At 48.2% G+C, this 140,249-nt stretch overlaps 1 protein-coding gene across 1 annotated transcript; it reads left to right on the top strand.

Annotated features, from left to right (window-relative positions):
• The first annotated feature begins 42,788 nt into the window (after window positions 1-42,788).
• LOC119964114 (vitellogenin-like) lies at window positions 42,789-135,724 on the top strand. Its single transcript, XM_038793420.1, has 35 exons — window positions 42,789-42,828; window positions 42,931-42,951; window positions 43,056-43,207; window positions 52,386-52,637; window positions 56,907-57,068; window positions 63,828-63,976; window positions 64,749-64,899; window positions 67,701-67,855; window positions 72,907-73,072; window positions 74,310-74,435; window positions 74,523-74,741; window positions 78,842-79,059; window positions 79,159-79,256; window positions 84,203-84,327; window positions 84,447-84,548; window positions 90,099-90,218; window positions 90,342-90,531; window positions 93,520-93,604; window positions 93,781-93,966; window positions 97,401-97,533; window positions 108,726-108,945; window positions 109,035-109,186; window positions 112,129-112,371; window positions 112,588-112,641; window positions 113,416-113,508; window positions 118,715-118,927; window positions 121,353-121,495; window positions 121,583-121,712; window positions 121,827-121,956; window positions 124,769-124,961; window positions 129,626-129,717; window positions 133,662-133,756; window positions 133,848-133,998; window positions 134,387-134,548; window positions 135,456-135,724. The coding sequence occupies exons 1-35, from the start codon at window positions 42,789-42,791 to the stop codon at window positions 135,563-135,565; spliced, it is 5,031 nt and encodes a 1,676-aa protein (XP_038649348.1). The 3' UTR covers window positions 135,566-135,724.
• The last annotated feature ends 4,525 nt before the right edge of the window (window positions 135,725-140,249 follow it).

Below are 140,249 nucleotides of genomic sequence, written 5' to 3'. Positions count from 1 at the left end.
CGCCGCCCCGCAAGATCAAGCCGCCACGTCTTGCGGGGCGGCCGAGGGGAAAAACGGCAACCGCGCATGCGCAGGTTTGAGCTGCCCAATCCGCGCATGTGCGGCTGACGTCCTTAGGTGCCGCCGCGGCGTCATTCTTGGCGCACCGGGCCTTGAAGCCAGGGGCAAGGCCCGGCGGCCGAGTTTCCCGGTACAGCCCGCCTATCCCCCCGGGGAGGGGAGAATAGGGACCTGGGAGAGACTTCCGACGCTGTCGTGAACCTCTCCGGGTTTCATGAGGGCGTCGGGCCTTGCGGAGAATTCCGCCCTCTGTGTTCCCGAACAGGCGCCGGAGTGTGGTGACTAGGTGCTTTTCACAGTAACTTCATTGCAGTGTTAATGTAAGCCGACTTGTGACACTATTATTATTATTATCATTAGATTATTACTAAGCATCGGCAATCTACCTAACCTAGACATCTTTGGACTGTGGGAGGAAACCGGACCACCTGGAGGAAGCCCACGCAGACACGGGGAGAACATACAAACTCCACACAGTCACCCAAGGTCAGAATCAAACCCGGGTCCCTGGAGCTGTGCGATTGCCGTGCTAACCACTGTAGCACTGTACTGCCCTCATAGAGTGAACCAGCTAGGAGCTGGTTTAGCACAGTGGGCCAAGACAGCTGGCTTGTAATGCAGAACAAGATAGCAGCGTGGGTTCAATTCCCATTCCAGCCTCCCCAAACAGTTGCCAGAATGTGGCGACTAGGGGCTTTTCGCAGTAACTTCATTGAAGCCTACTTGTGACAATAAGTGATTATTATATTATTATTATTAATTACTTACCAAATGCTTAACAAACGGATAGCTTCTTCCCTGTAGTAGAGTAAACACCAATTCCTCCAGAATGAAAAACTTAAAAAAAGCAAAGATGTACTTCCTTCCCCTAACTCCTTCACTCACTCTCCCAACCCCCAGTAATCCAGTTCAAAGTCACACTCCTGTGCTACGTTTCAGAGGCCTGCATCCTTGTGCTCAGAAAATAGACTTATTTCATCCCCAGGTACAGAAAATCCAGTTTCAGCTACGTTCCTTAATTAACCATCTTCAGCTACTCTCCAGTGGAGAGCTTTCCTTCTGAATGAAATTTAGAATTTAAACAGTACATTTTGATTAAATGTTAAACCGTTGAGAATTGATGGAGCCTGTCATAGCCTCAGATATAACCATCATGGCATGCCCTATGTTCCTGAAACGTGATGGCTGCAGAGGATGATTGGGACACAGATATTATTCATGAATGAGGTGTATTCTGATTCTGTGCATTCTTTACCCCTGTGGAACATGGCTTTAAAGGTGGGCATAGCTGGCCCCTCCATCTATGCAGCACGAGGATATTGGCCCATTTAACTCAGTGATATTAATGTAAAAGGTAGTTTGGTTTTCAAAACAGGATCAGGATAATTGGGTAAGGCAGGCTGGTCCATGGATGTCCGTGCACCTCAAAGTTGTCCTTGATACCAGCACTCACTCGCCAGTGTGTGTGTGACACACAGTTCTGCTCCCCATTCTATCCACACAGTAGATGTCGCGAGTTTAGACTTAAATCTGTAAAGGGAGTGGTTAGGTTAGTTCTGCACCCCAGGGAGGCAAAGGAGGTCATTGTTGTAGCCACCTGGGGTGGCCACTGCCCAACACAAAATGGAAGATTACAAGGAATGCAGGGAAAATGGACATGTTGCAAAAACAAGCAGCTTGCAAAAGCACTTGTGTATTCTGACTGCTGCAGAAACCAGACAGCACTGTGAAAGAAAACAAGTTAGCATACTAATGAGGCGATACCCGGTGATTCCCAGGTACAATGGAAACAAGTTAACTCAAATCGCTACATTGAATAGAAGGCCAGACTTCTCGGTGCCAAGAGAAGTCCAAAACAATAAGCCCCAAGAACCATCCAGTGATCGAGGGACTGCCCCGTTATTGGGGAAATTCAAATCAATCGATTGGGAAGAGACTCAATCGATTGCAAGTGTATAGAGGGTCCGCCCAGGTGGGCGCGAGACCCTGGGAGAGTTATAAGACAGAGACCCCGACCCCAGCTCTCTCTCTCAGCCAGCCTCCTCTTGACCAGCTCCTCTTAGCCAGTGCTCTCCTTGACCACCGTTGCAGCAGAAGACCCTGAGAAGTGAAGGCTTGGTCAGCAACCGCCACCAAGTAAGTGTCACACAACGCACGCTACGAGAGTAGACACTCCTGACCCCTTTAGTCCACACCGACTGGAAGCCTGCGGATCCAGGACAAAGCTAGAGGCCGTTGTTCCCTGATCCGGCAGTTCCCTTATCCAGATAAGTATTGGCCTGTTAGTGGTAGGATTAGCCTAGTCTTGTAGTTTTATATGCATAATTAGTAGATAACTGTATTATAATAAACGTGTCTTGTTTGAACTTACTAACTGGTGTATGGAGTTATTGGTCTGAACTTGAACTTAAAACTTGTGGCGGTATCTTAACGTTACCTGGCGACTCTAGAGCTAAGGAACGAAACAGAGCCAAATTGAGTGTAAAGCACACTCACCCAGAACGAGCAACATTGTGTAGATCAGGTTGTTCCTGGCATCCCTTGTACTTCTATCCATGGCTCTGGCATCTGTGAAACACTGATTTGGATTGATGACCTCTTTATGCCCTGACATATTCTCCTCATCTGATCTTCCTCGTGCTCTTCCCATGGCAACATCTGTCTTTGTTGCAGCATCAGATTGTGCAGTGTCGGGATGCCCACTTCTCAGTATGACACCTTTTGGCGAGCTTCCTCAAACTGACCAAGACAGCAGAAGGTGATTTCCAAAAGCCCAGTGTTGTTCTCTGTGATGCCTCTGGTGGGGGATTGAGACCGATTTTCGTGCTCCTCTGCCTTGCTCTCAAGATGTGTCACTGGGGTCATCAGCCCCGTACACAGGATCCAAAACACTGAGGATGGAACCTGGCATCAAAAAGCTCTGGGAGTTGCACAAGATGTATGTGCGTTGAAGCAGCTCCCTGGGAAACGAGCACGGACGTGCATCATTCTTTATCAGTGCAACTTCTTCTTCACACACCAGCTGCACGTTCTTGGAGTGAAACCACGGACAATTTGCAAAGGCGACTGGTTGTTCCAAGTAGCTTTCATGGTCATGAGTACGCTCGATGACATCTTGCACTCAAGGAAACTCAGTGATAACAGCGAACATGGCTGAGCTTGCTGCCTGACTGTCTTCATCAGGATCGAAGTGGCCAACATCATTGGCATGAGAAAGGCATCTGTGTGTGTGGCAACATCATCCTTCACACCCTTGAAACCACTGTTGACATACAAATTGGGCACTGCTGTAATTTTGAGAGCCACTGGTATGGGATTTCCACCTAATCCAGGTGACTGGATATTCTGATGAATGATTTAACAGATCTCGATGATCATTTCCAGAGACATTCTTTGACATTGGCACTCTGATGTTTAAAGATAGTTTCTTCTTCCCCTCTGAGGGCGTGGACATGGCACTGTCCATCGTTGCCAATGTCCTCCCTGGTTGTCTGTGTGCAGACCAGTATCCTGCCATGATGCTGCTTGTTGATGGCCTTGCTGTCATTGGACAACATGATCTCTCCTTCTCCTGACGTTTCAGGAATATCGGGTGAAGGAGACTCTGTGTGAAGAGGGCAAGAATGCTTATCCAAGTTTGTAATCCGTCTAACTAATTATTAGGAAGTCCCTTTAATCAGCCAATTGCAGGCGGATGAACTCCACCTGTGCAAAATGGCACTCCTCCTGCTTTGATCTGCAATCTTCACAACCAAGCAGCCAGCAGACAATGGTACACTTGGATCCTGATACATTCTGCCCCTCTCCCTGTCACCCTTATACTTGCCCCCAGTGACCTAGACCAGCCAAGATATCCCTTCCTCTCTTCATCTGCCCATAACTGTAAGACCATAAGAAAGACCGTAAGAAATAGGAACTGTCGACTGTGTGGCCCCTCGAACCTGCTCCGCCATTCAATTGGATCATCGCTGATCCAACATTCTCCATGACCACTTTCCTGCCTTTCCTGTAACCCTTAATCCCCTTACTGAAATAGAATCTATCTATCTCAGTCTGAAATATACACAAGGATTCTGGTCCCACAGCTCTCGATGACAAAGAGTTCCAAAGACTCACAACCCACTGACAAAAGAAATTCCTCCTCATCTCAAGTCTTCAATTGGCCCCTCTTTATTCTGAGTCTGTGCCCTCTGGTCCGAGACTCCCGCATGAGCAGAAACATCCTCTCAGTGTTTACAAGCCACCTTAAGAATTTTGTATATTTCAATGAGACCATGTCGCATTCTTGTAAATTCCAATGTGTCCCAACCTGTGGACCTTTGATGATAAGGCTTTCCCTTCATAATGGGGATAATCTGAGTGAATTTTCTCTGAACTGCCGCTAATGAAAAAATAATGGGGCGCAATTTAATCGAAGAAGTTCTAAGTGTCATATCGGGCGTGACTCCCTGGGTGTTCCCGATGGCCGAGCCAGCGAGACTGCAGCCCATATTTACCTGTACTTCGGGCCGGGTTACACCTGCCCCATCTGTTGATTCACCAGACTCGCTCCCAGCAGCTGCCCACTAACAAGGGGGAGCTGCTTTTACATGCTCCCTTCGAATTCACTCCCAGTCAGCACACAAGCATGGCACCATGCAGACCTGCTCCACGATACGGGGATGCCGACCTGGCCAAGCCTCTGAACACTGTTCAGGCGAGACGGGATACCCTGTTCTGCTGAGAGGGAATCGGAGGATCAGGAAGGCAGTGGCAGTGGCTGTCAGCTCGGGCAGAATGACCAGGACTGCCATCCAATGTAGGAAGAAGACCAACGACCTCCCAACCGATAACCCCCCCCCCCTCCCCCCGACATCAATACTGCCTTCCACCCCCCTGACCTTGGTCTCCCCCAACAGGTCTGCAGTTGGCATCTCATCACTCTTCCCCCTGCCCCACACCTCCCTCCCCACCCCCAGATGCACCAAGCGCACAGCTCACTATGCCCCACCCCTGACCCCGCACGAAAGGTTAGCCCATCATAGGCGAGGAAATGCCCGGACGGGCTGCGGAATTCCGGACCGGAATCCTCACCCCCTAAGAGGAACGGGCCCGGGAGATCGCGGGGTTGGCTGAGCAGAAAGCAGTCACCGGCAGCGAGGTTGGCCTGCGCCATTGAGGTGAGGATCCACTGTCCCTTCACCCAGATGACCTGTCTCAAGTGAGTTGTTCAAGTCAGACAGAATGATGCTTCCCTCTCACTGACCACCTATCCATTGTCTCACAGGATCACCCTCTGATGAGGCAGGGCCTTCCAGGGTTGCGCCCCCCCCCTCCCCCCTCCTACCACCCAAGCTCTGAGGAGAGCACCATCGAGGCATCACAGCTGTCATCTTCACCCCCACCCGCGTAGAGACACACACCTCAGTTGATGGCGCGAGTGGACAGGCTTCTGGGACACAATCTGGTGAGAACCGCGCAGATACCAATTCACATAAGGTGGAGGCAGCGACATCCAAGGATGGATCCCAGGACTCAGTTGAGCCCCAGTCAAATGCCGAGGCCCTGGGTAATGATCTCCCAGAGCTGTTGTTAGGACATAGCCATGAGATTTAGGAGGGGATGTCACTGACACTCCAGCGAGTGCACAGCTGATTGCAGGGGTCCCAGAGGCTATGAGGTACAGGAGATGGCACCAGTAATGCGTGGCACCAAGGCCAACAACGCCAGGGGCGCAATCATAGTGGGAAGCCTGCAGCAGAACATCAACGCCTTGAGTTGTCCATGGCATGGTTCAGTTAGTGACGACCATGGCTGAGGGCCTCAACATCATATCCCATTTGCTGAGGGACATGTCCCAGACACAGGTGGACATTGCCGAGACTCTCCGGGGCAGGCCCAGGCACAGGTGGATATCGCTGAGACGCTCCGGGGCAGGCCCAGACACAGGTGGACATTGCCGAGACTCTCCGGCACAGGCCCAGACACAGGTGGACATTGCTGAGACGCTCCGGCGCAGGCCCAGACACAGGTGCACATTGCTGAGACTCTCCGGGGCAGGCCCAGACACAGGTGGACATTGCTGAGACGCTCCGGGGCAGGCCCAGGCACAGGTGGATATCGCTGAGACTCTCCGGCGTAGGCCCAGACACAGGTGCATATTGCTGAGACGCTCCGGGGCAGGCCCAGACACAGGTGGTTATTGCCGAGACTCTCCGGCACAGGCCCAGACACAGGTGGATATTGCTGAGACGCTCCGGGGCAGGCCCAGACACAGGTGGATATTGCTGAGGCACTGAAGAGCAGGCCCAGACACAGGTGGATATCGCTGAGACGCTCCGAGGCAGGCCCAGACACAGGTGCACATTGCTGAGACTCTCCGGGGCAGGCCCAGACACAGGTGGATATTGCTGAGACGCTCCGGGGCAGGCCCAGACACAGGTGGATATTGCTGAGGCACTGAAGAGCAGGCCCAGACACAGGTGGATATTGCTGAGACGCTCCGGGGCAGGCCCAGACACAGGTGGACATTGCTGAGACGCTCCGGCGCAGGCCCAGGCACAGGTGGATATTGCTGAGACGCTCCGGCGCAGGTCCAGACACAGGTGGACATTGCTGAGACTCTCCGGGGCAGGCCCAGACACAGGTGGATATTGCTGAGACGCTCCGGCGCAGGTCCAGACACAGGTGCATATTGCTGAGATGCTCCGGGGCAGGCCCAGACACAGGTGGATGTCGCTGAGACGCTCCGAGGCAGGCCCAGACACAGGTGCACATTGCTGAGACTCTCCGGGGCAGGCCCAGACACAGGTGGATATTGCTGAGACGCTCCGGGGCAGGCCCAGACACAGGTGGATATTGCTGAGGCACTGAAGAGCAGGCCCAGACACAGGTGGATATTGCTGAGACGCTCCGGGGCAGGCCCAGACACAGGTGGACATTGCTGAGACGCTCCGGCGCAGGCCCAGGCACAGGTGGATATTGCTGAGACGCTCCGGCGCAGGTCCAGACACAGGTGGACATTGCTGAGACTCTCCGGGGCAGGCCCAGACACAGGTGGATATTGCTGAGACGCTCCGGGGCAGGCCCAGACACAGGTGGACATTGCCGAGACTCTCCGGGGCAGGCCCAGACACAGGTGGAGATTGCTGAGACGCTCCGGGGCAGGCCCAGACACAGGTGGATATTGCTGAGATGCTCCGGGGCAGGCCCAGACACAGGTGGATATTGCTGAGATGCTCCGGGGCAGGCTCAGACACAGGTGGACATTGCTGAGACGCTCCGGCGCAGGCTCAGACACAGGTGGACATTGCTGAGACGCTCCGGGGCAGGCCCAGACACAGGTGGATATTGCTGGGGCACTGAAGAGCAGGCCCAGACACAGGTAGATATTGCTGAGACGCTCCGGGGCAGGCCCAGACACAGGTGGACATTGCCGAGACTCTCCGGGGCAGGCCCAGACACAGGTGGAGATTGCTGAGACGCTCCGGGGCAGGCCCAGACACAGGTGGATATTGCTGAGATGCTCCGGGGCAGGCCCAGACACAGGTGGACATTGCTGTGACGCTCCGGGGCAGGCTCAGACACAGGTGGACATTGCTGAGACGCTCCGGCGCAGGCTCAGACACAGGTGGACATTGCTGAGACGCTCCGGGGCAGGCCCAGACACAGGTGGATATTGCTGGGGCACTGAAGAGCAGGCCCAGACACAGGTGGATATTGCTGAGACGCTCCGGCGCAGGCCCAGACACAGGTGGATATTGCCGAGACTCTCCGGGGCTGGCCCAGACACAGGTGGATATTGCTGAGACGCTCCGGCGCAGGCCCAGACACAGGTGGATATCGCTGAGACGCTCCGGTGCAGGCCCAGGCATAGGTGGACATTGCCGAGACGCTCCGGGGCAGGCCCAGACACAGGTGGTCATTGCTGAGAAGCTCCGGCGTAGGCCCAGACACAGGTGGAGATTGCTGAGACGCTCCGGGGCAGGCCCAGGCACAGGTGGACATTGCTGAGACGCTCCGGGGCGTGTTCTATTCACTGATGAGCATCACTGAGGGCGTCAACACCATGGTGCAGCCAACGGGAATGGCCAGGACCAGCAGAGCCAGATGACTCAGATGGAGCTCACTCCAGCTGCCCCTCCATCCCATGGAGATCCCAGGGCCCTACTGATGCCATCAGGGAGGAGGATGCGCTAGAGGCCGACCCGGTGTCTGCCACCAGGGAGAAGACGGTGGTCACCACCTCACCCGAATCTAAGACAGCATGGGTGCGAATGTCAGTGTCTGCATATCAGCGAGAGTGTGCATGCTTAAAGAGTATAAGCGAGAATGACTGCGCATGCGGCCGGTTAGAGTGCGTGTGCGTGAGAGAGAGCAGCACAGACCACCGGAAAAGGTCACGCCGACCGGACACAATGGAAGAAGGTGGGAGAAGACCCCACCTCTTCTCCAGCACTGGTAATTTGCCGGGGTCCAGGCTGTAGAAGCGAGAGGGGTCGTAGCAGACAAGTACACAGCCGCCAGGAGAAAGAGCAATACACTGCCAACAGTGCAAAATCGAGTCACCCCACCCCGGCAACCCCTGACGCCCCTGCAGTGGACCTGCATCAGTGGAAAGCCGCTTGGTAAGCCAACCACTGGGAAGTCTCACCGACTTGGAGAATAGTGGAGGAGGGAGAGAGAATGAAAACCACCTCCCCCTCTCTAGCACTGGCAGCGTCTTCCAGTGACTCCCAGGCGACAGAGACAGGAGGGGCTGCAACTGGCAAAAGGATCATCTGCAACAGCATGTTATCTATCATATCGCATCGGCCCCGACACTATTTACATAGAATTTATATAGAATTTACAGTGCAGAAGGAGGCCATTCGGCCCATCGAGTCTGCACCGGCTCCCGGAAAGAGCACCCCACCCAAGGTCAACACCTCCACCCTATCCCCATAACCCAGTAACCCCACAAAACACTAAGGGCAATTTTGGACACTAAGGGCAATTTATCATGGCCAATCCACCTAACCTGCACATCTTTGGGCTGTGGGAGGAAACCGGAGCATCCGGAGGAAACCCACGCACACAGGGGGAGGATGTGCAGACTCCGCACAGACAGTGACCCAAGCCGGGAATCGAACCTGGGACCCTGGAGCTGTGAAGTAATTGCGCTATCCACAATGCTACCGTGCTGCCCCATGCGTGCCAAAGAATGCCATATGGACCAAAGAATGTGCAAAATGAAAGCAAGGAGCACCAGCGACAAATACGGCTTCCATAACGGGAGTAGCAGGTGGCTACTGAATACACCGGTAGTCCAGGAAAGTATCCCGGTGCAATCTCCGAGCTGCGCAGTCGAGCCAGGCCGCCTCCCCTCCTCTCCTGCAGCATGGCTACCTGATCTTCCATCACCACCCTGTCCCAGGACTGGGCCACAGGGGCCATTAACAGGTGACGCATAAGACCAGACCAGAATACACAGTCAACACACAAAAACAGGCCTTTAAAAACATCCACAGATTGCTCGAGCAGCCCTCCTGCATCTTCAGCCCGATAGTAATGGGCCAAAGCCCTTCCCTCGCCGTACTCCAGGTAAAAGAGACCGAAGGACAACAAGCTTCTTTCTTCCTTTTCTTCATCCAGAACGCAGCAAGTAAGTCCAAAGGGCAGAGGCAGCAGGCAAACTGAAAAGACAGCAGCAAACAGCAAACAAACTCTCAGCAAAAGCAGCCTCCAAGCTTTTGCAAGTCACCAACAGGAGCAAGCAGCAAACACAACCTGCAGCTGGGAAATCCTCACATACCGAACAATGCCAAAAGGAATTACCCTTCAGCTGTGCAACGAGAGGCAGCTCACAGTCAGGGGGCATTAAAGTGACGTTCAGTGTATAACCAAGAACAGGGCTCTGACCTGGAAGTGTTTGGCAGGACAGAGAGGCAGCAGCTGTAGTTGACCCTGTTATGGGGATCCACGATACTGGACGATAGCTTGATGACTCAGCCCCTCACCTCCTCAAGCCCAGATGCAAACCCCCCCCCCCCCTCCCAGTTTATGAAGTCCAGCCCACTCAAGCGTGTGATTACAACGCACTTAATTGCTCTTTGATGTGGTTGATTTTTGCAAACATTGGTGTTTCAGCACTTAAAAGTCACTCATCCCCCATGAAGGGAGATGAATGAATCAAGGCTGCAGCTGGTTTATGGAAGCTGTGAAGCAAAGTACACCACAAGAAATGAATGAATGCTTTGCAGCTACAGGATCTGAGGGGTTTGAGCACAGGTCACAGGTGTTCTCCTTCAGGAATGGATACACGGTGCTTCCAGGAAAGGGCTAAAATTATTTATCTTCCCCTGTCTGGGCTGCTCTCTAGCTTCCAGACAGGGATCTCCTTTTTTGAGGGGGGTCTGTGGGGAGGAGGGGGAGGGTGATCCCTTTAGTCAGGGGCTCCCTCCTGGGGGTCCCTCTAGTTAGGGGGTTTTTGTGAGGTGTTCCTTTAGTTAAGAGGTCCTGGGGTGTCTCTCTATTAAGAGGGCCCTCTGGGGGGGGGGGGGGGGGGGGGGGTTTCCTTGTTTAGGGAGTCTCTTGGGGGGGGGGGTTCTCCTGTTGTAGGGGATCCCTGGGGGTGGGGGGATCTTGTAGAGAAGGGGTGGGCATGTTGAGCATTGTGGCAGGGGAGTGTGGCCCTCGGATGGACTTGGGGACAATTCCCATAAGGACATACCTCATTGGCCCACTGCAAGGTCCACCATGCCAGGCTCGACTAGAAGTATTGCAGAAATTCACCAAGGCTCTTAACACTGCCCCTTCTGAACCCACAATCTCTGCCAGCTAGATGGACAAGGGCAGCAGGCACATGGGAACACCTACACCTTCCTCTCCAAGTCACTCATCACCCTGACTTGGAAATAAATCGCAGTTTCTTCACTGTTGTTGGGTTAAAATCCTGGAACTCCCTCCCTAACAGCACAGTGGGTGGACCTACACGACATGGACTGCAGGGATTCAAGAAGGCAGCTCACCACCGCTTCTCAAGGGGCAATTAGGGGTGGGCAATAAATGTTGGCCCAGCCAGCGAAGCCCACAATCCTTAAAAGAATAAACCAAAATATAGATTGTGGATAGGGTTCTCCATCCCACGGGCCCTGTTTTCTGACCCAGTCCGCGCTCGTCGGCAGTGGCAACCTCCATTCTGGCAGCTGGCCAATGGGGTTTCCCAGTGTGGGCATCCCATGGCTTCAGGAAACCCGGGGGGGGGGGGTATGGGTGCGCTGCCAGCGAAGCAGAAGATCCCACCTACTGAGAAGCCGGCTGCGTGTGTTTGTGCTCCAGGCATCACTGCGCACACGTGCAATTTTAAGATCAATGCACACATGTGAGCGTTGGAGCCTGACCCACTGACAATTCTCGGGGCATATATGGTCAGGAAAAACAGATTTTAGGTTGCCATGTCGTTTTGCCCTCATTGCCTGGGCAACATGATCAGGTGCGAATTAGGTTTTTATTAACTTATCATCTAAGAGTGAGATAAAATGCAAAAACACAATTATTTTATTTGTGATTTGCTGCTGTGATATTAGTGAGTTTTACCAGATTTTCTTTCGATTGAGTTAGCTTTCTGAGCTGGTTCACCTGCAAATCTGTGCCAAAGTTCCAACAAAATAGATCGGCCTGTGCAAATCGTGGAGAGCATTGATGTTTACACAAGATATTTGCCTTGAAACCCCACGGCCATTTGGCATATTGCTGCTGCAATTGTGTGAGGGTTGGGGGATAGGCATGTTTGAGCTGAGGGCAGGGGCTCTCTGGATACCAGACTCCCCACATCGCAGACCTTCACAATGACCCAGCATACAGACAGGGCAGGTTTGACATCGGGGGTGGCCTAACTGAGCCAGCAGTTGGAGCATTCTGCTCTCTGGAGTTCAGTGGGTGAGGTGTTCAAGTCGCACTCCAGAACGTTGGGGGGGGGGGGGGGGGGGGGGGGTGGGGTGGGTTAACAACACCAGTGCAGACCTGAGGGAGCGCTGCATTGTCGATGCTGCCAGTGTTGTCACTGCACAGATAGTGACTCCCACTGGGAATCGAACCTGGGACCCTGGAGCTGTGCAGCAACTGTGCTAACTACTGTGCTATCGTGCCACCCCCCTGTATCTATCCTGCTGGCCCCCACACTCCTATCTATCCTGCTGGCCCCCACACTCCTATCTATCCTGCTGGCCACCCCCCTGTATCTATCCTGCTGGCCCCCACACTCCTATCTATCCTGCTGGCCCCCACGCTCCTATCTATCCTGCTGGCCCCCACACTCCAATCTATCCTGCTGGCCCCCACACTCCTATCTATCCTGCTGCCCCCCACACTCCTATCTATCCTGCTGGCCCCCACACTCCTATCTATCCTGCTGGCCCCCACACTCCTATCTATCCTGCTGGCCCCCACACTCCTATCTATCCTGCTGGCCCCCACACTCCTATCTATCCTGCTGCCCCCCACACTCCTATCTACCCTGCTGGCCCCCACACTCCTATCTATCCTGCTGGCCTCCACACTCCTATCTATCCTGCTGGCCCCCACACTCCTATCTATCCTGCTGTCCCCCACACTCCTATCTATCCTGCTGGCCTCCACACTCCTATCTATCCTGCTGGCCTCCACGCTCCTATCTATCCTGCTGGCCCCCACGCTCCTATCTATCTGCTGGCCCCCACACTCCTATCTATCCTGCTGGACACCACACTCCTATCTATCCTGCTGGACACCACACTCCTATCTATCCTGCTGGACACCACACTCCTATCTATCCTGCTGGCCCCCAAGCTCCTATCTATCCTGCTGGCCCCCACGCTCCTATCTATCCTGCTGGCCCCCACACTCCTATCTAACCTGCTGGCCCCCACACTCCTATCTAACCTGCTGGCCCCCACGCTCCTATCTATCCTGCTGCCCCCCACACTCCTATCTATCCTGCTGGCCCCCACACTCCTATCTAACCTGCTGGCCCCCACGCTCCTATCTATCCTGCTGGCCCCCACACTCCTATCTATCCTGCTGGCCCCCACACTCCTATCTATCCTGCTGGCCCCCACACTCCTGTCTATCCTGCTGGCCCCCACGCTCCTATCTGTCCTGCTGGCCACACTCCTACCTATCCTGCTGGCCTCCACACTCCTATCTATCCTGCTGCCCCCACACTCCTATCTATCCTGCTGGCCCCCACACTCCTATCTATCCTGCTGGCCCCAACGCTCCTATCTATCCTGCTGGCCCCCACAATCCTATCTATCCTGCTGGCCTCCACACTCCTATCTATCCTGCTGGCCCCCACACTCCTATCTCTCCTGCTGGCCCCCACACTCCTATCTATCCTGCTGGCCCCCACACTCCTGTCTATCCTGCTGGCCCCCACGCTCCTATCTGTCCTGCTGGCCACACTCCTACCTATCCTGCTGGCCTCCACACTCCTATCTATCCTGCTGCCCCCACACTCCTATCTATCCTGCTGGCCCCCACACTCCTATCTATCCTGCTGGCCCCCACACTCCTATCTATCCTGCTGGTCCCCACGCTCCTATCTATCCTGCTGGCCACCACACTCCTATCTATACTGCTGGCCCCCACGCTCCTATCTATCCTGCTGGCCCCCACACTCCTATCTATCCTGCTGGCCCCCACACTCCTATCTATCCTGCTGGCCCCCACACTCCTATCTAACCTGCTGGCCCCCACACTCCTATCTATCCTGCTGCCCCCCACACTCCTCTCTATCCTGCTGGCCCCCACACTCCTATCTATCCTGCTGGCCCCCACACTCCTATCTATCCTGCTGGCCCCCACACTCCTATCTATCCTGCTGGCCCCCACACTCCTATCTATCCTGCTGGCCCCCACGCTCCTATCTATCCTGCTGCCCCCCACCCTCCTATCTATCCTGCTGGCCCCCACACTCCAATCTATCCTGCTGGCCCACACACTCCTATCTATCCTGGTGGCCTCCACACCCCTATCTATCCTGCTGGCCCCCACACTCCTATCTATCCTGCTGGTCCCCACACTCCTATCTATCCTGCTGGCCCCCACGCTCCTATCTATCCTGCTGGCCCCCACACTCCTATCTATCCTGCTGGCCCCCACACTCCTATCTATCCTGCTGGCCCCCACGCTCCTATCTATCCTGCTGCCCCCCACACTCCTATCTATCCTGCTGGCCACACTCCTATCTGTCCTGCTGGCCCCCACGCTCCTATCTATCCTGCTGGCCCCCACACTCCTATCTATCCTGCTGGCCTCCACACTCCTATCTATCCTGCTGGCCCCCACGCTCCTATCTATCCTGCTGCCCCCCATGCTCCTATCTATCCTGCTGGCCCCCAGGCTCCTATCTATCCTGCTCCCCCCCACACTCCTATCTATCCTGCTGGCCCCCACGCTCCTATCTATCCTGCTGGCCCCCACCCTCCTATCTATCCTGCTGCCCCCCACACTCCTATCTATCCTGCTGCCCCCCACGCTCCTATCTATCCTGCTGCCCCCCACACTCCTATCTATCCTGCTGGCCCCCAGGCTCCTATCTATCCTGCTGGCCCCCACGCTCCTATCTATCCTGCTGGCCACGCTCCTATCTATCCTGCTGCCCCCCACACTCCTATCTATCCTGCTGCCCCCCACACTCCTATCTATCCTGCTGGCCCCCACACTCCTATCTATCCTGCTGGCCACGCTCCTATCTATGCTGCTGGCCCCACACTTCTATCTATCCTGCTGGCCTCCACGCTCCTATCTATCCTGCTGGCCCCCACACTCCTATCTATCCTGCTGGCCCCCATGCTCCTATCTATCCTGCTGCCCCCCACGCTCCTATCTATCCTGCTGGCCCCCACAATCCTATCTATCCTGCTGCCCCCCACACTCCTATCTATCCTGCTGGCCCCCACGCTCCTATCTATCCTGCTGCCCCCCACACTCCTATCTATCCTGCTGGCCCCCACGCTCCTATCTATCCTGCTGGCCCCCACACTCCTATCTATCCTGCTGCCCCCCCCCCCCCCCCCCCACACTCCTATCTATCCTGCTGGCCCCCACACTCCTATCTATCCTGCTGGCCCCCACACTCCTATCTATCCTGCTGTCCCCCACACTCCTATCTATCCTGCTGGCCTCCACACTCCTATCTATCCTGCTGGCCCCCAGGCTCCTATCTATCCTGCTGGCCCCCACGCTCCTATCTATCCTGCTGGCCCCCACACTCCTATCTATCCTGCTGTCCCCCACACTCCTATCTATGCTGATCCCATTTTCCAACACTTGCTCCAAAGCCTTGTGTTGACACGGCCTGAAAATTACAGCATGAGGAACGATTGAGATTTGCATTTGATATATTGTTACATGTACCGAGGTACACTGAAAAGTATTGTTCTGCGTTCAGTCCAGAAAGATTGTTCCATACATGAAAAACATAGGTCATACGATAAATATTCAATGTAAATACATGGACACAGACATCAGGTGAAGCATATGGAGTGTAGTATTACTCAATAGAGAAGATGTTTGGAGAGATCAGATCAGTCCACAAGCGGGTCATTCAGGAATCTGGTGACAGCGGGGAAGAAGCTGTTTTTGATTCTGTTGGTGCGTGTTCTCAGACTTTTGTACTTCCTATCCGATGAAAGAGGTTGGAAGAGTGAGTAAGCCGGGTGGGAGGGGTCTTTGATTATGCTGCCCGCTTTCGCCAGGCAGCGGGAGGTGTAGATGGAGTCAATGGATGGGAGGTAGGTTTGTGTGATGGACTGGGCTGTGTTAACGACTGGATACTTTCTATGGTGCATCCGTAAAAATTGTTAAGAGTCAATATTGACATGCAAAATTTCCTTAGTTTCCTGAGGAAGTGCAAGAGCTGTTGCGCTTTCTTGGTCGTGGCGTCTGTGAGGATCGTATAAGCTAGAGTTATTTTCCTTAGAACAGAGGAGGCTAAGGGGTCACCTAATTGATGTGTACAAAATTATGAGGGACCTAGCCAGGGTAGACAGGAAAGATATGTTTCCCCCCAGCTAAGGGTCAATTACCGGGGGCACAGTTTACAGTGGATTTATTGAAGGATTAGCGGGGGCACTAGGAAAAGCTTTATACTGGGAGGGTGGTGGGTACTGGAATTCACTGCCAAAGTTGGGGATTGAGGCTGAAATCCTCAACTCATATAAAAGGTTCCTGGGTCTGCATCTGAAGTGCTTAACCTGTAAAGCTACGGGCTAAGTGCTGGGAAATGGGATTAAAATGGGCAGCGAGTTTATTTTCTAGCTTATTTTCTGGCCAGCGCAGATACAATGGGCTGATTGGCCTCCATCTGTGCAGTGTGGTTCTGTGGTTCCGCCTTCTGTTGAAAACGATAATGGGCCAGATTTGTCTAGAGTGGGGAACCTTACAGAGTATGACATTAGTAAAACATGTTCTCATACCTTGCAACTGAAAAATATTTAACGGCAAAGAGGGCTGATGTGCTATGATGTTCCAAATAGATTGAAAGAGATGTTTTCAATGTAGTGGTATGTACAGGTTTCAGAACAAAGAACAAAGAAAATTACAGCACAGGAACAGGCCCTTCGGCCCTCCCAGCCTGCGCCGATCCAGATCCTTTAACTAAACCTGTTGCCTATTTTCCAAGGTCTACTTCCCTCTGTTCCCCGCTCATTCATATATCTGTCCAGATGCATCTTAAATGATGCTATCGTACCCGCCTCTACCACCTCCGCTGGCAAAGCATTCCAGGCACCCACCACCCTCTGCATAAAAAACTTTCCACGTACATCTCCCTTAAACTTTCCCCCTCTCACCTTGAAATCATGACCCCTTGTAATTGACACCCCCACTCTTGGAAAAAGCTTGTTGCTATCCACCCTGTCCATACCTCTCATAATTTTGTAGACCTCAATCAGGTCTCCCCTCAACCTCCGTCTTTCCAATTAAAACAATCCTAATCTACTCAACCTTTCTTCATAGCTAGCACCCTCCATACCAGGCAACATCCTGGTGAACCTCCTCTGCACCCCCTCTAAAGCATCCACATCCTTCTGGTAAAGTGGCGACCAGAACTGCACGCAGTATTCCAAATGTGGCCTAACCAAAGGCTGATACAACTGTAACATGACCTGCCGACTCTTGTACTCAATACCCCGTCCGATGAAGGCAAGCATGCTGTATGTCTTCTTGACCACTCCATCAACCTGCGTTGCCACCTTCAGGGTACAATGGACCTGAACTCCCAGATATCTCTGCACATCAATTTTCCCCAAGACCCTTCCATTGACCGTACAGTCTGCTCTTGAGTTAGATCTTCCAAAATGCATCACCTCGCATTTGCCTGGATTGAACTCCATCTGCCATTTCTCTGCCCAACTCTCCAATCTATCTATATTTTGTTGTATTCTCTGACAGTCCTCCTCGCTATCTGCAACTCCACCAATCTTAGTATCATCTACAAACTTGCTCATCTGACCACTTATACCTTCGTCCAGATCATTTATGTATATCACAAACAACAGTGGTCCGAGCACGGATCCCTGTGGAACACCACTAGTCACCTTTCTCCATTTTGAGACACTCCCTTCCACCACTACTCTCTGTCACCTGTTGCCCAGCCAGTTCTTTATCCATCTAGCTAGTACACCCTGAACTCCATACGACTTCACTTTTTCCATCAACCTGCCATGGGAAACTTTATCAAATGCTTTACTGAAGTCCATGTATATGACATCTACAGCCCTTCCCTCATCAATTAACTTTGTCACTTCCTCAAAGAATTCTATTACGTTTGTAAGACATGACCTTCCCTGAACAAAACCATGCTGCCTATCATTGATAAATCTATTTTCTTCCAAATATGAATAGATCCTATCCCTCAGTGTCTTCTCCAACGGTTTTCCTACCACTGACGTCAAGCTCACAGGTCTATGATTCCCTAGATTATCCATGCTACCCTTCTTAAACAAAGGGACAACATTAGCAATTCTCCAGTCCTCCGGGACCTCACCGGTGCTCAAAGATGCTGCAAAGATATCTGTTAAGGCCCCAGCTATTTCGTCCCTCGCTTCCCTTGAAACCTGGGATAGATCCCATCTGGTCCTGGGGACTTGTCCACCTTAATGCCTTTTTGAATACCCAAAACCTCCCCCTTCCTTATGCCGACATGACCTAGAGTATTTAAACATCCATCCCTAGCCTCAACATCCATCATGTCCCTCTCCTTGGTGAATACCGATGCAAAGTACTCATTAAGAAGCTCACTCACTTCCTCTGACTCCACGCATAAATTCCCTCTTTTGTCTTTGAGTGGGCCAATCCTTTCTCTAGTTACCCTCTTGCTCCTTATATACGAATTTGGGATTTTCCTTAACCCTGTTAGCCAAAGATATTTCATGACCCCTTTTAGCCCTCTTTATTGCGCGTTTGAGATTTGTCCTACTTTCCCGATATTCCTCTAAAGCTTCATTAGTTTTGAGTCGCCTCGATCTTATGTATGCTTCCTTTTTCATCTTAGCTAGTCTCACAATTCCACCCGTCATCCACGGTTCCCTAATCTTGCCGTTTCTATCTCTCATTTTCACAGGGACATGTCTGTCCTGCACTCTAATCAACCTTTCCTTAAAAGACTCCCACATTTCAAATGTGGATTTACCCTTAAACAGCTGTTCCCAATCCACATTCCCGAGCTCCTGTCGAATTTTGTTATAGTTGGCCTTTCCCCAATTTAGCACTCTTCCTTTTGGACCACTCTCGTCTTTGTCCATGAGTATTTTAAAACTTACGGAATTGTGATTGCTATTCCCAAAGTAATCGCCGACTGAAACATCAACCACCTGGCCGGGATCATTCCCCAATACCAGGTCCAGTATGGCCCCTTCCCGAGTTGGACTATTTACATACTGCTCTAAAAAACTCTCCTGGATGCTCCTTACAAATTCTGCTCCAGCTACGCCTCCAACACTACACGAATCCCATTCAACGTGGGGGAAGTTAAAATCTCCCATCACAACCACCCTATTGCTCCTACAATGTTCTGTAATCTGTGTACATATTTGTACCTGTACTTCACGCTCGCTTTTGGGAGGCCTATAGTAAAGTCCCAACAATGTTACTGCACCCTTCCTATTTCTTAGCTCTACCCATATTGCCTCGGTGCTCGAATCCTCCATCGTGCCCTCCTTAATCACAGCTGTGATATCATCTCTGACCAGTAATGCAACTCCTCCACCCCTTTTACCTCCCTCTCTATCCCTCCTGAAGCATCTATACCCTGGGATATTTAGTTGCCAGTCTTGCCCATCCCTCAACCAAGTCTCAGTAATACCAATAACATCATATTCCCAGGTACTAATCCAAGCCCTAAATTAATCTGCTTTATCTGCTACACTTTTCGCATTAAAACAAATGCACCTCAGACCACCTGTCCCTTTGCGATCATCAACTCTTCCCTGTCTACTCTTCCCCTTAGTCACATTGAGTTTATTATCCAGTACCTTACTGGCTTTAGTTGCTGCTTCTTTACTGACCTCTAACTTCCTAATCTGGTTCCCATCCCCCTGCCACATTAGTTTAAAACCTCCCCAACAGTGTTAGCAAAAGTACCCCCAAGGACATTGGTTCCAGTCCTGCCCAGGTGTAGACCATCCAATTTGTAATGGTCCCACCGCCCCCAGAACCGGTTCCAATGTCCCAAAAATCTGAACCCCCTCCCTCCTGCACCTTCTCTCAAACCACGTATTTATTCTGACTATTTTTAAATTTCTACTCTGACTGTTTCGTGGCACTGGTAGAAATCCTGAGATTACTACCTTTGAGGTCCTACTTTTTAACTTATCTCCTAACACCCTAAATTCTGATTGTAGGACCTCATCCCGTTTTTTACCTATATCGTTGGTGCCTATATGCACCACGACAACTGGCTGTTCACCCTCCCCCTTCAGTATGTCCTGCAGCCGATCTGAGACATCCCTGACCCGTGTACCTGGGAGGCAACATACCATTTGGGAGTCTCGTTTTCGACCACAGAAACGCCTGTCTATTCCCCTTACAATTAAATCCCCTATGACTATAGCCCTGCCAGTCTTTTTCCTGCCCTTCTGTGCAGCAGAGCCAGCCACGGTGCCATGAGCCTTGCTACTACTGTCTTCCCCTGGTGAGTTATCTCCCCCAACAGTATCCAAAACGGTATACCTGTTTTGGAGGGAGATGACCGCAGGGGACACCTACACTGCCTTCCTGCTCTTTCTCTGCCTTTTGGTCACCCATTCCCTGTCTCCCTCACCAATCCTAATCTGCGGTGTGACCAACTCACTGAACGTGCTATCCACGGCCTCCTCAGCATCGCGGATGCTCCAAAGTGAGTCCATCCGCAGCTCCAGAGCCGTCATGCGGTCTAACAGGAGCTGCAGCTGGACACACTTCCTGCACATGAAGGAGTCATGAAGGGGCATCGGCCGCGTTCCTGAACTCCCACATTGAGCACGAGGAGCATAACACGGGTCTGGGATCTCCTGCCATTTTTATCCTTTACCTTAACTGACTACAAATATAATATCAAATAATTAATAAGTGAAAGGAATAAAGATTTTACTTACCAATCACAATACTCACCAACACACAAAGAGTTAAATTTCTCCCAGCTACTGCTAATTGGAGCACTTTCCTTACCAGCCAATCAGGTCACTGCTTTGCTGTGATGTCACCCTTCAAGGTAAGTTTTTAAAGAGATAAACTTACCTTCCCGACAACCACAGTTGTTTTTTTTTGGTTAGAGGAGGGGGTAGGGAGGGAAACACTGAGGAAGTGTTTCGGGTTTAACTGTCACTTGACAACAGCCCCTTCACAAACCACTTTCAAATTACGCTGACCGCACTGCACGTATGGAAATCTCCCCGGAACAGCCAATCAGTAGCTCCGCTCTGCTGCCCTTTGCTGGTTTAGATCTCTGTTATGATTCAATGCATCGGCACAACCTGGCCTCTGATGGTTTCAAGTTATAAAAGGTAAAATTGCTGGGAAAATGTTAAATACATAGAATTAATACATAGAATTTACAGTGCAGAAGGAGGCCATTCGGCCCATCGAGTCTGCACCAGCCCTTGTAAAGAGCACCCCACTTAAGCCCCATACCTCCACCCTAACCCTGTAACCCCACCAAACCTTTTTGGATACTACGGGCAATTTATCATGGCCAATCCGCCTAACCTGCACATCTTTGGACTGTGGGAGGAAACCGGAACACCCGGAGGAAATCCACGCAGACACAGGGAGAACGTGCAGACTCCACACAGACAGTTACCCAAGCCGGGAATTGAACCTGCGACCCTGGCGCTGTGAAGCAACCGTGCTAACCACTGTGCTACCATGCTGCCCCACTTCTTCAGCAAGTTTAATGTTCTGATCGTCATGAGAAAACAGTTGGTTTATATTGATTTGCATGCTGCATTTTCCTACTCTCGATGCGCTGTAACCCCTTTCACAGTGGAAATTGTGCAGACAACATATTCATTGCGGTCTTTGTGCATTGTGGACTTGGAGTGTACATTGTGTACTCAGAGGGGTCTGTGTACTCACAGTGCACGTTGTGTCCTTGCCATGAACATTGTTCATGTACGGTGTTACCAGAGGTGCCATGATGCTGGGGTCTGAGATACTTATGGATTTGTAGCACTCGTCCAATTATGGGCGCGATTTTCCGTAGATATTTCCAAGTGTGGTAGCAAGCGGGAATTGCTGGGAGCTTCCTGGCTCTTCGCCCAGCAAAACCAGCAATGCAATTCAGCGCTAATTGGTCCACGTAACGAGGCCTCACAGTCTTCTCGCCGCAAATACCGCCTCACCAGCTGATTCGTCTGGACCGTGCTCCTCAGCACCCCCCGCCACCCCCTACCCCCTCCCCCACCCCCCCACTAATAAGGTCAAGCAGCAATTAAGCTGCACTTGCTCAGCCAACTGGCAATAATGGCGCTGAGGAGACCGGCCCCAGGATTCGGGGATGCTGACCTGTGGAGGCTCCTGGATGCGGTGGAGACCAGGAGGGATGTCCTGTTCCCCTGGAGGTCCCGGAGGGTAAGCCATAGGGCAGCCAGAGCTGCCTGGGATGAGGTGGATGCAGCAGGTCAGACATATATAGAAATCGAAAGAATAAACAAAATAATTCTGGTAGGTGGCTAAGAGCAATAAAAATAGACAAAACATATGATGCTTTTCGGGAAATTATTTTGGAGGAATTTAATGATTCACTTCCCGCAGCAGAGAGAACTCATGTGGAAGAGCAAAACTTTAAAACTGCTAGACTGGCAGCAGAAATGGCAGAATATTTTGAATTTTTTTCACTAAGTAAGGTTTGGTTTTCAACATCAATTTCAATATTTGCAGGAAAGAAACCTGGGAACTGAGAAATTCACAGGTGGTCAATGCAAATGTTTTTTTTAAAAATGAATCTTTTTAAAATCTCTAAGAAAAATTGGCTACATGCAGGAAATATATCCATCTGTTTAAATAGTCCCCTTTCCGGACCTAATGTGCACAATATTAACATTTAGCATGTTGTTTAGAAGCTAATGGTGCTGGTTACTATGTGTTTTAACTTTCTTCAGCAAGTTTAATGTGAAAATCCAGAAAGTTCTTAAAAATGCCAGTAAGGCTTCAAGTGAGAGGCAAAATGCCGATCATAAACTGATCAGCGAGTTGTGGATATTCATAACACATGACGTGTCTCCTGAGCGCCTGAACCCGCTGACTAATTAAACAATGCTGTCACAATGCAGCCTGCTGTAAATTCGCTATTAGGTTTCCAAAGACAATTTAGTCCTTTATTTCATATCATTCCAATTTACCACAAGGCCATTGACCACTGCTTTCCAAAGTTGATACTGGGATGACATTAGTGTTATGGTCACAGATTGACAAATGACATTGAGAAACACCCCCATTGTAAACTCGAGATGTCTCTTGGCAACAATAATTCAGAATTAATGAATAAAAATACTTAAGGTCAGTGGCGTTACGAAAATCAGGTCCAAAATGTATTGACATCTGTTTGTTCCAATGACTCTAGATAATGCATTCAGTTCTTTGGTCCTTGGTGCCTGTCAGGTTGGAGTTAGTGTTGAGCACAGGTCAGGTAGGCAGTGGACAGGGCGATCGTTGCCTCTCCCCCTATATCCCTTTATGTCCCTGGAAGGCTCAGTCGATATTAGTAATAATCATAGAACCATAGAATCATAGAATTTACAGTGCAGAAGGAGGCCATTCGGCCCATCGAGTCTGCACCGGCCCTCGGAAAGAGCACCCCACCCAGGCCCACACCTCCACCCCATCCCCGAAACCCAGTAACACCAACCCACTTTGTTTGGGACACGAAGGGCAATTTCTCATGGCCAATCCACCTAACCTGCACATCTTTCGACAGTGGGAGGAAACCGGAGCACCCGGAGGAAACCCATGGGGAGAACGTGCAGACTCCGCACAGACAGTGACCCCCAAGCCGGGAATCGAATCTGGGACGCTGGAGCTGTGAAGCAACTGTGCTAACCACTGTGCTACCGTGCTGCCCTAGCTCTGATTAAATTAGTGAGGGGAATTTCCAAGTGTATAACCAGAGACACAGTGGTAGCATCCCAGAAGCTTTGGGTCCAAGTCCCACTTCAGGACTCGATGGTGAAAGATGGTGTGTTAATAACATTCACAAGCAGGTTGATTATCAGTCTATAAATTCTTCCAATATGCCTGAGAGCAGGCGGGAGTGGGAATATTTCCTGGTCAGCTATATTGCAAAAACCAATGGCATTGCAAACAACTGCAGTTCTTTGCCAAGCGTAATCATGGACTAATCCAATTGACGTTCGTGGTCGCCAACACCTCTTAGGGTGTGGTACCTGAAGCCAAAGGATGATAGCCTGCAATGGCTTCTCTTCCCACACCCAAAACATTATCATTGGTGTCCTCCAAGGATCAATCCTTGGCTCCCTCCTATTTCCCATCTACAGCTGCCCCTTGGTGACCAGAATCCAAAGGTACAATGCTGGTTTTCACCTGTATGGGGACGACACCAGCATCAAGTACTGGATTGGAAGGAATTTCCTCCAATTAACTATTGAGAAGCCTTAGCATCCATACATGCTAATGCATGGCTGGTTTAGCACAGTGGGCTAAATAGCTGGCTTGCAATGCAGAACAAGGCCAGCAGCTCAGCTTCAATTCCCAAATCGGCCTCCCCGAACAGGCGCCGGAATGTGGCGACCAAGGGCTTTTCACAGTAACTTCATTGAAGCCTACTTGTGACATTAAGCGAGTATTACACATTGCAGAAGGAGGCCATTTGGCCCATCGAGTCTGCACCGACCCTCTGAAAGAGCACCCGACTTATTGTCAATCCCCTGTTCTATCCCCATACTCCCACTTCGTTGGACCCTAAGAGGAAATTTTGCACGGCCAATCCATCTAACCTGCATATTTTTGGACAGTGGAAGGAAACCGGAGGAAACCCACGCAGACACAGGGAAAATGTGCAAACTCCACACAGGCAGCGACCCTTGGTTGGAATCGAACCCAGGTCTCTGGCGCTGTGAGGTACCAGTGCTAACCACCGTGTCATAATCTGGCCATGATCTCTGTTTTACTGTTGCGTTGTTTCAGTATGATTTGGGAGGTATATGTTCCCATGTGTGTTCACGTTGCCGCATTCGCTGCTGCTATTTACAGGTACTGAGCAACAAGGAACCCATCTCCAGCACATGGTGGAATCTGTCAAATAGATTCACAGGAAGCTCCAGCACATGGTGTCAGTAAAGTGTGATTAGGGCAGAATGGTAGCACACGTGGCTAGCACTGTGGCTTCACAGCACCAGGGTCCCATTTTTGATTCCATGCTGGGTCACTGTGCGGAGTCTGCATGTTCTCCCCATGCCTGCGTGGGTTTCCTCCGGGTGCTCCGGTTTCCTCCCACAGTCCAAAGGCATGTAGGTTAGGTGGATTGGCCATGGTAAATTGCCCTTAGTGTCCAAAAAGGTTTAGGAGGGGATATTGGGTTATGAGGATAGGGTGGAAGTGAGGGCTTAAATGGGCCGGTGCAGACTTGATGGGCTGAATGGCCTCCTTCTGCACTGTATGTTCTATGTTCTATATTTCAAACTGCTTAGAATCCCAATCACAGTATTGTTTGTGGGAGCTTGCTGAGCAGCGATTGGCTGCTGTATTTCCAATATTGCATAAATACTTTATGCTGGAAAATACTTAAATTCTTTGTGATGTTCAGTGGTAGTGAAAGGAGTTATATAAACGCAAGTCTTTCTTTCCTTCACTCCGGATCACAACAACTCCAAGATAGCAAAATCCTTATATTCCTCATTCTAAGCACAGCGTAGACACTTTCTGCTTGCTGAATTTTAACATCTCTGTGAAATCTCCCCTTCTCTCAACACCTCTAGACTGTCCGCATGATGCCTGGAGTAATTCCGGTAAATCTCCTCAAGATTTTGATATCCCTCCTAAAGTGTAGTGTCTGGGGTTAGACACCAATTCCCCAGCTGAGGTGGATATGACCTACACTATTTCAAAGAAGAACAGAGGATCTTCCCCACATTCCTGGCCAATATGCATCCCCCAGCCAACATCACCAAACACAACCCTGTCACTATTAAGCCACGCTGGGATTCGGGCTGGACACGTTCAGTCACGATCTGCAGCTTCACGAGGGAAACACAAGCAAATACTTTCTCATGATGCTCAACAGGGAGATGGCGCAATTGTTGTTGCAATCACTGAAATCACCCTCGCTCTCGTACGTGGTCACAAGCTTTGCATCATACATATCATTGCCCATGACCTGCTCCCTCTGACAGCGGCAGGGACATGAAAATGAAAAATGAAATGAAAAATGAAAATCACTTATTGTCACGAGTAGGCTTCAATGAAGTTACTGTGAAAAGCCCCTAGTCGCCACATTCCGGCGCCTGTTCAGGGAGGCTGGTACGGGAATCGAACCGTGCTGCTGGCCTGCCTCGGTCTGCTTTAAAAGCCAGCGATTTAGCCCAGCGTGCTTAACCAGCCCCTTGAAATGTAACCGCTATCCCCGTAACCCAGCAACCCCACCTAACCTTTAAACACTACAGAGCAATTTAACATGACCAGTCCACAAGCACGTCTTTCGGGACTTGTGGGAGGAAACCGGAGCACCTGGAGGAAACCCACGCAGACACAGGGAGAACGTGCGGACTCCACACAGACAGTGACCCAAGCCTCATTATAATATTTAAAGTGACAATCAGCTTCCTTGGAGTGGGTTGATGATCTATCCCATCTTCTTTGATAAAAACGAGTGAGTTGGGTGGGGTTGGGATTCAGAAGTTGGGATTTCCCACCCAACGAACCCACCCTTTTGGGGGTTACCATCCCCACCCCCCACCCACCCCAGTTTTACGTGAGGCCTGATGAAGGAATGTGACTTATTTAGACTTGGGCTTAGTTCCAACAGTCCAATGCAGGTAGCAAGACCCATACCCAGGTCCACGGTCATCTCTTTCTCTGCAGCCCAGATGGTGCCTGTTGAGTTCAAGGAAGCAGCCACACAGGAAGCGTAAGGAATGAAAGATTTATTTACCGCAGAACAAAGACTCAATGTACACTGGTCCCAGAAAGGACTCCCCGAACCCAGCCCACATCTGGTCCGGGTTTTACATATCCTGATTGGCTCTCCCACTGATGAGCTGGGACCCTCGTACTCCACAAGACTCATGGGGAGCCTAATGAGCCTGGCCCGGCCCCGTGGATCTCATGTAGGTTACAACAGTGCCCCAGTCTTAAGGGTCCACCTTAAATGTATTTCACAAGATCTTCTTTGATTGACCCCACCTTAGAACATAGAACAGTACAGCACAGAACAGGCCCTTCGGCCCTCAATGTTGTGCCGAGCCATGATCACCCTACTCAAACCCACGTATCCACCCTATACCCGTAACCCAACAACCGCCCCCCTTAACCTTACTTTTATTAGGACACTACGGGCAATTTAGCATGGCCAATCCACCTAACCCGCACATCTTTGGACTGTGGGAGGAAACCGGAGCACCCGGAGGAAACCCACGCACACAGGGGGAGGATGTGCAGACTCCACACAGACAGTGACCCAGCCGGGAATCGAACCTGGGACCCTGGAGCTGTGAAGCATTTATGCTAACCACCATGCTACCCTGCTGCCCCTGTTCCACTTGGTGGTGTCTATTCTACTGACGCTCTGTTCGTCTAGGAGTTGAAAGTCTCAGTTGCCTTCTCCATCACAATGTATTGCAGGCACCTGTAGCCTGTCCACTAGCACTTCATTGGTGATGTTGTCTTTCCATGTGATGTCCAGGATCCTATATCGCCACTGCTGGTGAAAGAAGTTGAACTGATATCATTGTTATTCCCTTTCATGTCTCAACTGGAACAGATTGCAATTGGTGCTACTCTAGACCTGTAGAGCCTCAGACAGGAACTCACCCCGAGCTGCTCAGGATACACGTGGTTCACCTCACCGAACACGAGCGAATACGAGGATGGAAAATCTGTCAGATGGAAAAAGGAACTAAAACAACAACAAAATATGGAAACAATGCTAAGTAGGCGAGAAAAGGAGGGATTACTGAAGAATATATAACAACCTTGTTCTGCATATGTATTTATGTTTCTTTCCTCTAAAGTTAATTTTGCATTTGATATTGTATATTGTGATTATTTTTGTATGGATTCGTTTCTTCAGTATTTCGATAATGTATTTTTGTACTTGAAAAGTGACAGTATTAAGGGTATTGAGTGTAGTGTTAGGGGTTTAGGTGGTAAGCTAGGCCACATACAAAATTGGACAATCTAAATTAAACAGCTGCCAATGCTTGATCTGCCAGGTCTGATGGGATTTCGGACAGACCTAACAAACATAGAAGTGAACAAGGGAAAGTCGGAACTTGCCCTGGATGTTGGGGCTGGAGGTGATCGACTTTGGCCAAATAAGGTCAGTGTTTTGTGTATAGGTGAGAATCAGCCAGACTCTTGGCTACCTCAAGTCAAGTATCGATCAGATTCTCGGGCACCCCAATAACATATATGGAAAGGGCTAAGTGTACGCTCCATACATCTGATAATGGACCACTAGGGGGCTCATGCATTCTTCCACATCTGGAATCAGCAATCCCAATTGTGTGCTGCCACCCATTCCAATAACCTCATTGGCGGGATGCCAGAGAACTTCCCAGAAAGATGAGAAAGAGAGAAGGGAAGTGGTATGAGAAGAGACACCTGGAAGCCACTTCCAGTGAAGACTCCAGCTGAGTGAAGACACCACACTGAGTGAACACTCCACCCGAGTGAATACTCCACCCTGAGTGAAGACTCCACTCGAGTGAATAGTACACCCGAGTGAATACTCCACACTGAGTGAAGACTCCACTCGAATGGATACTCCACTCGAGTGAATACTCCACCCGAATGAATACTCCACCCTGAGTGAAGACTCCACCCCGAGTGAAGACACAACCCCAGTGTATACTCCATCCGAGTGAAGACTCCACCCAAGTGAAGATACCACCCCGAGTGAAGACTCTATCCAAGTGAAGACTCCACCTGAGTGAAGACTTCACACTGAGTGAAAACCCCACACTAAGTGAATACTCCACCCCAAGTGAAGACACCACCCTGAGTGAAGACTCCACTTGAGTGAGGACTCCACTTGAGTGAAGACTCCACCATGAGTGAAGACTCCATCTGAGTGAAGACGCCAACTGAGTGAAGACTGCACCTGAGTGAAGACTACACCCGAGTGAAGATTCCATCCGAGTGAAGACTCGACCCCGGGTGAAGACTCCACCCCAGTGAATACTCCAACCGTGTGAAGACTCCACCCAAGTGAAGACACCACCTAAGCGAAGACTCCACCGTGAGTGAAGACACCACCCGAGTGAAGACTCCACTCAAGTGAAGACTCCACACTGAATGAATACTCTATTTGAGTGAACACTACACCCGAGTGAAGACTCCAGCCCGAGTGAAGGCTCCACACTGAGTGAAGATTCCACCCTGAGTGAAGACTCCACCCAAATGAAGACTCCACCCTGGGTGATGACTCCATCTGAGTTAAGACTCCACCTGAATGAAGACACCACCCTGAGTGAATGACCACACTGAGTGAAGGCTCCATCCAAGTGAAGACTCCACACCGAGTGAAGACCGCCCGAGAAAAGACACAACCCGAGTGAACACTCCCCATAAGTGATTCCTCCACCCAGGTGAACACCCCGAGTGAAGACTCCACCCCAGTGAATACTCCGCCTGAGTGAAGACTCCACCCGAGTGAATACTACATCCGAGTGAATACTCCACTCAAGTGAATACTCCACCCGAGTGAATAATCCGCCTGTGCGAATACTCTACCTGAGTGAAGGCTCCACCCCAGTGAAGAGCCCACCCTGCGTGAAGACTCCATCCTGAGTGAAGACTCCACCCTGAGTGAAGACTCCACCCCGAGTGAAGACTCCATCCGAGTGAAGACTCCACCCTGAGTGAATGCACCACCCTGAGTGAAGACTCCACCCTGCGTGAAGACTCCACCCTGAGTGAAGACTCCATCCAAGTGAAGACTCCATTCAAGTGAAGACTCCACCCTCAGTTAAGACTCCGCCTGAGTGAAGACTCCGCCTGAGTGAAGACTCCGCCTGATTGAAGACTCCACCCGAGTGAAGACTCCCAGCGAGTGAAGATTCCATCCAAGTGAAGACTCCCCACTGAGTGAATCCTCCTTCCGAGTGAACAGTCCACCCAAGTGAATACTCCATCCGAGTGAAGACTCCACCCAAGTGAAGATACCATCCCGAGTGAAGACTCTATCCAAGTGAAGACTCCACCTGAGTGAAGACTCCACCATGAGTGAAGACTCCATCTGAGTGAAGACGCCAACTGAGTGAAGACTGCACCTGAGTGAAGACTACACCCGAGTGAAGACTCCATCCGAGTGAAGACGCCACCCCAGGTGAAGACTCCACCCCAGTGAATACTCCAACCGAGTGAAGACTCCACCCAAGTGAAGACACCACCTAAGCGAAGACTCCACCGTGAGTGAAGACACCACCCGAGTGAAGACTTCACTCGAATGAAGACTCCACACTGAATGAATACTCTATCTGAGTGAACACTACACCCGAGTGAAGACTCCAGCCCGAGTGAAGGCTCCTCACTGAGTGAAGACTCCACCTTGAGTGAAGACTCCACCCAAATGAAGACTCCACCATGGGTGATGACTCCATCTGAGTTAAGACTCCACCTGAATGAAGACGCCACCCTGAATGAATGACCACACTGAGTGAAGGCTCCATCCAAGTGAATACTCCACACCGAGTGAAGACCTGAGTGAATGCTCCACCTGAGTGAAGACTCCATCCGAGTGGAGGCTCCACCCGAGTGATGACTCCACCCTGGGTGAAGACTACACCCTGAGTGAATACTCCACCATGAGTGAAGAATCCACCCTAAGTGAAGACTCCATCTGAGTGAAGACTCCACCCGAGTGAAGATTCCACTCCAAGTGAAGACTCCACCCCAGTGAATACCCCATACGAATGAAGACACCCCCTGAGTGAAGACTCCACTCAAGTGAAGACTCTGCCTGAGTGAAGACTCCACCCGAGTGAAGACTCAGCCTTGAGTGAATCCTCCATCCAAGTGAATACTCCACCAGAGGGAATACTCTACCTGAGTGAAGCCTCCACCCCGAGGGAAGACTCCACACTGAGTGAAGACTCCACACTGAGTGAAGACTCCATCCGAGTCAACAGTCCACCCAAGTAAAGACTCCATCCGAGTGAATACTCCATCCGAGTGAAGACTCCATCCGAGTGGAGACTCCACCCGAGTGAAGACTCCACCCCAAGTGAAGACTCCATCTGAGTGAAGATTCCACCCAAGTGAAGACTCCATCCCGGGTGAAGACTCCATCTGAATGAAGACTCCACCCGAGTGAAGACTCCACCCCAAGTGAAGACTCCATCTGAGTGAAGATTCCACCCAAGTGAAGACTCCATCCCGGGTGAAGACTCCATCTGAATGAAGACTCCACCCGGAGTGATTGCACCACCCTCAGTGAAGACTCCATCTGAGTGAAGGCTCCATCCGAGTGAAGACTCCACCCGAGAGAAGATTCCATCCGAGTGAAAACTCCACCCGAGTGAAGATGCCACCCTGAGTGAAGACTCCACCCTGAGTGAAGGCTCCATCCGAGTGAAGACTCCACCCGAGAGAAGATTCCATCCGAGTGAAAACTCCACCCGAGTGAAGATGCCACCCCGAGTGAAGACTCCACCCCAGTGAATACTCCATATGAATGAAGACACCACCTAAGTGAAGACTCCATCCAAGTGAATACTCAGCCTTGAGTGAATCCTCCATCCAAGTGAATACTCCACCCGAGTGAATACGCTACCCGAGTGAAGCCTCCACCCTGAGTGAAGAATCCTCCCCGAGTGAACACTCCACACTGAGTGAAGACTCCATCCGAGTGAACAGTCCACCTAAGTGAAGACTCCATCCGAGTGAAGACTCCATCCTGAGTGAATACTCCATCCGAGTGAATACTCCACCCGAGTGAATGCTGCACCTGAGTGAAGACTCCATACAAGTGGAGACTCCACCCTGAGTGAAGACTCCACCCCAAGTGAAGACTCTATCTGATTGAAAGCTCCATCTGAGTGAAGAGTCCACCCCGAATGATGACTCAGCCCGTGTGAAGACTCCACCCGAGTGAAGACTCCATCTGAGTGAAGACTCCACCACGAGTGAAGACTACACCCCAGTGAATACTGCATCCGAGTGAAGACACTGCCTGAGTGAAGACTCCACCCAATTGAAGACTCCACCTTGAGTGAAGACCCGACCCTGAGTGAAGGCTCCGCCTGAGTGAAGACTCCACCCCACGTGAAGACTCTTACTGAGTGAAGACTCCATCCGAGTGAATACTGCACCCGAGTGAAGACTCCACTTGAGTGAAGACACCACCATGAGCGAAGACTCCACCCCGAGTGAATATTCCGCCTGAGTGAAGACTCCATCTGAGTGAAGCTGCCACACTGAGTGAAGACTCCACCCGAGTGAAGACTACACCCGAGTGAAGACTCCACCCTGAGTGAATCCTCCATCTGACTGAATACTCCACCCGAGTGAATACTCCACCCGAGTGAAGAATCCACCCTGAGTGAAGACTCCACCCGACTGAAGACTCCACCCGAGTGAAGACCCCTCCCAAGTGAAGACTCCACCCTGAGTGAATACTCCACCCAAGTGAATAGTCCACCCGAATGAAGACTCCACCCCGAGTGAAGACTCCACCCAAGTGAAGACTCCACCCGAGTGAACACTCCACACCAAGTGAAGACTCCGGCCGAATGAACATAGACGTAGAACATACAGTGCAGAAGGAAGCCATTCGGCCCATCAAGTCTGCACCAACCCACTTAGACCTCCCTTCCATCCTATCCCCGTTACCCAGAAACCCCCCTAACAATTTTGGACACTAAGGGCAATGTAGCATGTCAAATCCACCTAACCTGCACATCTTTGTACTGTAGGAGGAAACCAGAGCACCTGGAGGAAACCCACACAGACACGGGGGAACGTGCAGATTCCGCACAGACAGTGACCCAGCGGGGAATCGAACTTGGGACCTTGGCGCTGCAAAGCTACAGTGCTAACCACTGTGCCACTGTGCTGTCCCATCCAAGTGGGAAGTCTCCACCCTGACTGAATACTCCACCTGATTGAAGACTCCACCTGAGTGAAGACTCCATCCCAGCAAAGAGAAGACATGGTGACAGAAGAGGACGTGCAAGACCCACCATCGCAAATAAGGCCCTGAGTTGAAGAAGCAAGGTCAGGGAATCAGCAGAGCTCAGTGAAGAACCATAACCACTGGAGCAGCCTGACCAGTTCACCTGCATGTGCAGTATCTGATTCTCAAGTAGACCATAGTATTTGTGAGCTAACTTAAGGGTTTAGGTGGCGGCAAGGCGGCGTAATGGTTAGCACGGATGCCTCGCGGCGCCGAGGTCCCAGGTTCGATCCCGGCTCTGGGTCACTGTCCGTGTGGAGTTTGCACATACTCCCCGTGTCTGCGTGGGTTTCGCCCCCACAACCCAAAGATGTGCAGGGTAGGTGGATTGGCCACGCTAAATTGCCCCTTAATTGGAAAGAAAAGAATTGGGTACTCTGAATTTATTTTTTAATAATTCAGGATTTGGAGTTTGTTGTGCTCGCACAACAAACTCCAAATCCTGAATTATTAAAAAATAAATTCAGAGTACCCAATTCTTTTCTTTCCAATTAAGGGGCAATTTAGCGTGGTCAATTGACCTACTCTGCACATCTTTGGGTTGTGGGGGCGAAACCCACGCAGACACGGGGAGAATGTGCAGAGTAATATTTGTAATGTTTGAATAATAAAAAGATTCAGTAATAAAATCGGGTTGAACTACGAATCCACTCCTGACCTTTGTTTGCCTCATGAGTGAGGGCACCTGGGTAACCGAGTTTTAAGATAACTGGATAAAGTGTCTCAAGAGTACGGACAACACTGGAACACATTGGGCGGGATTCACCGCAATCGCCCGACGCCAGCGGCAAGAATGGCGCGAACCACTCTGGCGTCGGGCCAACCAGAATTTGCGGAATTCTCCGCACTTCCGGGGGCTAGGCCGGCACCGGAGGGGTTGCCGGCCTAGCTTGAGTTAGCGCATGTGCAGTACCGCCAGCGTGGCTTAGCGCATGCGCAGACCGGCCGGCGTATTCTGGCACATGCGTAGGCCATAGTGAAGCCCTACAGGAGCCGGCAGAGAAAGAAGGAGTGCCCCCATGGCACAGGCCCGTCCACAGATTGGTGGGCCCCGATCGAGGGCCAGGCCACCGTAGCCCCCCCCCCCGGGGGCCGGACCCCTGGCGCCTCCCTGAGGACAGCCGGCTTACCAGCCAGGTCCCGCCATGTGGGACCATGTCCAATCCACGCCGGCGGGACTTCTCCGAGGCCCGGAGAATTGTCGGGAGAGCCGCTGCCCACAGCCCCCGGCTGGCGTGGCATGATCCTGCTGAAAACCAACACCGGAGAATACGGCAGCCGGTGTAGGAGCAGCGGGGTGGGATTCACACCGCCCCCGGGGGTTCTCCGACCCGGCGGGGGGGGTCAGAGAATCCTGCCCTGAGTGTGTAGCCATCAGTACACTTATGTGATGTCATTTATTATAGTCCTCATTGTAGTGTTTGTTCTTTTACGGAAATACAACTTATTAATTGTTCGCACAATGACTGGACCATTCCTCCCTGATTCACAGATCTTTTCTCACAGTATAGAAAATTGAAAATATACACACCTAAAACCGATGTTACACGTTAGCCTTCTGGGTTTTGGGATACCCACGCATTTAACATTCGCAAATTCTTAACACTGTTAAACTTTGAACCCAAAATTATTCTAAACAGCCTACTCTAATCATCAATACTTTTACTCTGATCTTTCAATCATTTCTTGTATTTTTACAATTTTCTTGGAATAATTATTGAATGGAAGACTTACCACAATACAGTCCCTGCTGGCAATGGGAATTGATTTGAAATTAAAAACCTTTGGCAATGAAGATGATGGTGATGCATAGACCGAGCTGGCCGGGTCCTAAAGGACAATAGCTGCTAGACTGGGACTGCAGCAGGTGGTGAGGGAACCAACAAGAGGGAAAAACATACTTGACCTCATCCTCACCAACCTGCCTGCTGCAGATGCATCTGTCCATGACAGTATCGGTAGGCGTGACCACCACACAATCCTTGTGGAGACAAAGTTGCGCCTTCACACTGAAGATACCCTCCATCCATGTTGTGTGGCATTAGCTGCAGGTGGACTCACTTTGGAGCACCCGCGATGCTGAGGAAGTCGTGGATAGCACATTTAGCGATAAACACCGCAGATAAAGGTTACTGAGGGAGCTTGGAAATAGGTGACCGACAGGTAGAGGAAGAGTAGGAAGGCAGTGCAGGTGTCCCCTGCGGTCATCTCCCTGCAAAACAGATATACCATCTTGGACTGTTGAGGGAGATGACTCACCAGGGGAAGACAGTAGTAGCCAGGTTCATAACACCGTGGCTGGCTCTGCTGCGCAGGAGGGCAGGAAAAAGACTGGCAGGGCTATAGTGATAGGGGATTCGATTGTAAGGGAAGGAGACAGGCTTTTCTGCAGACGCAAATGAGACTCCAGGAAGGTATGTTGCTTCCAGGGTGCAAGGGTCCTGGATGTCTCAGAGTGGCTGCAGGGCATTCTAAAGTGGGAGGGTGAACAGCCAGCTGTCATGGTGCATATAGGCACCAACGATATAGGTAAAAAATGGGATGAAGTCCTACATGCTGAATTTAGGGAATTAGGAGCTAAACTACAAATGTAGGACCTTAAAGGTAGTAATCTCTGGATTGCTACCAGTGCCACGTGCTAGTGAGAGTAGGAATGTCAGGATAGGTAGGATGAATGCGTGGCTTGAGAGATGGTGCAGGAGGGAAGGATTCAGATTTTTGTGACATTGGAACCAGTTCTGGGAGAGGTGGGACCGTTACAAATCGGATGGTCTACACCTGGGCAGGACTAGAACTGATGTCCTCAGGGGGGTGTTTGCTAGTACCGTTGGGGAGGGTTCAAACTAATGTGGCAGGGGGGATGGGAACCAATGCAGGAAGTAAGAGTTGATTCTGGGAGCCTGTTTACAGGCAAGGAGAGTCTTTCAAAAGAATGTCAACTAGGGGTCAGGGTGAGCACATTCCTCTTAGAGTGAAGTGTAAGGCTGGTGGTTGTAGGGAACCCTGGATAACTCGGGATATTGAGGCCATGGTCAAAAGGAAGAAGGAGGCATATGACAAGCATAGGCAGCTGGGATCAAGTGGATCCTTTGAAGAGTAGAGGGCTTGTCAGAGTAGAGTTAAGAGATAAATCAGGAGGGCAAAAAGGGGGCATGAGATTGTCTTGGCAGATCAGGCAAAGGAGAATCTAAAGAGCTTTTACAGATGCATAAAGGGCAAAAGTGACTGGGGAGAGGGGAGGGGCTCTTAAGGATAAACAAGGTCATTTATGTACAGATCCACAAGGGATGGGGGAGGTTCTAAATTAATATTTCTCATCAGTATTTACTGTTGATAAAGGCACGAATGTTCAGGAAATTGGGGAAATAATAAGTGATGTCTTGAGGAGTGTACATATTACAGAGAAGGAGGATCTGGAGGTATTAAAGCGCATCAAGATAGATAAATCCCCAGAACCTGAAATGTATCCCAGGACGTTGTGGGAGGCTGGGATGAAATTTCCAGCTCCTGACCTGAGATATTTGAATCCTCAACAGCCACAGGAGAGGTGCCTGAAGATTGGAGGATAGCAAATGTTGTGCCCTTGTTTAAGAAGGGCTGAAGAGATAAGACTGTGAACTACAGACCGGTGAGCCTTACTTCTGTAGTGGGTAAGTTGTTAGAAGGTATTCTGAAGGACAGGATCTACAGGCATTTAGACAGGCAAGGGCTAATCAGGGAAAGTCAGCATGGCTGTGTAAGGGGAATGTCAAGTCTCACGAATTTGATTGAGTTTTTTGAAGGGGTAACCAGGAGGGAGATTAGGGAAGTGTGTTCGACATTATTTACATGGACTTTAAAGCAAGACCTTTGACAAGATACCACATAATAATGTTGCAAAAGGTGAAATCTCATGGAATCCAGGGTGAGGTAGACAATTAGATACAAAATTGGCTTTGCAACCGAAGCCAAAGGGTAGTTGTGGAGGATTGTTTTTCAAACTGGAGGCCTGTGACCAGTGATGTGCCTCAGGGATCAGTGCTGGGTCCACTGTTATTTGTTATATACATATAAATGATTTGGATGAGAATGTAGGAGGTATGGTTAGTAAGTTTGCAGATTGATGGCATAGTTTATAGTGAAGATTGCAACAGGATCTTGGCCAATTGGGCCAATGGCAGCTGGAATTTAATTTGGATAAATGTGAGGTGATGCATAGAATAAATCAGGGCACGACCTACTCAGTTAATGGTAGGGAGTTGGGGAAAGTTACCGAACAAAGAGATCTAGGGGTACAGGTTCATAGCTCCTCGAAGGTAAGTTGCAGGTGGACAGGGGGGGTGAAGAAGACATCCAGCATGCGATGTTTTATTGGTCAGAATACTGTTTACAGGAGTTGGGACGCCTTGCTGAAGTTGTACAAGACATTGGTAACACCACACATGGAATACTGTGTTCAGTTCTGGTCACCCTATTATAGGAAGGATATTGTTAAACTAGAAAGAGTGCAGAAGAGATTTACGAAGATGCTACCAGGACTTGATAGTGTGAGTTATAAGGAGAGGCTGGATAGGCTGGGACTTTTTCCCCTGGAGTGTAGGAGGCGAAGGGGTGATCTTATAGAGGTCTATAAAATATTGAGGAGCATAGATCAGGTAGATCGTCTACATCTTTTCTCAAAGGTAGAGGAGTCTAGAACTATAGGGCATAGGTTTAAGGTGAGAGGGGAGAGATACAAAAGAGACCAGAGGGGAAATTTCTTCACACAGAGGGTGGTGAGCATCTGGAACGGGCTGCCAGAGGCAGTGGTAGAGGTGAGCACGATTTTGTCCTTTAAAAACAGTTAGATAGTTACACGGGCAAGTGGTACTAGCTTAGTGATAGAAACTGGGCAGCATGGACAATGTGGGCCGAAGGGCCTGTTTCCATGCTGTAAACATCTATGACGCTACCAACTACAAGGTGCACTGCAGTAACTTGCCAAGGTTCCTTAGACAGCATCTTCCAAACCCACGACCACTAACACTTAGAAGGACAAGAGCAGCAGATACCAGTTAACCCCACCAACTGGAGGTTGCCCTCCAAGTCACTCACCACCCTGACTTGGAAATATATGGCTGTTCCTTCACTGTCGCTGGGTCAAAATCCTGGAACACCTTCCCTAACACCTCAGCGACTGCAGCGGTTCAAAAAGGCAGCTCACCACCACCTTCTGAAGAGGAACTAGAGATGGGCAATAAATGCTGGGTACGGGAGCAATAGGTCAGAAGGTGAAAGCATTGAGGGAGAACTAGGGAATAGGATGGTATGGCTCTGAGGAAGAGCAGACAGGGAGATGTTGCTGAAAACAGCGGGTCTGGTGGCCTGAAGTGCATATGTTTTAATGCAAGAAGTATTACGGGTAAGGCAGATGAACTTAGAGCTTGGATTAGTATTTGGAATTATGATGTTGTTGCCATTACAGAGCCTGGTTGAGGGAAGGACATGATTGGCAGCTAAACATTCCAGGATTTTGATGTTTCAGGCGGGATAGAGGGGGATGTAAAAGGGGTGGAGGGGTGGCGCTACTGGTTAGGGAGAATATCACAGCTGTACTACGGGAGGACACCTCAGAGGGCAGCGAGGCTATGTGGATAGAGATCAGGAATAAGAAGGGTGCAGTCACAATGTTGGGGGTTTACTACAGGCCACCCAACAGCCAGCGGGAGATAGAGGAGCAGATAGATAGACAGATTTTGGAAACGAGTAAAAACAACAGGGTTGTTGTGATGGGAGACTTTAACTTCCCCAATATTGACTGGGACTCACTTAGTGCTGGGGGCCTGGACGGGGCAGAGTTTGTAAGGAGCATCCAGGAGGGCTTCTTAAAACAATATGTAGACAGTCCAACTAGGGAAGGGGCTGTACTGGACCTGGTATTGGGGAATGAGCCTGGCCAGGTGGTAGAAGTTTCAGTAGGGGAGTATTTCGGGAAGAGTGACCACAATTCAGTAAGTTTTAACGTGCTGGTGGACAAGGATAAGAGTGGTCCTAGGGTGAATGTGCTAAATTGGGGGAAGGCTAATTATAACAATATTAGGTGGGAACTGAAGAACCTAGATTGGGGGAGGATGTTTGAGGGTAAATCAACATCTGACATGTGGGAGGTTTTCAAATATCAGTTGAAAGGAATTCAGGACCGGCATGTTCCTGTGCGGATGAAGGATAAATACGGCAAATTTCAGCAACAAATATGGTTAAGGACAATTCCAAGGCTTTTTACACGTACATAAAAAGCAAGAGGGTAGCCAGAGAAAGGATTGGCCCACTGAAGGATAGGCAAGGGAATCTATGTGTGGAGCCACGGGAAATGGGCGAGGTACTAAATGAATACTTTGCGTCATTATTTACCAAAGAGAAGGAATTGGTGGATGTTGAGTCTGGAGAAGGGTGTGTAGATAGCCTGGGTCACATAGAGATCCAAAAAGACGAGGTGTTGGGTGTCTTGAAAAATATTAAGGTAGATAAGTCCCCAGGGCCTGATGGGATCTACCCTAGAATACTGAAGGAGGCAAGAGAGGAAATTGCTGAGGTCTTGACAAAAATCTTTGGAACCTCACTGTCTTCAGGTGATATCCCGGATGACTGGAGAATAGCCAATGTTGTTCCTTTGTTTTCCAGGTAGGGAATATACAGTGAATGGTAGAACCCTCGAGAGTATTGAAAGTCAGAGACACCTAGGTGTACAGGTCCACAGGTCACTGAAAGGGGCAACACAGGTGGAGAAGGTAGTCAAGAAGGCATACGGCATGCTTGCCTTCATTGGCCGGGGCATTGAGTATAAGAATTGGAAAGTCATGTTGCAGTTGTGTAGAACCTTAGTTAGGCCACACTTGGAGTATAGTGTTCAATTCTGGTCGCCACACTACCAGAAGGATGTGGAGGCTTTAGAGAGGGTTCAGAAAAGATTTACCAGGATGTTGCCTGGAATGGAGGGCATTAGCTATGAGGAGCGGTTGAATAAACTCGGTTTGTTCTCACTGGAACGACGGAGGTTGAGGGCCGACATGATAGACGTCTACAAAATTATGAGGGGCATAGACAGAGTGGATAGTCAGAGGCTTTTCCCCAGGGTAGAGGGGTCAATTACTCGGCGGCATAGGTTGAAGATGCGAGGGGCAAGGTTTAGAGGAGATGTACGAACCAAGTTTTTTACATAGAGGGTAGTAGGTGCCTGGAACTCGCTGCCAGAGGAGGTGGTGGAAGCAGGGACGATAGTGACATTTAAGGGGCATCTTGACAAATACATGAATAGGATGGGAATAGAGGGATACGGACCCCGGAAGCGTAGAAGATTTTAGTTTAGATGGGCAGCATGGTCGGCACAGGCTTGGAGGGCCGAAGGGCCTGTTCCTGTGCTGTACTTTTCTTTGTTCTGTGTTCTTTGTTTGTTTAATCAGTGATGCCCTAATCCCATAAATATAAAGGCAATGAATAATCTGTACTGAGCACATATATGGATTACATTAGTACAAATGACATACCACTGAAGCAAACAGACACAGGAAGGAAAGATACACTGGCATCAGAGGCATTCCAGAGAAGGTTCACCAGCTTGATCCCAGGTATGGAGGGATTTTCTTCTGAGGAGAATCATAGCATCATAGAATTTACAGTGCAGAAGGAGGCTGTTCGGCCCATTGAGTCTGCACCGGCCCTTGAAGAGAGAACCCCATTTCAGCCCACACTTCCAACCTATCCCCGTAACCCAGTAACCACACCTTTTTTTTTGGACACTAAGGGCAATTTATCATGGCCAATCCACCTAACCTGAACATCTTTGGATTGTGGGAGGAAACCGGAGCACCCGGAGGAAACCCACGCAGACACGGGGAGAACGTGCAGACTCCGCACAGACAGTGACCCAAGCTGGGAGTCGAACTTGAGATCCTGGAGCTGTGAAGCAACTGTGCTAACCACTGTGTTGAGTAGGTTGGGCCTGTACTCATTGGAGTTTATTTTTTCAAATAAATTTAGAGTACCCAATTCATTTTTTTCCAATTAAGGGGCAATTTAACGTGACCAATCCACCTGCCCAGCACATCTTTGGGTTGTGGGGGCGAAACCCACGCAAACACGTTGAGAATGTGCAAACTCCACACGGACAGTGACCCAGAGCCGGGATCGAACCTGGGACCTCGGCACCATGAGGCAACAGGCCTAACCCACTGCGCCACCGTGCTGCCCTCTCATTGGAGTTTAAAAGAATGAGAAGCGACCATATTGAGACATAGGATTATCAGGGGGTTTGACAGGGTAGATGCTGAGAGGTGGTTCCCTATGTGAGAGAGTCTAGGACCAGAGGGCATCATCTCAGAATAAGTTGTTGCCCATTTAAGACAGAGATGAGGAGCAATTTCACCTCTCAGAGGGTAATGAACCTGTGGAATTCTTCACCGCAGAGAGCTCTAGAGGGGTTGTGTCATTAAGTATGTTCAAGGCTGAGATAGACAGATTTTTAATCAGCCTGACTTGGTATTTGGCAGTTTCGACCTGTTTCTGGGGAAGGTAGCCCCAAATCTAGCATGCCCCTACCCACCCCAAGAATAAAACTCTCACCTTTTCAGGCACTTTTACGCAAGGCAGACTTGCTGCGATTTCTACAATTCCCACTAACCACCTCTAACATGTAAATCATGGTGAATAACTCTCTCTCCCTCCACAGACACTGTTTGATCTGCTGGGCACATTGACCAACCTGCAGCAATTTTCTGCTTTTTAAAAAATCACTGCCATAGATAACTTGGTCCTGTCCCATATAAAATATATTGACTAATAATAATCGCTTACTGTCACGAGTAGGCTTCAATGAAGTTACAGTGAAAAGCCCCAAGTTGCCACATTCCAGCCCCTGTTCGGGGAGGCTGGTACGGGAATTGAACAAGCGCTGCTGGTCTTGTTCTGCATTACAAGCCAGCTGTTTAGCCCGCTGTGCTAAACCAACCCCTCTGTTTTTGAATTTATGTTGTTTCATATCAGAAATGATCAAATAACAGGGCAGCACGGTGGCCTAGTGGTTAGCATTGCTGCCTACGACGCTGAGGTCCCAGGTTCGATCCCAGCTCTGGGTCACTGTCCGTGTGGAGTTTGCACATTCTCCCCGTGTCTGCGTGGGTTTCGCCCCCCCACAGCCCAAAAATGTGCAGAGTAGGTGGATTGGCCATGCTAAATTGCCCCTTAATTGGAAAAAATAATTGGGTAATCTAAATTTATTTTAAAAAAGAAATTATCAAATGAGAAACTCCTCAGACTGATGCAAGACTTTTCATCATCATCTCCTGGAGACCTTCCATTCATAAACCAATCTTTGTAGATTCACTTCCCATCAATCGGAGAGTGTTCCTTTTATCCCTCCTTATTCCCTCCTTTTTAACCAAACAAGCAATTACCAGGCCACATCAGAAGGTAACTTCCAATTCCAGGAGTTTTCCTTTTGCCGAATGATGTATTGCGTTGAACCTTGGTAAATGCCTACATATGACTAAAATTCATGGACCCTCTGCACCATTCTAAGACCCACTCAAAAAAATAAATAACCTTAGTCAGACATAACTCGCCCTGCTGAGGTTTTTTTTTTGGATGACTCATACTTGTTCAAGTGCTCAGTCAATAACGAAACCTGACTAAATAAAGCATGCGTCACATATTTGTTGTCCCAACAAAGACTACAGACAGGTCATTATAACCTGTGCATTTATACTTAATCTATTTCAGGTCAATGGGGTCTTAGATACCAAATCCAACTGTTCCCCCCCAAAAAAAAAATTGACTTTGGGATTCAGAAGAGGTCCAATTATTTAACAAAAGAACATCGTCATGTGGTACTGAATTAACTATTATATATCACTGGCCAGGGTTCAGCCTCTCTCATTTGATAGTCAATATGAGGGCTATCATATTCATGTTGATTGTATCCCTTGTCGGTGAGTTTGATGTTTGTGGCATAAGCAGCAAATGTATTTTATCCTTATTTTAATATTTGATGTTCAATACCAAACTATGCTCTTTTTCATTTATTCTTCTAGGCAGTCAAAAGTTAAAGTATGGTAAGTGTCACTTTCCTTAGTTAACAGGACATCACCTTGAACACCAGCTTCAGTTTATAGGCTTTGCTGCTAATATCTTACTGTTATTTCAACTCTCCTGTTAGAGCCCAGTTTTACCGAAGGCATGATGAATGTTTACACCTACGAAGGTATCATTCTAACTGGGCTGCCAGAGAGCGGCTTAAACAGAGCTGGTGTGAGAATTAACTGTGGAGTGAATATTGTTCCACTGGGGCAAAACACCTACCTCCTTAAGGTAAACTAATCTCGAAATATGTTTGTAACTGTCATATCATCTGAACAAACCTGTACGGGCATTTGACAAACGGAAGCCAGCAAGGGTTTATAATGTTCCAGCTGTTGAGGATGTGTGACTTTCTCCGTTCACTCCTCGACTGCTTGCAACAGGTTTCTAGATATTTAGTAGGCGGAATGTGCCAATTAAATGTATGTACTGAACTATTTTCGTGCCGATTGCAAATAACTCAGTCCAACAGGCATTCTTGAGTTGAAGTACAATTAGGGTTAGTTTGATTGTACAAACACACACACCACACCACACATGCAAAACATAGACGCGGAGAATCTCACTGTGTGATTAACCCGTGCCCATTGTTTGTCATTTTGACAGCATACAAACATTGTGCAGCTTCTGATAACCCCGATTGCAGAGTGCAGCCAAAGCAGACCAAGGCAGGCCAGCAGCACGGTTCAATTCCCGTACCAGCCGGGGCCGGAATGTGGCGACTAGGGGCTTTTCACAGTAACTTCATTGAAGCCTACTCGTGACAATAAGCGATTTTCATTTTTCATTTCATTCTCCGATTTTGAGACTATGTAGTGTCTAATTTTACGATGAAAAAGTCAGCGCCGCCCCCACAGCGATGCTCCGCCCAGTGGGGGGCAAGCCGCCGCGCCACGTAAAACCCCCGGTGTACCCGACAGAAACGGCCGGAGAATTGCCGGGTCCGTGGCCGCGCATTGCGCATAGCGACGACCTTCGGCGGTCGCGTCGTACAACATGGTGGCAGCCGCGTGTGGACCCGGTCTGCCAGATAGTGGCACCTGTAACCCCCCTCGCCACCTGCGGACCACCCCACACCAGTCCCCCTAGCTCCCGCCAAAGCCCCACCTACTGGCGGAATGCCCCCCCCCCCACCCCCCGGCTGTGGCAGTGCCGGACACGATCTGCAGCCGCCACGTGAGATTGAGGAAAACCCAGAGTAAAAGTGATCCACGCTGTCGGGAAGTCGGCCCATCGCGGGCGGAACATCGGGGGAGGGCCTTCAGGTGACATCCTGAGGCTGTCCCAAAGGCGTGCGGCGTACTCCCAGAGGACGCCGTTCAGGGGAGGGCTGAGCATCCAAAAAAACACAGCGCCACCCCCGATTCGGTCGCAAACAGGGATTCTCCACCCGATCACCGAATACGATTTTGGCATCAGGCAATGGAGACTCTCGCCCCCATGACTGCAGGCTTCCGAAAGATCATGAGAGACCAGCGATAGTGTAAAATATCTGGCTCCTCTTAAAGGAGATGTGTATCGCGGCTGTATTTGGTGGTGAAGGACACGGTTCATAATGTGGGAAAATATGTAATAATGGCACAACATGGGAGGTCCAGCCGGGATGTTGGTCAAACAGGTGCAGAAGAGTTAGGAAATCCCCAAATAAACTCTCATAGAGCCATAGATGTTTACTTACAGCATGAAAACAGGTCCTTTGGCCCAACTTGTCCATGCTGCCCAGGTTTTAACACTAAGCTAGTCCCAATTGCCCGCATTTGGCCCAGATCCCTCTAAACCCAGCGTTCCCAAATAACTGTCCAAATGCTTTTTAAAAGACAAAATTGTACCCGCCTCTACTTCTTCGTCTGGCAGCTCGTTCCAGATACTCATCACCCTCTAAGTGAAAAAATTGCCCCTCTGGACCCTTTTGTATCTCTCCCCTCTCACCTTAAACCTATGCCCTCTAGTTTTAGGCTCCACTACCTTTGGGAAAAGATGTTGACTATCTACCTTATCTATGCCCCTCATTATTTTATAGACCTCTCTATGATCAGCCCTAAGACTCCTATGCTCCAGGGAAAAAGTCCCAGCCTATCCAGCCTCTCCTTATAACTGAAACCATCAAGTGCAGGTAGCAAAAGGCATTAAGAGCAGATAACCATGGCCCGCAACGCCAGATGTGTAGCCCTGTAGGTCTGGATACAGTGCCACAAAAAGAATTCAGTGATCTCACTAAATGCTGAATGTCAGTGAATATATCTTCAAATGTCATTTCTCACCCAGTGAGCCATTAGTCACACACACAGCTCAATGTACTGTTCACCCATAGCTCACTGACCAACAATGTCTGTCCACTACAACTCATAACTCACACCGTTATGGTATCCCACACCTTCATGTGCATAGCATTGCAGCAAAGCTTAAACTCACATCTCACAGCCAGCGCACACTCAACCCTGACAATCACATCAACCCGGCTGCATGATGCTCACTGACATACTTCCCTCTCTCTTGCAGGACAAAGTGGCAATTATCCAGAGGCAGCGAGTGCTAAGTGGCAGGGGGAAGGCAGAGCTTCATACCCTTACCCCATGGAGGAGATGGCACTGCGGTACCGTCACTGGGGTCCCGTCACTGGGGTCCCGTCACTGGGGTCCCGTCACTGGGGTCCCGTCACTGGGGTCCCGTCACTGGGTACCGTCACTGGGGTACCGTCACTGGGGTCCCGTCACTGGGGTCCCGTCACTGGGGTCCCATCACTGGGGTCCCGTCACTGGGGTCCCATCACTGGGGTCCCGTCCCTGGGGTATCGTCATTGGGGTCCCATCACTGGGGTCCCGTCACTGGGGTACCGTCACTGGGGTACCGTCACTGGGGTCCCGTCACTAGGGTCCCGTCACTGGGGTCCCATCACTGGGGTCCCGTCACTGGGGTCCCATCACTGGGGTCCCGTCCCTGGGGTATCGTCATTGGGGTCCCGTCACTGGGGTCCCGTCACTGGGGTACCGTCACTGGGGTCCCGTCACTGGGGTATCGTCATTGGGGTCCCGTCACTGGGGTCCCGTCACTGGGGTCCCGTCACTGGGGTCCCATCACTGGGGTCCCGTCACTGTGGAACCATCACTGGGGTCCCGTCACTGGGGTCCCGTCACTGGGTACCGTCACTGGGGTCCCGTCACTGGGGTCCCGTCACTGGGGTCCCGTTACTGGGGTCCCATCACTGGGGTGCCGTTACTGGGGTCCTGTCACTGGGGTCCCGTCACTGGGGTCCCGTCACTGGGGTCCCGTCGCTGGGGTCCCGTCACTGGGGTCCCGTCACTGGGGTCCCGTCACTGGGGTCCCGTCACTGGGGTCCCGTCACTAGGGTACCATCACTGGGGTCCCGTCACTGGGGTCCCGTCACTGGGGTCCCGTCACTGGGGTCCCATCATTGGGGTCCCGTCACTGGGGTCCCGTCACTGGGGTCCCGTCACTGGGGTGCCGTCACTGGGGTCCCGTCACTGGGGTCCCGTTACTGGGGTCCCATCACTGGGGTGCCGTTACTGGGGTCCTGTCACTGGGGTCCCGTCACTGGGGTCCCATCACTGGGGTCCCGTCGCTGGGGTCCCGTCACTGGGGTCCCGTCACTGGGGTCCCGTCACTGGGGTCCCGTCACTGGGGTCCCGTCACTAGGGTACCATCACTGGGGTCCCGTCACTGGGGTCCCGTCACTGGGGTCCCGTCACTGGGGTCCCATCATTGGGGTCCCGTCACTGGGGTCCCGTCACTGGGGTCCCGTCACTGGGGTGCCGTCACTGGGGTCCCGTCACTGGGGTCCCATCACTGGGGTCCCGTCACTGGGGTCCCGTCACTGGGGTGGCTGTTGTTTCAGGCCATAACCAGATGGGCAGTAATTCAAGAAGACGCTGGCATCCTCATACCGATTCCTTCTTCGAGGAGATGCCTCCTCTCCCTTCTGCCCCCCACCAGCTTGTGCAGGATAATGATTGTGCTGAGCTGTCTGTTTGGCATCAGCCTCTCACACTCTCCATTAAATCCCAGTGGCAGTGGACATTAATTGCCCCCTTAAAGAACTCAAATTATCCAGTGGGGGTGGGTTGCCCGATGCCACTCCCTCTGATCTGGTATAACTGCAGTGAGAGCAGAGGCACTAGGGGCTGGTTTAGCTCACTGGGCTAAATCGCTGGCTTTTGAAGCAGATCGAGCAGCACGGTTCAATTCCCGTACCAGCCTACCCGAACAGGTGCCGGAATGTGGTGACTAGGGGCTTTTCACAGTAACTTCATTTGAAGCCGACTTGTGACGATCAGCGGTTTTCATTCATTTTCATTTCAGGTGGGCAGATAAACAGTGGGCAGGCCATCCATTGGTTTTAATGTGCAACCCCCTCCCCTACCCACCTTCAGACCTGCTAGCATGGGAGCGGCAATCTAGCCCACTGAGAATGTAGAAACAGCATCGTTCAATCCAGCAGCCATGAGCTCAGATGCAGGGCGGTTGGAGAGTGGGGTGGTGGTGATGGTACAGCACCAGCATCAGCTCCCCGAGGTCACTGCAGAGCACTCATATGGATCACTTCAAAGGAGCAGGTTGCAGAAGAAGGTGCAAACAGAAACAGAAAATGCTGGAAAAACTCGACAGTTCTGGCAGTGTCTGTGGAGAGATAGACACAGTTAATGTTTCGAGTCCACACAACTCTCCTCTAAACAGTAACCTTGATTCTCCAGAGGACAGCATCCACAGTATTTTGCTTTTATTATGGATGAAGGCCAATGGGTAAAAATAATTCAATGCTTGATGTATTGGGAAGCCTGTCATAAAAACTGTAGTCACTGTCAAAAAGCTTGGAGAAGTCCAACGCCAACTCTGCACTGGGCTTTGCGTGGAGCATGGGGCATAACCTTTCCAAAATGGAAGAATGCCAACTCCACTGCCGCACTTATGAACACAACCATAGTACAGCATCTGGTCCAACACCCCAGCTCCCATGGCAGCACAAGCAGAATTCAGCCAATGTCTGGGCAGTGAGGGGGAGGTTCAGAGTTCTATCGTGCAAGGCCAGCTTTCTGCCATGCAATTTAGAGAGGGGATTTGCAGCGTGTCACAGCAGGTCCTCTAACCGACTGCCCCAAACCTACTGCCCTAACTCAGGGCGAGAACATTAGTGCTGCCCTCGCTGCAGTGCCCGTGTTGAAGCCTGTCAGCCGGCGTACCCAGGCTGCTGCTGCCCATGCCCAGGGGGCGCATTCTGAAGCTGGGCCTTCTGGGGGCGCAATTGTTTGAGTTGGCCCAGCATGACCAACTACAGCCTGTCTCTCTGAAAATCAGAAGCAGCGTAGCGCCAAAGACTCAGGTAACAATCTGGAGGAACTGCAGGACAGGTACAGATACATGAAAGGCAGAATGCACAAGGGTAATTCTTGTACAGAGAACTGGATGATTGATTCATCAATTTGGTTTGGAATGTGTGTTTTGTGGTAAGCTTTATTTCTGCAATGGCACTGCTGGCCAATAACAGAGAGCAGGGAAGGTGTGCGACACTTGATGAATGGGGAATTGAGGATGAAGTTACTGGTGTGCAGTCAGATGGGTTGTTGATGGTCAGCCCCACCAGAACTGGGCTGTCTAAGTTGCCTCCCACCTTCCTCTTCCTCCTCCTGTGCATGCTCTTGCTCTTCCTCTGCTCGCTATATAGTGAGTGACCAGGGCTGGAAGAAGTTGCTAATATTGTCATCTCCAGTCTGGAAGAAGATCGAATCATAATAATTTGTGGCCAAAGTCACACTGGCCAGTGACAGGGTCCTACTTGTAATAATGAATATTCATTAGCAGAACACTTTTTAAAATTCCATTCTACCTTCACAAGAATCTCACGGCACCCAGTTCATGTTTGCTTAAAGGTGGCCTGCACCGCTCAGCTTTTCAGCTGTATCTGAGATCAGGGGCTGGATTCTCCGAACCCCCGCCGGGTCGGAGAATCGCCGGGGGGTGCGGCGTGAATCCCGCTCCCGCCGTCTCCCGAAGTCTCCGGCACCAGAGATTCGGCGGGGGCGGGAATCACGCCGCGCCTGTCAGCGGGCCCCCCCCCGCGATGGGCCGAAGTCCCGCTACTGTCATGCCGGTCCTGCCGGTGAGAATCAAAACACCTCCCTTACCGGCAGGACTGGCGGTGCAGGCGGGCTCCGGGGTCCTGGGGGGGGGGAGCACGGGGCGATCTGACCCCGGGGGGTGCCCCCACGGTGGCCTGGCCCGCGATCGGGGCCCATCGATCGGCGGGCGGGCGTGTGCCGTGGGGGCACTCTTTCCCTTCCGCGTTGGCCATGGTCTTCACCATGGCCGACACGGAAGTGGCCCCCTCCCCTGCGCATGCGCAGGGGTGACATCAGCAGCCGCTGACCCTCTGGCGCATGCGCGGACTTCCGCAGGCTAGCAAAGTCCCTTCGGCCCCGGTCGCCGTGGCGCCAAAGGCCTTTTGCCGGCCAGAGGGATGCCAACCACTCCAGTGCAGGCCTAGCCCCTCAATGTTGGGGCTTGGCCCCTAAAGGTGCAGAGAATTCCGCACCTTTGGGGAGGCCTGACGCCGGAGTGGTTCACGCCACTCCATCCCACCGGGACCCCTCACCCCGCTGGGTAGGGTAGAATCCCGGCCCAGTTGTTTTCCTTGTTAAACTCTTCCATGCAGGGGAGGAGGAATGGCAGCTTGGATGGAGGCCCAGGAATGTCAAAGGGTGAGTCAGTGGGGGTGGCAACATGGAGTGGGATCGGGGCAGTGAATCAATAGGAGTGGGATCTGGGTCTGGACATAGATTTGGGTTGGGGGCATGGAGGATTGAAGTGGGATGGGTTTGGCATCTTGGGTGTGTTGGGAGAGTCAGCCAAGATCAAAACATTAGAGCCCTCAAGGGCATTGTCAGTACTGTCCACACGTGTGTCCATTTCAGGCTGTTCACTGGCAGAATCTTTTTAGGGATTAGGTTCACCTGCACCATCTCAATTACACCCGTTAGGAATGATGTTGGACAATGCTCTTTACAATATATAGGAGGGAGGGCCAGCTGAACCTACAAGATCAGCCATGTCCCACAGAGGGAGAGACCCGGACACTAACATGAATATTCAATAAAGAATGAACAAAAAACACAACATTGTTTCTTCCACAATAAAGGAAATATCCCGAACTTCCCTGCAACCACCAATGTGTGCCAACCCTGAGGTGCGCCAATACATTTAGCTCGCAGTCTAAGCTAGTCTCAACAAAGAACCATGATGCGCACATGAATAAAATGAAACCAATATGTGAAATATTTACACTTATGTTTGCGAAACAACCGTGTCACCTTTGGGCTCCCAATCAGCCTCAAGTTAATGGCGATGGAGTTGGCTCGGATTATTGTGAACATGATGCAGAGATTCCTGGTCTGGCCATTTGTGAGGTTACAAGCCTGGTCTCATCGTTCATGTGCTTTAGACACCCTACATGTTGTGTCATGGAGTGGGTTATTTTGCAGATGAATACTGATTTTGCAGCTAACAATACAAAGTAAATCACACTAGTGTAAACAGAGGCTGTTTGCTGCATCGCAGTCACTGACACTGTGTAGCATGGGGAAGTCTGTAACTCACTCCACCGACTCCTGACTTTGAATAGAGAATGTTGGTGACCTCCTTCATAGAACAGTGAATGGCGAACTGGGAGATATTATCAGCTCCAGCCTGGAAGCAGCTCGACTCAGAATAATTCATGGTCACGGTCGCGCTGGCCAGTGGCAGGGTCCTACTTGTAATACCTTTGTGTGTCTTGAATATTCATCAGCATAAAAACTTTTAAAAATCCCATCCCACCCTCAAGTGAAAGTCAGCGGCGCACAACAATCTGACGGAACCCAGTTCATGTTCATTTAAAGGTGGCCATCACCGCTGGAGTTCAATATGCACAGTCTCAATATTTACTAATGTGGTGACAGAAAGTTACCCCCTGGTTGAAAATCACTTTAACATTTGTCCCGAAATCAGGGCGGCACGGTGGAGCAGTGGTTAGCACTGCTGCCTTACGGTGCCGAGGACCTGGGTTCGATCCCGGCCCCAGGTCACTGTCAGTGTGGAGTTTGCACATTCTCCCGTGTCTACGTGGGTCTCGCCCCCACAAACCCAAAGATGTGCCGGCTCGGTGGATTGGCCGCGCTAAATTGCTCCTTAATTGGAAAAAAGAACTGGGTACTCTAAATTTATTCTTTAAAAAATTCAACGGCCGACATAAAGTTTATTGTTTATTATGCACCCATATATTCCACATATTTTGTGACTATGATTAAGTTTAAATAAATAGAGAGCGAAAACTTGACTATAGAAGTTTAGCAGGACTCAAAATTTTAAAGTATTGGGTAGGCGGCCCAATTGTAAAAGAAAGTGTCCAAGGTAAATGAATAGAATTTGGGGACATGGGGTGAATGGAGGTGGAAGTTGTGGGAGGTCATGGGGTTGTTGGAGGTCAAAGGTCGGGGGTCAAAGGTTGGGTGATTGGTTGGGAGTCAGGAGGTCAGACATGATCAGAGGTAGGGGGTGGGTGAGGAAGACCAGTGGTGGGGGTTACAGTCCCCTGGGTCTGTGCAAGTTACCCAGAAGTTAAAACTGGTTTTAGTCCTTGTAGCCTTTACTGCGCAACTATTGATGTAATCCAATCAAAACCATCTGAAATTTGAGATTTAAATCACACATTTGGATGGTGCCCTGTGCAGGGAAATAGTCCTGGGGGAAAGTTGCAGTTCTGGGTTATTGCCGTGCAAACCTTACCTGGGAACCTCCGAAGGGGATTCCCCAGAGCACCTTCGTGCTACCACCCCCCCCCCCCCCCCCCCCCCCAATACGACACTGGAGAGCTTGGAAGTTACGACCCAATTATTGTGATGCCAGCCAATAGTCATCAGAATTCACAGAGTCACTGAATTATTACAATGCAAAAGGAGGCCATTCGGCCCACCTCAGCTCGTTCGGCTCTCTGATTGAGCAATTCACTTGGTGCCATTCTCCCACCTCCCCCATCAGCAAACCCCCCCCCCCCAACCTTGCACATTCCTCCTTTTCAGATAACAGTCTAATTCGATTTTGAATGCTTTGATTAAACCAGCCGCCGCCACACTCTCAGACACAGCATCCCAGACCTTAACCACTCGCTGTATGAAAATGTTTCTTCTCATACAGCTTTTGCTTCTCTTGCCAATTACTTTAAGCCTGTGCCCACATCTCTGAATGCACCTTTGATGATATCCCCTGATATCTGCTTGGGGTTCATTACTCTCCGTTTGCATTGTGACGTGGGAGGTTTCACAGCATTGAAAGATTCTGTCCTTTCCTATCCCTTTGAGACTCTCAGTGCGCGCAGCTTCCGGCACCCGTAATAAACTCACAGCTTCGTTATTTGTTTTCCCAGGTCACGCACCCTCAGATTCAGGAGTACAATGGCATCTGGCCCAGCGACCCCTTCGTCTCCGCACGTCGACTCACGCAGAAACTGGCTCCAGAACTGATGAAGCCCGTGAAGTTTGAGTACAACAAGGGCCAAGTGGGAAAGATCCAAGCCCCAGCAGACTTAATGGAAGATATCCTAAACATCCACAGAGGAATCCTCAACATTTTTCAAATCACCATGAAGAAGTCACAGAATTTCTATGGGTTGCAAGAGGTACGTCCCCCCCCCCCCCCCCCCCCACCCCCCCCCCCCCCCCCACCTCACCCCCACCCCTCTTGTGAATATAAGAAATAGGAGTAGGTGTTTCAACCCATCAAGCTGACTCCACAATTCAATAACATGAGGGCTGATCTTCCCACCCGTTTCCCCTTTGTTTCCTGAGAGACCAACAATCTGTTAATCCCAGCCTTAAATATGTTCAACGGTGCAGCATCCACAATCTACTGGGGTAGAAAATTCCAAAGATTCACAACCCTCTGAGTGAGGATATTTACCCTCATCTAAGGCCTAAATGATAGACATCTTTGTCATGGAGTCATAGAGTTCTACAACACAGAAGGACACATTTTTCCCAGTCCCATTTTTCAGCACTTTGTCCAAAGCCTTGTATATGTGTTACCTAGCCAGAGGGAAACAAACCTTCCTTTTTAATACACTGCTGTGGGGTCTGGATCTACATGTAGGCCAGACCAGGTAAAGGTGGCAGATTTCCATACCTAATGGACATATGTGAATCAGATGGGTTTTTACCGCAATGGTTTCATCATCAATGGTCATCACTTTTAATTCCAAATTTCTGTTGAATGCAAATTTCACCATGGAGGGATTGGAACTGGGGTCCCCAGAGCATGGCCCTGGGTCTCCGGATTACTAGTCAAGGGAATATGCCACTTTGCCACTGCCTCCCTCTCAGTGTTTATCCTGCCAGGCCCCGACAGAATCTGGGAATCCTGTATACATCAATGGCATTACCTTTCTATCTTCTAAACTCCGGAAACGGTAGGCACGATCTTGAGCCAGTACACACCTGCCCATGAGATCAGAGACGCAGGAGAAAATATTGCAGAATATCTCGCCCACGCCGGGTCGGAGAATCGCTGGGCCGGCCGCGATTCGTGCGACGCTGTCCCAACCTGGTCCGCTGCTCTGCTCTGCGTGGCCCCTCCGGCAATTCTCCGCCCAGGATGGGCCGAGTGGCCGCCCAAAAAAGCCCGAGTCCCGCCGGCGCCATTCACATCTGGTCTTACCCGGCGGGACCTCGGCGTCCATCCTGTCTGGGTGGCCTGGTGGGGGGGAGGGGGGGGGTCCGACCCCAGAGGGGGGTCTCCACCGTGCCCTGGCCTGCGATTGGGGCCCACCGATCGGCAGGCCAGCCTCTCGTGGCGGGGGCCTCTTTTGCTTCACGCCAGTCCCTGTAGCCCTACACAATGTTGCGTCGGGGCCGGCGCGGAGAAGGAGGCTACCGCGCATTCGCGCCGATCGCAGCGCACATGCGCAGAACCGCGTCGTCCATTTGACGCCGGTATCAGCAGATGAAGCGGCGTGGGTCACTCCAGTGCCGTGCTGGACTCCTGTAGGGCAGAGGATCGCTACACATAGCGGTCCGATGACGCCGTCGTTAAACTCTCCAGTTTTTACGACGGCGTCAACACTCTGCCTTCAGATGGGAGAATGTGGTTCCCGATTTTCTCCGCCCCTCTCCAGTGGCACCATGAGATTCACCGTCACAAACCATCATATTAATAAATTGAAATGAATTTAAAAGATATTGGTGATCCCCCTGCCAAATGACCCCCCCCCCCCCCCTCACAAAATATTCATGCCTCAATGACGCGACGTCACATCAGTGAGGTTTACAACAGGTTTGGCCAGGGGAGCAACAGTTGAGAGATCCCTCCGAGGTCACAGAGGTAAGTATAGTCCCCGGGAGGGTAGAGGAACATGCCTGGGCAGTGCCTCCAAATGGTAATTTCTATAGAACTCCTATCCCCATTTCACCACTTTTCACTGGATTCTCTGACATTATGTTAGGATCCCGGACAACGTCCCAATAATTTGCAAAATTGTGAGGAAGGGATTCTTCGCCACAGGAGTGACAACACAGACCAATAGGTAACTTCTATGTTAAAACAAGCATTAATTAGGGCAGCACGGTGGCGCAGTGGTAGCACTGCAGTCTCACGGCGCCCAGGTCCCAGGTTCGATCCCGGCTCTGGGTCACTGTCTGTGTGGAGTTTGCACATTCTCCCCGTGTTTGCGTGGGTTTTGCCCCCACAACCCAAAGATGTGCAAGGTAGGTGGATTGAACACGCTAAATTGCCCCTTAATTGGAAAAAATGAATTGGGTACTCTAAATTTACAAAAAAAAAGTGTTAATTTAAATATAGAATCAATTAAACTACCAACAAAGTGACCACTTTATAGTTAACAGTTCAAACAGTTCTTAAATAAAATAGAAAATACTTTAACCTACTCGCTACGCTTACATATATATATATATTCCAATTAAGCAAACCAATATAGTTCAAAGACCACTTATAAATAAAGTTAACAATAAGATTGACTTGCTTTTCGCTGTGCAAAGACCTTGGAGAGAACCTTTCAGGATCCAGCTGAAGCCCTGTCTCGTCAGTCTAAAATTCTATGGAAAGCTGCAAACTACAGACAGACCTGGTTCTATCCTTTATTTACATCATAAGGCATTATTCAATCTCCTCCCACTAAGATGTCCCATGACTTGTTTATCCAGGGCCTAGCATCATTCTTCATAAATTATCTACACCCCAGGGATCCTCCAAAACAATGTTTCATGAGCCATCTATCTGGAAACAAGCAAATCATTAAAATCAATGATTACCTCACTTTTACAACACCTTAAACACAGCTTTAGCAGACATACTGCCTGTATGCACCTTAAACCAGGGTTTTTAATAACGTTACTGCAATAAATATAATATATAACAATTTCTTACATTCATCATGCGTACCTTACATAATGGAATATGGCTCACTTCACCACTAATCCAGCGTATTCCCATCTTTTTTGGCAATACTCCTTCTGAAGTACATATCTCCCTCTCTTGCGCCATTAAAGATTGACTTGCTTCTATATCCCTTAAGATTTTAGCATCCTTTCCTACTCCACCTTGTACACACGAGTAAACCTGTCTCTCACAAATAAAAACTTTAAAAAGATCTGACACCTGCTTATCGGCCAACCTCTGAATATGCTGTACACACAGTTGTACCTCTTCAGCTGCGCCCATGGTTTCTTTTGCTACTTTAATACACCCCACTGACTACTTCTGTATAAAGATGCTGTCTTCCCCATGCTTTTCTTAAAACACCAACACTGTGAGTTTGCATGTCCAACTTAATTACAATTAAAATATTTAAGTTTTCCTCCCTCTCCTCCACTTTCATAAGTTTTCTTTTTAACCTGAGGAAAAATCTATTTCATATAGAATCATAGAATCCCTACAGTGCAGAAGGTGGCCATTCAGCCCACCAAATTGGCACTGACCCTTTGAATAAGCACTTTACCTATTTGTGAGTGTCCAACGCACCCTATCCCCCTAATCCCATAACCTAGGCATCTTTTGCTGGCAGAGAAATTCACTGCTCCTGCCGCTGCCAATTGTAATTTCCACTGAAGTCATCCCACACCTCCGGGAAGCCTACAGATTGGGGTACATTGCTGGTGGGACCAAAGGATCCCAATACTACTGAACGGCTGGAGAATTCTGGTCTATGTCTATTTTTAATGCTCTTAGCCACCTATCTTTCAAATGCTTTGTATGTATGACCTTGTTCTGCCTTTAGATGTCTAAGCCTCTGTCTATGGGCTTCTGGAACTCATTCATATACACTTAAAATGTTATTTCCAATGTTCTTTCTCATGATAGCCCCCAGATACCTCCTCTGACAACCCCTTCACAAGCTCTACCTGCTAATTTTGATTGAACCAACATTACCCACATGATTTTTGGCCAATTCAATTGTTTAGCTACTTTCTCAAATGAGATAAGGAATGCTTCCACATCTTTCTCCTCAAACCTTGGCAGTGCGTGAACATACTTAAACATATCCCACTACGATATCGACCAGGAAGGGTTGGTTACTCCTCCCTCTGGATTTTCCTGACTGTCTGCCTTTAATATGAAATGAAATGAAATGAAAATCGCTTATTGTCACGAGTAGACTTCAATGAAGTTACTGTGAAAAGCCCCTAGTCGCCACATTCCGGCGCCTGTCCGGGGAGGCTGTTACGGGAATCGAACTGTGCTGCTGGCCTGCTTGGTCTGCTTTCAAAGCCAGCGATTTAGCCCAGTGTGCTAAACCATTTCTCACATTTATCACAGACCCAAAGTGCGCTAAATATTCCAGTTGTAGTCTCAACAAAACCCCGGATAACTAGCAAGACTTCCTTGTTCTTATACTTTGAACCCTTGAAATTAAAGGCATTTCTTTTCCTAACAACAGGTTGGAATTGAAGGTATTTGCCTCACGAATTACATCGTTCAGGAACACAAGAAAGCTCAACGGATTACTATCACCAAATCAAAAGACTTGAACAACTGTCAGGAGAAGGTTATGATGTACACGGGATCCGCTTATGCAGACCTCTGCCCTGCCTGCCAACAGGTAACCCTCATCAATTAAGGTTCCTTCTTTTCTGATGAAGACAGTTATCCACAAACCTCATAATAAAGACAAGGGATAGAGTTTTTGATTGGCTACAATCAGGAAATTTTTCCCCAGATGTGATCAAAATCATGCTGATTTGATTGAGCTTTTGTTAAAATTGATTTGCAAAATCTGCAAAATCTTGCTTGAGCCAGAGAAATTGGTCAACATAACGGAGTGCAATTATTTCCTTTTTCTCTTTATAAAGTACTTCTTAATACATCTGAAAATGATAATCTGATCAGCAACAATGGGCATTGTTAATAGTGATATCCTATTCTTCATCTTTAAGTTATGTTACAACACACTGGGCTGGTCCGCCGTCAATTCCAGCCCCACTTAGCCCAGAGTCGCAACACAGAGGAAATTAAATTTTATTTAAAATACCCGAGGCCCATTGTTGAGTCAAGTAAACTAAAGTTATCAGGTCTGGAAATTTACAACACAAATAATGTTTTATTATGTACAGTAATATGATTAAATGGACGGAAAATGTAACTGGCTATCTAAAGTCCCCCTTCCGTTGGCAGCACGGTGCCACAGTGGTTAGCACAGTTGCTTCACAGCTCCAGGGTCCCAGGTTCGATTCCCAGCTTGGGTCACTGTCTGTGCGGAGTCTGCATGTTCTCCCCATGTCTGTGTGAGTTTCTTCCGGGTGCTCCGGTTTCCTCCCACAGTCCAAAGATGTGCAGGTTAGGTGGATTGGTCATGCTAAATTCTCCTTTGTGTCCAAAGGTTAGGTGGGTTTATGGGAATAAGGTGGAGGCATGGGCTTAAGTGGGGTGCTCTTTCCAAGGGCCAGTGCAGAACCGATGGGCCGAATGGCTTCCTTCTGCACTGTAAATTCTATGATTCTATTCCTAACTACCCCCTCTCTGTACACATAGACAAACAACACAGAGAGGAAAGGGGTGGAAATGGAAAGGATACTTTAATAAAAAGAACAGGATAAGGATCTCTGATGCACTGTGATGACTTCCAGTCAATGCCTTTCTGAAGTTCAGGCTTTCGTTTTGGTACCTCTTCCTTCTAGGCATAAGATGGTTCTCACTGGCAAGGTTGTCTACCTTCTCTGCTGACTCAGCATCATTTCAGGTTCACAGCAAAGGATGTGTTAGTCACTCAATGCTTTCAGAGCAATAGTGCAGTTCATTTGCTTCAACAAGCAGGAGAGAGAGTGTTCCTGTTACTTCTAAGGTCTAAACACTTCCGCTCAGCTTTCTCTGAAAGTATCATGCAGGAACCAATCATTGACTATTGTCAGACAGAACACTGTCCCTGGACAACCCACCAGTTGCTAGCCAACCAATCAATCCGAATCCCTCAAAATGTAGTTCCTAAGATCCACTCGGTGCCGAGGAGTCTGGCTTCTCCTCTCCAAATGGAAAAGCTGGGAACACAGTGTCCTGATAAGCAGGCTGTTTCACTTTGAATCTGCTGCTTAAATGCACATCCCCAATTATGGGTCTACGGATCACAAGGATAAACACAAGCAGTTCTTAGGTGTAACTCATCGGTGTCTAAAATTCCCCAATCTTCAGTCCTGGTTCAGCTAATACTGCCGAGGTTGCACTTTTGTTACTGATGTAAACGAGTGGGAAGTCTATCCCCAAATCATTATGGGCAGAATTTTACAAAGAAAATTACAGCACAGGAACAGGCCCTTCGGCCCTCCCAGCCTGCGCCGATCCAGATCCTTTATCTAAAACCTGTCTCCTATTTTCCAAGGTCTACTTCCCTCTGTTCTCCGCCCGTTCATATACCTGTCTAGATGCATCTTAAATGATGCTATCGTGCCCGCCTCTACCACCTCCGCTGGTAAAGCGTTCCAGGCACCCACCACCCTCTGCGTAAAAAACTTTCCACGCACATCTCCCTTAAACTTTTCCCCTCTCACCTTGAAATCGTGACCCCTTGTAATTGACACCCCCACTCTTGGAAAAAGCTTGTTGCTATCCCCCCCTGTCCATACCTCTCATATATTTGTAGACCTCAATCAGGTCCCCCCTAAACCTCCATCTTTCCAACGAAAACAATCCTAATCTACTCAACCTTTCTTCATAGCTAGCACCCTCCATACCAGGCAACATCCTGGCGAACCTCCTCTGCACCCTCTCCAAAGCATCCACATCCTTCTGGTAATGTGGCGACCAGAACTGCACACAGTATTCCAAATGTGGCCTAACCAAAGTCCTATACAACTGTAACATGACCTGCCGACTCTTGTACTCAATACCCGTCCGATGAAGGCAAGCATGCTGTATGCCTTCTTGACCACTCTATCAACCTGCGTTGCCACCTTCAGGGTACAATGGACCTGAACTCTCAGGCCTCTCTGTACATCAATTTTCCCCAAGACCCTTCCATTGACCATATAGTCCGCTCTTGAATTTGATCTTCCAAAATGCATCACCTCGCATTTGCCTGGATTGAACTCCATCTGCCATTCCTCTGCCCAACTTTGCAATCTATCTATATTTTGTTGTATTCTCTGACAGTCCTCCTCGCTATCTGCAACTCCACCAATCTTAGTATCATCTGCAAACTTGATAATCAGACCACCTATACCTTCCTCCAGGTCATTTATGTAGATCACAAACAACAGTGGTCCGAGCACGGATCCCTGTGGAACACCACTAGTCACTCTTCTCTATTTTGAGACACTCCCTTCCACCACTACTCTCTGTCTCCTGTTACCCAGCCAGTTCTTTATCCATCTAGCTAGTACACCCTGAACTCCATACGACTTCACTTTTTCCATTAACCTGCCATGGGAAACTTTATCAAATGCTTTACTGAAGTCCATGTATATGACATCTACAGCCCTTCCCTCATCAATTAACTTTCTCACGTCCTCAAAGAATTCTATTAGGTTTGTAAGACATGACCTTCCCTGCACAAAACCATCCTGCCTATCACTGATAAGTCTATTTTCTTCCAAATGTGAATAGATCCTATCCCTCAGTATCTTCTCCAACAGTTTGCCTACCACTGACGTCAAGCTCACAGGTCTATGATTCCCTGGATTATCCCTGCTACCCTTCTTAAACAAAGGGACAACATTAGCAATTCTCCAGTCCTCCGGGACCTCACCCCCGTGCTCAAGGATGCTGCAAAGATATGTATTAAGGCCCCAGCTATTTTGTCCCTCGCTTCCCTCGAAACCTGGGAATAGATCCCATCCGGTCCTGGGGACTTGTCCACCTTAATGTCTTTTAGACTACCCAAAACCTCCCCCTTCCTTATGCCGACATGACCTAGAGTATTTAAACATCCATCCCTAGCCTCAACATCCATCATGTCCCTCTCCTTGGTGAATACCAATTCAAAGTACTCATTAAGAAGCTCACTCACTTCCTCTGACACCACGCATAAATTCCCTCTTTTGTCTTTAAGTGGGCCAATCCTTTCTCTAGTTACCCTCTTGCTCCTTATATACGAATAAAAGGCTTTGGGATTTTCCTTAACCCTGTTAGCCAAAGATATTTCATGACTCCTTTGAGCCCTCTTTATTGCGCGTTTGAGATTCGTCCTACTTTCCCGATATTCCTCCAAAGCTTCATCAGTTTTGAGTTGCCTCGATCTTATGAATGCTTCCTTTTTCATCTTAGCTAGTCTCACAATTTCACCCGTCATCCATGGTTCCCTAATCTTGCCATTTCTATCTCTCATTTTCACAGGAACATGTCTGTCCTGCACTCTAATCAACCTTTCCTTAAAAGACTCCCACATTTCAAATGTGGATTTACCCTTAAACAGCTGCTCCCAATCCACATTCCCGAGCTCCTGCCGAATTTTGTTATACTCTGCCTTTCCCCAATTTAGCACTCTTCCTTTCGGACCCCTCTTGTCCTTGTCCATGAGTATTCTAAAACTTACGGAATTGTGATCGCTATTCCCAAAGTAATCACCGACTGAAACATCAACCACCTGGCCGGGATCATTCCCCAATACCAGGTCCAGTATGGCCCCTTCCCGAGTTGGACTATTTACATACTGCTCTAAAAAACTCTCCTGGATGCTCCTTACAAACTCTGCTCCATCTACGCCTCCAACACTACATGAGTTCCATTCAATGTTGGGGAAGTTAAAATCTCCCATCACAACCACCCTATTGTTCCGACATTTTTCAATAATCTGTCTACATATTTGTACCTCTACTTCATGCTCGCTTTTGGGAGGCCTGTAGTAAAGTCCCAACAATGTTACTGCATCCTTCCTATTCCTTAGCTCTATCCATATTGCCTCAGTGCTCGAATCCTCCATCGTGCCCTACTTAATCACAGCTGTGATATCATCTCTGACGAGTAATGCAACTCCTCCCCCCCTTCTACCTCTCTCTCTATCCCTCCTGAAGCATCTATACTCTGGGATATTCAGTTGCCAATCCTGCCCTTCCCTCAAACAAGTCTCAGTAATACCAATACGTTTCCTCCAAGGGGGGTTCGTAGGCGGGGAGGGGGGGCTGGGGGGGGAGGTTAAAAGTGAATGGATGGGATTCTCCCTGGGGTCTCTCCCACCCTGATCCAGATGCTTGGGCAGGACAGCACCTTGGTTGATATACCCGCCCACTTACCTATTAAGACCCTTAAGTGTCCATTTAATGGCTACTTATGGGCTTTCCCAGCTAGTCTCAGTTTTTAAGCCAACTTCCTTCCAGATCTAGGCGATTCAGCCCTCCCTCCACCCGCCATCCCCCTGCCCCCCAGCCTACCCCCAATACCACTATCACTACACACCCTCCCCCCACCTCAATGCATCCCCATCTCTTCCACTCCCAGGACCCTCGCGACTTACCTTGTGGACGGTCCCAGGACTGTGTTCCAGGAAGAGTGCTGCAGTACCTCTTCTGACCAATGCAGTGCTGTGCCTGGATGGGTTGGAGAGCTGTTGTGGGGATAAGGGGTGAAATTCTCCGACCCCCAGCAGGGCCGGAGAATCGCCCGGGGCCGCCGAAAATCCCGCCTCCGCCGTGGCAGAAATTCTCCACCACCCGGAAATTGGCGGGGGCGGGAATCACGCCCCGCTGATCGGCGTGACGTCAGCGCCGATCGGCGAGGCCCATGCGACGATTCTCCGGCCTGCGATGGGCCGAAAACCTGCCGCTGGGAGGCCTCTCCTGCCGCCGAGGTTTGAACCACCTCTGGTGGCGGCGGGATCGGCGGCGCAAGCGGGCCCCCGGGGTCCTGGGGGGAGGCACGGGCCGATCGGACCCCGGGGGGCGTGCCCCCACGGTGGCCAGGCCCGCAACCGGGGCCCACCGATCGGCGGGCTGGCCAGTGCCCTGGGGCCACTCTTTCTCTTCCGCTGCCACCATGGCCTCCGCCATGGCGGAGGCAGAAGAGAATCCCCCAGCGCGCATGCGCGGCTGTGACGTCACCACCGGCGTATGCGCAAACCGAAGAAGGCCTTTCAGCCAGCCCCGGCGCCGGGCGGCAGGCCTGAAAGGCCGCTGGTGCCAGTTTTGGCGCCAGTTGGCGTGGTGCCAACCGCTCCGGCGCGGGCCTAGCCCCCAAAGGTCCGGAGAATTCCGCACCTTTGGGGAGGCCGGACGCCAGAGTGGTTAGCGCCACTCCCCTATGCTGGGACCCCACCATCCTGACCGCTCACCATCCTTAAAATTCTACCCTATATATTCAGATGTGTGGTGAAGTGAAAATAACACTGCTTTATCTCGAGGATAGATTGAGGTAGTTAAACCTCTGACCTTCTTTTATGACTTAACCCCTGCCTCAGGCCATCTACTGCCGAAGCCCTCACCTATGCCTTCGTTACCTCCAGGCTCAATAGTTCCAGTGCACTCCTGGCTAACCTCCCACATTGCAGCCTCTATAAACTTGAGGTCATTCAAAATTCTGCCATCTTGTCCGAATCACACCAAGTCCTATTTTCCCATCATTCCTGAAATCACTGGTCTGCAGGTGACCAATGCCTCACTTTTAAAATTTGTATCCTTGTCTTCAAATCCTCACCCCTCCCTATCTTTTTAATCCCCTTGAACGCAACTACCTCTGAGACATCCGTGCTTCAATTCTGGCCTCTTAACCTTCCTGGATTTTAATCACTCCACCAATACTGGATTTGGTGAGGACCTAGTTCTGGAATTCCCTCATTAAATCTCTCCACCTCACTAACTTATTTTTCTCCTTTAAGACTCTCTTATTTAAGACTCCCTGAATCTTTAAGACTCCCTGACTCTTTAAGACTCTCTGACTCTTTAAGACTCTCTTTAAGACTCTCTGACTCTCTTTAAGACTCTCTTTAAGACTCTCTGACTCTCTTTAAGACTCTCTTTAAGACTCTCTGACTCTCTTTAAGACTCTCTTTAAGACTCTCTGACTCTTTAAGGCTCTCCTAAAACCTAACTCCATGACCAGGGGTTTCCTCGGGGTGCTCCGGTTTCCTTCCACAAGTCCCGAAAGATGTGCTTGTTAGGTGAATTGGACATTCTGAATTCTCCGTCAGTGTATCCGAACAGGCGTCAGAGTGTGGCAACTAGAGGCTTTTCGCTGTAACTTCATTGCAGTGTTAATGTAAGCCTACTTGTGACACTAATAAAGATTATTATTATAAGCTTTTGGTTCTTGTTCAAGTGGCTCCCGTAAAACGCATTGAATCATTTTATTACTTTAAAGTTTCTGTGTAAATATAAATTGTTACTGAACCTACCAATCGAGGGTCATGCAATGGTAACACAATATTATTTCCTACCTTCAGAGAAGTAGGAATATACGGGCATCTGCTACTTCCACCCTTGTCCTGAAACCTACCGCAACTGGGGCAATTCTTCAGGAAGCCAAGGTTCGAGAAGTGCATCAGTTTACACCGTTCCATGAACGTGAGGGAGCCGCCATATTGGAAGCAAGGTTAGCCTTTGAAAGCGGCCCATTGACCCATTCATTTTCAATGGTCCACTTAACATTTTAATTTCTCATCATCTCTGGAATTAAGTATGTGGGGATATAGTGACGTGCTGGTAATGTCACTAAGCTAGTAATGCAGGGGCCCAGGCTCTGGAGGAACACAGGTTCGAATCCCACCATGGCAGCTGGTGCAATTTGAATTTAAGTCATAAAATCTGGAATTTAAAATTGATGGTGACCATGACAACTGCCATTGAGTGTTGTGAGAGCCTATCTGGTTCATGTAGGTTTGGTTTGTGTGTGACTCCATATCCACAGCAATGTGGTTAACTCTTATATACCCTCTCAGATGGCCTAGCAAGCCACTCAGCTGATGGACAACTAAAGATGGGCAAAAAATGTTGGCCTTGTCAATGACACCCACATCTCATGAAAGAATAAATTATATTTCCTTCTGTTTGAGATTGAGTATGAATGGTTTCTGTTAAAAAGCCTCTTATTATTTCCAACTTCTTAGAAGATAGAATATAGAACATACAGTGCAGAAGGAGGCCATTCAGCCCATCGAGTCTGCACCAACCCACTTAAGGCCTCACTTCCAACCGATCCCCGTAACCCAATAACCGTTCCTAGCCTTTTTGGTCACTCAGGGCAATTTATCATGGCCAATCCACCTAACCACCTAACTATCTAATCCGGATTGTCTCCTGTCTCATGTTGTTTTATTTTCTCCTCTCGCCACATTGTCTGTAACTTCTCTTCATTTGATTTCCAGGCAACACCTCAGGCTGGTTGCTATCAAGGCTGCAGTAATACACGAACTGCAACTTGAGTCTGTGGAACGAGGAACATTGAAATATCACTTTGACAAGAAAATACTGCACAAACCAATAAAATTGATGAAACCCCAGAATGTGGAAAAAGTGGTAAATGTCACCAAAAATACTCTTACTCCATCTGGGGAAGCTATAAAGATCATAAGAACATATGCAATAGAAGCAGTAGTGGCTCACACAGCTCCTTGAGTCGGCTCTGCCATTCCATAAAATCACAGCTGAACTTCTTATTTAACTCCAATTTCCTGCACCATCGATGTGCCATCAATGAACAGAAGACAAGTAGTGAACGTAACTGAGGCTTTAATGAACTAAACAGAAAGCTTCCTGGCCTCTGATCCCGAACTGGGGCAGGGCCGGAGGTCAGCCACCTTTATACCGAGCCTGAGGGGAGGCGGAGCCATCGGACAGTGGTTTACCACATTACCATATTACATGTAATACAGTAGCCGTTTACCACAATACACATATTATATACTACAGTGGTTGACCACAACTATCCCCATTTAACTTGATTCCTTTAGCACTCAAGAACATCCTAAACTTGAGTATACCGAGTGACAGATCTTCCCATGCCTCTCTGGGTAGATATTTCCAAATGTTCGTAATCCCCTGAGTGAAGAAAAACATTCTCAGTTCACCCCAAACGAGAAACCTTTCATAGAACATAGAACATACATAAATAACTGCGCCCTTATTCGGAGACTATGAGCGAGACTTTCCAGTCCAGTCAGTGGTGAACATTGTTGCGGGCAGTGCAGGAAAGCCTGGTTGGTTGACTTTTAGCCACTCTCCGGGTGTTCCTGTCCTGCCTGTGCTGATACCCGCCACCAGCAGGACCATAAAATCCTGACCCATGATTACCAGGCTTTTTAGTCGGGGTGGCACGTCTTACCATCTAACTTGCCAAAGGATTTCACCTCTTATTCTTCCAAACGGCAGGAAAAGTAGATCTCTTCAGCTCCATATCTCCTCACAGGGCTGCATTCTTTTTTTTTAATAAACATTTTATTGAGGTATTTTTTTGGTGATGTAACAGCAGCAATATAAACAATGTACATGAAAATATAAACATAGTGCAAATGCTAACTCCCTCCCCAACAGGTCCCACCATTAATTAACCCCCTAATCTACGCTAACCTAACCCCCCCCCAATCATGCCCCCCGCTGACGATTAATTATCCGCGAAGAAGTCGACGAACGGTTGCCACCTCCGGGCGAACCCTAACATTGACCCTCTCAAGGCGACCTTAATTTTCTCCAAACAGAGAAAGTTAGCCATGTCCGATAGCCAGGTCTCTGACTTCGGGGGCCTGGAGTCCCTCCATGCTAGTAATACCCACCTCCGGGCTATCAGGGAAGCAAAGGCCAGAACGTCTGCCTCTTTCTCCTCCTGGATTCCCGGATCCTGCGACACCCTGAAAATCACCACCTCTGGACTTAATGCCACATTTGTTTTAAATACCTTGGACATGAGGTCAGCAAACCCCCGCCAAAATCCCCTCAACTTTGGACATGCCCAGAACATGTGGACATCGTTCGCTGTCCCTCCCGCACATTTTGCGCACTCTTAGCCCACAAATCAATCTCATGACTTTCATTGCTCCCAGTCTGTGACAAGTATATGCTTCCCTGGGTTGTGGAGATTAAAAATTTGTATTCCAGGTATGGTCTGATCATGTAGAGCCCTATTTGATTGCAGCAAGACTGCCTTACTTCAACCCCATCCCCACTTGTAGCAAGAGATAACATACCATTTACCTTTGTTAACTACACTGGTATAGTAACTTTCTGTGATCCATCTGCAGGATCACCCAATCCCAGTAAATACCAACATTTACTTTTGAAACATATGCTACCTTTCCATTGTTAGTAACAAAGTGGCTAATTTCACATTTGCCCACATTGTACCCCATCTGCCACCTCAGCTCGTAGCTGAACAGTTCCTCCGTTATGTGATGTACGAAAGACACTGAAGTGTGCCCTGATAAAAGTCTTTAAAAATGATGGAGTGATTTGACAGGATAGACAGAGTGATGTTTCCACCTGTGGGGAGACCAGAATGTGCCATCATTGTTGTAAGATAGTCCCCCACAATGCCAAAGGGGAACTTCATCCCAACCCTGGCGGGAATGCAGAATTCACTACCCCCTGAAGGAGGTGAGGAGGATAACATAGATGCTTTCAACGTGAAGTCCTGATCGACGTGTAGGAAAGGAAAGGATAAAGAATATGACAATGGGATGAGATAATGTAAAATATAAATGTCGCCACAGTCCTAGGGGGCCATAGGCTGCTCGCCCCTTTGAGAGCTGACTGGCGGTGATTTAACCTGAGGATCACCACATCAGGCAAGTTTGAGAAGGTGGGGCCTTCATGAATAACCTCAGCCAGTGCGGGAATTGAACCCGCGCTGTTAGCTCCGCTCCGCATCACAAACCAGCCGTCCAACGGCTGAGCGGAGCGATCAAAGGAGGCCTAACTGATTTATTGAGCCATGCCTGTGCTGTTTGAGAATGGGCGGTCTGTGGTGGATGGGGTGCATGTCAAAGGTGGGGGTGGCCTGTATTTTCTCGGCACTCGCTCGGCTGTCGTCCGTGTCGCATCTCCCTGTCTCGACCGTTGTATGTGTTTCAGCGACATGGTTGATCCAGCCTGTTGATTTAGCCATGCGTGTCTCAGTACACATGGCAAGCACTTGCGTTCTTTACTTCAAGCACACCCCCATTATAGGAGACAAAGTGCGGCCACTTTGCTTTACTTGGTCACCGAGTGATACCAAAAAGAAGGGCCGAAGGACGAGCTTGCGGAGCACGAACCAGTTGGCTGAATGGCCTGTTTCTGTGTTGCTAAATTCGAAGTAGTTTTCTGTAACTTTCCTTTCCTTGTAGATTCTGGAGACCCTGAAAAACTTGGAATTGCACAACCAGGAGAAGGTCCATGCCGACACACCAGCTAAATTTCTGCAGCTTGTACAACTTCTTCGCTCCACAACAGATGAGGCCATTGCATCCGTGTGGAGAAATTCCGAAAACAACCAGTTACGGTAAATAGCTCACTCCGGCACTGCTAACTGACTGATTCACACACAATGGGCGAAATTCTCCGACCCATCGCCCGGGGCTGCCGAAAATCCCGCCCCCGCCGTGGCAGAAATTCTCCGCCACCCGGGAATTGGCAAGGGCGGGAAACGCGCCGCACCGAGCGACGAGCCCCCTGCGGCGATTCTCCGGCCCGCGATGGGCCGAAGTCCCGCCGCTGGGAGGCCTCTCCCGCCACCTCTGGTGGCGGCGGGATCGGCGGCGCGAGCAGGTCCCTGGGGTCCTGGGGGGGGCACGGGCCAATCGGACCCCGGGGGGTGCCCCCACGGTAGCCAGGCCCGCGATCGGGGCCCACCGATCGGCGGGCGAGCCAGTGCCATGGGGGCACTCTTTGCCTTCCGCCGCCGCCACGGCCTCCACCATGGCGAACGCGGAAGTGAATCCCCCAGTGCGCATGCGCCGGCGCATGCTCCAGCGCGGGCCTAGCCCCTCAATGTGAGGGCTTGGCCCCCCAAGGTGTGGAGAATTCTGCACCATTGGGGAGGCCCGACGCTGGAGTGGTTGGCGCCACTCCTCTACGCCGGGACCCCCACCCCGCCGGGTAGGGGAGAATCCCGCCCAATATTGTAATGGGCCAGGGTTTAGAGAACGCCAAAGTGTATCATGGCGTTCACCTGACCCACAACTTTTAATAGATTGTGGTATGGGGAGCACACGGCTCACTCGCTTCCTTAAAGATGATAGTGCGGCACATATGTTGTTACTACAAGCTCACCATTAACCAGCAATGCAACCACCAAGCTGCTGACAGACTTTTTTTTAAATTATTCCAAACTTACTCAATAAATACAAAAACGGAATAATCTGGGGAACACTCTCCCCAACTCACAGATCTGCAGTGTGTACAGGTTTATCCCCTTTTTCACCCGGTTCCCACCCCCTTCCACACCGCACCCCCCCACACCTGCGATGAACAACTCCTCCAACATGGGCACGAACAATGTCCACTGGGCCTTAAAGCCTTCCCTCAATTCAAGCTTAATTTTTCCAAGCGGGGAAGGCATATAAATCCCCTAGCCACGGCCAGGCCGCCACTCCTGGAGACGTAGTGAGACGCCATTCCACCAAAATACTTCGGCGGGCAACCAGAGAGGCGAAGGCCACAACGTTTTCCTCCTCCCCTCCATCAGCTCTGAGATTTTTCTATCGTTAAGAAATTATTTTTGTTGTATTTCTGTCCTGATGGGGAGGAATTGAAATTTAAGGGGGAGGGGAGAAATGGTCCTGAGCGTCATTTTGAGTTCAGAGTGTTCTTGTAAGCCTTTCACCTAAGAAATTGTTTTACTGTCTTCGGTTGAAGGTTCTGTGCATGTGTGGGCTTTGGGCAGGCTTGTCCAGTCTGTAAAAGGGTGACCTGTACGCAAGACCTATTTTTCTACTGCTCCTGTTTTCATAATTATTACTGATACTAATATTCTACTAAGTTACTGTTATTGTTCAACTTTGTGATTTATTTATATAAAGAGGTGACTTATTTTACACAACGCATTTGATATCAACTTTGTAGCCTCAAGTTACCATCTACCAAAACATATGAACACACAAACTGGTGAATTAGGAGTAGAAGTAGGCCATTCAGCCCCTCGAGCCTGCTCCGCCATTCAATTACATCATAGCTGATCGGATTGTAGCCTCAACGCCACATTCCGCCGACCCCCTGATAACCTTCGACTCCCTTGTTAGTCAAGAATCTATCTGCCTCAAAAACTATTCATTGGCCCATACTCTGGGGACGAGAGTTCCAAATCTTCACAACCCCCTTGGAAAATGTTTCTCCCTATCCCCATCTTAAATGGGAGGCCCTTTATATTAAAACTGTGTCCCCCAGGTTCCACTCTCTCCCACCATGGGAAATATCCTTTCAGCATCCACCCTGTCCAATCCCCTAATCTTCTATCATTCTTCTAAACTCCAATGGACACAGACTCAGCCAGTCCAACATCTCCACATAAGATAATGCTCGGCCTTTAATTGTGTTAACTACCTCAATTTTAATCATTTACAATCAAGGGAATGCAAGCCTTATCTATGCAACTGGTCAATTTAATCCTTTTAGCCTTGGTATCGTTCTGGTGAATCTGAGCTCACCCCCTCCAAGGCTAACATAACCTCTCTGTGCTGCAATACCCAAAGGAGAACACACTGCTCCAAATAGGCAGCGCGGTAGCACAGTGGTTAGCACGGTTGCTTCACAGCTTCAGGGTCTCAGGTTCGATTCCCGGCTTGGGTCACTGTCTGTGCGGAGTCTGCACCTTCTCCCCGTGTCTGCGTGGGTTTCCTCCGGGTGCTCCGGTTTCCTTCCACAGTCCAAAGATGTCCGGGTTATTGGATTGACCATGATAAATTGCCCTGAGTGTCCAAAAAGGTGAGGTGGGGTTACTGGGTTACAGGGTGGAGGTGTGGGCTTAGGCGAGGCGCTCTTTCCAAGAGTCAGTGCAGACTCGATGGGCCAATACGGGGGCAGTAGCACCTTTAGTTCTATAGATGGCTCTGGCTCTCGCAGTATAGTGGTATCCGTGTTTATACAGGTAGAGATGAGACATCAGGTTCGAGGGAGATTTACAGAATTACTGGCTGGAATTCTCAGGCTGTTGAGATTCTCTGTTTTTGCCGGCAGCGCTCCCCCACACGTGGGTTTCCCGGTGTATGGAGTGGCTTCAATGGGAAATCCCATTGACAAGCGGTGGGGGTAGAGAATCCCATCCCCGGCGAACAGCACAGCTAGCAGGCTGGAGAACCATAGTTTCCCGAGCATGGTCATCCCTCACTTAGATCACATGCAACCTTTTCAGCACCTTATATGTGGCCAAATGCCCAAGCGTTAGTTTACCAAATGACTGTTTATATAGGAGCTGGGCGAGGCCATTCAATCCCTACAACCTACATCTGCAGCTGCAACACTGGCATCTACCCGACGATCTGGAAACTGCCCAGTTATGTCCTGTCCACAAAAATTAGGACAAATCCAACCTGGCCAATTCCGCCCCATCAGTCTACTTTTCCTGATCATCAGTAAAGGGGCGGCACGGTGGCACAGTGGTTAGCACTGCTGCCTCACAGTGCCAGGGACCCAGGTTTATTCCAGCTTAGGTTGGGTGTCTGTGTGGAGTTGGCACATTCTCTCTATGTCTGCGTGGGTTTCCTCCGGATGCTCCAGTTTCCTCCCACAGTCCAGAGATGTGCAGGTTAGGTGGATTGACCATGCTAAATTGTATCCAAGAAGGTTAAGTGGGGTTATGGGGATAGGGCAGGGGCTTGGGCCTGGGGGAGGTACTCCTTCGGTGGGTCAGTGCAGAACCAATGGGCCAAATGGCCTCCTTCCGCACTGTAGGGATTCTATGATTCTGCGAAAATGATGGGGGGGTGGGGGGGGGGGGAATCAACAGTGTTATCAAGTCTCACTTACTCAGTAATACCCTGCTCATTGACACCCAGTTTAGGATCCGCCAGGGTCAGTCAGCTCCTGGCCTCATTACAGCCTTGGTTCACACATGGACAAAAGAGCTGAACTCCAGAGGTGAGATGAGCCCTTGACATCAAGGCAACATTTGATTGAGTGTGGGATCAAGGAGCCTGAGCAAAACTGGAGTCAATGGGAATCAGGGGGTGAAATGTTCTATTGGTTGGAGTCAGATCTGACACAAAGGAAGATGGTTGTGGTGGTTATTGAGGCCAATCATTTCAGTTCCAGGACATCACTGCAGGACTTCGTCAGGGTCGTGTCCTAGGCCCAACCATCTTCAGCTGCTTCATCAATGACCTTTACTCCATTATTAGATCAGAAATGGGGATGTTCGCTGATAACTGCACAATGTTCAGCACCAATCGTGACTCCTCAGACATTAAATGCTCGAGGTGCCCAGATGCAGCAAGACCTGACAATGTTCGGGCTTGGGTTGATAAGTGGCAATTATCATTCACGTCACACAAACATCAGGCAAGGATCATCTCAACAAGAGAGAATCTATCCATCTCCCCATGACATTTAATGGCATTACCATCACTGAATCCCCCACAATAAACATCCTGGGGGTTACCATTGACCAGAAACTGAACTGGTCCAACCATATAAATACTGTGGCTACAAGAGCAGGTCAGAGGCTGGGAATCCTGTGGAGAGTAACTCACCTCCTGACTCCCCCAAAATCAGTCCACCATCCACAAGGACACAAGTCAGGAGTCTGATGGAATACTCCCCACTTGCCTGGATTTATATAGCTCCAGTAACACTGAAAAATTTCAATTCCATCAAGGACAAAGAAGCTGACTTGATTGGCACTCCATCCACTACCTTCTTAATCCCCTCCCTCCACCACCGATGTATAGTGGCAGCAGTGCGTACTATCTATAAGATCAAGATGCACTGCAGCCACTCAGCAAGGTTCCTTCAACAGCACCTTCCAAATCCTCAGCCTCTTCCACCTAGAAGGACAAGGGCAACAGATCCATGGGAACACCACCACCAGGAAGTTCCTCTCCAAGGCACATACCACCCTGACTTGGAATAAAGCACCATTCCTTCACTATCCCTGTCAAAATCCTGAAACTTCCTCCCTAACAGCAGTGTGGGTTCATCTACACCATATGGACTGCAGGGCAATTAAGAATGGGCAATAAATATGAAATGAAATGAAAATGAAAATGAAATGAAAATTGCTTATTGTCACGAGTAGGCTTCAATGAAGTTACTGTGAAAAGCCCCTAGTCGCCACATTCCAGCGCCTGTCCGGGGAGGCTGGTACAGGAATCGAACTGTGCTGCTGGCCTGCTTGGTCTGCTTTTTTAAAAGCCAGCGATTTAGCCTGGTGAGCTAAACCAGCCCCTATACTAAATACTGGCTGAGCCAATGATGCCCACACCCCGTGAAAGAATAAAGAAAAATATGTTCCAATTTTGGATTGAGGTCATGACTGCCATGTGTATAAATGGGGAAAGAGGAAATAAAATAAAATATATGAAAGCAACAAAATGTTCTCCTTTTGTCTTGTGTCACTAGGCGCTGGATTCTGTTTGCACTTCCTGCTGTCGGAACAACAGGCGCACTGAGATTTCTCAAAATCAAAATTCAAAATTTGGACATCACTATGGTTGATGCAGCTCAGGCTTTAGGTGTTGCAATGCATCAAACCACAGCCAACCTTCAAAGCCTATCGATGGTCAGAGTGAGTATGAACGCATGCACTCATAGTTACAAAGATACAACATCACAGGAGGCCATTCGGTCCAGCGTGTCTGTGATGGCTCTTTGTAAGAGTAACCAAATTAGTCGTACTCCTCACTCTATCTCCAAATCCTCCTGTCACATTTTGTCCAATGCCCTTTTGAAAGTTATTGTTGAATCTATTCCTGCCAACCTTTCAGGAAAATACATTCCAGAACACAATAGCTCGCAGCAGATTTCCCCTCTGGTTCTTTTGCTCGCTGCTTTAAATCTGTGTCCCCTGTTCACCAGCCCTTCTGCCATTGGGTACAGTTATCCTCGTTGATTCGATCAAATGCCAATTAATTTAAGGGTGTGGCTGGCTATTGCCCATCTCTTGATTTGAGAATCCCTTTCTCGCTTCTCCAGAGGTCTTGCGGTGCAGTTAGTCGCATTGCTGCCAAAGGCTCTGGGTTTGAGTCCCATTCCAGGACTTGGTGGTCAAGATCATAGAATTTACAGTGCAGAAGGAGGCCATTCGGCCCATCGAGTCTGCACCGGCTCTTGGAAAGAGCACCCTACCCAAGCCTACACCCCCGCCCTATCCCCATAACCCAGTAACCCCACCCAACACTAAGGGTAATTTTGGACACTAAGGGCAATTTAGCATGGCCAATCCACCTAACCTGCACATCTTTGGACTGTGGTAGGAAACCGGAGCACCCGGAGGAAACCCACGCAGACACGGGGAGGACGTGCAGACTCCGCCCAGACAGTGACCCAAGCCGGGAATCGAACCTGGGACCCTTGAGCTGTGAAGCAATTGTGCTATCCACCATGTTACCGTGCTACCCTGTCAAGGGAGGCACGTTCATAATGTGGTCAAACAGTTTGACTATTGGCATGTCCATTCTTCCAGCTGGTGGTAAGAGCGGGAGAGACACCTGACCAGCCACGTTTGATGAAACTATAAGCGCCCCTGGCAACAGACTAGCGACCTATTCTGGGAGTTATTAGCTATGGAACTGGAGAAATGTCTGCCTTAGTGCATCACTAGGTGTGGGAAGGATATTGGAACATCGTGTTCTTAATGTTCTCTGCTCGAAGGAGAAGAATCCCAATTTCTCCATAGAAAGTTGAAATTCTTCATCGCTGGTACCATTCTTACATCTTTCACAAAACAGTTCGGGCAGAAAGGTGGTTTTGATGCTCACTGCTGCTCCGAGAGGTAACAGTTAACCTGATTGCTTTCTCTGCAGGACCTATTTCAAATGCATCAGGTGCAGCAGTTCTCAATTCTTCGCAAGATCGTTCACCTTGGATACGGCTCTATGCTTTTCAGATACTGCGCAGCGCAGGCCGCATGTCCTGATACTCTATTGAAGGTGAGTCGATGCGCCTCACTGACCATTGATTACTGAACTGTGCTGATATGACTTCTACCTCTATCTCACGGAGGCTCTCTCTTCCAGCCACTCCACGACTTGCTGACTGCAGCTACTGCTCAGGCTAATGAGGAAGACATCGCTCTCGGTCTCAAAGCGATCGGCAATGCAGGGCAGCCAGCCAGTATCAAGAATATCATGAAACTATTACCTGGATTCGGCACGGCAGCTGCCAATATCCCACTGAAACTCCAGGTTGACGCGCTCATGGCGCTGCGCAACATCGCAAAGAAAGACCCAGCAAAGGTACATCAAACAGTCAAGGGGTTCTATACAAATGATGAACTTAATAGGATTGGAGTAGGAGGCATTAGCCATTTTCTAAGTCTTCCATACACGGATGAGTCCTCTCTGTTTTGGCAACTTTTTCAAGATAGACATGTACAAGTTTGAAATTTCTTTTTGTCTTCCTCAATATTCTAACCTATTTTGTCCACTATTCCACTTTCCTCCAGTTCTCCATATTCCTTTGTTCATATTGGAGTGGATTTAGGAGCAGGATAAGGTCATTCAGCTCCTTTAATTTGATTATGGTTGACCAATGCCTCAACATTTCATTGGTCCTACCGTCTTAAATGCTCAATTCACTTGACCCACTATCCACTGTCTTTTTGGGGAGATACTTCAATATTTCTGCCAGCCTTTGCAATTCCCTCCCACATCTCTCTTCCTCGCTACCTTTCTCTCTACTTTGAGAAGCCCCCGAACATCTACCTCTTTGATCAACTTTTGGTCATGTGCCTTGATACCTCTTCATGTGGCTTGCTGTCAGAATCTGTTTTACAATCACTCCCGTGAAGCGCCTTGGGACACTTCATTAAAGGTGCTTTATAAATACAAGTTATTGTTGTAGTAGCTTTTGTGTGGGGAATACATGATGCCCGATTTAACTCGTCAATAGCTTCCATCTGATTATAAAATGATCACTGTTGTTCTTGATTCCCACTGTGGGGGTGGTTTAGCACAGGGCTAAATCGCTGGCTTTGAAAGCAGATTATGGCAGGCCTGCAGCATGGTTCAATTCCCGTACCAGCCTCCCTGAACAGGCGGTGGAATGTGGCGACTAGGGGCTTTTCACAGTAACTTCATTTGAAGCCTACTTGTGACAATAAGAGATTTTCATTTCACATCAATGGCAGGATTTTCTGGCTGTCTCCCATCACCACAGCGCATCTCCCCCCCCCCCCCCCCCCCCCCCCCACTATCCGCTCCCGCCATCGAATACCCCCATGACCGGGATTTTATGATTCTGTGATTCTGCATAAAGTCAACGACCGCTTTTGGCTGCCTCTCCAAATTTTCCCTTCCATTCCCCACCGGTTCCCACCATGGGTGGAACCAGAAAGTCCCAGCACAAGTCAGACAGTTTTTCTCTTGTAGCATTTGAAACACTTCCATTAAATCACACCCCAACCTTCAAAATTCAAGAGGATACCAATAAATTGGAAACAACCTGCCTTCGTCCAAGCCCACTTGAGATTCTCACTAATTATATTTTATATTATGGGCGATACATGTCCAGCCTTTCACACCGGCAGGATCGTCCCATCACCCCGACAGGGAACCCCTGCCACTGGCTTCCCAGCAGCAAGTGGTGTATTCAGTGGGAAACCCCCTTGACAATGATGGGACCAGGAGGCCCCACTGCCGGCCAATGGTAGGCCACCTTCCTCCTGGCTGCGAAACGGGCCCTGTATGTTCTAACTGTTTCCTATTGGACAGTCTGAAGAACATTAACCCATTAACTCCCTCTGTGATTGGACCATTCACCTCCTGCTCTCAATATTTTTCAACCAGTTTATAATGCATTTTTATCTTTCAATCGTCAGTTCTGATACCTGAAAGTTTTACTCAACAAGTCGTGATCTGGGGCGGGATTCTCCGGCCGCGTCCTCCTGCCGACCAGTAATTCCTGCCCAAGGTCAATGGACCTTTACATGGTCCACGTCCCGTGCATGCCGATCTTGCGGTGGGCGGGGCGGAAGAGTCCAACACCTCGATATTCCTCTTTACTGTTTGACTCATTCTATATTTTCCAGATTTTCAGCATTGTCAGTGCTTTTCACATTCATTTTATTCTTGATATTTATTTTGTTTTTTGTTAATTAGAAACTATTACCCACTGGAGATTAGAGAGGCGAAGGGTCGGGATTCTCCGACGCCCCGCTAGGTTGGAGAATCCCCGAGGCGCGAATCCCGTGCCGCCGCCCCAACGCAGGCTGCCCTATTCTCCGCCGTTTTTCGGGCGGCGGCGGGATTTCCGCCACGCCAGTCGGGGACCATTGACAGCGACCCCCCCCACCCCCGGCAATTCTCCGGTACCGATGGGCCGAGCGGCCGTCCAGTTTTGGCCAATCCCGCCAGCGTGAATTACTCACCTCACGCACGGTGGGACCTGGCAAGTGAGGGTGCGGGGGCGGTCCTCGGAGGGGGGGGCGCTGGGGGGGGGGGGGGGGGCACGGTGGCCGGGCCCAAGATCGGGGCCTACCGATCTACGGGCGGGCTGGTTCCCTGGGGGGACTGTTTTCCTCCTCGCCGGGCCCCTGTAGGGCTCCGCCAATTTCCTGGGGGTCCGGCGAGGAGACGAGAACCCCCGTGCATAGGCCGGCTGGTCTGCACATGCGTGGAAATACGCTGACCGGTCCGCGCATGTGCGAGGTCACGCCAGCCGGTCTGCACATGCGTGAACTCGCGCCGGCTGGAGCGGCACCAACCCCTCCACCAGCCACCTAGCCATCAAAAATGCAGAGAATTCCTCACTTTCGGGGGCTGTTGCCGCCGGAGTGGCTAGCGCCAGTTTCCCCGCCGGCGTGGGGACTTAGTCCCCAGAAGGGAGAATCCGCAAGGTCTTTACTCAAGATCGAGTTGGACGGATTTCGGTAACTAAAAACAAAATACTGCAGATGCTGGGAATCTGAACTAAAAACAGAAAATTTTGGATAGACTCAGCAGGTTTGGTTGCATCTGTGGACGGTGACAGAGTTAACATTTCGAGTCAGTATGACCCTTGGAATCATAGAATTTGGCCCATCGGGTCTGCCCTGACCCTCGGAAAAAGCACTCTACCTATCTCCATAACCCCACCTAACCTGCACATCTTTGGAGTGTGGGAACAAATCTGAGCACCCAGAGGAAACCCAGGAATTGGAGCGTCACCTCGTAATGTTCTGTGCTCTAAGGAGAAGAATCGCAATTTCTCCAGAGAAAGTTGAAGGCATAGAATCATAGAATTTACAGTGCAAAAGGAGGAACTGGCCCCTGGACACGGGAAGAGTGTGCAAACTCCACCCAGACAGTGAGCCAAGGCCGGGATTGAACCCGGGACCCTGGAGCTGTGAGGCAGCAGTGCTAACAACTGTGCCACTGTGCTGCCCACAAAGCCACCTCTTCTTCAGCGACTTCTGATAGACAAAGGAGTCCAGGGTTATGAGGGGACAGAGAGAAAAGTGGAGTTGAGACCACACAAAGATAAGCCATGGTTTTCCTACATGGTGGGGTAGGCTCAAGGGGCTGACTGGCCTTCTCTTGCTCCTCAATCCTATGTTCCAATGTAGCTTCCCCAATGCAGACTGTTCAGAACAGTTCAGAACAGTGCAGAAAGAGGCCATTCGGCCCATTGATTCTGTACCGGCTCTTGGAAAGAGCACCCTACTTAAACCCACACTTCCACCCTTTCCCTGTAACCCAGGAACCCCACCTAACCCAAGGGCAATTTAGCATGGCCAATCCACCTAACCTGCACATCTTTGGACTGTGGGAGGAAACCAGAGCACCCGGAGGAAACCCACGCAGACACGGGGAGAATGTTTCGAACAGAACCAAGCTTTCCCTCAATATCATTGGTGTCACTTAAATGCAATACTTCGGGAGCAGAAACAATATCTCGATAAGTTAAAAATAATTATTACTATTTTATAATGTTTTATTGCTTTTTTTATGTAACGGGTAAGTATTCATATCTGTGATGTTTTCCAATTCACACATTTGTGTTTCGGCAATCTAATCCAGAAAAATCAGAAATCCAGAATTACAAGATCTTCAGCATTCTGGGCTGGAAAGGTTACGCTATATATACACCGTAAGAAGTCTTACAACACCAGGTTAAAGTCCAACAGGTTTGTTTCAAACACGAGCTTTTGGAGCGCAGCTCCTTCTTCAGGTGACTGGAGAGGTATGATCCAGTAAGGATCCAGTAAGACTTCTTACTGTGCTCACCCCAGTCCAACGCCGGCATCTCCACATCATATATATACACAAAAATGGGAGATAAAATGATAGCACCATCCGCAATCGACCATGACAGCACTGGCTGTTTAATCACTGTTTGTCTCTTTCTTGTGGCCCAGGTACAAGCCATCACTATTCAGGTCTTCATGAATCGACGGAATCATCCTGAATTACGAATGTCTGCTTGTGCAATATTCCTGTGCACCAAGCCGTCTTTGAACTCATTGTTAGTCCTAACTAACTCACTGTTAAAGGAGCCTAGTTTGCAGGTGGCAAGCTTTGCTTATTCACAATTCAGATCGCTTGCGAGGAGCTCACTCCCATCCCTCAGTTCTTTGTAAGTGCATAGACCTCCTGCCAGAAATTTTAAGTCATTCACAGATGAATGAGCGTGATATCTCTATGACTAAAATGCATCTACCTTTCATTTCAACAGGGCTGCTGGCTGCAGTATAGCTGCAAAACTCTTAAGTCCCAGATTTGACCAGCTTGGCTTACGTTTCAGCCAAGTATTTCACCCTGACCTATTTAACTGTAAGTGTGCTACAAAACGGTTAAAAGAAAGGTGTATCTCTTCCAGTGAAACAATTTCAAACGTAATGGAACATCCTCTTTAAAGTAGAGCATTAACAGGAAGAGAAAATGGTTCAAGCAATAGCAGAGAGAATACGGGAAAATAGCAGAGGAAATACAGGAGCCCATAGAAAGCATCCATAGGGTTGGTTTAGCTCAGTGGGCTAGACAGCTGATTTGTGATGCATCCTATCACAACTTGGTATGGCAACTGCTCGGCCCAAGACCATAAGAAACTTCAGAGAGTCGTGAACACAGCCCAGTCCATCACACGAACTGGCCTCCCATCCATTGACTCTGTCTACACCTCCCGCTGCCTTGGGAAAGTGGGCAGCATAACCCAGCTTACTCACTCTTCCTCCTTCTGCCTTCGGGCAGGAGATACAAAAGTCTGAGAACACACACAAACAGAGTCAAAAACAGCTTCTTCCCCGCTTTTACCAAACGCCTAAACGGCTTTCTTTTGGACTGACCTGATTAATACTACACTCCTATATGCTTTACCCGATGCCGGTGTCTATGTATTTACACTGTGTACCTTGTGTTGCCCTATTACGTATTTTCTTTTCTTGTACTAAATGATCCGTTTGAGCTGCATGCAGAAAAATACTTTTCACTATATCTCGGTACACGTGACAATAAACAAATCCAAATATTGTTCCTCCAGATATTTCATCATTCACATTTTCTATCATATTGAATGACAAAGAGGTCACAACTTGGAAACAAGCCATTCTCAACCAGTCCATGACAACAATTACCTTCCACACAAATAGTTGTACTTACTCAATTAATTCCTGCTCTTGTTCCCATGTCCATTTGAACCCTCTCTGTTCATCCCCCTTTTGCAATCTCATCTTAATGTTGGTGACTGTGTAATGGGGGCCGGTTTAGCTCAGTTGGCTGAACAGCTGGTTCGTGATGCAGAGCGAGGACAACAGCACGGGTTCAATTCCCGTACCTGCTGAGGTTATTCACGAAGGCCCCGCTTTTTCAACCTTGCCCCTCACCTGAGGTGTGGTGGTCCTCAGGATGAACCAGTCAGCTCTCCCCCTCAAAGGTCATCTTTGCAGCCTATGGTCATCTGGGACTATGGCTACGTTACTTTCCTTACTTTTTAATGTTGGTGTAGATCCTGCCTCACTCAGTGTGACTGGAGATGAACTCATGATTCTTTCTGTGAAGTTGCTTCACTCGCCCTGTGTTCTCAATCTTTCCTACTAAATCTCTCGCCCATCACTCTTGACCCTTCGCCGAATTCCTACAGTCTGCCTCTTTCTATCCTGTGCCACTCTTTCACTTTTTTAAGACTTCTTTCTTTCTGCAGAGGGTTTTTGTGATCTGGAAGAGCCTGAAAGAGCAGTGGAAGCAGATTCAATAATAACTCAAAAGGTTTGATAGATAATTGAACAGGTAATAAGGAAGAGAAATGGAATTTTGGTCTTTTTAGCTAAAGGGATAGACTGTAAAAGTAGAGAAGTGTTGTAACTGCACAAGGCATTAGTGAGACTGCACATAGCGTACTGGGTACAGTTTTGATCCTCTTATTTGAGAAGGGGTGTAGTTACAATAGAGCCAGTTTAGAAGAGGTTCACTAGATTGATTCCGGTGATGAGGGGTTTGTCTGCTGAAGAGAGATTGAGTAGTTTAGATCTATATAAAGAGTTTAGACGAATGAGGGGAGATCTAATTGAGGTATACAAGATGATAAAAGGTGTGGATAAAGTAGGTGTAGAACGGATGCTTCCTCTTGTGGGTCAATCTAGAATGAGAGGTCAATGTTAGGATAAGAGGAAGCAGATTTAACACAGAGATGAGGAGAAATTACTTCTCTCAAAGGGTCGTGAATCTGTGGAATTCACTATTGCAGAATGCGGTGGATGCTGGGACATTGAGTAAATTTAAGGAGGGGATTTTCAATTAGTAATGAGTTGAAGGGTTGTGGAGAATGAGCAGGAAAGTGGAGTTGAGTCCCAGAAGAGATCATCCATGATCGTGTTGTATGGCGGGCAGAGCAGGCTCAAGGGGTTGAATTGCCGACTCCCGCTCCTAGTCCTTTATGTTCTTATGTTCTTTTTATGATGGGGCTAAATCTGGAGGACAATGAAACCACCTGGATAGCTCTATCAAAGAGCTAGCACAGACATGATGGGCCAAGTGGTGTCTTTCTTTGCTGTATCATTTTATGATTCATAATTAGAATCCTATCATAAGTGATTCTTAATTGCTTCCATAGATCAGTCTATTGATAACCACAAAACGATTATTGCAAAAACCCCATCTGGTTCATTAAGGAAGGAAATCTGCCGTCCTTACGCAGTCTGGCCGACATGCAACTCCAAATCCACAGCAATGTGGTTGATTGTTAAATGCCCTCTGAAATGGTCCAGCAAGCCACTCAGTTCAAGGGCAATTAAGGATGGGCAATAAATGCTGGCTCATCCAAGAATTTTACAAAAAGGTTAACTTTTTTCATTATTCTGTTTTACTATTTCACCAACTATGGAAGAATGTGGTTGACTTTCTCGCTGCAAAAAATAATTCCGGTGCATCTTTCAGATAAAACTCAAAGGTTTCAGAATCACTCAGACCTAACAAAACATCTTTGCCGCTCACTGGATACTGAAGAACAGACTCCGAAATTCAAAAGTTGCTGAGGAATCAGCCCAATATCTCAATCAACCGCACAATGAACAGCAGAGCTTGGCTTCTCCTTCAAGCAATTGGCATTGTGACGAGATAGAAATTTGATCATTGTATCACTTAGGCTCTCTTCTTTAAATTCTATATGTACTGTGACTGAATCACTGTCATGGTGACAGGGGGCAAAATGCATAATTTTAAATGCAGGTCAGATTTGACTTACAGCGGTATATTTAGAAAGCAGTGGCAGGATCAGTCAGAGTCAGCATGGATTGAGGAAGGGGAAATCATGCTTGACAAATCTGTTGGAATTCTTTGAAGAGGTAACCAGTACAGTTGACAAGGGGGAGCCAGTCAATTAGATATATTTGGACTTTCAGAAGGCATTTGACAAAATCCTGCATAAGAGGCAATTGTGCATAATTAAAGCGCATGGGATTGGGGGAAGTTTATTGAGGTGGATAGGAAACTGGTTGGTGGAGAGGAAGCAAAGAGTAGGAATTAATGGCTCCTTTTCAAATTGGTAGACAGTGACCAGTGGGGTACCGCAGGGATCAGTGCTGGGACCTCAGCTAAACACAATATATATTAATGATTTGGATGAGGGAACAAAATTTAACATCTCAAAGTTTGCAGATGATACCAAGTTGGGTGGGAGGGTGAACTGTGTCGAGGATGCAGGGATCCTACAGCATGATCTGGACAGGTTGGGCGAGCGGGCAAATCAGTGGCAGATGCAGTATAATTTGGATAAGTGTGAGGTTATTCACTTTGAAAGCAAAAACAGGAAGGCAGATTACTACCTGTTGGGCAGCACGGTAGCACAAGTGGATAGCACTGTGGCATTTCAGCGCCAGGGTCCCAGGTTCGATTCCCCGCTGGGTCACTCTCTGTGCGGAGTCTGCACCTTTTCCCCATGTCTGCGTGGGCTTCCTCTGGGTGCTCCGGTTTCCTCCCACAGTCCAGGTTAGGTGGATTGGCCATGCTAAATTGCCCTAATGTCCAAAAAAGATTAGGGGGGGTTATTGGGTTACGGGGATAGGGTGGAAATGAGGGCTTAAGTGGGTCGGTGCAGATGCGATGGGCTGAATGGCCTCCTTCTGCATTGTATGTTCTATGTACCGGAATGATTGTAAATTGGGAGAGGGGAGTGTGCAGTGGGACCTGGGTGTCCTTGTGCACCAGTCGCTGAAGGTAAGCATGCAGGGGCAGCAGGCGGTAAAGAAGGCTAATGGTATGTTGGCCTTCATTGCAAGAGGTTTCGAGTACAGAAGCAAGGATGTGTTGCTGCAATTATACAGGGTCTTGGTGAGGCCACATCTGGAATATTGTGTGCAGTTTTGGTCTCCTCTGAGGAAGGATGTTCTTGCTCTTGAGGGAATGCAACGAAGGTTTACCAGACTGATTCCAGGGATGGCGGGACTGTCATATGAGGAGAGATTGACTCGGTTGGGATTGTTCTCGCTGGAGTTTAGAAGAATGAGGGGGGATCTCATAGAGACTTATAAAATTCTAACAGGACTAGACAGCATAGATGCAGGGAAGATGTTACCAATGATGGGTGTGTCCAGAACCAGGGGTTACAGCCTGAGGATTCAGGGTAAACTATTTCGGACGGAGATACACACCCTCTGCCTCTTATCCTGAATCTGTGTCTGCTGGTTCTAGAATTCTCCACCAAGGGAAACAATTTTATCCTGTCCACTCTATCTCGTCCCCTCATAATTTTGTACACTTCAATTAAGTCACCCCTCGGCTTTCTTTGTCCCAAGGAAAATAACCCAGACCTGTCCAATCTCTCCTCGTAGACACACTTTTCCAGACCTGGCAACATTCTTGTAAACCTCCTCTGCCCTCTCTCCAGAGCAATAACGTCCTTCCTGTAATGTGGTGACCAGAACTGTACACAATACTCCACTTGTGGCCTCACCAGTGTTTTATACAATTCCAACATTATATCCTTACTTTTATATTCTATACCTCTGTCAAAGAGGGAGAGTATTCCATATGCTTTCTTACCGTTATTATCATTCTCACTGCATTTTAAACTGCATCTTCAATCTTCAATCACCCTGAGGATAAAAATCTATCAGTGCTTTACACAGAAAGTTAGCGTAAATTCGAAATGTTCTCGTAACAAAGTAACAAAGCGACCCTGGTTTTGCTGGATAGATCATTGGAACTATTGATCCAGTGTTTGCTGTTGTTTCCTTGACGATGCTTTCGAGTGACTGGTTAATTGGCTGTTTGTTTTGATGACGTAGACAAGCTGATGTCGGGACTATCTGCTAAAACCATCACAATGAACAATGTTGGGAGCCTCATCCCCACATTAGCAGCAGCCAGAGTCAGAGGTCACACGTTGGGATCTGCCGCCAATCTTGTCGAGGTAATGCACCACCTAGCGAGAGAAATTCCAGTCGATGTGAAACTTTACGGTCCCCAAGCTTTCATCCTGGACGTGTGGCTTGTTCAAATGTTTTTCTGAGGTGCATTTTTTGTTCAAAGGTTGGATTCCGAATGGAAGGTCTCCAGGAGGTCATAACGAAAAGTCGTGCGGGAGTCAGACGAGTTCCTGAAATGAGACAAATTCAACGTATTTTAAATGGGGTAAGACCAGGCTAGCACTGGCAGCGATATCAATGACAGAAAAATTCTGCAAGTACTCAGCAGGTCAGGGAGCATGTACGGAAAGAGAAACAGAGTTATTGGGTCGTAACTTCTTCGGAGTGACAATCAGCGTCTGATTACAGTCCAAACCCACTTACCTGGATTAAAATTCGAAAGAGCCTGACTCGCCCGACCTTCCTGATTCAGGCTGGGTGAGATTCAGACAGTGCAGTGCGTCCCTGACTCCAGTGTTGACTCGCCCCTTTTGTACGGCAACAACTGCTGTAAAGCAGGTGAATGTAAATGTTCCATTTAAAATAACAGTCCAGGGAGAAGGTCTCTAAGGTAAGTGGGTGGGGGTATCGGACATGTGTGGAACGGGCATCAGGGTTTGGGGGTCCATTGGGGGTTGGGTGGTCAGACATGACAGGCGGGTTAAACATTGAGGGTGCGGTGTCGGACATGGGGTAGGACATTGGGGATGAGGGTTGGGTCTGGTTGGTGGGGGGCGGGGTCAAGTTGGCTGGGGAGTGGGGGTGGAGTCGGGTTGGAGCTGGATGTCAGGTCAGATCGGATGGGGTGAGTGTCAGGCTGGGTCGGAATGAGGGGTGGGGGTCTGGTCAGGTCGGAGGGGTGAGGGCCGAGTCAGGTCAGGTGAGGCCAGAGTGGCAATGGGTTGGGGTGGAAAGGGTCCATTCAGTTGTGTCAGATGGTCAGGTCAAAGGGGGTGGTGAATTAACCTGCAGAGCAGGGCTGTGGGGGACTCCCCTGGGGGTTTGAGTGTGTCATGTGGCGAGTGATCTGGGTCTTTAGTTACCCTGAAGTTAGAAGTGTTTTTATTTCTTCAAACTCTTTCAGAGTTTGCCTTAGGTGATGATGATTATCCTGCTTAGGTTCCCAACCCCCTGTCATTCTGCTGTGTTGGTGGAAATATTGAACCCTCTCCCGCAAACAACTGTTAAAGCTGGGGATTAACAGCAAATTTCCAAACTGAATCTGATAGCTTTTGTTTACTAAGTGGGGCAGAAAATAAATCAGCAAATAGAAAAGGCATATCAGAAAGTCAATATTACAATAATGATGGGTGAATTCAATATGTAGGTGGACTGGGAAAATCAGGTTGGGAGTGGATCACAAGAAAAGGAATTTGTGGAATATCTAAGATCGTTTTCTGGAGCAGCTTGTGACAGAGCCTACTAGGGAACAGACAATACTGGATTTGGTGATGTGTAATGAAGCAGACTTGATTAGGGAACTTCAGGTGAAGGAACCCTTAGGGAGCAGTGACCACAATATGACAGAATTTACCCTGCAGTTTGAGAGCGAGAAGCGGCAATCAGATATAACGATATTACAATTAAAAAAAGGTGACTGCAAAGACATGAGGGAGGAACTGGCCAGAGTTGATTGGAAAAGGAACCTAGCAGGAAAGACAGTGGAACAGCAATGGCAGGAGTTTTGGGGGGTTATTCGGGAGGCACAGCAGAAATTCATCCCAAGGAGGAGGAAACATGCTAAGCGGAGGACGAGACATCGATGGCTGATGAGGGGCAACATAGAAGCAAAAAAAAAAGCATACAAATTGGCAAGGATTAGTGGGAAACCAGAGAATTGGGAAGCCTTTAAAAGCAAGCAGAGGACAACTAAAAAAGCAATAACTGGGGGGGCGGAAGATTAAATATAAATGTAAGCTAGCTAGTAATAAGAATCATAGAATTTAAGGTACAAAAGGAGGCCATTTGGCCCATCGAGTCTGCACCGGCTCTCAGAAAGAGCACCCTACCCAAGCCCACACCCCCACCCCATCCCCACAACCCAGTAACCCCATCCAACTCTATGGGCAATTTTTGGACACTAAGGGCAATTTAGCATGACCAATCCACCTGACCTGCACATCTTTGGACTGTGGGAGGAAACCGGAGCACCCGGAGGAAACCCATGCACACACGGGGAGAACGTGCAGACTCCCTTCAATTGTGTACTCCATCCAACAACTACTTTTACTTCCCGTCACACATTCTATTCATTTTGAGCTTTGGAAATTGTGATCTTTTAGATCAGATCATTCCCCTCGCAGTTAGTTGTAGATGATGGTGATATTAAATGGGAAATTATAAATTAGGGTTTAAATAGTAAGATATTTTGATTTATTTTATGCATATTGATGAGTAGAATTAACTTTCAATTCAGCATTTGTCCATTAGAAGAATCAAGACTGAAATAATTAAGTGGCCTGCACCTTGTCAATTATGAAAAAGTTCACATGAATTTGGAAAGATGAACACCAGATTTGCTTCCCTCCCTTTGTGACAACACTGCGATTAACCTAGGATACTTAAAAAAAAATTTTTTTTTAGAGTACGCAATTATTATTTTTTTTCCAATTAAGGGGCAATTTACCAACCCTGCACATCTTTGGGTTGTGGGGGTGAAACCCACGCAGACATGGGGAGAATGTGCAAACTCCACACGGACAGTGACCCAGGGCCGGGTTCCGAAAACCTGCTCAAGATGATAACAGCATGTTGGGTATCACTGCTACCTCACAGTGCCAGCGACCAGAGTTCAATTCCGGTCTTGGGTGACTGTCTGTATGGAGATTTCACGTTCTCCCGCGTCTTGATCCAGATGTTCTTGTTCTCGAGGGAGTGCAGCGAAGGTTTACCAGACTGATTCCAGGGATGGCGGGACTGTCATATGAGGAGAGATTGACTAGGTTGGGATTGTTCTCGCTGGAGTTCAGAAGAATGAGGGAGGATCTCATAGAGACTTATAAAATTCTAACAGGACTAGACAGGGTAGATGCAGGGAAGTTGTTACCAATGATGGGTGTGTCCAGAACCAGGGGTCACAGTCTGAGGATTCCGGGTAAACCATTTCGGACAGAGATAAGGAGACATTTCTTCAAAGAGTGGTGAGCCTGTGGAATTCATTACCACAGGAAGTAGTTGATGCTAAAACTTTGAATATATTCAAGAGGCGGCTGGATATAGCACTCGGGGAGAATGGGATCAAAGGCTATGGGGAGAAAGCAGGATTAGGCTATTGAGTTGGATGATCAGCCATGATCGTGATGAATGGCGGAGCAGGCTCGAAGGGCCAAAAAGCCTCCTCCAGCTCCTATCTTCTATATATCTATTATCTATGTCTATGTGGGTTTCCTCCGGGTGCTCCTGTTTCCTCACACAGTCCAAAGATATGCAAGTTAGGAGGTTAGGCCATTCCAAAAATAATTGCTCCTTAGTTTCTGAAGATGTGAAAGTTAAGTGAGGTTACGGAGATGAGGTGGGGGAGTGGGTCTAGGTAGAGTGCTCTTTAGGAGGGTGGGTGCAGACTTGATGGGCTGAATGGCCTCTTTCTGCACTGTATGGATTCTATGAAATATATTAGAACTTCCAGAGAACTGGAAAATGGCTAATGTAACACCCCGGTAAAGAAGGAAGGGAGGCAGAAGACGGGAAATTATAGACCAGTAAGCCTGACTTCGGTCATTGGTAAGATTTTAGAGTCCATTATTAAAGATGAGATCGCGGAGTACTTGGAAGTGCATGGTAAAATAGGACTGAGTCAGCACGGCTTTGTCAAAGGGAGGTCATGTCTGAGAAATCTGTTAGAGTTCTTTGAGGAGGTAACAAGGAAGGTAGACAAAAGAGAGCCAGTGGATATGGTTTAGTTGGATTTTCAGAAGGCCTTGGACAAGGTGCCGCATAGGAGATGACATCCAATAGTTGAGATCATTATTCCCTCAATAATGATGATCTCTGGTTCCAAACTCAAAGTCCACACACATCTCAGCTCCAGGAAAAGCTTAAAAATAATCAAAATATCCTGTCCAAATTTTGAAATTCCCGGATAAATACCAGCCAGTGCTCGAGATGATAACCAATTACTTGTCTGTCTTCAGCACAGCACCATGGGATCACTTATTACAGAATGGGAGGCTGGACTTGTGCCTGGATTCAAACCCAAAATCCTGTCCAGGTGACTTTTCAACTAAACCTGTTGGCTTTAAAACACAGCAGTTATTATTCCTGCTTTGGCAGCGTGGTAGCGCAGTGGGTAGTCCTGTTGTCTCACAGTGCTAAGGTCCCAGGTTCAATCCCAGCTCTGGGTCATTGTCTGTGTGGAGTTTGCACATTCTCCCCCTGTTTGCGTGGGTTTTACCCCCACAACCCAAAGATGTGCAGAGTAGGTGGATTGACCACGCTAAATTTCCCCTTAATTGGAAAAAATTAATTGGGTAGTCTAAATTTTTTTTAAAAATTATTCCTGCTTTATCAGGAAAGCCAGGGAGGTATTTGCAAAACAAAACCCTTCAACTGAAACTTTACCTAAATTCTGTCTTGAGGCCTGAGCAAGGGAGCAGAAGGGTATATGACAGGAAACAAGAAGGAACCGGAAATCCAGAGCTGAGACTGGACACACAAACATCACGACCCTCAACCCTGTGACCCACACACGGGTCACGACCCGCGCTTTGAAAAACCCTGGGATGGATTTTCCACTTCTGAGGCTGAGTGCTGGCTCGAATGGAGAATCTGTTGGAGTTTCACGGCAGGAAAATTGGACGAACCCCTCACCGATACTGGTACCTGTGAGGGGCTAGCACCGGCGCCACATGAAACGTCCGTGGAACGTGCTAAAAATGGCTGGAGAATAGCCAGGAACCAGGCCACGCATGCACACGGCTGATGACCTGCACCGATCACACAGTAAAACATGGTGCCGGCCGTGATCGGACCCTAACCCAGGGACTGCACAGCCCATCCCCTGGCCACCCCCCACTAGCCTCCCCTAGCGAACCCCCCCCCCCCCCCCAAGCAGCGACACGGATCCCAGACGGGTTTTGCGGCACTGAACACAGTCCGCAGCCGGCACGCCGGGTTCTCTACCACTGAGACCATACATGGCCCTGTCCGTCGGGGTCTTGGCCCATCGAGGGCGGAGCATCGTGAGTGGGCTGCCCATTCACGCAAAAGGTGCGCATCATGATTCGAGGTGGGGGTGGGGCGGAGGACGGCGGACCGGCATCAAACCGGCGCCGGCCCCAATTCCCGAGTCAGAATCTATTTTCCGCCCAATCTTTGATTTCGCCGTTGGGCTACGGAGAATACCGCGCCTTCTTCTAGATGGTAGAGTTCACGGGTTTGTCAGGGAATAAAATATTGCAGTGCAGTGTGGTGAACAAATGGGACGGTCAGCTACAAAGAAGAGGGAGCCGTGATTAAGTAACCAAAGAAAATAATTGTGGGACGATAAAGTGGGTGGTAGTTGGACATTAAAGAAATAAAAGTTGGGTCTGGGAAGACATCAATGGCATTATTGGCAGACATTGACAAGTGTGGTCTGATCCTAATATTCTCATTGATGAAGAATCTGCCTTCTCAACCTCGCTCCCTCGCCTGAGGTGTGGTGATCTTCAGGTTAAATCACCACCAGTCAGCTCTCCCCCCTCAAAGGGGAAAGCAGCCGATGGTCATCGAGGGCTACGGCAACTTTACCTGATCTCATTATCGGAACATTTGTGAATTGTTAATACTATGATTTCAGTTCCCAGACTGGAAATCTTTGCCAGAAAAGGTACCGCTAGCTTCAGCGTACATGAAACTACTTGATCAAGAGATAGCTTTTGTGGAGTTCCGGAAGGACGATATTCGCAAAGCCATTCAGGTAAGAATGAACCGTGACTAATACACGGCTTGTTACAGAAGAATGCATTTGACTGAGTTGGTCTGAGGGTGGCTTTGGCCGACAGGTAGAGGTCAAGTGAAATTCTGTACTTTTTCTTCGTAGTCAGTGACTGAAACACACGGGAAACTCAGCACTTTGAGAAAGGTTCTCAACCGACTCCAGAAACCAATTGAAATGCATCCTGCGGCGGCATTACTGACAGCTGAGCTACGACGCTTCGTCCCCACATGTGTAGGTCTTCCCATGGAGCTGTCCTTCCTGTCTGCTGCCGTGGCGAGAGCCAATCTCAAAGGTAAGGGTTTTGGTTGCATTTTTCTCAACCTGTGTAAATGCTCCTTCAGCTCACACGACAGGTGGTCAAACCACCAATCTCTCTACAAAGCCTGCTTATTACCCGCTAACCTTAGAGCACTAAGGGACAATCACCATAGCCAATCCACATAACCTGCACATCTTTGGAGTGTGGGAAGAAGCCAGAGCACCCGGAGGAAACCCACGCAGGCACGGGGAGAAGGTGCAGAATCCACCCACGTTCACCTGAGGTTGAAATTGAAGCCGGGTCCCTGCCGCTGTGGAGGCAGCAGTGCTAACCACTGTGCCACCGTGCCACCCTGATTGCAGTGCTACGCTTGGGACGTGGGTCCGTTTACCATTCCCCGTTGCGCCCTGACGTCTAAAAGGCATGCTAAATCATTTCAGAAAATGGTAAGAACCTGCCATGTTCCATGGTTTAGAGTTATGTGTGGGCCAGTCCCGAAGGCACTGCAGGTTATGGCGAACCAGGTGGCTTTTCACAACAATCCATCAGTTTTGATGGTCTTTCTATCTGGTGCAGATTGATTGAACTTGCTTTCACTTTCTGCAATTCCTTATTATCGTCTGGGGTCGCTTGGGCGAGCTGTCCAGCATTCTGTTTAGAAACCAGCCTGACGTACCCCACTGGCAGGATAGATCCTGTAGAGTTGGCAGTACAGGGGTATACAGCCAGAGGGAGTAGCCCTTGAAGTCCTCAGCATCGACTCTGGACCAGATAAAATCTCATGGCATCAGGTCAAACACAGGCAAGGAAACCTCCTGCTGTTCACCCTCTGGAGCCCTGCCTCAGCTGATGAATCAGTGCTCTGTTGAACACAACTTGGAGGAGGCACTGAGGGTGGCTAGGACACAGACGGTACTCTGGGTGAGGGACTTCAATGCCCATCACCAAGAATGGCTCGGTGGTAACACCACTGGTCGAGCTGGCCAAGTCCTCAAGGACATATATGCCAGACTGGGCCAGTTGCAGGAAATAAGAGAACCAACAAAAGGGGAAAATGTACTTGACCTTATCCTCACCAATCTACCAGATGCGCCTGTCCATGGCAGTGTTGGTGGGAGTGAGCACTGCACAGCCATTGGGAAGACCATGGGCTGGAGTCTCCATCCCCTGCCGCCTGTAGTGAAGTTCCCGATGCAGCGGAGAATCCAGTATCAGGCAAAAAAACGGTTGAGATGCTCTGGTTCCTTGCTGACAGTGGCATTGAGGTTCGCACCCCGCGCCAGCGTGAGGATGCAAATGTGTCAATTTGATTCTCCGCTCCTCTGACCAGTGTTCAAGTGGGTAAGAATGGTGCAGATAGTTACAAACGTGGCTCTGACTCAGTGAACCCGGCAGTAGACCAAGGGGTAAATCTTTAAGGAAGTTTCCCCCAAAGTCCGTCAGAGGGCCATCCTACATCCCACAATGCAATACGTGCCGACCCCACCCCCAACTCCCCCAACCATTCCCCCACAAGAGACACCAGAGACATAAATGTGCCTTGGGAGGGAGAGTGAATCCCTTCCGGATTGATGCTCCCAGTGCAAGTGCAAATCAGTTGTGATTCATCAACAGCAGGTAAACATAGGACGTGGTCTTCCAAAAGGGAATAAAGTTCCCATAGTGAGCAGATTTTGCCGCGTGTTTCCCGGCACTCGCACTGGATTCAATGGGAATCAGGGGGAAAGCTCTGCGCTGGTTGGAGTCATACCCGGCACAAAGGAGGATGGTTGTGGTGTTTGGAGGTCAATCATCTCAAATCCAAGACATCACTGCAGGAGTTCCTCTGGGTAGCATCCTACCCAGGATGGTTTAGCACACTGGGCTAAATCGCTGGCTTTTAAAGCAGACCGAGGCAGGCCAGCAGCACGGTTCAATTCCCGTACCAGCCTCCCTGAACAGGCGCCGGAATGTGGCGACTAGGGGCTTTTCACAGTAACTTCATTGAAGCCTACTTGTGACAATAAGCGATTTTCATTCATTCATTTCATTCCTAGGCCCAGCCATCTTCAGCTGCTTCATTAATGACCTTCCCTCCATCATAAGATCCGATGTGGAAATGATTGGTCATAACTGCACAGTGTTCAGCACCATTCACAACTCCTCAGATACTGAAGTAATACATGTATCATGTAAATAGCAAAGCCTGGGGAATATCCAGGCTTGGACTGATAAGTGGCTAGTAGGTAGCATTTGCGCCACCCAAGTACCAGATGATGCCCATCTCCAAGAAAAGAGAATCTAACCATCTCCCATGACATTCAATAACATTACCATCACTGAATCCCCCACTATTATCAACATCCTGGTGGTTACTGTTGACTATAAACTGACCTGGACTAGCAACATGCATACTGTGGCTACAAGAGCAAGTGAGAGATTAGGAATTCTGTGGCAATTAACTGACCTTCAGACTCCTCAAACCCTGTCCATGTACAAGACGCAAGTCAGGAGTGTGATGGGATACTCTCCACTTAATAGGGCAGCACGGTGGCACAGTGGTTAGCACTGTTGCTTCACAGCTCCAGGGTCCCAGATTCGATTCCCAGCTTGGGCCACTGTCTGTGCGGAGTCTGCATGTTCTCCCCGTGTGTGCGTGGGTTTCCTCCGGGTGCTCCGGTTTCCTCCCACAAGTCCCGAAAGACATGCTTAATAGGTAATTTGGACATTCTGAATTCTCCCTCTGTGTACTCGAACAGGCGCCGGAATGTGGTGACTCGTGGATTTTCACAGTAACTTCATTGCAGTGTTAATGTAAACCTACATGTGACAATAAAGATTATTATGATATTATTATAATAATATAATGAATGGCAGATCAGGCTCGAAGGACCAAATAACCTCCTGAAGTTTCTGTTTCTTGTGTTCTGTTCTTAAAAACCCTCCATAAATGCAGGTGTTTTTCCGAGAGGCACATTTTCTATATCGGGAAATAAATAATGGAATTGTAACTAACATTTCTCAATCCCCTTTCTCAAATAGTTGATGCGAAAGTCCCTTCCTCCATCACTTCCTTTTCTCAATTGCTCAATGCCAACATACAGCTGAAGGTTCAGATGAGCCCCAGGTATGCACATCAATTTTTAAAATTTAAATCTACCTTAAGTTCCAAAGACTGGATATAATATATTTTAAATTACCTTCAGAATTATTGTTTCCCAGTGCGATCTCATAATTTCAACAATCTCTCCAAATTTCCTGCGCTGGGTCGAGTTTAATATTTCCCTATTCTTTTCTTTCCAGTGTGGCTGTATATAGCAAAGCTATCATGGGAATAACTTCACCCATCATCCAATCTGGTTTGGAACTAGAGGTAAAAATCCACTCAGCTTTCCCGATGGATATATCTGCAAATATAAATCTTCATGAAAGGAATTTGAAGATTGACAGTCCAGCACCTCAGGAGGAGAATCGAATCATATCTTTCACGTAATGAATACTGCTTTTATTTTTCTCGAATTACCTTCCTCTTGTGTGAGATAATAGAATCATCCTTGAATTGAAAGGGAAAGTTTGTTTTGCTATGGCCCCCCCTGTCGTACCCGTGTGCTCGCTAATCTAGATTGGCTCCTGATCAAGCAATGCATCAATTGTAATTTGAAATCCTATCCTTGTTTTCAAACCCCTCCATGAACTCACGCCCCCCTCCTTATCTCTGTAATCTTCTCCAGCCCACAACCCCCAAGGACTCTGCACTCCTCTAACTCTGAATTCATCAGCATCCATGTTTTTCAATCGCTCCATCATTTGGCTGCCACACCTTCAGCAACGCTGAGCTCTGGAATTCCTTCCCTAAACCTCCCCACCTCTCTAACTGTCCTTTCGCCTTTAAGACGCTCCTTAAACCCTATGCCTTTCACCAAGCCTGTGGCCGTCTGGCATAATATCACCTTGGGTGGATTGTAATGCCCACCCCTGTGGTGTGATTGGAGGTGGGGGGCATTTAATTAGGTGGGAGGGTGATAGATGGGCATTCCCACCTCTGCCCCAATTAATTCTAAGGAGGAAGGCTTATGGACCACTTTGCCACACTGATGCCGCTTGAAATCCTTCAGTAGGTAATTAATGCCCACTTAAGCGCCTTATCCCACCAGCACTGGTATTCACCCATTAGGGGACTCACCATGCTGGAAGCCCTTGTGCAATTCTGGGTGGGTGTCGAGGGCCCTCCTTAAAAGGCACCGGGCCTGAATGAGGGATCAGAAGAGGAGACAATCCCCTGCTCTTGCTGTCCACCTCTTCCCCATCTCCTCTGCAATTCCACCTCATGAACCCCCTCCTATCATCAACCACCTGTAGCCTGGGCCTCTTCGTAATGCTGGGCCCTGGGTAGGTGCATTACCGTTAGCAGCCATGAAGACCAGAAGGCAGAGGAGCAGAATTAGGCCACTCAGCCCATCGAGTCTGCTCCACCATTCAATCATGGCTGATATTTTTCTCATCCCCATTCTCCTGCCTTGGTGGCACTGCCGAGCACTGGAGATGGACCAAGCCTCGGATTGGTCAGCAGCGTTCGCTGGGTGGGGCCTCTTCCCTCCAAAGGGTGTCTCTCTTTTAATTTGGTGGGTCTTGCGGAAAAAAGGTGGTGCAGCACTTTCACTGGTTCGTCAATTTGCAGATGAGACCCCACATTGTCCACATTAAATTCTGCCCCATAGATGGCTCTGTTTTTATTTATAATATATAATATTATCTCTATATATTTTTATAATATATCTTCACAGTGCTCTTGTAAAGCACCTTGCTATGGTTTTTTTGTGGAAAGTATTACATAAATATAATTATAGTGCTGGCATGCAATGTGTAGGTGTGGGCACGGAATGTAGAATATTTGCCAATGGAGAATGGTGAACCCAAACTCGGTCCTGTAGTCTCACAATGGCGAAATTGCCAAATTGATTACTTTACACTTTTGTTAAACTGAGTGGGGACCAGAGGTTGGTCATTGTGATTGGTCAAAGTTTCCTTGCTCAGCAATAACCTGGGATTAAACCTGCCAATTTCTCACTCAGTACAGCACAGTGGGTCTTAATCGAGGGAGGAGCAGAGAAGGAGCCAACAATAATAAACAGGAGCTTAGTTTCCGAGTGAGGGCGCACACAAACATCATCTGGATTCTGAAACTCTATGGCTGAGATTAGAGTGGTTTCGGTTTTATACTGGGGAGAGGTTGAGCAGGATACCGTTTGCGGGTTGATGATCTCCAGCCTGTGCTGGATTTCTGGCAGTGAGGAAGATGGAGAAGAGGGGTGGTGTGATGGCACAACCTTGTTTATCTGTAGCCTTCACTGTGAGAGGATCCATGGTGGTTCCATTGGTGACGATCATGGCTTATGTGGCTTCGTGCAGTATCATAGAATTTACAGTGCGGATGGAGGCCATTCGGCCCATCGAGTCTGCACCGGTCCTTGGAACGAGCACCCCACCCAAGCCCACACCTCCACCCTATCCCCGTAATACCACCTAACGTCTTCTTTTGGACACTCAGGGCATTTTAGCAAGGCCAATTCACCTAACCTGCACATCTTTCAGGACTTGTGGGAGGAAACCGCAGCACCCAGGAGGAAACCCACACAGACACGGGGAGAACGTGCAGACTCCGCACAGAGAGCGACCCAAGCTGGGAATCGAACCTGGGACCCCGGAGCTGTGAAGCAACGGTGCTAACCACTGTGCCATATCCTCGGATGCATCTCATCTGGTCCTGGCACCGTAATAATTTGATGTAGAAGATGGCCACCTTCTCAATTACAAAATCCCTCTCTGGGAATAGAGACGGAGTAGGTGGAGGAGGGCAGCCATGTTTGAGGAGCAGGCGCCATAAGCCTTCTGGTGGCGGATGGAGCAGAAAGCTTTAGTGACTTTGAAATATGCTTTGCACAATGGTTGATTCCGTTCCTTTCATTTTGGATTTGTCAGCAAGATTGGGCCATTTTCCATTTCCTGGGAGCCTGACAAAAGTGGCGAAATTCATCATCACCTCCAATTTGGCAGCTCAGTCTTCAGCTGACAGAGAAAGAGAGTATTTGAGGGCCAGGATCTCAAACCAGAGACTAGGGTCATGGTTTACTGGGCAACAGTGATTTCCTTACTCCCATATCCTTCAGAGAATTAGGTAATCTACAGCAGACGCCCCAAAACACTGGAGAAGTACCGTCAGCGGTGCCTTCACGGGATTCTCTATATCCACTGACAAGAGAGGTGGTGCAGCAGCAGGAAGCTGTACCAGCCCAGCACACCCAGTACTGAGGTGCTAATCACTCAAAACAAGCTCCGCCAGGCAGTAGCTGCTGTTCATTTGTCTGTCCCCACACTGCCGAAGCAACTGCCCTACTCACAACTCAACCATGGCAGGAGATTCCCAGGAGGGTAACCAAAAACGCCTTAACGATGTCCTTAAATCATCACTGAAGAGGTCCAGAAGAGGGAGACCCTGACTTGTGGTCAACCAAAATGGGGAAGGGTCATTCAGGAATGCACTGAGCACATTGAGCGACTTTGTAACAAACAGGGTGAAATCAAGGTGTCTAATGGAGCACATCGCAGGGGTCCTGCAGTATCCAGGGGACACAGATTTAAGATTATTGACCCACAGACGACGTGAGGAACATGTTTTTAACAAAGCCGGTTTGTTGGGATCTTGAACATACTGTGTGAAAGGACAGTGGGAGCAAATTCAACCATAATTTTCCAAATTGATTTAAATAAACAATAGAAAGGTGAAGGTTGCAGGGTCCTGGAGAGAGAGGAGGGGGGTGGAACCAATTCAATAACTCTTTCAAAGAGGCAGTACAGGCACTCTTCTGATCCCTATTGCTCTATGATTGTATTGTTGATGACCAATGCAATTTTTGACCCAACAGGTCAGAGGTACTCGTTGTCTCAAGAAATATTGAGAATCTGTCTGCAGAGAAATTGACTCCAGTTGTGCCTGAAGCAAAGGAACCGAGCATTGCAAACCAAAAATTCAAGTCATCTGGACATGGTCAATCAAATGTAAGTTTGTTTTATGCTAAATAACATGAACAAAACCTTAACTGTAGATTCTATTGCTATTGACTATTGTTATCATCTCAGATCAGTCGTGATCTCATTGAATGGCGGAACAGACTTGATGGGCCGAATGGCCTACTTCTGCTCCTACATCTTGTGGTATGATGGACGTCTGCTGTGCACTTTCACATGAAAGGTAGTAGGTACCTGGAACTCTCGCATGCCAAAAGGCAATGGATGCTGAGGGACATTTGGAGATGTTCTTGCTCGAGAATATCACATTTCTGTTAGGTACGAGGATTGTCAGAAAATTCTGAATCTGTCAAAATAAATATGGTTGCAACATAATCCATTTGTTGTGTTCAACCGAGTTCAGACATGTACAATGTCTTCCAGCAGTAGACCATAGAACCATTGAAATGTTACATAGAACATAGAACATAGAACATAGAACATTACAGTGCAGTACAGGCCCTTCGGCCCACGATGTTGCCACGTCCTGTGAAACCCCTCTAAAGTCCCTCTACACTATTCCCTTATCGTCCATATGCCTATCCAATGACCATTTGAATGCGTTTAGTGTTGGCGAGTCCACTACTATTGCAGGCAGGGCATTCCACACCCTCACTACTCTCTGAGTAAAGAACCTACCTCTGACATCTGTCCTATACCTATCTCCCCTCAATTTAAAGCTATGTCCCCTCGTGCTGGACATCACCATCCGAGGAAAAAGGCTCTCACTGTCCACCCTATCTAATCCTCTGATCATCTTGTATGCCTCAATTAAGTCACCTCTTAACCTTCTTCTCTCTAACGAAAACAGCCTCAAGTCCTTCAGCCTTTCCTCATATGATCTTCCCTCCATACCAGGCAACATCCTGGTAAATCTCCTCTGCACCCTTTCCAATGCTTCCACATCCTTCCTATAATGTGGCGACCAGAACTGCACACAATACTCCAAATGCGGCCGCACCAGAGTTTTGTACAACTGCAACATGACCTCATGGCTCCGAAACTCAATTTCTCTACCAATAAAAGCTAACACACCGTACGCCTGCTCAACAACCCTCTCAACCTGGGTGGCAACTTTCAGGGATCTATGGACATGGACACCGAGATCTCTCTGCTCGTCCATACTACCAAGAATCTTACCATTAGCCCAGTACATCTGCCTTTCTGTTATTCCTTCCAAAATGAATCACCTTACACTTTTCTGCATTAAACTCCATTTGCCACCTGTCAGCCCAGCTCTGCAGCTTATCTATGTCCCTCTGTAACTTGTAACATCCTTCTGCACTGTCCACAACTCCACCGACTTTAGTGTCATCTGCAAATTTACTCACCCATCCTTCTACGCCCTCCTCCAGGTCATTTATAAAAATGACAAACAGCAACGGCCCCAAAACAGATCCTTGTGGCACACCACTAGTAACTGGACACCAGTCAGAGCATTTCCCATCAACCACCACTCTTTGCCTTCTATCAGCTAGCCAATTTCTGATCCAAACTGCTAAATCACCCTGAATCCCACGCTTCTGTATTTTCTACAATAGCCTACCGTGGGGAACCTTATCAAACGCTTTACTGAAATCGATATACACCACATCAACTGCTTTACCCTCATCCACCTGTTTGGTCACCTTCTCGAAGAACTCAATGAGGTTTGTGAGGCACGGCCTACCCTTCACAAAACCATGTTGACTACCTCTAAACAAATTATTCCTTTCCAGATGATTATACATCCTATCTCTTATAAACCTTTCCAAGACTTTTCCCACAACAGAAGTAAGGCTCACTGGCCTATAGTTACCGGGGTTATCTCTACTCCCCTTCTTGTACAAGGGGACAACATTTGCTATCCTCCAGTCCTCTGGCACTATTCCTGTAGACAAAGATGACTTAAAGATCAAAGCCAAAGGCTCAGCAATCTCCTCCCTAACTTCCCAGAGAATCCTAGGATAAATCCCATCCGGCCCAGGGGACTTATCTATTTTCACACTTTCCAGAATCGCTAACACCTCCTCCTTATGAACCTCAAGCCCTTCTAGTCTAGTAGCCTGTATCCTAGTATTCTCCTCGACAACTTTGTCTTTTTCCTGTGTGAATACTGACGAAAAATACTCATTTAGCACCTCTCCTATCTCCTCGGACTCTACGCACAACTTCCAACTACTGTCCTTGACTGGCCCTACTCTTACCTTAGTCATTCTTTTATTCCTGACATACCTATAGAAAGCTTTAGGGTTATCCTTGATCCTACCTGCCAAAAACTTCTCATGTCCTCGCTTGGCTCTTCTTAGCTCTCTCTTTAGAGCCTTCCTAGCTAACTTGTAACTCTCAAGCGACCCAACTGAACCATCACGTCTCATCTTCACATAAGCCTCCTTCTTCCTCTTGACAAGTGATTCAACTGCTTTAGTAACCCATGGTTCCCTCACTCAACCACTTCCTCCCTGCCTAACAGGTACATACTTATCAAGGACACGCAGTAGCTGTTCCTTGAACATGCTCCACATTTCCATTGTGTCCATCCCCTGCAGTTTTCCTCTCCAGGCGATGCATCCTAAGTCTTGCCTCATCGCAACATAATTGCCTTTCCCCCAGCAATAACTCTTGCCCTGCGATTTATACCTATCCCTTTCCATCGCTAAAGTAAACGTAATCGAATTGTGGTCACTATCACCAAAATGCTCACCTACCTCCAAATCTAACACCTGTCCTAGTTCATTACCCAGTACCAAATCCAATATGGCCTCGCCTCTTGTTGGCCTATCTACATACTGCATCAGGAAACCCTCCTGCACACATTGGACAAAAACAGATCCATCTAAAGTACTCGAACTATAGTGTTTCCAGTCAATATTTGGAACGTTAAAGTCCCCCGTAACAACTACCCTGTTATTTTCGCTCCTATCCAGAATCATCTTTGCAATCCTTTCCTCTACATCTCTGGAACTTTTCGGAGGCCTATAGAAAACCCCTAACAGGGTGACCTCTCCTTTCCTGTTTCTTAACTCAGCCCATATTACCTCAGTATTCGAGTCCTCGTCAAATGTCCTCTCAGCCACCGTAATACTGTCCTTGACTAACAACGCCACCCCTCCCCCTGTCTTACAATCTTCCCTGAACTTACTGAAATATCTAAACCACGGCACCTGCAACAACCATTCCTCGCCCTGCTCTATCCATGTCTCCGAAATGGCCACAACATCGAAGTCCCAGGTACTAACCCATGCCGTAAGCTCACCCACCTTATTCCGGTGGCTCCTAGCATTGAAGTAGACGCACTTTAGACCACCTTCCTTCCTGCCGGTACACTCCTGCAACTTTGAAACCTTACTCATGATCTCACTATTCTCAGCTTCTTGTGTACTGGAGCTACAATTCAGGTTCCCAATCCCCTGCTGAACTAGTTTAAACCCTCCCGAAGAGCATTAGCAAACCTCCCCCCGAGGATATTAGTACCCCTCTGGTCCAGGTGTAGACCATCCCATTTGTAGAGGTCCCACCTACCCCAGAATGAGCCCCAATTGTCCAGGAATCTGAAACCCTCCCTCCTGCACCATCCCTGCAGCCACGTGTTCAACTGCTCTCTCTCCCTATTCCTCGACTCGCTAGCACGTGGAACGGGTAACAACCCAGAGATAATAACTCTGTTTGTTCTAGCTCTAAGTTTCCACCCTAGCTCCCTGACTTCCTGCCTTACATCCCTATCCCTTTTCCTACCTATGTCGTTGGTACCTATGTGGACCACGACTTGGGGCTGCTCCCCCTCCCCCTTAAGGATCCCAAAAACACGATCTGAGACATCGCGGACCCTGGCACCTGGGAGGCAACACACCAACCGCGAGTCTCTCTCGTTCCCACAGAATCTCCTATCTATCCCCCTAACTATGGAGTCTCCAATGACTAATGTTCTACTCCTTTCCCCCCTTCCCTTCTGAGCAACAGGGACAGACTCTGTGCCAGAGACCTGTACCCCATGGCTGACCCCTGGTAATTCGTCCCCCCCAACAGTATCCAAAGCGGTATACCTGTTACTAAGGGGAACGACCACAGGGGATCCCTGTACTGACTGCTTACCCCCAGCCCCTCTCACCGTCACCCATCTATCTTTATTCTTTGGCGTAACTACCTCCCTGAAGCTTCTATCTATGACCCCCTCTGCCTCCCGAATGATCTGAAGTTCATCCAGCTCCAGCTCCAGTTCCCTAACACGGTTTTTGAGGAGCTGGAGTTGGGTGTACTTCCCACAGATTAAATCAGCAGGGACACTGACGGTGTCCTTCACCTCAAACATTCTTCAGGAGGAGCATTGTACTGCCTTCCCTGACATCACCTCTAGATTTAAAAAAAAGAAAAAGAAAGGAAGAGCGTACCTGATATTCCCTCAAACCCTGCTCCCGCTGAAAATTAAGCAAATTTAAAGGCACTCACTCACCTTCACGACAGGCCCCTGCTCCCGCTTCCCAATGACCGTGGTTTTTTTTTTTTGCTTAGAGGAGGAGGTAGGGGGGGAAACACTGATGAAGTGTTTCGGGTTTAACTGTCACTTGACAACAGCCCCTCCACAAACCACCTTCAAATTAGGCTGACCGCACTGCACGTATGCACATTTCCCCGGAACAGCCAATCAGTAGCTCTGCTCTGCTGCCCTCTGCTGGATGCTTGCCTTCACTCAAACTCCTCGGGTCTCCTTCGCAGGTACACCTTCAAATTAGGCTGACTGCACGGCGCGTATGCAAATTTCCCCGGAACAGCCAATCAGTAGCTCTGCTCTGCTGCCCTCTGCTGGATCTGTTACAGGGCAGAAATAAGTCAATCGGCCCATTCTGTCAGCAGAAAAGCAAAAGAAAAAAAAAACCCAAGCTCTCCATTTGAATCCTACAATCCAACACTTGTTCCAGAGCCTTGCAGATTGAAGCACTTCTGAAGCAGATCCAGGTACCTTTTAATTGAGTTCAGCGTTTCAACATCAACCACCAACTTAGGCAGTGAATTCCAGATGTCCAGCACCCTCTGGGTGAAAACACGTTTCCTCATGCCCTCTCTAATTCTTCTACCATTCACCATAAATTGGCCACTCAGCTGGGGAAAGATAGGCGGGATTCTCCGACCACCCCCCCCCCCCCCCCCCCCCCACCGCCGGGTCGGAGAATCGCCGGGGGGCGGCGTGAATCCCGCCCTGCCGCTCCGACGCCGGATGCTGAATTCTCTGCCACCGGTTATTGGACGGGGGCGGGGATTGCGCCACGCCGGTCGGGGGCCATTGGCAGTGGCCCTCCCCCATTGATGCTCTGGGCCCCGATGGGCCGAGCGGCCGCCCGTTTTCAGCCAGTCCCGCCGGTGTGGATTAGACAAGGTTCATATTGGCGGGACCTGGCTTTGAGGGTGGCTTGCGGAGTCCTCGAGGAGGGGGGGGGGTGATCCGGCCCCGGGGGGCAGCCCCACGGTTGGCATGTGTAAAGCTCCGCAATGGCCGCCGTGGAGAACAAACCCCTGTGCATGCGCAGGAATCACGGCAGCGGTTCTACGTTTGTGCTAGAACATGCTGACGCTCCTGCGCATGCGCCATCTCGCGTCGTCCAGCAGACTCCAGTGCCGGCCCAGCCCCCGGAAGTGCGGAGGATTCCGCAACTTCCGGGCGGACCCACGTCAGAGTGGTTGACGCCACTCTTTGGCGCCGGTACAGCCCATCCAGCCGATTGCGGGAGAATCCCGCCCCATGTCTTTCCTGTCCACTATGTCAAGGTCAATCCTTAGCTTCCTCTGAACGAAGGACAACAACCTGAGCCTATCCAATCTCTCCTCACAGCTGCAAATTTCCAGCCTGATCACACTCTTGTCAATCTCCTCTGCACTTGCCCCAGAGCAATTATGTCCTTCCTGTAATGTGGTCACAAAACCCCAACTGTGGTACAACCAGCATTTGTACAGTCCCATCATTACATCTCCGCTTCTCACCAGATAAAGCAAAAACATTCCATATTCATTCTTGACCACCTCGTCTACCTGTCCTGCCACTTTCCAAGAGCGGTGGACGTGCACTCCAAAGTCTCTCACTTCCTCAACCCCTCTCAATACTTTCCCATTTATTGAGCATTCCCTTGTTTTGTTTGCCCTCCAAAAATGCATTACCTCACAGTTTGGGGGATTGAATTCCATCTGGCATGTCTCCGCTGACTCAACCAAACCATTGCTATCATTCCAGCCATGAAAATATAGATACAATTGTCCTATTTTCTTTTCTGGCATGTTTCATTGATCCTTTAAATTCAACCCCAGCTCATCAAATTGTTAAGAAAAGCTCAATATCTGGAAAGATCCCCAGTCGTGCATGGAGTCCTTGCTGATTCATTATGGCCTGTGTCATGTGAGAGTACCTTTAAGAAATGGGTGTTTATAAATGGGTGTGTGTATAAATATCTGTAGTGAAAGTACCTTTATGAAATGGGTGTTTATTACTGCAGTGACGTCAGAGAGTGGGTGGAGCAGAGCTGTCTGTCAGCTTTTTACTTGCGTTTTAGGCTTTTTGCTCCAGGGTCGGTTTGGTTTCATTTTAGTTGTGGAGAAGCTGCAATCACAGCAGCATGTGTGTGAATCTCTGCAAGCTTATGAATGTCCATTTGCTGATTTCAACGTGGTAACTGTTCTCAGCAGTGAAGTTAAGCCTGATATCTTGCTGAAAAAAGGTGTTTTTAAGTCTTATGGATGTTAAAAGGAAAGCTTTAAGGATTACTTAGTGTTGTAGTCTTTGGGGGTTGTATTTGAATTAATGGTTGCTGAGATGTTCACTGTATGTTTTAAAAAGGTTAACTTGAGTTCATAGAATAAACATTGTTTTGCTTTAAAAATTACTTGGCCATTTCTGCTGTACCACACCTGTAGAGTGGGCTGTGTGCTCCCCATACCACAATCTATTAAAAGTTGTGGGTTAAGTGAACTCCATGATATGCTTTGGGGTTCTCTAAACCCTGGCCCGTAACTCCTGACAGATGTTATTATAAACCATTCTTCTCAAATTCCCTAAAAAACACAATAATAAGTGAACAGGCATGGTGGCACAGTGGTTGGCACTGCAGTCTCACATCAACAGTGACCAGGGTTCAATTCCGGCCTTGTGTGACTGTCTGTGTGGAGCTTGCACGTTCTCTCCACAGACAGCCGCCCCAGTGGGGGCCTTACCCAGCCAATATGCCTGTGCCACGCATCAGCCAGCAAACCCCGGGGGTCCCCGATGTTACTCTTGCGGCCAGCAGAAACACCCCCGCCAACGCTGGCCGGCCCACGCTGCCCTTTATAAGGCTTGCGGTAAGAAGGGGCACTTTGCCGCGGCCAGTGGGCGCCACCATCTTTTTCAACCCCCGCCACGAGCGGCCCATGGGCGTCGCCATTTTGTCCTCCCCAAGATCATCAGGCACCGCCACCTTGTCTCCACCATGGCACATGGGCACGACCAGTGTTCCATGACCCGTGCCCCCCCAGGCACCCCATCATCCGACACCAGTGACGACCAACCACGACTCGCCTCAGTGACCATCGACCTGTCTCGTCCGCACAACCTGGCCACCACATCAACCGGCGGTAAGATCGACGGACACGTGACCTCTTGCCTGCTGGACTCCGGGAGCACCGAAAGCTTCATCCACCCGGATATGGTAAGGCGCTGCTCTCTCGCGGTACACCCCGCCAATCAAAGAATCTCCCTGGCCTCCGGATCCCATTCCGTGGCGATCCGGGGGTACTGTACGGTCACACTCACGGTCCAGGGCGTAGAATTCAGCGTCTTCCACCTCTACGTCCTCCCTAACCTCTGCGCTGCCCTACTACTCGGCCTGGACTTCCAGTGAAACCTCCAGAGCCTAACCCTGAAATTCAGCGGGTCCCTACCCCCCTTACTGTGTGCGGCCTCGCGACCCCAAAGGTCGATCCACCTTCCCTCTTCGCAAATCTAACCCCGGATTGCAAACCCGTCGCCACCAGGAGCAGACGGTACAGCACCCAGGACAGGACCTTCATCAGGTCTGAGGTCCAGCGGCTGCTTCGGGAAGGCATCATCGAGGCCAGCAACAGCCCCTGGAGAGCCCAAGTGGTAGTGGTGAAAACTGGGGAGAAACACAGAATGGTCGTGGACTACAGCCAGACCATCAATCGGTACACTCAGCTCGACGCGTACCCCCTCCTATGCATATCTGATATGGTCAATCTGATTGCACAGTACAGGGTCTTCTCAACGATAGACCTCAAATCCGCCTACCACCGGCTCCCCATCCGTAAAGCGGTCCGTCCCTACACTGCCTTCGAGGCAGACGGTTGCCTCTATCACTTCCTCAGGGTTCCCTTCGGCGTCACCAACGGGGTCTCGGTCTTCCAAAGGGAGATGGACCGAATGGTTGACCAGTACAGTTTGAGGGCCACCTTTCCATACCTAGACAGCGTCACCATCTGCGGCCATGATCAGCAGGACCACGATGCCAGACTTGCCAAATTTCTCCACACCGCCACTCTCCTAAACCTCACCTACAACAAGGAAAAGTGTGTGTTTAGCACGACCCGCTTAGCCATCCTTGGCTATGTGGTCCAGAACAGAGTTCTGGGGCCGAATCCCGACCACATGCGCCCCCTCATGGAGCTCCCCCTCCCCCACTGCCCCTAGGCCCTCAAACTCTGCCTGGGGTTCTTTTCATACTACGCCCAGTGGGTCCCAAACTATGCGGACAAGGACCGCCCACTCATACAGTCCACCCATTTTCCCCTGATGGCCGAGGCTCAACAGGCCTTCGCCCGTATCAGATCCCATATCGCCAAGGCCGGGATGCACGCTGTAGATGAGACACTGCCCTTTAAAGTTGAAAGCGACGCTTCAGACGTCGCCCTCGCCGCCACTCTAAACCAGGCAGGCAGGCCCATGGCATTCTTTTCTGGCACCCTTCATGCCTCAGAAATTCGGCACTCATCCGTCGAAAAAGAGGCCCAAGCTATCGTTGAAGCTGTGCGGCATTGGAGGCATTACCTGGCCGGCAGGAGGTTCACTCTCCTCACTGACCAATGGTCGGTAGCCTTCATGTTCAATAACACACAGCGGGGCAAGATCAAGAATGATAAGATCTTGAGGTGGAGGATCGAGCTCTCCACCTACGTTTACGAGATTTTGTATCGCCCCAGCAAGCTCAACGAGCCCCCAGACGCCCTATCCCGAGGTACATGTGCCAGCGCACAAGTAGACCAACTCTGGGCCCTGCACAGCAGCCTTTGTCACCCGGGAGTCACACAGTTGTACCATTTTATAAAGGCCCGCAATCTGCCCTACTCCGTCAAGGAAGTACGGACAATCACCAGGGAGTGCCAGGTCTGTGCGGAGTGCAAGCCGCACTTCTACCAGCCGGACCGTGCGCGCCTGGTGAAAGCCTCCCGCCTCTTTGAGCGCCTCAGCGTGGATTTCAAATGGCCCCTCCCCTCCACCGACCGTAACACGTATTTTCTCAGTGTAGTCGATGAGTACTCCAGATTCCCCTTCGCCATCCCATTGCCCCGACATGACGTCTGCCACCGCCATCAAAGCCATCAACACCATCTTCGCTCTGTTCTGCTTCCCTGCCTACATCCATAGTGACAGGGGATCCTCATTCATGAGCGATGAGCTGCGTCAGTTCCTGCTCAGCAGAGATATCGCCTCCAGCAGGACGACCAGCTATAACCCCCGAGAAAACGAACAGGTAGAGAGGGAGACGGTATGAAGGGCCGTCCAACTGGCCCTACGGTCCAGGAACCTCCCGGCCTCCCGCTGGCAGGAGGTCCTCCCTGATGCACTGTGCTCCATTCGGTCACTACTGTGCACCGCCACTAACAACACACCCCATGAACGTCTCTTTGCCTTCCCCAAGAAGTCTACATCCAGGGTGTTGCTCCTGACTTGGCTCACAGCTCCAGGACCCATTCTTCTCCGTAGGCTGACTCCACAAGACGGACCCGTTGGTGGAGAGGGTGCAGTTGCTCCATGTGAACCCACAGTATGCCTATGTGGCGTACCCCGACGGCCGTCAGGATACTGTCTCCTTCAGGGACCTGGCACCAGCAGGTTCCACACACACACACACACACGCCCCTCTGGCCCGGCGCCACCCTCCCCTCCACCGACACTCCCAGCAGCAACCCCCAGGACCACCCGTCCTCCCCCTGCCCACGCCCGAGGGTGAAGAGGATTTCAGCACACTCCCGGAGTCACCGAAGACCAGACCAGCATCGGCATCGCCGCCACCACTGCGTCGCTCCCAGCGGCACATCAAGGCCCCGGACCGGTTAAAGCTCTAACTGGTCCACTAGACTTCAAAAGACATATTTTGTTTCTCACAAAAATTGTATATTTAAAATTCAGTTGTTGTATATAATTCTCCATCACCCCCGCCGGGCTCAATTTTAACAGTGGGTGAATGTGGTAAACCATTGTTGCACCTATATTAGGTGATGTATGGTAGGACCTGTACTACAGGTATGACGGTAGTCCCCGCCTGCTGGCTCCGCCCAGTAGGCGGAGTATAAATATGTGTGTCCTCCGTGCAGCAGCCATTTCGCCAGCTGCTGTGGGAGGCCAAATATCTTAGACCAATAAAGCCTCAGTTGTATTCAACTCTCGTCTTTGTGCAATTGATCGTGCATCACCCTCCTGCAATGGCAAAATACGTGGCAGTCATCCACACAAACCACAAAGAGCAATTGTTTCCAAGGTACTGTATCAACAATCTTTCTTTTCTTTCTCAAGGACAATCCCACAATGGAACAAGCTGTCAAAGGGAATAGTCACAGCCTTAGCATTGGAAACCTTCATGAACCATCTCTGGACTCTTTTCAATTAAGTTTTTATTATCAGGACAACCATCTCAGCGGGTCATGCCTGGTTGAACTAGCTACTAATTGAGTGATGAAGCTCGTTCACTCAAGGGGCTGAATGGCCTCTTCCTGTTGCTATTGTTCTTATATATTGGTTGATGTATGAAACGAAAGAAGCAATTTACACAAGAAGTATTTACACAACACTCACATTGCAACAGAAATGGCCATTACAGGCAATGAAACACTTTGGAGTGGTCAGCTCTGCTGTATGTTATCAGCTTTTACTTGCAAATGCCTGAATAATTGTGACAAAAATCCATAAGGCAATGAGAAAAGTTAATTGATTTTTGCTTCCTTATCTGCAGCCAGATCTTTGTTCAGGAATCATAATGGATGAAGCTGAATGTTACGATGAAGCACAGAAGCCTGCACCAAGGCCCTCTTCGACTAACATTTGTACGAGGATGACTACCTTTGGCTTTGACCTGTGCCTGGATGCAAAGTCAGCAGATGCTGTTTTCATCCGCCATGGACCACTGCATAGATTGATGGGAGTGCACACTGCCAAAGTTTCAATCAGGCCAGGTAACGACATGGCAAATGGTCAACGGTTCAACGATCACCACTGCAGACAAAACACAACTGATAACCCAAACCCTTCTTTCGTTCTGCAGTCCAGTCAGATACAAAAATTGAAAGGTTGCTGTTGGAAGTACAGACAGGCCCCAGAGCAGGCTCCAAAATGATTCGAATCCTGGACAAAGCGGAACTACTACCTGAGAGAATCCATAGCCATACCGCCCTGTTCAAAGAATATCGCTCACAGGTACCACATCATCATTAACACATTGAGTGAAGTTTCAAATAACTCTTCCAACTTAACAAAAAAAAAATCATTTCTATGGCCCCTTTCACAACCTCAGAATTACCCGGAGTGCTTTACAGACAATCACACCATCACAGAACAATACAGTGCAGAAGAGGCCCTTTGGCCCATCGAGTTAGCACCAACACATGAAAAACACCTGGCATACCTACCTAATTTACCAGCACTGGGCCCATAGCCTTGAATGTTATGACATGCCAAGTGCTCACCCAGGTACTTTTTAAAGGACGTGAAGCAATCCACCTCTACCACCCGTCCCATCAGTGCATTCCAGACCGTCACCACCCTCTGGGTAAACACCCCCCTAAACCTCCTGCCCCTCACATTGAACTTGTGTTCCCTCATGACTGAACCTTCAACTAGGATGAATAGCTGCTCCCTATCCACTCTGTCCATGCCCCTCATAATCCTGTACACCTCGATCAGGTCGCCCCCTCAGGCTTCTCGGCTCCAGCGAAAACAACCCAAGCCTATCCAACCTCTCTTCATAACTTAAATGTTCCATCCCAGGCAACATCCTGGTGAATCGCCTCTGCACCCCCTCCAGTGCAATCATATCCTTCCTATAATGTGGCGACCAGAATTGCACACAGTACTCCAGCTGTGGCCTCACCAAAGTTCTATACAACTTCAACATGACCTGCCTGCTTTTGTAATCTATGCCTCAATTGATAAAGGCAAGTGTCCCATGTGCCTTTTTCACCCACCCTATTAACCTGCCATTCTGTCTTTATCGATCTATGGACAAGCACAAGAAGGTCCCTTTGTTCGTTGGAACTTCCCAATGTCAGGCCAATCCTTGTCAAATTATTCCTTTCCAAAGTGTATCAGCTCACACTTTTCTGGGTTAAATTCCTTCTGCCACTTACCTGCCCATTTGACCATCCCGTCTATATCCTCCTGTAACCCAAGACACTCAACCTCACTGTTAACCACCCGGCCAATCTTTGTGTCATCCACAATCTTACTGATCCTACAGCCCACATAGTCATTGATATAAATGATGAATAAAAGGAGCCCCAGCACAGATCCCTGTGGTACCCCACTGGTCACTGGCTTCCAGTCACTAAAGCAGCCGTCTGTCATCACCCTCTGTCTCCTACAGCTCAGCCAATTGTGAATCCACCTTATCAAGTTCCCCTGTATCCCATGTGCATTAGCCTTCTTTATAAGTCTCCCATGTGGGACCTTGTCAAAGGCTTTGCTGAAATCCATGGGAACTACATCAACTACACCCTCATCTACACACCTGGTCACCTCCAACAAAAATTCAGTCAAATTAGTTAGGCATGACCTCCCTCTGACAAAGCCATGCTGACTATCCTTGATCAAACCTTGCCTCTCCAAGTGGAGATTGATTCTCTCCTTCAGACTTTTCTCCAATAATGTGCCACCATTGACGTGAGGCTCACTGGTCTGTGGTTCCCTGGCTTATCTCAACAACCTTTCTTAAATAGTGGAACCACATTAGCTGTTCTCCAGTCCTCTGGCACCTCCCCTGCGGCCAGAGAGTAATTAAAAATTTGGGGCCAAACCCCTGAAATCTCCTCCCTCACCTCCCACAGCATTCTGGGACGTACTACATCTGGATCTGGAGATTTACCCACTTTTAATCCTGCCAACACCTCTTGGGTGAGGTATTCGTTCAACACCCTACCAATGTGTTCTGACTCCACCCACAGATGATTCCCTTGGTCCCTAATGGGCTCTTTTCTTTCCATGGTTATTCTCTCTTCCCACTGCTATACTTATAGAATATCTTGGGATTTCCCCTACATCTTTTTGTTGAGCACCTGAGGTGAAAATGAGAAAGGAGAGGAAGAGAGTTCTTGTTAAGATGTCCTTGGTGGATTGTAACCAAAGGTGCAGGTTCAGGAACATGGACTGAATTCCCTTTCTGAATCACAATGTTAAAACACAACCTTGACATTAAGAGGGAGAGGGTGGTGTGCAGTGGACAAGTGGTGCATTTCCACCTCACCAAAGTATACTTCCTGTGAACTGACAGCAATTTGAACTCAATTCAATGTCAGATTTGAGAAATTAAGCTCATGTTGCACTTCACACCCTTCCCATTGTCGGGCTTGTATATATATTTTTTTTATTCGTTCATGGAGAGTCGCTGGGCCAGCGATTATTGCCCATCCCTAAATGGCCTTGAGGGGGCAGTTAAGAGTCAACCACATTGCTGTGGGTGTGGAGTCACACCTTAGGCCAGACCAGGTAAGGACGTTAGATTTCCTTCCCCAAAGGACCTTAGTTAACCAAATGGGATTTACGATAATTGACAATGGTTTCAAGGTCATCATTAGACTTTTTATTGAATCCAAATTTCACCATCTGTCATGGGGTTTGAACCAGAGCATTAATCTGGGTCTCTGGTTTACTAGTTCAGTGACAATTCCACTACGCCACTGCCTCCCTTCGAGTATATTCCTTGTTGGAATTCAATTGTGCTTCAACTGTTCTTCGTTTTTGCTGCTTTCATCACCGCAGTGGGGCACAGAAGCATCTCTCCTATGTCTTAAACGTAATGCCTTGTTTCAGGTGGCACAGTAGTTAGCACTGCTGCCTCACAGCTCCAGGGAGCCGGGTTCAATGCCAGCTTGATTGGTGACTGTCTGTGTGGAGTTTGCATTTCCTCCCGTGTCTGCGTGAGTTTCCTCCGGGTGCTCCGGTTTCCTCCCACATTCCAAGGATGCTCAGGTTAGGTGGGTTGGCCATGATCAATTGCACCTTTGTGTCCGAAAGGTTAGGTGGGGGTACAGGGATAGGGTGGAGGCGTGGGCTTAAGTAGGGTGCTCTTTCCAAGGGCCAGTGCGGACACGATGGGCCGAATGGCCTCCTTCTCCACTGTAAATTCTGTGATTCTATGATTCCAGACCAGAATGAAAAACCAAACCTGGGCCAGCAGCTCCTCGTCCAGTTCGATTTCCAAAATCTCCTCGAGAAGCAGGACAACCTCTCAAAGATCTTCATTATCGAGTGACCGATCAAACAAGCGACACCACAATGTTGACCAGAAGCAAGATCAACCGGGTGGGATTTCCAGAAAGCGAAACGACAGCACAAAACATCCTCCCAGTTCCAGCTCCAGTAGATACATGTTTCCCGACAGCACTCGGGTACACGTTCTTTCAGTTATCAATTCTCAGAAATGTTAGTTTTGAACCACTATTTTAAAGTGGTGGACCAATTATCAGGGAGGGTTGAGTTAACAACTTATCTATGTGAACATTGGGAAGAATATTTAACATAACAAAGTGGCAATCAATACCACATGAACACCATTGGCTGGATTCTGAAGAAAATGACTGATTTTTTCAAATGTATTTTTACAGGGAATAACCCAAGAACTCATGCATATGGAGTTCAAATCAGCCGGAAGCAGTGAGGTAAGATATTACCCTGCTGTGATATTTCAAATTCACATTTTTTCCTTGTGCATTCCCATTCCAGAACACAAAATCCAAGCTGTCGCTCCGTATTTTCTTTTGGGTGTGAACTATTGTTTCCCGGCGCCAGGAACCCCAGGCTCAATTCCCGGCTTGGGTCACTGTCCGTGCGGAGTCTGCACGTTCTCCCCGTGTCTGCGTCGGTTTCCTCCGGGTGCTCCGGTTTCCTCCCACAAGTCCCGAAAGACGTGCTGTTAGGTGGATTGGGCATTCTGAATTCTCCCTCTGTGTACCCGAACAGGCGCCGGAATGTGGCGACTAGGAGCTTTTCACTGTAGCTTCATTGCAGTGTTAATGCAAGCCTACTTGTGACGCTAATAAAAATTATTATTATGTTCAAGTGCAACGCCATCTGTCCTCTGAGGTGGATATAAAAGAACCTGTGCCCATTATTTCAAAAAAGACCCGAGGAGTTACCCCTGGTGTCCAGGATATTTCTGAGTCTGTTGCCCTTGTCCTTCTAGGCGGGAGAATTCACAGGTCTGGAAGGTGTTGCCTCTGCAGACTTGGCGAGTTGCTGCAGTGCATCTTGTAGATGGTACACACTGTAGCGACTGTGGGTCAGTGATGGAGGGAGTGAGTGTTCAAGGTGGTGTTAGGGATGCCAATCAAATGGCTGCTTTATGGTTTTGAGCTTCTTGAATGGTGTTACTCTCTGCTTCATGCTCAGTTGCTCAGAACATAAATCTGACGTTTTTCACTTTGTAAATCTAGCCGACTCACAGGAGGAAATCAGCCAGGAACAAGCAACACTCCAGACTAAGACACAGAGATGGTAGCTCCAGCAGTAGACAATCTTCTGAAGAGGTTAGTCGTTCACTCAACAGCCTTTACCTCTGGCAGGTCGTCATGCAAAGGGGTGGAAGTTATCTTCAGTTATACAAAACTCTAGTTAGATCACAGTCTGGACTGCTGCGTTCAACCACTGCACCACCAAAGTGTAAATTACTGATAACTTAGGGCCTGTTAACAGAGCTCTTTATTTTCAAAATGGCGATTGGATATAGTGTAAGGATGTTCAATACAATTGGAATAATCACTCTGTCCTTGGGATGGGGCACTCCAAGCATTCAGTGCCACAGATAGGCTAGTTTCTCTGCCACTTTGCATGCTGGGTAAAGGGTTCTCCATTCTCAGAGGCCATTTCCTGCAGAAAACCTGCTGCTGAGGCACACTGACCAGCAAACACTGACCTCATGAGGGTTAGGGGCAGCAAGGAAACAGGCCTCAAGGGGAAGGACCAGCCTCCCTGGCCCAGTGAAAGGATTTGATGCATTGAAGCCTGTTCATAGTTCACAATTTGCCAGTGTCCACATTAGAGTGCCTCTTGCATAGTTACCATGTGCACCAATTGTGTCCATTGATAAGGGTCCATTGATGCAGGTGTCTTTTTTAAGCAGTGTCTGTTTATATCCTTGGGGTGGGTGCCGTGTGGATTCATCAGCAAGTACTGAGATAAAAGAGTTAAATTACAAGGAGAGTTTTCACAGGCGAGGCCTGTATTCCTTGTGTTCACAGTTTGATGGATGATCCAATTCAACTATCTAGGACCTAGGTTCTAGGTCATTCCTTAGAGAATAACTAAATTAGAACATAGAACAGTACAGCACAGTACAGGCCCTCCAGCCCACGACGTTGTGCCGACCATTTATCCTAATCTAAGATCAACCTAACCTACACCCCTTCAATTTACTGCTGTCCATGTGCCTGTCCAAGAGTCGTCTAAATGTCTCTAATGACTCTGACTCCACCACCTCTGCTGGCAGTGCATTCCACACACCCACCACTCTCTGTATAAAGAACTTACCTCTGACATCTCTCCTATACCTTCCTCCAATCACCTTAAAATTATGTCCCCTCGTGATAGCCACTTCCACCCTGGGGAAAAGTCTCTGGCTATCCACTCTATCCATGCCTCTCATCACCTTGTACACCTCTATCAAGTCACCTCTCTTGAGAAAAGCCCTAGCTCCCTCAACCTTTCTTCATAAGTCATGCCCTCCAGTCCAGGCAGCATCCTGGTAAATCTCCTCTGCACCCCTTCCAAAGCATCCACATCCTTCCTATAATGAAGCGACCAGAACTGGACACAATATTCCAAGTGTGGTCTAACCAGGGTTTTATAAAGTTGCAGCAAAACGTCGTGGCTCTTAAACTCAATCCCCCTGTTAATGAAAGCCAGCACACCAAACGCCTTCTTAACAACCCTATCAACCTGGGTGGCAACTTTGAGGAATCTATGTACATGAACCCCAAGATCCTTCTGTTCCTCCACACTTCCAAGAATCCTGCCTTTAACCCTGTATTCAGCATTCAAATTCGACCTTCCAAAATGAATCACTTCACATTTATCTAGGTTGAATTCCATCTGCCACTTCTCAGCCCAGCTCTACATCATGTCAATGTCCTGTTGTAACCTACAACAGCCCTCAACACTATCTACAACTCCACCAACCTTTGTGTCATCGGCAAACTTACTAACCCACCCTTCCACTTCCTCATCCAAATTATTTATAAAAGCCACAAAGAGCAGAAGTCGCAGAAGAGATCCCTGCGGGACACCACTGGTCACCGACCTCCAGGCGGAATACTTTCCCTCCACTACCACTCGCTGTCTTCTCTTGGCCAGCCAATTCTGTATCCAGGCAGCCAAATTTCCCTGTATCAATTGCCCCTAACTTTCTGAATGAGCCTACCATGGGGAACCTTATCAACTACTTTCCTGAAATCCATATACACCACATCCACTCCCCGACCTTCATCAATGTGTCTCGTCACATCCTCAAAGAATTCAATGAGGCTTGTGAGGCATGACCTGCCCCTCACAAAGCCATGCTGACTATCTTTAATCAAACTATGTTTTTCTAAATAATCATAAATCCTATCTCTCAGAATCCTTTCCAATAATTTGCTCACCAAAGACGTAAGACTGACTGGTCTGGAATTCCCAGGAATTCCCTTCCTTGAACAGGGGAACAACATTCGCCTCCCCCCAGTCATCCCATCCGGTGCTGCTCCAGTGGAGAGTGAGGACGCAAAGACCATCAGCAACGGCGCAGCAATCCCCTCCCTCGCTTCCCGTAGTTACCTTGGGTATATCCCGTCAGGCCCAGGGGACTTATCTATCCTGATGCTTTTCAAAATTTCCAGCACATCCTCCTCCTTAATAATAACCTGAGTCTATTAACCTGGTTCACGCTGTTCTCATGAGCCTGTTGAGCCACTTCCTTCCTCGTCTCAGTGGGACAAAACTATTCAGCACTCGCAGCAAGTGCTCCTTGAACAACCCCCACATTACTGCTGTGCATTTCCCCAAAAACAGTTGTTCCCATTTTATGCTCCTCAGCTCCTGTCTAATAGCAGTATAATTTCCCCTCCCCCAATTAAATACCTTCCCATACTGTCTGTTCCTATCCCTCTCCATGACGGTAAATGTTAAGGAGTTGTGGTCATTATAACCGAAATGCTCTCCCACCGAGACATCTGACACCTGGCCTGGTTTGTTGCCAAGCACCAAATCCAATATGCCCCCCCCCGCCCCAAGTCGGCCTATCTACATATTGAGTCAGGAATCCTTCCTGTACACACCTGACAAAATCTGCTTCATCCTAACCATTTGCACTAAGGAGGTTCCAGTCAATATATCAGGGATGTTGAAGTCACCCATGACAAAAACTCTGTTACTTCTGCACCTTTCCAAGATCTGCCGCCCAATCTGTTCCTCCATCTCTCTGCTGCTATTGGGGGGTCTATAGGAAACTCCCAATAAAGTGACTGCTCCTTTCTCGTTTCTGACTTCCACCCATACTGACTCAGTAGACAAACCCTCCTCAACTACCTCCTTTTCTGCAGCTGCGATGCACTCCCTAATTAACCGTGCCACTCCCCTCCTCTTTTAACTCCCTCCCTTTTCTTCTTAAAACATCTAAACCCCGGAATATCTAACAACCATTCCTGCCCCAGTGAAATCCATGTCTCCGTAATGGCCACAACATCGTAGTTCCAAGTACTGATCCATGCTCTAAGTTCATCTCCCTTATTCCTGACACTCCTGGCATTGAAACAGACACACTTTAACCCATTCCACTGAGTGAACTTTGGCTTATCAACTGTCTAGCCTTCCTCTCAGACTCGCTGCACACTATTTCTGCCTGTTCAACAGCTACCCTATCCTCTGATCCATAACTCTGGTCCCTATCCCCTTGCCAAATTAGTTTGAAACCTCCCAAAGAGCTGTAGCAAACCTCCCACCCAGGATATTGGTGTCCCTCCAGTTTAGGTGCAATCCGTCCTTCATGTACAGGTCCTACCTTCCCCAGAAGATATCCCAATGATCCACATGTCTGAAGCCTTCCCTCCTGCACCAGCCCTGTAGCCACGTGTTCAGCTGCACTCGCTCTCTGTTCCTTTCCTCACTTGCATGTGGCACTGGAAGCAATCCTGAGATCACTACTCTGCTCGTCCTGCTCTTTAGCTTCCAACCTAACTCCCTAATATCACTTTTTAGATCCTCATCCCTTTTCTTAGCTATGTTGTTGGTGCCTATGTGCACCACGACTTCTGGTTGCTTTCCCTCCCCCTTAAGAATCCTGTAGACTCAATCCGAGACATCCCTGACCCTGGCACCCGGGAAGCAACATACCTTTCCGGAGTCTTGTTGGCGACCACACAATCTCCCCTAACCATTGAGTCTCCTATTACTATTGCTTTTCTATTCTCCCCCTTTCCTTCTGAGCCACAGAGCCAGGCTCAGTGCCAGAGACCTGGCCGCTAGGGCCGTCCCCCAGTAGGTCATCTCCCCCAACAGCATCCAAAACGGTATACTTGTTTTGAAGGGGAACGGCCACGAGGGATCCCTGCACTGTCTGCCCATTTGTTTTTCTTCCCCTGACTGTAACCCAGCTACTCTTGTCCTGCACCTTGGGTGTGGCTACCTCCCTGTAACTTCTCTCTATCACCTCCTGGAGTATCCGAAGTTCATCCAGCTCCAGTTCCCTAACGGGGTCTCTGAGGAGCTGGAGTTGTTGCACTTCCCACAGGTGTATTCTGCGGGGACACCAGTGGTGTCCCTCACCACCCACATCCTACAGGAGGAGCATCCTACAGGAGGAGCATGCAACTGCCCTAGCCTCCATCCCCTCTGACCTGAATTCCCAAAGAGATTTAAAAGTTAAAAAAAGATTAAACACCTATTAGGCCCTTAAAAATATATATATGTGTATATACTGCTGCAACTCTCTCAAGTGAACCCTCTAAAATTGGTGATTGTGCTAAATGATACAAAGATAGCTTGCTGCCCCCAAAAAACAAAAACAAAAAAAAACCAAACAACTCTTACCTTACAGAATGTAGCTGCCCTGTGAACCAACTGGAACTCCGCCCTCCGACTCTGCACCCAGTCAGCTGCATTCTCTGTAAACTCCCGACTCCCTTCCCGCCCATTGAGGAAATGTCAGAAATGAAATGAAAGGAGCACCTTGCTCCCTCATCACCTCTCTCCCTCAGTCACCAAACTCTCACTATAGCACTCAAATCCAGCACTCATTGCAAATTAGATAGGGTAAAGAGCAAAGAATGATTGGTTCTGGTTTGGTGGATTTCAGAACAAACAGATATATTATTATTATTATTATTATTCTATTATTATCACCTTCCAATGAGAGCCAAGACTGAGGTCAGGAAGCATTTTTTCACACTTTAGGGGAGTATAATTCTGGAACTCCGCAGACCCCTTCCATTCTCCCCTCCCCCAAACAGTTGTTGAAGGTAATGGTTGGTTGGAAACGTTGAAACTGTAATGAGTAGATATTTGTTGCGCAAGGTGATTAAGGTTTACAGGCTCAAGGCAGGCAGATGGAGTTAAGTTTAAGATCAGACATGAACTAACTGAATGATGACACAAGTTCTTAAGGGACAGAATGCCACCCCCCCCCCCTCCCTGCACCCCCCCCCCGGCAATCTTTTTCTGCTGTCTGCTTATTCATTTTATGTTGACATTTGTTTTCAATTCCAGAGTGATCTCATCAGGGACATTGGTACTCCCTCACTCATCGTTCTTGCTCGGGCTCAAAGGTCTGATGGAAAACAGCAAGGATATCAGCTCACTGGGTCTGTGGGAAGCTCACATGGCAGGCCGGAAATGCACCTGCGACTTGTCGGTCTGAAGGAAGACAGCATTTGGAGAATGTGTGTGGATGCTGCCATCCCTAAACCACACAAAGCAATGGTACTGTATAAACCAGAGCACGAATAAGCCCTGAGAATGAGGCCATTTAGTCCGTCATGCCTACGCCAGCTTTTTGAAAGCGCAATCCAATTTCTCCCGCTTTTCCGTATCCTCTCTCCATACCACTGCCGATTTTTTCTTTTCAAGTATTAATCCAATTCCCTTTAGAATGCAAACATTAAACTATTCACAAGCGTTCACAACTGTTCACAAGCGTTCACAACTGTTCACAAGCGTTCTCCTAAATTTCCCCCCATCCCAATCTTTTTGTGTGGACTAGAGGGTCCATTGCTCGTATGGTTCTGTGTGTCTCAAGTCTGTGCCCTCTAGTTACAAGTGAAGTCAGTTTCCCTAGATTTACTTTTGTCAAAACCCCTTACGAATGCATCATGTCATCTGTGCCCTGCCTGAAGCACTCCACAGATAATCAGGTGTAAATTCTATTCTTTCACGGGGCCCCATTCTTGTCTAAGGAGCCAGGAACTGGAGCAGAAATCATCCAGATTCCAACCTGGGCAAGGGGTTTTCACAGTAACTTCATTGCCGTGTTAATGTAAGCCTACTTTATAATAAAGATTATTATTATTACCTGGCAATGATTTGGGGTGTACAGGTGGGCCCCACAAGGAAGAGTGTCGTCTGGCTGACTGCGGTCCAGGTCCAGGGTAATCGAGAAGCCCAGGGTTGAAACCTGTCTGGATCACTCACCAGTCATTCGGCAGGTGCGTGCGTCTTCAACTGGACTAGGTTCTGTTATGGGTCAGGGTTTAGAGAACCCCAAAGTGTATCATGGAGTTCCCCTGACCCACAACTTTTAATAGATTGTGGTATGGAGAGCACACGGCCCACTCTACAGGTGTGGTACAGCAGAAATCAAAAAGTATTTTTTAAAAGCAAAACAATGTTTATTCTATGAACTCAAGTTAACCTTTTTAAAACATACAGTGAACATCTTAGCAACCATCAATTCAAATACAACCCCCAAAGAATACAACACTAAGTAATCTTTTAAGCTTTCCTTTTAACATCCATAAGACTTAAAACACCTTCCAACAGAAGCTCATTAAGTTTACATTCACGACTGAGAACATTTATAATTCTGAATTCACCAAATGATCAAGAGATAGTCTTTTGATGGCAGAGAGAACAGCAGTACACCTGCTTGGTCTGGCTTCAGCTCCAACACTGAAAACGAAACTAAAACACACCCTGCAGCCTCCTCAAAAACAAAAGTAAAAAGCTGACAAACAGCCCAGCTCCACCCACACTCTGACATCACTGCAGTAATAAACACTGATTTCTTAAAGGTACTCTCACTACAGATATTTATATACACAACCATTTATAAACACCCATTTCTTAAAGGTACTCTTACATGACAGTTGAGACACCCACTCTTTGATGGGTGGGTGCCCCAATTACAAAGCAAACCACAAGCATTGGACTGTTTATCTGAACATGGCACTGTGGTATTACCATAACTATCAGCTGGGTCACTGTCTGTGCGGAGTCTGCACGTTCTCCCCGTGTCTGCGTGGGTTTCCTCCAGTTTTCTCCCACAGTCCAAAGATGGATTGGCCAGGCTAAATTGCCCTCAGTGTCGAAAAAGGTTAGATGGGGTTATTGGGTTATGGGGATAGGGTGGAAGTGAGGGCTTAAGTGGGTAGGTGCAGACTCAATGGGCCGAATGATCTCCTTCTGCACTGTATGTTCCATGTATCTGTGTATTACAAGGATAAATGTAGTACCATGAATAGCCACCAGAGGGAGCTGCAGATACAACTATATAAAGCAGTGATGCGAGACCTCAGGGGTAGGTGTGAGTAGGAGACAGCCAGTGAAAGTCATCAGAGCATTTAGTGCGAGAAGGTTAGATTGTAGTTATACCAGTTAGTGTAGTTAGATGTTATTGTTCAATTCTGTATTCTAAAAGGACTAAGTGTCGAAACCCAGTTTAGTAGTGTAAATTAAATCATAGCTTTGTATGAGAACACTACGCAAACCATCCTAGACAAGCAACACAAAGAACACCACAGGCACAAGGTCTACAAGAGTATGAGGGGCATGGATAGAGTGGATGGGCAGGCACTGTTTCCCAGGGTGGGGGGACAGTCACCAGGGGCATAGGTTCAAGGTCCATGGGGCAAAGTTTAGAGGTGCGAGGCAGATTCTTTACACAGAGGGTGGGGAGTGCCTGGAACGCATTGCCAGGGGAGGTTGTGGAAGCAGATACATTAACGGCACTCAAAAGGCACCTTGACAAACACATGGATAGGATGGGTATAGAGGGATACGGCACAAGGAAGGGCTGAGGGTTTTGGCCAAAGGTGGTATTGGAGGGCCGAAGGGCCTGTTCCTGTGCTGTATTGTTCTTTGTTCTTTATGCCATACCAAGTGAAAAACTGTATCTTTTAAAATATCCTAGATAATGTACAGATGGGGTGAAAACTGCCAGACGTATAAGATGTCTTTTAAAGCATCGATGGGACATCTCGCAAGTCACCCAGCTTTGAAAATTCGAACTAGGTGGTCGGATATTCCTCGTGCGATGATAACCGGCGGAAGGGTGTAAGCATTTGTGTTATGTAATCGTCCTACTCCGTTCTTTTCCATGTACACTATCTACAATACTGAGTCAATGTTCTTTTTAACTAGGATCGGATCAGGAGCTGCTTATCTATTAGGATTTTCCAATAGCTTTGAGGTTAACCCTTCTCACCAGATAACGCAGCTGATAGCCCTCACATCACCCCGGACCATTGATACAATTGTTAAACTACCCAGGGTACGGATGTCTTTATCTACTTTCACTTAGCCATCCTCCAGTTCAAATGTTCTTATTATGAGAGTTGAGATTTCTTGACCTGTATAACGGAGAATCTTATTGTTTCGGTACCAGTTTACTATCTATTATCAAGGCTTCGAGCTCCCTTTGCCAGTTCACGTCCAAACAATGGGTCCAATCATACGGAAACGCGGATTCAAAGGCATCACTGAAGTTGCACGTCTGCTTCTGACCACCAACCAGCGTAATTATTACTTCTACCTCTTCTCTGGGAAATATTCTGTATGCGATTTCACCTGATACCTGTATAATATGTAGGAAAAGCATTGGGAGCCCTGATGTTCAGTTCAAGCTATGAGACATTAAACCAGGAGGAGGAGGTGCTTGTGAATTGATACAAGGCACCATCAGTACAAGTGAAGAGAATTCTTCCAAGGGAGCACAGGTCTTGAGGGTGATGCTGTAGCTCCATCTCCGACTTGGGTTGCATGTGAACTTGTGTCCTCCACTGGGGGAGGGTGGTTATTCAATTAAAAGGAACTCTTTTCTTTCTCCCAAGTATGGAGTGCAACAGGTGGTTTGAAGAATCAAGAGGGCTAGATTTTTCTCACTCTGATAACGTACAACTGTTTAGCAGACATAAACATTAAAGCCACTTCACCGAACTGAAAACTATAAATTATATAGAACCCTGTATAAACCAAATTTAGTGCACAGATTTTATCTACATCTTACAAAAAGGATGTAGAATCACTGGAGAAGGTATAATAAAAGATTTACACAAATTACTAGAGTTACATCACACTTGGGAGTACTGTGCACACTTCTGGTCACTATATTCACAAAGGATATAGAGACACTGCTGTAATAAAATGTTAACAAGGATCATGCCAAACTGAGCAGTTATGACTATCAGGAAAGATTAAGTAGGCTGGAAAATAGAATGCTGAGGGGTGACTTGATAGAGGTCTTTATAATTGTGATGGGAACTCCATCTGCCATTTTAAACAATCATTCTGTCCATCGTTAATGCACATTGGTAGCCATGTGTACCATCTACAAGGTCTACTGCAGAAATTCACCAAGGCTCCTTCGACAGCACCTTCTAAACCTGCAACCTCTACCACCTAGAAGAAAAAGGGCAGCCCATACATGGAAGTTGCCCTCTAAGTCCACATGGGCAGCACGGTAGCATTGTGGATAGCACAATTGCTTCACAGCTCCAGGGTCCCAGGTTCGATTCCGGCTTGGGTCACTGTCTGTGCGGAGTCTGCACATCCTCCCCGTGTGTGCGTGGGTTTCCTCCGGGTGCTCCGGTTTCCTCCCACAGTCCAAAGATGTGCAGGTTAGATGGATTGGCCGTGCTAAATTGCCCCTTAGTGTCCAAAATTGCCCTTAGTGTTGGGTGGGGTTACTGGGTTATGGGGATAGGGTGGAGGTGTGGACCTTGGGTAGGGTGCTCTTTCCAAGAGCCGGTGCAGACTTGATGGGCCGAATGGCCTCCTTCTGCACTAAAAATTCTATGTAAAAGTCACAGTAATAAAACCAGAAAATGCTGGATGAACTCAGCAGGTCTGACAGCATCTGTGGAGAAAGAAACCAAGTTCATGGGGGTGATTTTGAGTCCGTGTTGGGCCATCAACGTGAACAGTGACACTGTCCCAAAATCCCACGGGAAAGTTGATTCTCGCTAGTGAGATCTTGTTTCCCAATTTTCCACGGCCTTCGCCCGTGAAGTAACGATGGGATGGGTGGGAGCCTCATTTAAATATAGTTTAATGACACGCCTCCTCTCACTGAATATTGAAACTGCTTTGCGAAGACGGGAAACAGTCTCCGGGGGCATCGAGGTAAGTATTGCCCCCAGTGGGAGAGGGACATATGCCTGACATTGCCCCCCCCCCCCACCCCCCCCCCGACACAACTCGGCAGCGCCAGATTGATACTGTGAAACTGGCAGTGCCAGTCTGTGCCAGTCTAAGACAGTGGGAATACTCGGGACGGGCCATCTGCATAGCCCAATTGGGGGTGGGAGGGGGAAGTGGCCTATGCCTTTAAAGGGGGGATTTGGTAGAGAGGGGGGGTGGGGAGGCACTGGTGAAACTGCTGCGGTGGTTGTTGGTTGTGGGGGTGGGAGACACTGAGACCATTGTGCCCTGGTAAAGCAGACTCCATCAGGGTCTGACCCGCCAGACTGACTGACGGCATAAACCACACCATCCCCCCCCCACCCCCCAACTCAAATTTTTTAATTGTCAGAGTTGCTGAAGATTTGGTATGAAGGAATTACGGGATATGGCGAGAATGCGGATAAGTGGTTCTGAGACCACGAATAGATCAGCCATGATCTTATAGAATGGCGGAGCAGGCTCGAAGGGCCGGACGGTCTACTTCTGCTCCTAGTTCTTATGTTCTTATGAAAACCCGGCTGTACATCTGGAGACGTCGATTTTCAGTCAGAGCCTGACCCACACCACGTTTCAAGTCTGCATTACTCTTCTACAGATTTGAAGATATATTCCATTTGAAAATGAAAATGAAAATCGCTTATTGTCACGAGTAGGCTTCAATGAAGTTACTGTGAAAAGCCCCTAGTCGCCACATTCCGGCGCCTGTCCGGGGAGTCTGGTACGGGAATCGAACCGGGCTGCTGGCCTGCTTGGTCTGCTTTAAAAGCCAGCGATTTAGCCGAGTGAGCTAAACCAGACTTCACTGTCTCTGGGTCAAGGTCCTGGAACTGGTCGTCTAACAGCACCGTGAGTGTGCCTACCCTTCACGGATTGCAGAGATTTAGGCGTGCAGTGCACAGCCTCACCTCAACAATGATCGTTGGAAAAGAACAACCAATGTTGGCCTCATCAGCCAAGCCCGCATCCTGTGTAGGAACTTAAAAAAAATTAACTCAATCCCAAACCGGATAACAATGCTAAATATTGGCACGGATTGTGGATGATGTGTGTTCACTAAGAAAGAGGTTAATGGAATGGTAGAATATACCAGGAAAGTAGAGGTAAACCTTTCTGGAGACTAACATTTCCATAATTTATTTTCTGCAGGGGAATGTATTGTTGAGAATGAGCGAGTTGTTACATTCGATAGCAATGAGCTGAAATATAAAATAGTTAATGATTGCCACTACATCCTGACTAAAGATTGCTCACCAACTCCAAAGTTTGTTCTACTGATGCGACGGGCGAAGGATCAGCTGAGAAAGAAGGCAATCAAGCTGCTGATATCAGTGCCCAATATGTAAGTAGCCATCACAATTAATCATCACCGTAAGCAGGGATTAAATATTAATGTCCTTAATGTATAAATGAATTGTGGTATAGATTCACAGAATCAGACCTATTACACTCAGAAAGAGACCATCCAACTCCCTCTTGAATGCCCTATATATAGTGCAAGATGTAGAATATATACTATATTTTATATTTACATATATAATATATAGGAAATGGGATGGGAAAGAGGTTAAATGCAGTACATAGGAAGTTAGGATGTTTTCGAAGCATGGCAGTAAAATCTAACGGGGAGGATGTGACTGGGTATTTTTGATTCTGTGAAATGTCATTTACCTTAAAATAATCCAATGAGAAGATTGTACAGTAGCACAGTGGTTAGCACTGTTGCTTCCCAGCGCTAGTTTCCCGGGTTCAATTCCCGCTTGGGTCACTGTCTGTGCGGAGTCTGCACGTTCTCCCCGTGTCTGCGTGGGTTTCCTCCCACAAGTCCCGAAAGACTGTTAGGTGAATTAGACATTCTGAATTCTCCCTTAGTGTACCCGAACAGGAGCCTGAGTGTGGCGACGCGGGGATTTTCACAGAAACTTCATTGCAGTGTTAATGTAAGCCTACCTGTGACAGTGATAAAGATTGTTAATTACATGGTCCATATATGTGTTCAGTAGAGATTGTTCATGGTCTATGCATCATCATTCTCATCAAAGGTTTTTTAAATTTAAAGTTAATTGCTGTTGCTGGCAAGGGCTATTTTGTAGTAAGTTTTACGTTCATACTTTTTCCAGGAAAAATTAAAAAACACAATAAATGATTGAAAGACCAGAGTAAAATAAGGTATTCATCATTAGAGTAGGGTGGTTAGATTGGTTCTCAGCGCAAAGTTTAACCATCACTCAAATTCATTCATTGTGCGATTTGAGATATGCCAATGGTCTATTCTTAAATCTTACATCTTAATTTAGTTGTTTGTGATTGGTGTAGTTTGTACATGGTCCATGTATGTGACCAGTACAGATTGTACACGGTCATGTATGTGATTAGTATGGATTTTACATGGCCCTGTGTTTGCAATTGATATCAGGATAGGAACTCACTAAAATTAACATAAGCAAAATATCAACGATGAAGAAAGTAATGGCGCTTAGGACAACAAACCCTGGGCCAGATGTTTTCCATCCCAGTGTTTGAAAGAAGTGAGAACATTGTAGATGTCACAACTATAAACATACAAAGTTCCCTTGATTCAGTTATTGCTCTTCAGATTAGAAGATTGTGCACGCCACTCCATTATTTAAGGAAGGTTAGAGAATGAAACCAAGGAATTATAGACCAATTAACCTGATATCTATTGTCGGAAAATTACTGGAGTCTATGATTGAGGTTACAGTGAACACCGTGAATATTTCAGCTAATCCGAGAAATTCAGCATGGATAGGTAAAAGGGTTTGAATTTTTTTGAAGAGGCGAGTGAAGCAGTAGACAAGGAAATGTGTAAGAATGTTAGTTGTATGGATTTCCAGAAGACACTCAGTAAAGTGCCTCATGAGAGACTGTTAATTCAAGTTGAAGTTTATGGAATTGAAGGTATATTATTGACCTAGTCAGAAAATTGAGTGGCAGGGGACAGAGAGTAGGAATAATAGACACATTCACTAATTGTCAGGAAGTGCCTGGTGGTATCCAACGAGGATCAGTGTTTTAGGGCTCAACTACTCACATAATTCAGGGCGATAGGATAGAAAGCTACATCATCAAGTTTGTTGGTGACACAAAGGTGGATGTCACATTATGCAGTGGAGGTGGAAGTATAAAATTCTAAAGAGATGGTAATAGTTTAGGTAACTAGGCAAAACAATGGCAAATGATTTGAATAAAGACAAGCGTGGGGTCATAAACCTTGTTTGCAGGATGGACTCTGGCCTGCTAGTCCCAGAGTAAGCAATCACAGTGATGCCGAGTGCCGAGGTGATCACTTTAAAATATCCACCTTGGTTCTCTGGGGCACCATCCCAGTTGTTTTAAGGATTAAACCCTCTGGGCCCCACCATCCGCATTCTCTCACATCTCCCCTTCCCACCCCACATCCACCCTCATGCCTGTACATGCCTACTCATATCATCCATGCCAACCTGTAGACCCCCACCCATCCCCCATAGGAGCTATGCTGAGATTAAATAAAATAAAGCTTTCACTGTATGAATGATGCTCTCATTCAATATATTTAAATCCCCATAAGTACTTAATCTCTTATAAAACAAAATTTATGTTCATAGCCCCTCATAAAAGACAGATAATCCTTTAATTAACTCTTTGAGTTGTCACTCAAACTGAATTTACAACCCCCTAATGTGATAATGATAGGTTGTGGAAAGCACCCACACGTTGAGAATGCTATAATGATAGCATTTATGGTTTTGCCAACACAGAGCTATTGAAACGGCTGGATCATTCTTTTCAACCTACAGGCACCCTCAGGTTGTTTTTTCCCCAAATTTCTAAAGGGCTGGGCACCAAATTAACTCCACAGCGTGTCATGTCTACAGACCCTATGTATCGTTCAAGAGCACTTACAACTTCTCCAAAGATTTGTAGCTCCTGCACTGCGAATAAGATCCTTGCTGCAATGAAATTGGGGTTTGGTTGAACTCAGCACTATGTTGCTCTGCTCTGCTGGTTCCAGGTTGCTCACACCGGGGCAGCACGGTAGCGCAGTGGTTAGCACTGTTGCTTCACAGCTCCAGGGTCCCAGATTCGATTCCTGGCTTGGGTCACTGCCTGTGCGGAGTCTGCATGTCCTCCCCCCCCCCCCCCCCCCCCCCCCGTGTCTGCATGCGTTTCCTCTGGGTGCTCCGGTTTCCTCCCACAGTCCAAAGATGTGCGGGTTAGATGGATTGGCTGTGCTAAATTGCTCTTAGTGTCCAAAAAGGTTAATTGGGGTTACTGGGTTAAGGGGATGGGGTGGAGGAGGTGTGTGCTTAATTGGTATGCTCTTTCCAAGGGCCGGTGCAGACTCGATGGGCCAAATGGCCTCCTTCTGCTCTGTAAATTCTATGATTTTATGTGGGAATTACATCTCACTCCTTTTCCTTCACTGGTGAAAATGGAATTTCTCAAAATGGACATGGGACCTCTGGACCCAGGTCCTGCATGTGAAAGTCCGTGGAGTCCCCATGAACATCTGGTCATTAACGCCCGTGTATATAGATCATTTAAAAGGTAAGTAATAAAAAAAACTATTGAAATGTTGGTCTTTAAATCTAGGGGAATAGAATACAAAGGCTTTGATTAGACGACTCCTGGAGTACTTTGAGCAGTTTTGGGCACCACATCTTAGGCAGGATGTATTGACCTTGGAGGGTGTGCAGGGTAGGTTTCACCAGGATGATTCTTGGACTCCAAGGATTAAATTACAAGGAGAGATTACATAAACTGGAGTTGCATTCCCTTGAATTTAGAAGTTTAACGGGAAATTTGAGAGAAGTATTCAAGATATTGAGAGGAGCCAATAAGGTAGATAGAGAAACAATTCCTACTAGTTGGGGAATCCAAGACAGATATTTCAGGAGTGAAATAAGGAAAGGTTCCTACACACAAAGGGTGACTGAAGATTGGAACTACCTTCAGCAAAGGGTAATCGATGGGAGATCAATTGTTCAATTTAAATAGAGGCAATAGATTTTTATTAACCAAGGGTATGAAGGAATATCTACAAAGTCGGGTAAATGATGGAAGGATGCAGGTCAAGTGTAATCTCATTGAATAGAGGAACAGCTTCAAAGGGCTAAGGACCCGTACCTAAGGGCCTACACACATGACCCATGTATATGATCTGTACAGGGCGGCATGGGTAGCACAGTGGTTAACACTGTTGCCACACGGCTCCAGGGTCCCGGGTCCGATTCCTGGCTTGGGTCACTGTCTGTGCGGAATCGGCACATTCTCCCTGTGTCTGCGTTGGTTTCCTCCGGGTGCTCCGGTTTCCTCCCACAAGTCCCGAAAGACGTGCTTGTTAGGTGAATTGGACATTCTGAATTCTCCCTCAGTGTACCCGAACAGGCGCCTGAGTGTGGCGACTAGGGGGATTTTCACAGTAACTTCATTGCAGTGTTAATGTAAGCCTACTTGTGACACTAATAAAGGTTATTATTTTAAAAAGGTCATACGTGGATTCATTGAATGGGCCTTGCTTTTTTAATTCCCTGTTGGAATGTGGGTCCTACAGCCAATGAACAGCATTTTATTTCTCATCCCTAGTTGGACCACCTTTAACCTTTGAAGCCTGTTTGGTGAAGGTGAGTTGTTTATAACAACTGGGTGGCTTAATCAACCATCATAGCAGCTAGTTAACGATTCAACCACATTGTTGTGGGACTGGAGTCACATATAGACCCAGATTGGGTGAGAAGGCAGGATTCCTTCTGTAAGCTGCTTTAGGGAGACAGTGTGAAATATACAGCAACCCACCAATCATGGTCCTTTTCACTGATATCAGCTTCCGATTTTCAAGTTCTCCAACTTCTATTGTGCAATTTGATGTGACATTCATTGTACTGTTCAACCGTGCCTCTGGTTTACTCATCCAGTAACATAGCCAATATCCACTTTGCCTTTGCTCTTTCCTTACTAATTGTGCTGTGGTATCCCAATCAAATTTCTGTTTATCTTTCCCAGCGTAATTGAAGCATATCCTACGACAGATGGAATAAAACTCTTGGTGGATGATGTTGAAACCGCCCTGAGTAAACAAGGAAATGTTATCCAAAGTGAGTAACTCTTTTGTAAATGGATTAAATCACGCACTTCCAAAAAGTGTCAATGCAGAATATGTAGCTAAGATGTACTGCTCACCCATAAATTAACACCAATTAAAACATTTGAATATTACTGAAGAGGGCGATATGTTGCTGAAGCTTTTCATCGTTCACTCATCGGGACAAGAATACCAATTTTCAAACAATCGGGACAATTTATGCTACAGGAGAAAAGGGTGCTGATTGGTTGGCAAGTTGACTCTAATTGGCCAAAGTGTTGCCGGAAAGCAACCGAGAACTATAGATTCCGCAAGACTCTGTCTTTCAAAAAAGGCATAATAAAGTTTGAACATATTCCTTTGTTTATGGAGGACCTAACCCTGTATATGAATGTTTGCCGCTAATAATAAGTACAAATGAGCCACATTACGAGTTCTGCTGATTATCTTAGGTTTGCTGTTAGGTTAGCCAGTAGCGCACTCAGGATTGTTCATCAAGTGCTGCCCAATCGCGGAAAATCACTTACAAATTATGAGAATGGCAACTTTGAAATGAAAATGAATGAAAATCACTTATTGTCACGAGTAGGCTTCAATGAAGTTACTGTGAAAAGCCCCTAGTCGCCACATTCTGGTGCCTGTCCGGGGAGGCTGGTACGGGAATCGAACCGTGCTGCTGGCCTGCATGGTCTGCTTTAAAAGCCAGCGATTTAGCCAAGTGAGCTAAACCAGCCCCTTTGGCCAGAATGTGGAAGTCATTACCACAAGGAGTAGTTGTGGCAAATAATGCAGATGCATTTAAAGGGAAGCTGGGTAAAGACATGAGGAAGAATATAATAGTAGAATACGCTGATGGGGTACAATAAAGAGGAATGGGAGGAGGCTGTTACACAGCATAAATGGCAGTACAAACCAATTGGGTCAAATAGTCTGATTCTGTACTGTCATATTAGGCAATCTTTTTACATTCCCTTTTAATGAATGGGTTTAATATTTGTATAATTGTCTGAAAATTCACTTTAGATATTCTGGCAGCGATCTGCCGGCCACGTCGCACCCCTGTTCAGGCGAATGGGGGCGTGACGTTGCAGGTAGATGGTCGGAGAGGCTCTTCCAGGATCTACTAGGCACGCCATGCCTCGTGAGATCTAACGGGATCACGCAAGACGTCACGATCTGGACCCCTCCCACTGTGGGCGGGATCCATTTTTGACAAATGTGCATATTAGAGTGAGTAGCTAGTCTCTAATATACAGCTCACCTTATCTGCCCACGTTGGTGGGCTCTAACTACTTCGCCTCGGAGACCTTAGGCGAGCGCCATTCAGTACTAGTCACAGGCTGGCATTGTGCGGGGATTGGGCCCAAGACTGCCCTGCCCTTGTGTGGGGGGATTTCAAGGACCCACTTGAATGTGAGCTGGGCCTTTGGGCGAAACGGCACTCTGTTGCAATTCGGTTAGATCACGCCCTTTATTCCAAAATTCATAAAAATGCCTCATTTTGTTGGCTGCATATGGGAATAGTCATCAGTCAACTATTCAAATGTTTACTTAATCATTTCCCCCCCCCTTATTTCAATACATTGTGCAGTGAGAATAAGAGGCTGGCAAAGGATTAATTGAGCAACATACTAAGCTACTCAATGCAAAACCTTGGTCAGGCCACATTTGGAGTACTGTGTGCAGTTCTGGTCGCCTCATCTTAGGAAGGATGTGGAAGCTTTGGAAAAGGTGCAAAGGAGATTTACCAGGATGTTGCCTGGAATGGAGAGTAGGTCTTACGAGGAAAGGTTGAGGGTGCTAGGCCTTTTCTCATTAGAACAGAGAAGGATGAGGGGTGACTTGATAGAGGTTTATAAGATGATCGGGGGAATAGATAGACAGTCAGAGACTTTTTCCCCGGGTGGAACAAACCATAACAAGGGGACATAAATTTAAGGTGAATGGTAGAAGATATAGGATGGATGTCAGAGGTAGGTTCTTTACCCAGAGAGTAGTGGGGGCATGGAATGCACTGCCTGTGGAAGTCGTTGAGTTGGAAACATTAGGGACCTTCAAGCGGCTATTGGATAGGTACATGGATTACGGTAGAATGATGAGGTGTAGATTAATTTGCTCTTAATCTAGGACAAAAGTTCGGCACAACATCGTGGGCTGAAGGGCTGTATTTTTCTATGTTCTATGTAAAACGCACATTTGAAGTTGCAGGAATACGAGGTCATTGGTACATTTCAACCCTGACGCCTTCTCCACCATTCAATTAAATCATAGTTAATCTATATCTGAACTCCATTTATCGACCTTGTTCCATAACCACCATTAATACTCTAATAATAAGTATTCTACACAAATCTATTAATCTGATTAATTGTCCAATTGTCTTTTCAGACAGACCTGGCTCCTCCCATTAACGACATCATCTCTACCCAAAGCATAAAGCATTCTGTTGTCTCTTCTTACACGATGCCCCTTGACTTGTTTCACCAGGACCAAACACAATACCCCTGTTAAATTATCTACATCCTGGGGGTCCTTCAAATGTAAACAATATTCCATTAGTTAACTATCTGTAAACAACTAAATGGTTCTCAAGATCTATTAGCAGAACACTCCACCTGCAAATAATGATTACTTCATTTCTTAATCATAGTTCTAGCAGTCCTGTATGCATCTAACCCAGGTTTTTATAATGTTACTGCAAAAAATATAAAATAAAATGACAATTTTTTACATTCATCATACTTTCAACAACTCCATGGGCAGCACGGTAGCATGGTGGTTAGCATAAATGCTTCACAGCTCCAGGGTCCCAGGTTCAGTTCCCGGCTGGGTCACTGTCTGTGCGGAGTCTGCACGTCCTCCCCGTGTCTGCGTGGGTTTCCTCCGGGTGCTCCGGTTTCCTCCCATAGTCCAAAGATGTGCGGGTTAGGTGGATTGACCATGCTAAATTGCCCTTTAGTGTCCTAAAAAAAAATAAGGTTAATGGGGGGGTGGGGGGGTTACGGGTATAGGGTGGATACGTTGGCTTCAGTAGGGTGATCATTGCTCGGCACAACATAGAGGGCCGAAGGGCCTGTTCTGTGCTGTACTGTTCTATGTTCTATGTCCATCATTAGAAATCAAGATTCCTTAATTTGGGATTGAGTGGAAGGAAGTTCATCAATGGAAAAATTTGGTTTGAAATGGGAAATTTTGCTGGAGATGTTGAGATGTTTAGTTATTTAAACAGGTGTTACAAATTCCAAAATATGATTGTCTCATTGATGTATTCCATATAAATAAAAGACTTAAAGGAAGGGGAAAAACTTGCTTTGATGCAGGAGTCCTGTGAATGAGGACATAATTTTAAATGAGAGCTCGTTGTACAGGGGATGCTTCTTCACATAAAGGCTTATAGTAAATTACAATTCCTACCCCCAAAGTTTTGTCAAGGCTGGGAGTGAATTCACATTTTCAAAATTCAGATTAATAGATTTGTGTAGAATACTTATTATTAGAGTATTAATGGTGGTTATGGAACAAGGTCGATAAATGGAGTTCAGATATAGATTAACTATGATTTAATTGAATGGTGGAGAAGGCGTCAGGATTGAAATGTACCAATGACCTCGTATTCCTGCAACTTCAAATGTGCGTTTTACATAGAACATAGAAAAATACAGCCCTTCAGCCCACGATGTTGTGCCGAACTTTTGTCCTAGATTAAGAGCAAATTAATCTACACCTCATCATTCTACCGTAATCCATGTACCTATCCAATAGCCGCTTGAAGGTCCCTAATGTTTCCAACTCAACTACTTGGGGGCCCATATTATCCAAATTACTATCCATTCCCAGCAGGGAACTTAAAAGTTCTTTACTTTTGACAAGATTAATTTAGTAGCAACAAGTGTTCTATATAAATAGTCAGAAGATCAAAAAGCCTTGTTGAACAAATGGATGTCCAATGTCTTCCAGATCTTGTAACAATCCAACAGAATGGGACTGGAATTATTTTAGAAGCACCCTCAATCAATATTGACCAATTGGCCTTTGACGGAGACAGAATTCAGGTACCGCATGCTCATTAACCAATTACTACTTCAAATATTAACTTGGAACTGTAGTTGGTAGACTGATTCTTATTTTTGCCTTTGAGCACAGATTGTACTTGATCAGATGATGAGTAAGACATGTGGTATTTGTGGGCATAATAATGGTGAGCGTAAAATGATGATGCCAAATCAAGAGGAAGGCAGAGATGTTGAGGATCTTTTTGAATCATGGACATATCCAGGGCAATCCTGCGCAGATGGTAAGAGAATCGCCACTCATTTTAAATCATCCCAATCTCGTCCAGCTCTGCAACCCTCTTAAGGTCTCTGTTTTCCTCTAATTCTAGCCTCTTCAGCATCCCTAATTCTAATTGCACCACCATTGGCAGCCGTGTCTTCAGCTATCTGGGCCCCGAATTCCGGAACTCCCTCCGCAAACCTCTTCACCTCATTTTCTCTTTTAAGGCATTCCTCAAATGTACCTCTTTTACCAAGCTTTTTGCCATCTGTCCTACTATGTCCTGAAGTGGCTCGGGGGTGTCAAATTTAGTTTTTGTGTTAAAGGGGCTATGTAAATACAAGTTGTTACATTTTGCCTCAAAACCATCTTATCTGGGTTTTAACAAACTGTACTTTGGTGAATTTCAGATTGCAAAGTTAGACGAAATTTTGTGGAACTAGGAAAAACTGTCAACGTTGAAGGGCAGGAATCCAGATGTTACTCAGTTGAACCAGTTCAACGGTGCCTGGAAGGGTGTTCACCCATTGAAACACTCTCACGCATTGTTAATTTCCACTGTGTACCAGCCAGTAAGTCTGTAGTAATAATGTGCATACTTTAACCAAGACAAAAACAATAAAAGCAAATTTATCGCAATAAGAACAAGAGGCATTCAATCGTTAATTAATTCTATTTATTAGAATTCCCTGATGGGCAGCATGGTAGCACATTGGTTAGCACTGTTGCTTCACAGCTCCAGGGTCCCAGGTTCAATTCCCGGCTTGGGTCACTGTCTGTGCGGAGTCTGCACGTTCTCCCCGTGTGTGTGGGTTTCCTCCGGGTGCTCCGGTTTCCTCCCACAATCCAAAAATGTGGTTAGGTGGATTGGCCAAGATAAATTGCCCTTCGTGTCCAAAAAAGGTTAGGTGGGGTTACAGGGATAGAGTGGAGGTGTGGGGATAGGGTGGAGGTATGGCCTTAGGTAGGGTGCTCTTTTCAAGGGTCGGTGCAGACTCAATGGGCCAAATGGCCTCCTTCTGCACTGTCAAGTTCTATGGTTCTATGATTAATGTATAGAGTGAAATTCGCTCATTTCAAAAATGATTTGGATCTGACCCAGGTGCACAGATCAACACATTCCTCTGTCTATCTTTCCAGTGTGATTTTTAACATGTTGTTGTACTGTCTGCAAATGTGATCTGAGAAAATCTTTTTCGCACAGTGAGTGGTTGGGGTCTGGAAGTTACTGCCTGGAAGTATGGCCTATTCAATCGAAGCATTCAGGAGGGCTTTAGATTATGACTGTGCGGGGTTATTGGGCTAATTGGACAGCTTTTGAAAGTCAGCATGTTTATGATGGGCCGAATGGCACAGAAACAAGGAGAAGTCAAGAGCTGCGAACTTTTAATATATTATTGATTACAGTCTCACATGGAAACAAGCATTTCCCTTAACCTGGCAGAGCTAGAACTAAAGCATGTTTTAATACATTAACAGATCAACCTGTGGATGCAGCCGTCATATTCAGTTCCCGAAAGAAGTCTGTGGATATGAGTCACCCTGTGGATTCTCACACGGACTGTTTGTGTCGCTGTACAGAAGTATGAACCCTATCCATGTGGAGAATGAGCGTTCGCCATTCATCAATGTTAGAAATTATCAACTGTAACAGTTGTTATCAAACTCATTGTTATACTGATTCTTGCCACACAGTTTGCTATTCTGGATGCATTAATATATTCCAATAAAACCTTTAATTCTTGAGACGTGGCATTAGCAAGTGTATTTTGACTATTTACTTGTGTGTTTGTCATTTACTCACATCCCAGCCCAGGACTTGAGCACAAACATTCAGACTGACACTTCAGTGCAGTACTGAAGGAGGGCTGCACTACCAGAGGAGCTATCCCAAGGCTCCATCAGCTGGACATAAAAGATGCCTCAACACTATTGTGAGGAGGAGTGAGTGAGTGAGTTTCCCCTGGTGTTCTGATCAATATTTAACCCTCAAACACCACAAAAGAAACAGATTTCCTGGTCGCTGTCACATTACTGGCCCTGAGAGCTGGTGGTACAGATTGGCTGCCATATTGTCAAAAACAGTGACTACATTTCAAAAGTACTTCAGTGGCTGTAAAAAGCTTCATGAAGTAGAGTGGGAGAGTGAAAGACACTATAAAAATGCAAATCTCTCTTTTTGATTTAATGGCAACAGTGACTGATTCTATAAGGATGATGTGGAGATGCCGGCGTTGGACTGGGGTGAGCACAGTAAGAAGTCTTACAACACCAGGTTAAAGTCCAACAGGTTTGTTTCAAACACGAGCTTTCGGAGCACGGCTCCTTCTTCAGGTGAGATAGGGTGATTCTATAAGAACACTGAATGATTACACTTTAATCATGAGAACTGTTCTGTGGCTATTCAGAGCTCTTTCAATCTTTCTTTATTAATTGTCCCTATTTTAAATAACAACAATAACTTGCATTTATGTAGCAGCTTGAATGCAGTGAAACAGCCCAATTTTTTAAAAATTCATTTTTACAGGACATGGGCTTCACTGGCTAGGCCAGCATTTATTGCCCATCACTAATTGCCCTCGAGAAGGTGGGAAGTTGCCTTCTTGAACCGCAACAGTCAGTTATGTCGGTGCACCGACGGTGCTTTTAGGGAGCGTTCCAAGAGTTTGACCCAGTAACAGCAAAGGAATACCCATATATTTTGAAGTCAGAATGCTATGAAGGAAGTAACTGTGAAAATCCCCTAGTCGCCACATTCCGGCAGCTATTCGGGTACACAGAGAATTCAGAATGCCCAATTCACCTAACAAGCACATCTTTTAGGACTTGTGGGAGGAAACCGGAGCACCCAGAGGAAACCCACGCCGACACGGGGAGAACATACAGACTCTGCGTAAACAGTGACGCTGGTGCTGTGAAGCAAGTGCCAACCACTGTGCTACCATGCCACCCATGCACTTCCAAGTACTCCACAATCTCATCTTTAATAATGGTGTCTAAAATCTTACCAATGACCAAAGTCTGGCTAACCAGCCTATAATTTCCCATCTTCTGCCTCCCTCCCTTCTTAAACAGGTGTTACCTTAGCCATTTTCCAATCCTCTGGGACCCTCCCTGCCTCCAGTGATTCCTGAAAGATCATCACCAATGCCTCCACAATCTCCTCAGCTATCTCCTTTAGAATCCTGGGGTGTAGTCCATTCCATCCAGGTGATTTTATCCACCTCCAGAACTTCCAGTTTCTCCAGAACCTTCTCCTTAGTGATAAAGGACAAAGAAAAATACAGTACAGGAACAGACCCTTCAGCATGCACCGATCATGCTGCCAGTCTAAACTAAAATCTTCGACACTTCCGGGGTCCATATCCCTCTATTCCCATCCTATTCATGTACTTGTCAAGATGCCCCTTAAATGTCACTATCGTCCCTGCTTCCACCATCTCCTCCAGCAGCGAGTTCCAGGCACCCACTACCCTCTTGTGTAAAAATCTTGTCTCGTACATCTCCTCTAAACCTTGCCCCTCACACCTTTAACCTATGCCCTCTAGTCATTGACCCCTCTACCCTGGGAAAAAGTCTCTGACTATCCACTTGTCAATGTCCCTCATTAATTTTGTAGACCCCTATCAGGTCACCTCTCAACTTCCACCGTTCCAGTGAGAACAAACCAAGTTTATTCAACCTCTCCATACCAGAGGCAACATCCTGGTAAATCTCTTCTGTACCTTCCATAAAGCCTCCACATCCTTCTGGTCGTGTGGCAACCAGAATTGAACACTATACTCCAAGTGTGGCCTAACTAAGGTTCGATACAACTGAAACATGACTTGCCAATTTCTATACTCAATGCACCGGCCAATGAAGGCAAGCATACTGTTTGCCTTCTTGACTACTTTCTCCACCTGTGTTGCCCCTTTCAGTGACCTGTACACCTAGATCGCACTGTTGTCAATACTCAAGGGTTCTACCATCCACTGTATATTCCCTACATGTATTAGACCTTCCAAAATGCATTACCTCACATTTGTCCGAATTAAACTCCATCTGCCATCTCTCCAAATGATCTAAATCCTGCTGTATCCTCTGACAGTCCTCATCGCTATCCGCAATTCCACCAACTTTGTGTCGTCTGCAAACTTGCTAATCAGACCAGTTACATTTTCCTCCAAGTCATTTATATATACTACGAACAGCAAAGGCCCCAGCACTGATTCCTGCGGAACACCACTAGTCGCAGCCCTCCGATCAGACAAACACCCTTCCATTGCTACTCTCTGCCTTCTATGACCTGGCCAGTTCTGTATCCATTTTGCCAGCTCACCTCTGATCACGTGTGACTTCACCTTTTGTACCAGTCTGCCATGAGGGGCGCCACTCACCTCTGCCCCTTAAATAATAATAACAATAATAATAATAATAAATAATAATTGCTTATTGCCACAAGTAGGCTTCAATGAAATTACTGTTAAAAGCCCCTAGTCGCCACATTCCGTTGCCTGTTCGGGGAGGCTGGAACAGGAATTGAACACGTGCTGGTGTTGTTCGGCATTACAAGCCAGGCCACAGTGCTAAACCAGCCCCAGTCTGGTTTATAGTGCATGACTCTGGAAATAGTAAATGAGCAACGGCAAATATTCAAGGCAGACGAAGTTTGGGTGCAAATCCAGCATTTCCTCACTCAGAGAAAATATAGGACATGTAAAACTCGAGTTTCCTGGATGACGGTGGAAATTAAAACAGGAAAAAGGCAATGTGTGACAAATACTAATATAGAATACAATAAAGAATTGGGCAGCATTAAGTAAGTATAGGGAGAAATTGAAAATTGATTTTCAATAAAGGACAAGGGAGATGTAGAAACTAAGGTCAACAGGAATCCAAAATCCCTTTATCAGCATGAACACTAAAAAAAAAGATAGTTAAAGGAATGGTGTGGCCGATTAGGTACAAGAACAGAAATCCCCTTCGGGAGGCAGAGGGTGGGACTGAGGTATTGACGTTTCAATCACTTCACAAAAAGAAGAGGAAGTTAATATTGCAGTAGAGGTGTGTGGGCATTGGGTGGGGTGGCTGTTGGGGTGAAATAAAGATGTTGAATAGGATAAAAACAGATAGAAAAGAAAAGGCAAGAAATAAAAGGCGCAAAATAGACTGATTTTACTCAGTTAACAAGTTAACCCAGTCCAGATGGGATGCATCCTCAGTTGCTTTAGAAGTCAGGATGAAAATAGAAATGTTTTCAATCCTGCTTAGATACAAAGTTCTGCAAACACCTATTCAAAAACATTGGAGAGCGATAAACCAGAGAAAAGATACAAGAGAGAATCCATTCAGTCCAATGTGCCTGCGCTGGCTGGGGAAAAAAGCCTTCCGTTCTAATCGCACCTTCTAGCACATAGTCTGCAGCCTTGCAGGTTAAAGGACGTCAGATGCAGAACCGGGTACCTTTGACTTGAGTTGAGGGTCTCTCGTCTCCCATCACCAACATAGCCACTGCATTCCAGTGAAAAGGTATTCTCTAATATCCCTTCTAATCCGAACATCAATCACCTTAATTCTGTACTCCTGGTAATTGGCTACTCCGCTGGGGAAACGGGGCATCTCCATCTACTTTCATCTCAGCCCTTCACTATTTTGTACACCTAATCAGGTCAAACACAGCTCATTGGGGCAAACTTCGTAGCCTCAGTTCCAAGGAATATAACCCCAGCCTATCCAATCTCTCCTCATAGTTCTCCTCCAAGCCCTGGCAGCATTCTTGTAAATCTCCTCTGCACTCTCTCCAGAGCAATTATATCCTTCCTATAATGTGGTGACCAGAACGGAGCACAAAACTCCCGCTGTGGCCGAACTGGCGTTTTATACAGTTCCATCATTACATTCCTGCTTTTGTATTCAATAGCTTGCTCAATAAAAGGAAAGCATTCCATATGCTTTCCTGGCTCCCTTAGTCACCTGTCCTGCCACCTGCAGGGTCCTGTGGACATACTCAAGGTCTTCAAATTTAATTGAACCTGCAGGCATCCAAAAGCAGGACTCCAGGATGATCATACAGCCGGCTACAAACCGTCCTCATAGCCCGTATATCTCGGCGCCACTGGCCACTGCCTGCCAAGCAAACCTCTGAACAGCAACCTAATCTCACTGCATCACTATTATCTTTAAAAGGAATTCTGGACTGGTCTTCAGCCAGGAATCCCCCACCCCACTCCTGAACTGCAACTTACCTCCCCTCTGGATTTGGACTCTGGCAATGATGTGAACGGATACCCA

This window comes from Scyliorhinus canicula, chromosome 4, assembly GCF_902713615.1.
Source record: "Scyliorhinus canicula chromosome 4, sScyCan1.1, whole genome shotgun sequence".
Classification (NCBI taxonomy): domain Eukaryota; kingdom Metazoa; phylum Chordata; class Chondrichthyes; order Carcharhiniformes; family Scyliorhinidae; genus Scyliorhinus; species Scyliorhinus canicula.
This window is presented reverse-complemented; position numbering and strand designations above follow the sequence as displayed.

Bases quoted from the DNA above. Each gene is read 5' to 3' on its own strand.
- LOC119964114 (XM_038793420.1), top strand. From the start codon at position 42,789: ATGAGGGCTATCATATTCATGTTGATTGTATCCCTTGTCG. The intron at 42,952-43,055 runs GTAAGTGTCACT...CTCTCCTGTTAG, and splicing joins CAGTCAAAAGTTAAAGTATG to AGCCCAGTTTTACCGAAGGC. The intron at 121,713-121,826 runs GTACGGATGTCT...TTTCGGTACCAG, and splicing joins CAATTGTTAAACTACCCAGG to TTTACTATCTATTATCAAGG.